At 46.3% G+C, this 143,472-nt stretch overlaps 3 protein-coding genes, 1 long non-coding RNA gene and 1 pseudogene across 5 annotated transcripts; 2 read left to right on the forward strand and 3 right to left on the reverse strand.

Moving 5' to 3' along the window:
- The first annotated feature begins 8,043 nt into the window (after positions 1 to 8,043).
- On the forward strand, positions 8,044 to 17,680 carry ERMAP (erythroblast membrane associated protein (Scianna blood group)). The gene is made up of 9 exons (XM_088834822.1): positions 8,044 to 8,128; positions 10,398 to 10,514; positions 11,062 to 11,094; positions 12,084 to 12,116; positions 14,178 to 14,198; positions 14,952 to 14,972; positions 15,066 to 15,092; positions 15,220 to 15,246; positions 16,824 to 17,680. Exons 1-9 carry the CDS (start codon positions 8,044 to 8,046, stop codon positions 17,546 to 17,548), a joined length of 1,089 nt encoding a protein of 362 aa, XP_088690948.1. The 3' UTR covers positions 17,549 to 17,680.
- A 2,534-nt stretch (positions 17,681 to 20,214) lies between these two features.
- Positions 20,215 to 31,245, forward strand: ZNF691 (zinc finger protein 691). 2 transcript variants are annotated; one of them, XM_055402258.2, is made up of 2 exons: positions 20,215 to 20,276; positions 24,060 to 31,245. In XM_055402258.2, exon 2 carries the CDS (start codon positions 24,169 to 24,171, stop codon positions 25,015 to 25,017), a length of 849 nt encoding a protein of 282 aa, XP_055258233.2. In that variant the 5' UTR covers positions 20,215 to 20,276; positions 24,060 to 24,168; the 3' UTR covers positions 25,018 to 31,245. The 2 variants fall into 2 exon arrangements, with proteins under 2 accessions (XP_055258233.2, XP_088691328.1); XM_088835202.1 differs by lacking the exon at positions 20,215 to 20,276 and adding an exon at positions 20,383 to 22,051.
- On the reverse strand, positions 31,245 to 70,904 carry LOC129540829 (uncharacterized). Its single transcript, XR_016037168.1, has 4 exons — positions 70,813 to 70,904; positions 31,821 to 31,962; positions 31,633 to 31,716; positions 31,245 to 31,531 (listed from the first exon to the last, which is right to left on the reverse strand). It is a non-coding gene; the product is annotated as an uncharacterized LOC129540829 (long non-coding RNA).
- Positions 66,758 to 70,814, reverse strand: LOC148777993 (protein BEX3-like; annotated as a pseudogene).
- Positions 70,905 to 75,017: 4,113 nt separating the features above from the next.
- Positions 75,018 to 103,885, reverse strand: SLC2A1 (solute carrier family 2 member 1). The gene is made up of 10 exons (XM_055402314.2): positions 103,683 to 103,885; positions 91,609 to 91,704; positions 80,941 to 81,101; positions 80,524 to 80,764; positions 79,101 to 79,263; positions 78,827 to 79,014; positions 78,443 to 78,547; positions 77,905 to 78,006; positions 76,487 to 76,690; positions 75,018 to 76,108 (listed from the first exon to the last, which is right to left on the reverse strand). The coding sequence occupies exons 1-10, from the start codon at positions 103,698 to 103,700 to the stop codon at positions 75,908 to 75,910; spliced, it is 1,479 nt and encodes a 492-aa protein (XP_055258289.1). The 5' UTR covers positions 103,701 to 103,885; the 3' UTR covers positions 75,018 to 75,907.
- Positions 103,886 to 143,472: the final 39,587 nt, after the last annotated feature.

A 143,472-nucleotide genomic window follows, 5' to 3' on the forward strand; every position in this document is an offset into this window, starting at 1 on the left:
GAAGGAAACGGCAACCTAGTCCAGTATTCTTGCCTGGAAATTTCCACGAACAGAAGAGCCTGGCAGGTTACAGTCCATGGGGTTGCAAAGAATCAGACATGACTGACCATACACACACCCTTCACACACACCACAGTGTTGGATGAATATATTAAAGCTCTATCAATCAGGAGGGGTAGATTTCACTCTCTTAATTTGTACTCCACAAAATCAGAGTGCAAGATAAATTCTTCAGTGCAAGAGTATATTTAGGTGGTGATCCCAGGAATCAGAAATGGTGAGTGAGAAGAAAAGGAAGACAAACCGATAAAATGTGCATTACTGAGTTACTGATGATGGTGGGGATTGTCCTTATTCCTGCTGGGAACTCCCTGAGGAATTGTGTAAAATACAGCTTAGAACTGTTCCTCTGGAGATGTGGGGCTGGACCATTTTCCACTGACTTCCATCCCTGACTGTCCAAGCCCCCTTGACCTCCTGGGGCATTAACTTTCCTGAACTCCTAAGCTATGCAAAGGCTGAACAGCCTTCTCAAGTTTGTAAAGACTCCCAGTTCGGTAGGCAAAGAACTGCTATGGCCTGTGAGGTGGAATGCTGACAGCTTGCCTGCAAGTCTCACTCAGCTACCCTGAAATTGAATGGGCTGAGGAGACATGGTGTGAGCAACCATAGGTGCTGCTAGACTCAGAAATTAATGTGGAGTGAAAAAAGGAAATCACAGGAACTCAGGTACAATGTGCTCCGTCTTTGTAAAGTTCAAAAACACATAAAAGTATATAATGCTTGGGTAAGAATACAATTATGTATATTATGAATATAAACTTATGGATATTCTGGGAGCAAGATAGGCGGGAAAGGGTTTATCACATATTGGGTGACAGTCAGCAGGTTTGTCAGAAAGCACATGTCAGAATGCAGTTGGAGATAAAAGTAGCAAGTTAAAGAAGGTGGCTAATTGGTGGGTGTCTGAAACCAGTCTTCAATTTGACTCTGATTTGGAAAGTAAAGAGGAGCAAGCTTTTCAGCATGGGTGTGATAGGAGCAAAACGTATCAAAGCAATCAGCATGCCATTAGCTTGAATGGGAGAAGGAGCTGAGGGGCAGAGGTCACTAACCCGGCGGCGCTGGGAGGCTTCCCTGCTTTTAGGAACCTTCTCTTTGCTCTGTTCCTTTATCTGGGGCAGACAGGCAGGGCGTGGCTTGTTGGTGCTTAGGAACAGCTGGAACAGAGTCTGTGTGGCAGAGGGAGCTCTGGCTGAGAGCTTCAGGCCTTAGAATAAAAGACAAACTTTTCCCAGGCTCACCTCCGGAGTCCTTCCTGCTGCTCTGCCTGATGCCTGGTCTCCCTGAAGGGGCGGAGGGTGTTCCCAGCTTAGAGACTCCAGTGCAGCCAGTGAGGGACAAAGGGACCCCAATGCCAAAGGTGGTGAGTCCTCCTCCCTCTCCCCTCTCTTCATTCTTTTCAGTTCTGTGACTTTCTCGGGATCCTCAGGTTCGTTGGAGAAACTATCTCCTTTCTCCATATTCACAGGAACATTTTGGAGGATGAAATGGGGAAAAGGGGGCAAGTGACAAGGGGACCCAATGGGTTTTGTCAAAAGACTCTCCTTTAGGTATTACTGTCGTCGTTGTTAAGTATGACAGCTAACTTAGCCCTTATTCTTAGCCAGGTCCTGGCCGTGTGCTTTCAGACTGAACATCTGTATATATGCAGGCTCTTCTTAAGCTGCTTGGACTTGTCAAGGGAGCTTTGGTTGCATGTTTTTTTCTGATTTAGAAGTTTTTGAAATTAAACTGTTTCAAACTTAAGGGTGAATAATTTCCTGTGGGGGAAATATTTCCAACATATGTAATAGAAAAAAAATTGTTATTATATGAAGAATTTATATATTTATATATTCTTTATTTATTGTTTAAAGAAACCATTTAAGAGACAAATGGCCAAATAGAAAAATGGACAAAGTATAAAGACAGGTAACTGACAAAGTTCAAATGACAAAGGAACAATCAAAGAAGTACAAATTAAAATGACACATCATTATTTTTAATGAGATACCATTTTCTTACTCATTAAAATGACAAAGAATAAAAAAAATAAAACCCAGCGATGGCAAGATTGTGAAAAAACAATTTCATACACTTTGGGAAATTAATATGACCTCTCTGGAGGGCAATTTGGCAGTGCGAATTAAAAGTCTCATCATTTTAAAGATGGGAAACTCAAGGCCTAAGAGTCTGTGATTTCCTTAAAGTTACAAAGTCACATAGTTAGAGACCAAACTAAGACTAGGGCTAAGCCTTATAACCAACCTTGAATCCACAGTCAGTTGTGGCGAAGCTTATAATAGAAATGCACTGGGGAAAACCTGAATATTCTATAATATTATTTTAAACTATTATATTATTTTAAAAATTCTTGCATACTCATGATGGAATACTGAAATTATTAAAAGAATATTTGATGGCATGGAAAAACTTCATAATGAAGTTCTTGGTAAAAATCCTGGGTGGGAAAACAACATATATAGTATGTGTTGCGCTTAGTTGCTCAGTCGTGTCTGACTCTTTGCAATCCCATGGACTGTAGCCCGCCAGGCTCCTCTGTCCATGGAATTCTCCAGGCAAGAATACTGGAATGGGTTGCCATTCCCTCCTCCAGAGGATATAGACCTACTTTAAAAGTTATACACCTACACAGAAAAAATATTTGAAGAACTATGTTATCTTCAGGTAAAGGAATTACAGGTCATTTCACACGTTTTGGTCATTTTTTTCCCTTGTAATTTCCAGATTTTCTAAAATAACTAGGATAGAAAAAGTAATAAATTTTATTTGATAAAAAATGTAAAACAGCTGAAATATCATGGGGCTATGCTAGAGGTGAGCTGGAGCTGGCTGACCATGGGTGCCTGTCAGGTCAGGGACCACCCATTTCCAGAAGGCAGTGTGAAGGGTTCCCAGAGTCTGAGTGAATTTGAGGCCAAACACAAGGGAACTACAGATGGTCAAAAAGCGCATGAAAAGATGTTCAGCATCAGTAATTGTTAGAGAAATGCAAATCAAAACTACAATGAAGGATCACCTCACACTGGTCGGAATGGCCATTATCCAAATTTTTTTCTACAAACAAAAACATGCTGGAAAGGATGTGGAGGGAAAGGAACCCTCCTACACTGCTGGTGGGAAGGTAAATTGATAAAGCCACCTGGAGAACAGTGAGGAGTTTCCTTAAAAAACTAAAAATAGGACTACCATATGACCCAGCAATCCCAATCCTGGGCATATACATGAAGAAAACCATAATTCAAAAAGATACATACACCCCAGTGTTCACTGCAGTAGTATTTACAGCAGTCAGGATATGGAAGCAACTTAAATATCCATCAACAAAGAAACGGATAAAGATGTACATATACACACTGGAATATTCCTCAGCCATTAAAAAGAATGAAATAATGCCATTTGCAGCAACATAGATGGACCTGGAAGTTGTCATGCTGAGTGAAGTAAGTCAGACAGAGAAAGACAAATATCATATGATGTTGCTTACATGTGGAATCTTTAACAAATGGGGGTACAAATAAATTTATTTACAAAATAGAAACAGAGTCACAGATGTAGAAAACAAACTTACAGTTACCAGAGAGTAAGGATGGGGGAGAGGTAGACTGTGCGTGTGTGCTCATTCACTTCAGTCATGTCCAGTCCAACTGTTTGTGACCTCATGGACTATAGCCCGCCAGGCTCCTCTGTCCATGGGATTCTCTAGGCAAGAACACTGGAGTAGGTTACCATTTCCTTCTCCAGGAGATCTTCCCAACCCAGGGATCAAACTGTGTCTCCTGCGTTGCAGGTAGATTCTTGACTGTCTAAGCCATCAGGAAGCCCATATACACACTATAGTATGTAAAATAGACAACTAATAAGGACCTATTGTATAACATAGGGAACTCTACTCAATATTTTATAATGGCCTATAGAGGACAAGAATCTTAAAAAGAGTGGACATATGTATGTGTACACCTGATTCATTTGCTGTATACCTGAAAATAACACAACATTATAAATCAACTGTACTCCAATAAAAATTTTTTTGAAGACTAGGGGGGATAGTAAGAAGAGAGGACTTATAGTTCCTTGAAGTAGGATGGATACAAGATAAAATCAAAATCACATATATAGCAATGAAAAAACATTTTTTTACATACAGTAATTTTGGGACCTGGTGTCCTACAGGTGACTTACAGCAAAGGTAACATCTAGACAGCTGATGATGGCAAACTCTTCCTCACCATCTGTTCGCCCTTTTATGTTTTCAGTCTTTTTCTTCTACCTTGTCTCCCCTCTGCCATCTTTTAGTTTCCAGTCCCTTTCTTTGATTTCTTCTTCCCATCTGGCTTGGAAACTTCCATTGAATAACAATATTTTTCCTTTACCATTGCTCTGCCCACTGAAGGGTCTCTCAAAAATAGAATTGGAATAATGCCCCTCTTAACTCAGTAATTTTGTAATCTAAAGTATTAAATTTCCAAATTAGGGTATTTCTAATGGAGAACTGAAAGTTAGACGTTCTTGATATGTTGTTTTTCCTTTTAGGAAGCAAGATTATAGCACAATGGAGCTGGGGAAAGGAATTTAAAGCTTCATCTAGTCAAAATTCTTTAATTAAATACATTTCATTTTTGCTAAATTTAGTTTCATGTTACACATTTGTTCATCAATATATTATACTTTATTAATAAGTTGGGAAATAGAGATGAGAAAAAATTGCCAATATTTCCAACCACCTTAATGATTAATGACTACTCATATTTTATAGGCCTTCCTTTTTTTGCTTTTAACACATCATTAGTTTACATTTGAAGCACAGGCTTGATGAACTGTAATTAACTTAGTCATTTCCTTATTGATGTACTTATAGGTCCTGTTTTTCACTATTATACAAATACTACTGACATCCTGTAAACTTCTGTATTTCAGATTCTTTCCTTAGAGTAGATTTCCAGAATATTTCTTATTGGATCAAAAGCCAAATACATTTCCTTACCTCTTGTTACTTCCCAATTGACAGTATACTCAGCAAATGTAAGTGAATCTCCCAATTTAAAGATGAAAAATCAGGGCCTAAGAGTTTAAGTGACTTACTCCAAGTTACAAAGTCACACAGATAGAGAGCCCAAGCCAAGACTAAAAGCAAGCCTCTGGCTCTAGTCCTCAATTCACTAGGGACATAAGCCTTTCTTTTATCTCTTGGTTTTATTTAAACTTAGATGTTTGGGAATGTTGTCAAGTAGCTTACTCTCTGCTCTTCTCATATGAGATTATGAGGAATAAAATTCACACCTTCAATAAAAATGCTCAAGTCTCATGTCACGTGAGTCCCATTCTACCCAATGACAGCAAAATACACGTGAAACATTTACCAAAATAGACCATATGCTGGCCCATAAAATAAGTAAAGAAATTTCAAAGGGTTGAAGTCACATGAAGTATGTTTTCTGTCCCCAACAGGATTAAACTAGAAATCAATAAGAGAGGTGTGTCTGCTTTCCTTCCTGGTCATCTTCCTACTGCTTCTTTTAATAGATTTATTTCCTGATAATCACAGTTATACACATTCAAGGTAGATAATTTAGAAAACACACAGAGAAAACCGTAAAGATCATCTTTGTTCTCTTCTCCCACTCTTAGAAATAACCACTCCTTAATATCTACATTCTTGCCTTTTCTCTAAGCATCTTCTCCCTAAATTGCATCAGACTATGCATAATTTTTGTAAAAATATTTATTTGGCTGCATCGGGTTTTAGTTGTGGTGCACGGACTCTCTAGTTGTGGTGCGTAGGCCTAGTTGCTGACCAGGAATAGAACCAGTGTTCCCAGCATTGCAAGGTGGACTCTTAACCACTGGACTACCAGGGAAGTCCCTATGCATAGTGTTGTATGCGTGCATCACAATTTTAAAACAAAAATTAACAATAGAACCCTAAACCAGTGTGCTGTTTTCCATGAGATAAACAGAACTGGAAATGTGTTCAAATCTTGAGTCCATCTTCAGTTTTACAACCTTGCTTTGACCATCCTCCTCACTCCAAGCTCCATTTTGCCATATTCCAAGACCTGCAGGGACCCAGCCTTATGATTTTTGGAAAGGATTTGAAATCTTGAAGAGAATGTAAGAGATAGATTCTCTCTTCCTTGAGGGTTTGCATTTGAACTTCAACCCCAGGGGTGGCATGAAAGATTTCTTTCCTGCCCAAGGAATTTGTTGACGGCAGACATGAAATTAAGAGACACTTACTCCTTGGAAGGAAAGCTATGACAAACCTAGACAGTGTATTGAAAAGCAGACATCACTTTGCCGACAAAGGTCCGTATAGTCAAATCTATGGTTTTTTCAGTAGTTATGTACAGATGTGAGAGTTGGACCATAAAGAAGGTCGAGTACTGAAGAGCTGATGTTTTCAAACTCTGGTGCTGGAAAAGACTCTTGAGAGTCCCTTGGACAGCAAAGAGATCAAACCAGTCAATCCTAAAGGAAATCAACCCTGAATATTCACTGGAAGGGCTGATGCTGAAGCTAAAGCTCCAATATTTTGGCCACCTGATGCAAAGAGCTAACTCATTGGAAAAGACCCTGATACTGAGAAAGACTGAGGGCAGGAGGAGAAGGGGGAGACAGAGGATGAGATGGTTGAAAGGTATCACTGACTCAGTGGACATGAGTTTGAGCAGACTCTGGGAGACAGTGAAGGACAGGGAAGCCTGGCGTGCTGCAGTCCATGGGGTTGCAAAGAGTTGGACATGACTTAGTGACTGAACAGCAACAACAAGGAATTTCAGACAGTAGCAAGTGCAGATGGTGACCCACACCTCCCAGGGATGATTGGTCTCTCTCAGTTTAGTACTAATAACAACAGGTATTGGTGACAGGTGCTCCACATGCATCATTTCCTTCAACATTCACATTGGCAAGTGAAGAAGGTCCCCCCTTTATACGTTAAGAACTGAAGGCCCGGGACTTCCCTGGCGGTCCAGTGGTTAAGACTCAGTGCTTACACTGCAGGGGACATGGGTTCGATTCCTAGTTAGGGAATGAAGAAATTCCCCATGGCAGCACAGCACTATCAAAAAAAAAGATGACTTTCCCAGGGACACAGAACTAGTACCTGGGTGGAGCTATGACTTGAAGTGAAGTGAAGTGAAGTCACTCAGTCGTGTCCGATTCTTTGCAACCCCATGGACTATAGCCTACTATGCTCCTCTGTCCATGGGATTTTCCAGGCAAGAGTACTGGAGTGGGTTGCTATTTCCTTCTCCAGAGGATCTTCCTGACCCAGGGGTCGAACCCAGGTCTCCCGCACTGTAGGTAGACGCTTTACCGTCTGAGCCACCAGGGAAGTACAGGGACACAGAACTAGTACATGGGTGGAGCTATGACTTGAGCCCAGGTCTTTTTAACTCCAGACGCTAAACTTGTAGAATTAGTGCCTTCATGATGAAATGAAGGGACCTCACTGCCTTGGTTTCTTGTTTTGAAACAGTCAAACTTGAAAAGCTGTCAGGGAAGTGCTTCAGGCTACATCATGGGTCCATGACTGGCTTGCAACAGGCACGTTCCAAGGCTGACCTGGGACACTAAATGCAAAAAACAGTCAGTCCTTACCATGTTTATCTGGCTAGTTCTGAGTATAAGTTCTCATTCTTCCAGACTCCTCCCTGTGCTGTCTAAATCATTGGTGTCTCACCCTCCTGTCCCTACTAAAGGCATTTATAGACTTAACCACGATGCCGGCCTCTGTGTTGCCAGCCTCCTTCAGTCTTCATAATAATCTTGCCAGGAGGCACATTAAGTATACCCATTTCAAAGATGGAGAAACTGAGTCCCAGAGTCAGCAGAGCTGGGATTAGACACCTGGTTTCTGTGACACCGGAACATACTCTATGCAACCTCCATCCCCACCTCACCGGCTGGGTGGTACCCTTTCTCACATCAAGCTCACTAACTTTTTGATGTCTCCCTGTGTCTGTCTTCCTAGTTTGGATGAAGATGCCAAGTTGCTCAGGCTCCTGGCTCTCCAGATGCTTCATCACACTGGTCTTCCTCCAGCTGCCTTTGCACATGTCAGGTGAGAGCTTCTGAGCCTCTCTCCCTGCCTGGGACACTGGGCAAAGGTGTCCAACAGAGTCAGGGACAGCACTCTGGGGAATGTGTTCTGCACCATCTGCAGCATGGCCCTCGGCCAAGAGAAGAGCGTAGCCATGGTCATAGGAGATAAACGCAGGGTAGGAAAAAAGCTTAAAGTCCCTGGTGGTTCCAGAGAAAACTCCTATGCTAGTTGAAACTTAAGAAAGCAATTTTGGAGTTTTAAAATTCTATCAATAACAAATGTTTATTGTGGACAAACTGAAAAAATACAAAACATTTTAAAGAAACCCCTAAATGGCTTGCTGCTGCTGCTGCTGCTAAGTTGCTTCAGTCGTGTCCGACTCTTAGCGACCCCATGGATTTCAGCCCACCAGGCTCCTCTGTCCATGGGATTTTCCAGGCAAGAGTACTATATATATATATATATATATATATATATACACAATATCTCTCTCTCTCTCTCTATATATATATATATATACACTATATATGTCTATACATGTATATATAGTGGAGGGATTTCTTTGAAGACTTTCTTGCATGTCTGTATCTCTGAGTGTTCATGTGTTTATGTGTATGTATTCTTCTGCCCTGGTTTATTTTTCCCCCTCCATTTACAATGCCATGAACATTGTTCACCCATGTCCTTAAGTCATTCTCTGCAGCATGATTTTTAAGGGCTGCATAGTATTTCATTGTGTGGTTATAGCATAACGCAATCATTCAGATCTCCATTTCTAGACATCTGAAAGTTTCCATTTTTTCCTTATATTATAATAAATGGTGAAATGCACATCTTAGCACATATTTGGGGAAGTGATTCTGATTGTTTTCTTAGAATGTGTTGCTGGAAGTAGAATTAATGGGTCAAAAGGGTATGACTCTTTTAAAGACTCTTGAGACATGGAGCCCTGTGGCAGAGCAGAGTGGTTTTAGAGCCAAGAAAGACTGTGGTCTTGGGTCCCAGACGGGAGGAGTCATGGACCTCTGCCAATCTCTTCTGTCTTTTCTGTTCCCCCCTTCTCTTACTACTGCCACTGTCTCTCACTAAGAGCTGAGTGCCTGATCTCATTAAATCTCCCAAGAACCCAATGGAATAGAGTTGGCAGGCCAGGCTTGGTGAACCGCAGTCTCTGGCCTGGAGTCACGCAGTGCTGAGCGAAAGACTCGCATCCAGCTTATGCTCTCCGCCGCTTGTCATAGAGCCTCTTCTGCTGTTATTTCCTTCTCCACGTTGTCTCTGCTTTCTCCTTTTTGTCCTGCCTAGATATTCAGCTTGATGCTGTAGCTCTACAGAAATTGGTTTGCCCTGGCCAATTGGGCTCAGGGCAAAGGGTTCACTGACTGCTGTTCTACCCTGGAGTGAGCATTTGAAGGGGAAGCAGGTGGGTACTCACAAGATGATAGGGGATTCCTGAGGGCGCACCTCCAGTTCTCCAAAGTCTCTGGGTAGTTTTTCCATATAGGGTAGGGTGAGATTGTGGTTTAGGTGCTGAGTGGTTTTTTGTGTGTGTGTCTTGTCTTACACCTTTTATTCTTTTTAAATTAAATTTATTTGACCATGCTGCACATGTGGGATCATAGCTCCCAAATAAAGAATTGAACCCATGTCCCCTGCATTGGAAACACAGAGTCTTGTCCACTGGACCACTAGGGAAGTCCCTAGATGCTGAGTTTTTTTAATTTGCTTTGCTTATTATTGGCTGTGCTGGGGCTTCCTTGCTGCCCATCAGCTTTCTTTAGATGTGGTGAGCAGAGGCTGCTCTCCAGTTTTGGTGCTCGGGCTTTTCATTGTGGTGGCCTCTGCTGTTGCAGAGCACAGGCTCTAGAGTACGCGGGCTTCAGTAGTTTCTGCATATTGCCTCAGTAGTTGTGGTGCATGGACTTAGTTGTCCTATGGCCTGTGGAATCTTCCTGGAACAGGGATTGAACCTGTGTCCTCTGCATTGGCAGGAGGATTTTTAACCACTGGACCACCAGGGAAGTCCAAATTGCTGAGTTTGACTCATTGTCTTCGGGGAGGGTCATTGAAACCAATCCTGAGAGATAAACATCTCACTTTAAAGTCATCCCTTGGTCATCTGGGCTTTGAGTTCCTGAGAGAAGCAGAGACCCTCACCATCTTGGCTAAAGTGTCTCCTGAGGTGACAAAGGCTGTTAGGATATGCCAGAGACACCTGTCATTCAGAGTGGGGCCCTTGGCATGGGAGAAGCTCTGAGTGGGTGGTCACAGGTGGTTTCTGTTTCAGCCGAATCTCCAGGGGGCTTCTTGCCATCAGTGGTGGCTCTTGCTGTGATCCTACCTGTCCTGGGGATTTTCATCATGGTGGGCATTTACATCATCTGGAAGCAAAGAAGGTCAAAAGGTAACTGAGTGGTAAGGGATCCCAGGCTGGCAGAAAATAGTACTGCAGACTCTCTAGGGAAAGGCTGGGAGGATGACGACACAGATCTAATAGTTATCCATAGGTTATCTGGGAGAAAACTGGTAAAGCCATACTCTCGGAGTCCACATTGCAGAGAGGATCAATAGGAAGCTCCTGGGCAGAGCTGTGAATTCTCATCTTTAGAGAAATTAGCACATAACACATCATGCCAATCTTCTAATTAATTAAGAACTCCAGTTGTATCTATTGTATGAAACCAATGGATTTGCATGCAAATGCAACCAGTAAGGTTGCATTTCATGGCTCTCAGGGTTGCAAAGGATCTTGAAAATCACACATCCAACACTCCTTCCTGCATCTGATGGTTTGAAGGCCATCTAATCCTTTCTAATGGTCACACACTCATAGTGACAGGGAGCAAAATCCTGCTCAGGTTGCCTGTGGACAGTTATGCTTCTTAGAAAAGGGCCTTCCTTAAAAAAAAAGACAAGACCCTTCCTTAAGCTGACATCTCTCTCCCTTCCAGAGAGGCTTCTCTATGAACACGCGATGGAGGTAGGTAAGTGTCCTGGGCTGGGTGGAGATGTTTCTCCGTTTTGTTCATTTCTGTGTCTCCAGGACCCACTAATCTAAATTCTGGACCTGCAGATCCCAGCATCTGCTGTCCTTGGTGGTGACAGGAGTTGGGTGGGGGATCAGCACCTGTCATTTCCACTTTCTGATGACTTTTCCTTGTAATATCTTGCCTTCTAATGTGTTTGATGATTTTTTCTGTGAACTTATGGCTTGATCCGATTCTGGGAGAGTTGTGTAGGTCTAACATAGGGGACATGTTTATTCATTCAACAAATAATTGATAATTCTCTACTAAGTGGTTCAGACTATTCCAGACGCTTGTGACACCATGGTGAGTGAGCGTGGACACAGTCTTTGCCTTCTTGGAAGCTTTGATCCAGTCAGGGAGGCACACATGAGTTTACTAGTGAGACAGATGCCACAGATGGAAGTTCTGAAGGCAGGAGAGATGGTGACTGGGTGAAACTAACCAGACTCCAGGGGTAGAAGAGGACTTTCCAAAGGAAGTGATGTTTGACCTGGAGGATGGACTGCCGTGGGGGAAGAGAGAACAGCAGAAGAGCTTGAGAAAGAGACATGGTGCCTGAATGAGGGAAAAGGTGGCAGCAGACGATGCTGCAGAGTGAGGCGGGGACCAGCATGTGAGGCCTTGGGGATCACACGAAGGTCTTCATCTTTCTCCTTGGAGCAGTGGTGAAGCTGTGAATGGGATATCCCGACCAGAACTATGCTTCCAGAAAGCTCTCTCTGGCTGCTGTGTTGAGAGGAGACCAGAGGGAGGCGACAGAATGTGAGGGCAATTTGGGCCACTCTTTCTGGCATCCTGATGAGAGGTGATGAGGGCCTGGATCAGGGAGGAGGAGGTGGAGACAGAGGAGGATATGTTCAAGAGCCCACAAACTCAGTGAGAAGCAGGGACCCTCAAGACAATGGCATAGAATCTCATTTTTTTTTTTACTTTCCTTCCTCTAGAAAATCTTCTTTCAGACCATGCAAAAGAAAAAGGTAATTATATCATAAGGGGCAGGAAGCAGATAGCATATTTTTTCTCTTTCTACATACATGCTGACAGTCACTCGTTAAACATACAATATACATGTGTGTATGTGTATATACATGCACACACTCCCCATACATATCTCCTCTGTTAGTATTATTGGACTTTGCTTTCCAGTATCAAGGGTTGGTAGCTAGGGGTGAGGGGACACCTGTGGTCAGAATTCATTGGTCCATTCATTGGCTTTTCCACCAATCACCTAAAAAGAAGATCTATATACTATGTAAAAATATATTAAAATGGTATTATGTGGGACTTCCCTCGTGGTCCAGTGCTTAAGAATCTGCACTTCCAGTGCAGGGGGCACAGATTTGATCCTTGGTTGGGGAACTAATATCCGGCAGGCTGTGTGGTACAGGTCCCATTTTTTTTTTTAAACAAGGTATTACAGGATGTATGAGAATCTCAAGGATCCATACAAACTTTGCATTGACAGATGGTGTGATAGAGTGGGAGGATCATAGGTGCTGGAGTCAGCAGCAGCTGGTTCAGATCTGCCACTTAAAGGCTTGGGTAAAGTCATTTTGCTACTCTGAGGTTTGGTTTCCTCATCTGTAATTGTGATAATAAATCCTCTTACCTGATTGTTTTCAGCATTAACAAAGACAGCTAAAAAAACCCTCCTGGTACAATTCCTGAAACCATTCTTTTATTACCATTTTGTCTTCATTAATTAAATGCTTGCTGTGGGCCAAGCTCCAGGGTAAAAGATAGAATCCTGGATTAAAAAAGCAGGTGGGACTCTGCCCTTTGAAAATCTATCTGAGAAGACAAATCATTGTCTTCTAGCTCAGAAATGGCTCCACATGCAATGATTTCGGCATCTCCTCCCTTCCCCGCTCTTATCTCCTCCGGGTTGGTTAAAGTGTGGAATGCAGCCTCAAGGATGCAATGACCATCCTGCCCTAGAAGGGAAGGGACAGTGTGGGGTAGTATGGAAACCTCCAGCTAGGAGTCAGAGACTTGAGTGTGAATCCTGCCTCCTTGGCCACTTACTAGCTGGATAATCTGGACAAATTTCCATGTTCCTCTGAGCACCAGGCCTCCAGTCTGTAAAATGGAAATAATCATTATATGCACCTCACATTGTTGAGAGGACTCAGGACCTACATCATAAGAACAGGACACAATAAGTGGAGGCTGTTGGTAGTGAGAATGATAAAATAATGTCTTATTGGGAGGCTGTATCATATTCAGCTTCACTGCCCCAATGCCAGCATCTAATGCATGCCCAGCCCTTAGCACAGGGCCTGACGGTAAACTCAGATGGATAACTTCAACTCTGTGGTGGGGCCAGTGCTGAGAGGAAACGTGGGCGGGCGACCCTTCCAGAGAAGCCGAAGGTACTCCCCCAAAGCACAGAAGCATATGCACATGTCCCAGACCTCCTGGAGTCACAGTTCTTCAGGGAGGGCTACTGTAGAGAATAATAGAACATGTCAGGAAGTGAACAGTGGGTCCTCAACTTGTATTACACTATAGATATTATGGCATAGCACAGTGTGGTGCATGTTCAGTCATGTCTTGAGTCTTTGTAACTCCATGGACTCTGGCCCACCAGGCTCATCTCTCCAAGGAATTCTCCAGGAAAGAATACTGGAGTGGGTAGCCATTCCCTTCTGCAGGGGAGTTTTCTGATCCATGGATCAAACCCAGGTCTCCTGCATCCCAGGCAGATTCTTTACCATCTGAGCCACCAGGGAAGCCCAACAGTTATAAAAGAGCAGCAAGGCATACACTCATGGACACTGGTTAAATCCATGTGGAAACATTCACACAGACAGAGGAAAGGAAACCAGACAGACAAAGGGAAGGGAAGAGGAACCAGAGTCAGGGTGGTCCAGGTCATCTGGAAAGTAGAATGGGCACCAGTGAATTTCCCCGTGTGCCCTTAGGGAGATGTGACTGGATTGGGGGCTGATGGGATCGTCATCATCCTTTCCACCAGGGGTGGGGGGGTGGCATGATGAGGCCTCCTGCTCACTCGTGCTTCTTCCTCTGTTTTCTAGGACGACTCCATAAAGCCCTCAGTAAGTTCTGCTTCTCATCTGTGCTCCAAACCTTCTGCAGACATCTTTGTTTTAGGATGAGAGTCCCAGATTCACCTCCTGGGGCAGAAGAGCGGGACAAGGGCACTTAAAGCATGTGGGTTGGGAATTTTTTGGCTTCATAAAGGCCTCGTTTTTCCCTCAAATATTCCCTGCTCCTGTTTCCTGCACAATTGTTATCTGGTCTCTAAAAAGGACATGTTTTAGCAAGAAGAGAGGTACCTCCTCCAGGTGAAGTCATCAGGAAGACACTTCTATCACTCAGGCATGACATTCGGTTAGGTGGAATCCAAGGTAGTTGGATCCTCATTCAACTGAATATATGGAGCAGTGCTTCTCTACCCTTTCATGTATGAGAACCTCGTTATAACAACTACCCCAAATCCTCAAACATGTGACGTATCTATATGATTTCACACTGAGAAAATATGCATTAGAAAATCGAATGGAAATTCAATAACAGTTTTAAATGAATCTATATTTTATTTTTCTCCCATAACGTTGCATACATTTATGTGAGATGTGTTGTATGTTCAGTCTGCAGGTCATTTTGGTTCCCATAGGAACTTGCTGACCCTCTGCATTATCGCTGGGGACCCGGGCTGGGAGTCATTGCTGTTGAAACACTGTCATGGGGGAAGGATCTGCTCTAGGAGTGTGGTTGGGGTGGGACTGGAGTATCACAGGCATGTAGAAGCCCTCATTCGGATTTGTCAAATTGTTTTCATTCTCTAGAGAAGCTCCGGAGAGAACTGAGTAAGTACCCATGCTCTTATAACTTCCATAACATCATCTTTCCTGTTGATTCTGTTTCCAATGAAAACTCATTCTGTGTTTCTTCTTTTGTAGAGTTAAAAAGAGCTGCAGCAAACTCAGGTGAGATGCACTTTCCCCATCCAGCAGCCGCCCCCATCCTTCCACCATTCCCCACCCCTCCCCTGTATCAGGAAGTCTCCATTTATTTCTCCATCACTTTAACAACGCTTTTTTTTCTGTCTTTCAGGCTGGAGAAGGGCCCGGCTGCACTTTGGTAAGGTACACCTGCCAGATGGATCCATTGGTTAGAGCCCATGACTCTGTTCCTTTAGAAGGCAGACTGCAATTTTAACAAATTTTAAGTCCAATCTGTTTATCTGTTAATCAAATTTTGAAAATCTTTTGTTTTGGGAGGATCAAATTTAGATTTAGAAAGTCTCCTTTTTTAAAAAAAACACTGATAAATATTTGGTATACTCTTCTTAAGGGTATTCTATGATTTTTGAGATTTTTCTTAAGTTCATTGGTTATTTGTATTTTTTCTCTGTGACTTGTCTGCTCCTGTCCTATTCTGGCTACTTTTCAATTTGTGGGGACTTTTTGCTATATTAACCCTTGGTCGTATTTTTCACACAGTATGTTTCTGAGCTTTTCATTTGCATATTAATGTCCTCGATGTACTTCTTTTGAAGCTTGAGTGTTTTATTTTTCTGTAGTCAAATCTACTCATCTTTTGCTGTGTAGTCTCTCCTGTGCTTTCAGGTTGAGCAGTCCTTCCTTTCCCACTGTCGGACAGCCAGTGCTGCTATCTCTATGCATCTGCCACATCCTTTCTCTGCAGATCCATTTCCTTGGTGAGTGGCGATTCTCAGAGAAGCGAGTGAGTTGGGCAGAAGCCCCAACAATGTAGACTGCAAAAAGGTTTCAGAGTTTTATTTGAAAAGATTTGCACATCTCTTCAATTTTTTTCCTAGATCACATGTCTTTGCTGCTGTTTGAATGAGACCTGTTATTTTCACCGCTTTGCTGCCCTTCCTGCGTTTTCCAAGAGGCTTATCCCCCTTCCATTCAGAAGGTTTTCGTTTAGGCAGGAACAATAGAATCCACGAGTCGGCCCATTGAGGAAACACCGGGTCACCTCTGTTGACATTCTGGGAACTCACAAACCCTTTTCACTGTCCCAGTCTGATTCATTTCCACTACTTGACTGAGTGTGCATTTTGTGGATTTAATTCTCCAAAATAAACCTGTTTTTTGACTTGGGGAAGGAAGGAGATTCATTGTCACCCTCATAATCCATAATTTTAAGGAAGTTATCTCTCTACAGTAACATTTTAAGATGATGACTATAAGCAATAATTTTAGTTAAGAAAATGAGCATCACACACTCATTAACTAGTGCATTAGCTCATCAAATCTGCACAACAGCTCTCCAACATCGGTGCTGCTAGTATTCCCACTTTACAGATGAAGGTTTAGAGATGAATAACAAGCCCAGTATCACATAACTAGTGTAAGACAGAGCTAGGGCTCCAATATGCTATCAAGCTACTGGGTCTAACATTAAAACTTGTTTATTATACGTGAGAGTCCTTTGGACCGGCAAAGACAAAGGCAGTATTTCTTAAGGATTAAGGCAGCTTCACAGACAGATGAGAAACTTTTCCCTCTTTTACTTAACCTACTAGCAGATCTAGGAGACTGGACAATATATCTTTTTTTAGTTTCAGGACATGCGGGGATGAGGGCACCACGGTTGCAGACCTCAAGATGATTATTCCCGCCACAGCTACTCAGAGGTCGCTGGGGACTTAGCTTCCTAAAACCTCACCTCTCTGTAATTCTCTGCAGTGACTGTGACCCTGGACCCAGACACAGCGCATCCCAAACTCGTCCTGTCTGAGGACCGCAAGTGTGTGAAGCTTGGAGACACAAGGCAGCCCGTGCCCAACAATCCCGAGCGATTTGACTTCGTTGTCAGCGTCCTGGGCTCCGAGTACTTCATAGCTGGCTGTCACTACTGGGAGGTGTCTGTGGCAGACAAGACCAAATGGGCCCTGGGGGTGTGTAGTGAGTCAGTGAGCAGGAAGGGGAAGGTCACCGCCTCGCCCGCCAACGGACACTGGCTCCTGCGACAGAATCAGAGTAATGAGTATGAGGCCCTCACATCCCCGCAGACCTCCTTCCGCCTGAAAGAGTCCCCGAGGTGTGTGGGGATTTTTCTGGACTATGAAGCAGGAGTCATCTCCTTCTACAATGTGACCAACCAGTCCCACATCTTTACTTTCACCCACAGTTTCTCCGGCCCCCTCCGCCCTTTCTTTGAACCTTGCCTTCATGATGGAGGGAAAAACACGGCACCTCTAATTATCTGTTCTGAACTCCAGAAGCCAGAGGAATCAACTGTCCCCAACACAGAAGAAAAAGGCCAGGCTAATGGAGATGTGGCCCCGCAGGTGGACCCCTTCTTGCTCCCTGCTCAGGCATCAGAGCTCGTCCCACTCAGAGATATGATCCTGTCCTGGTCCTCTGACCTTGGCCCAGCCCTTCAGGGGCTCAAGGTTCCTTCTTTTTAGGGGTGGGCCTCATCACCTGATTCTCAGACTCTCTAGCCCAGTGCCCTGGATTTCAGTCTCCTGGTCCAGTGATTCTGGACCATCTCCTCTCCTTTCCCCCAACCCAGACCCCTTTATGGTTTCTCTTGTACCACCTTTCTCCCAGGTCTCAGTTTTAGAATTTCTGGGAACTTGAAGTTTCCATTGCCCTGGAAGAATTCTTGAAAACCAAATGAACAATCATATTAGGTTTAGGTGATGGTGTGGAATGTGTGTCACTGAGATACAGGGACTCTCTACTCAAGGGGCTTCTTACAAGCCTTCATCCTGCCTCATCCTGCACTCAGGCTTGTAGTTATGAAGTTAGGATGCCCAGTCCTGACTTATTTATCACATCAAGAATTGCTTTTCTCCTTTTCTCAGTTCAGGCCTCTAACCCCCAAGGACAGCTTTTTAAAAGTAAACTTTTTTTGGATCACATACTCTTCCTTCTTTCTTCTGGAATATAGAGCAGAGGGCCAGAGGGATTTAAAAAAGAAAGTCACTGTTTTATATGTCCTTGATGCTATCTACAACATAGTTTGGTGAAATGCAGAACAAATATGTGGGTGTGTTAAGTCACTCAGTTGTGTCGGACTCTTTGCGACCCTAAAGACTGCAGTCCACCAGACTCCTCTGTCCATGGGGATTCTCCGGGCAAGAATACTGGAGTGGGTTGCCATGACCTCCTCCAGGAAATCTTCCCAACCCAGAGATGAAACCTAGGTCACCTGCACTGCAGGCAGATTCTTTATCATTTGAGCCAGAGAATGTTTTCAAAGCTAACTTGGTGATAACCAGGTATGAGGACTTTAAACGTGGTAGCCGTAATCTTAATTTTAAAAAACCTAAGGATCACCATCAGGAAGATAGGAAGCAAGGCTTCATACAGAGTAGCTGTGTGTGGCCTTGAATAGGCAGCTGTGGGTGAGGCTGTGTGTTACACTGATCCTTTTGAATCCCCTCTGAGATTCAGAGAGGAATTTTTTGTTTGCTTTTGTACAGTCCTTAAATAAAAGCTTGGTATTTGTCATTTGGCATGCTCTTATTTTCATTGGGAATGAGAAGTTGTGGGGAAAGGCTTTGGGCTGATAAGCAAAAGGCACATTACAGGACTGCTTTTGAAGAGCCTTGATTTCACCCATGTGAGTTTAACCACAGTTAAAAATAAAGCCACAGTTTTATTTCTGAGTCTGCCTTCTCAGTATTTCATTTATATCCATTTATAAAGTTGTAGGGTATGCGGGAAATTTATATTTCACTCATCCATATTTAGTTTCAAACATACTTTTGTGACTATCCCAGTCTTAAAACTGATTCACATTGTTCACACTGGTTGCACCCAAGAAAACTTACCAACAGGAAAGAGAACTGACATTTGTGGTGGCAGAAGTATTACATATGTTAACTCATTTAATTCTTACAGTAATTCAGCCAGGGATTTTATAGGGGAAGGAAATAATGCAAGGTGGTAGAACTGGGATTATAAATCTGTCTCTGAAGACAATACTCTTTTTTCTCTTTGCACTGAAATACCTTGAAGATGTGAGAGGCTTGTAAATTTTAACCTATATATTTGATTAGATTTTTAAAAAATTAAACCTGAAAGAAAAAAATCTTAATCCTGGATAGTGGTCTTGTTGTGTCTGAATTGATGAACAAAAGTCAAGTTTAACTAAGAAGCACTCAGAAAAATCCCTGTGCAGGGACTTTGGGAAACTGGAGGTGGTTCCTTGGCCAGGGAATGTTTAGTTTATCCGACAAAGGTATTGGATTAGTTGCTCTTTCAACTTTTCAGGGGGAGGCATAAATTAGGAGTACGGAATTAACAGATATAAACTAGTATCCATAAAATAGATAAGCAAGATGCATTTACTGCACAGGCAATTACACACAATATCTTGAAATAACCTATCATGGAATATAATCCGTAAACAACAACTACCCTTATCACTATGCTATACACCTGAAACTAACAATATTGTAAATCAACTATACTTCATCATAAATAAATAGACTCCCTTCCAGTTCCCAAATCCTTTGACTTTAAATTATAAACCTCCAGTGGGGTGCGGGATTCTGGATTCGGGGGATGTCTACAGGACCGCCAAGGGTGGCAAATTTCAGTTCAGTTCAGCCGCTCAGTCGTGTCCGACTCTCCGCGACCCCATGAATTACAGCACGCCAGGCCTCCCTGTCCATCACCAACTCCCGGAGTACACTCAAACTCATGTCCACAGAGTCGGTGATGCCATCCAGCCATCTCATTCTCCGTCGTCCCCTTCTCCTAGAGTGAAGAAATTCTGAATTCGTGACCCCTAGGAGATCATCAGCAGCAGCAGCAGGAGATCATGTAGGTTAGCGCTACATAGTCTACTACTTCCCACACTGGTGTCCCGCACTTTGGGCTTTTAACGCCGGAGCGCAGCAGGAAGCCCTCGACCTTAGAGGGAATCCAGTCTCCACCACTAAATTCTAAACTTCTCAAATTTCTTCTCCGAGCCTATTATCTTCCACAGGACTACAACTCCCAGCAGGCCACGCCAGGGATTCTTGCGTTGTGGCAGCCAGTATAGCCAGTAGAAAGACAGGGACTCCTCAGGACCCAATCCTGAAGAGGGAGGGCGGATCCTTCCCGGGTTCCGGTTCCGGCTCCGCCCCCCGGCTCAGCGAGGCGGTGCTGTTCCTGACCGCGAGACGCTGGAGCTAGGTGGGTTGGGGTCGGGTCCGAGGTCGCGGTGGGGAGGTGCTAGTGGCCTCGTGGGGAGCTCTCAGCTTAGTCCCTTTCCTCTCACCGGGCAGCTGGGGCTGTGGCTTTGCTCCGCGGACCCACTGGGGAACAAACGGGCCCCTATGGTCCCTCGTCCCAACTCCTGGCCCCTTCCCCCAGCCTCCGCGGCCGGCGTCTGGCTCCAAGCCCCTGCCTTCCCGCCCTTCTGTTGGCCTTTGAGTACCCAGTCCCACTGCCACTGACCATATCTTTGGGGTCAGCTTCTCCTTCTCTCCACCGCTCCGGCCCCACGCCCGCCCGCAGCTCTGAACTTAGCTCCTCTAGAACGCTCGAACCTCGGACTCCGCCTGGCTGCATACAACCCAGCCTCTTGGGTCGGGTTCCCACCCTGACCTGTCTCCTCGGACTCTCTGACTCTTTTGGTCTTCTTCTCTCTCTGACTCCTAATGCACGCCCCCGCCCGCCCCCCGTTCAGTTCGCAGTTTTTTTCTTTCCTTCCTCCCTCCAAGTCTCGACTTGACGCTAAAGGCTCCTCAGACCACTTTCCAGCTTGGTCCCTTCCCTCTAACCCAGGCCCTTGGCCTTCAGCATCTCTGATCACCAGCCCCATCTCCTTGGCTCATGCTTGTTAGATCTGGCTCCTTTTCCACCCTCTTAGTCCCTTCCACCTGTGGTCCTCCTTGTACCTCTGAAACTCCTGGGAAGACAAGCCCCATGAGTCCCTTTCTCCTCAAATCTCTGAAATGTGATATGGAAATGCTTTTTTAACCTGGCACTGCCTTCTTAGCAGATGGTGGGTTCCCCATCTCTGTCCGTTCCAGTCTTGCTCATCCATCCTACAAGTCCTGACTCAAAGACTACCTTTTCCATGAAGCTGCTTATCCCTAACTCTTCAGGGAGATATGCCTGTGTCATCAGAACTCCCATGGGACTGTATTTATTATTGGTGTAGCGCTTAAAAGCACTGGCTTTGGAGCGATGGGCATGGCTCCTAGTTCTGCCACTAATTTGCTGTGTGCCCTTGGGCAAAGTACGAGTTTCCTGCTTCTCCTGGAACTTAACCTTCACATGTATGACAGTTTCTGGAGTTAGTGGCCCATGACGCTGCATTGTACCATAAAGTCTTTTAGGGTGGTGACTGTAGTCTTAAATCTTCTTATTCAACCCAGCATTCAGCTCTGGGAAGAGTCAGAGCTTGGTATATTGTGGATTCTCAGTATAGTAGGATTGATCGTGAGTGGAGGCCGTGTAGCTCATTGCATAGAGAGATATTGGAGCCCCAGGTGGGATGGGCAGGAGTAGGAGGTAAATTAAGATCATATCCATTCACTCACACTTGAGCACCAGGCCTTGTGCTGGAGACATTACCAAAATGACCAGTCCTGCCCACAAATTGCTTATAAACTAATAGTGGGTACAGACATGTAAACAGTTAATTGCAGAACATCGTAAAAGCCAGTACAAGATTCTGTGAGTGCATCAAGGGGGAAGTGGGCAGGAATTAAGAGATTGCTAAGGAATCGTGGGTGAGAATAGACACAGGTAAGCATGAAATGGGTTGTGGAGACAGGCCTGATTTTCATTCAGTTTATTCAGCAAATGTTTATTAAGGATCTACTATGTCTGACTGCCACTGCTCTAGGAGCTCGGTTTACATTAATGAATAAAGCAAAGGACCCGGCCCTAATGGGACTTATGTTTTGCAGGGGGAGGTCTATACTAAATAATTGACATAAAGAACAGATCATTAGAAGGTGAGAAATGCTATGGGGTGAGGGGGAACTGAATGTGGGGGAAGGGGTTATAATTTTTATTTTTAACTTTTTGTTTTGGAGGGGTTATAATTTTTAAAGGGTTGGTCAGAAGATAGTGACTAAGTATCAAGGAATAGTTTCTGATTTTTTTTTTTTTGCAGTTTTGAAAGTGAAGTAGCCTTTTTTTTTTTTTTTTTAACATTACTTACCTAGATTCTTGAAAAAAAAAAAACACTCTTAACAGAGATTGGTAGATTATAGTTTGCTTTCTTTTGTTTGAAATAAAGTTTTGTTAGGATACAGCCACACCCAATCATTTACGGATTTTCTGTGATGGCTTTTATGATACAATGGCAGAGTTGAGTTGCAACAGAAATCCTGTGGCCCCAAATATTTACTAAATATATACTCCCTGGTCCTTTACAGAAAAAGTTTACTGATCACCTCCCCCATCCCACTCCTTAAAGGTTTAATGTACTGTCCATATTTCACATTTTAGATTATATACACTGTACTGTTTTTTAATTGGATTTTTTCCTTTCCTAACAAGATCATGTAAGGAATCTTTTTCGTTCTTGCCTTCGTTACAGGGCTAGCATATAGTGTCTTCAGCAGTTAATCGCAGCTGTCATGTACTGAATGACTAGTACATGCCACACCTTACACTGAGCATATGATAGGCATTTCCTCTAACAGTCCTGCTGTGTCAGTTGGTATCACAATTCTAGTGGTACAGGAGTTGAGGCTCAGAGTGGTTGAGTAATTTGCAGAGTTGTAAAGACAGTATCTGTCACCATTGGGGTCCAGCCCTAAATGTAGTTGGTGTCCCCTCCGTTCGTCTTTGTTGCTCTTTTGCACAGAGGATGAAGAATTACCAGTCTCTCATTCACTGTCATCGGTGTCCCGTCATAGCCTGGGCTTTCCTCCCTGATCCCCTGTTCCCGTCACTCTGCAGTATTTCCACCAGTCCACTCTGCCTTTGGAAATGCCATTATTTCCTCAAGGTTCAGAGGAAATACCACTCTCCTCTCGTCAGTACTCTCTGCCCCTCATTTGCCGTCCTTGTCTGTAGGAACTCAAAAGGAGTCTGTGCAGCTTAGCAAGCATCTACTGATGTATGCACAAATAGGCCCTGTGCTGGCCACTGTGTGTGTGTGTGTTGAGGGCAGAGAGGGGAGTGTGTGCCTGTGAGACTGTGGTGTGTGAGTATAGCTGGGTATGTGTATGGTGTGTTGTTGTGTAGCCACGTATGTGGTTCTGTATGGGAGGGCTGTGTATGGTGTGTGTGATTGTTACATGTGTGACTGTGTACATGTGATTGCATGATATGCACGTGTGTTGTAAGAGTGACTGTGGTTGGTGAGTATGAGTGTCTGTGTTTGGTGACTGTGACTGTGTGTTTGGTGAGTGTGACTGTGTGTGTGGTGTGAGACTGTGTGTGTAGGCACCGCTCTGTGGGGGGTGTGAGTGGAAGCAGGTGCTGCCCAGGCAGAACAGACACAGTCCAGGCTCTACAGTGGATCTTGGAGGACCCAGATGTTACTGTTTATTTGTTAGACTGGTGAGATGTGGGGAAGGGAAGGGTGGCAGAACACTTAAGAGGATTCAGAGCTGGGCCATGTAAGGGAGTAGGAGAGCCTCAGGAATTAGAGGTTCTGTTATTTTCAGTTTGAAAGCAGGCAGATAGAGGGATACTTGTGAGGAAGGTTTTTCCAGAAAAGGTTAAACAGGATGGGAATTTCAGTTAACTTAGACATTTAGGCAGAAAAATCAAACTTCCCCCCTAATGGAAGGTCCTGTACTTACAGGTGAATGAAGAGTCTAGACTGTCATGGTTTAGTGTGGCAGTAAGATAAGTGACATTATGCAGATTTCACAAATAACATCTTTTGGGGTTGGACCAAGCTGGGGGCCTTCCTTTTGCTGTGGTGGGTAACTTTATGTATCTGTGGAGGTTTGCATTCTTCCAGGTATTCCAGTTAATGGAATGAAATGGTTCTTTCTATAGGGATCCTGTACTGGGACAGAATCAACCCAGGAGAGAAGATTCGCTGGGGGCTGGCCTGACCCATGGAATAAAGGTGTTGGCCATTTGTGTTCATTGTCAGGGTTCAGAGATGGGCAGTGAGAAGGAGCAGAGCCCAGAACAGCACCTGCCGGAGGAAGGGGAACGGGGTAATAAGCCATGGAGAGTGGGTGACTCCAAGGTGCTGGATGGGGAAAAAGAGCCTGGGCAAGCATGCCCGTCAGAGGGGCCACAAGGGCCCCGTCCAGAAGAGCCAGCGCAGGAAGTTGCTGTCTCTGCTGCACAGCCGGAGGACCTCTCTGCTCGTCGGAGGCCCGAGGTGGATGAGAAGCCCTTTGTATGTGTCCAGTGTGGCAAAACCTTCAACAACACCTCCAACCTGAGGACACACCAGCGCATCCACACGGGCGAGAAGCCTTACCAGTGTTCCGAGTGTGGCAAGAGCTTCTCCAGAAGCTCCAACCGGATCCGGCACGAGCGCATCCACCTGGAGGAGAAGCACTACAAGTGCCCCAACTGCGAGCAGAGCTTCCGGCGGCACGCGGACCTCACCACACACCAGCAGGACCACCTGGGCCGGCGGCCCTTCCGCTGCGACCTCTGCGGCAAGAGCTTCGGCCAGAGCTCGGCGCTGGCCGTGCACTACCGGACCCACCTGGAACCCGCGCCCTACATCTGCTGCGAGTGCGGGAAGAGCTTCAGCAACAGCTCCAGCTTCGGCGTGCACCACCGCACCCACACGGGCGAGCGGCCGTACGAGTGCACCGAGTGCGGGCGGACCTTCAGCGACATCTCCAACTTCGGGGCGCACCAGCGGACCCACAGGGGCGAGAAGCCCTACCGGTGCACCGTGTGCGGGAAGCACTTCTCCCGCAGCTCCAATCTCATCCGCCACCAGAAGACACACCGGGGAGAGCAGGCCGGGAAAGAGGCCAGCTGAAGAGGGCGAGGGAGAGGACAGAGCACGGGGCCCCAGCCTAGCGTAGAGAGATCGTTAGGATCCGCTGCTGCCCCCTTGACCTCAAGCGCTTCTCCCACTTTGGAGAATGGTTTTCTGTTGCCTCTGAAGCCAGGATCTCCAGGAAGTCAGAGAAGGGACTCTGAGTAAAAATCTTTACATTTTTCCAGGCCAGTTTCCTGTGGTAGATAGAGGACTCTATCTTAGTTTCATCTCCTTGGGGTGAAAGAGAAATAGGGTAGGCTTAGTACTTGCTCCTATCATTAGGGTGACCGTCCCTTGGCCTTTAAGGAAGTACCTGTGAGATAAGCATCGTTGTCTGGAGGGCCTCTGTATTGTGCATGGACTGCTTGAGCTTAGGGCGCCCTGCAGGGGTGCACGAATTGCACCCACCGTGCCTCAGCTGGACAGGGAGGAAGGGGCTTCCCAGGCCTGGAGAAGAGGTCTGAGGTCCTACTTTAGGAATGAAAGGGAAACCCTCAAGGAGCTATGATCCAGGGACCTTCACTTTCCCTCATGTTTGTGACATCCTAATCCCTAGGATTAGCAGTAAAACCCTCTAATGAAAAGGATCTGTGTACTTATTTGGGGGCATCAGAGAGGGGGAGAGATGGTCACACTGCCACCACTCTGGAAGGGAGTTGAACTTCAAGACAGAATGGGTGACTGCTCTGAAAAGCAAAGGGAAGCAGCTGACTGAGGTCTGTGAGGAGGACGGGGAGGGAGAAGGAAGTAATACTAATTGAGCATCTGCTGTGTGCCCTCGATCCTACAGATCCCATTCCCGTTCTTTATTTAGTTGTTGCAGCAGCTTGCAAGGGAGTATGTTGAGGAGACAAGGGAGGAAAGGTGAAATTGCTTGCTGTGAAGGCACATTATGGGTGTGTTGGTAGAGCCAGGGTTCAGACCTGGGTCTCCCTTGTTTCTGAGCTGATGCTCTTTCACTCCATTCACCTTGTTGGCTTCTTGTTGGCTCCCACTTAGGGAGCTGGCCTGGGACCAAGTGATTCCCTGGAAGCGGGAGCTAGCACGTGGCCTCTTGAGACAGTCCTGGACCCTTTGCTCTGTGGAACGTCAGTGCCAAGCATGAGAACCTTTTCACTTTAGATTGATAATTGATTGACACTATTCTGTGCCTAGGAAATACGACAGTAACTTGGAATAGGGGCTGAGGGGTGGGACGAGATGAACCTAGAGAGAGTCTTTGCCCTTAGCAGCAGCAGTTTAGTGCCTAAGGTTGGGACAGCTTGGTAGAGGTAAGGCCTGGCTCCATGTGGCAAGTTTTCAGTGTTTCCTGCATTAAAGTTTATAGAGTTCACCCAGGTTCCCTCCAGCAAATACAAAAGACCCCCCTCTCTGGCCACTCTGGGGTTCTGTTCTTCCAGAGTGAGGGGCCCTCTTCATCTGTCACCAGCTGGCAGAATGTGACTGGCCCAGCTGATGACCTGACCTGCTACAACGGGATCCTGCCATCCATCCAGGAAGGGATGTGCCTTTACTTTTTCTAACCATAAAACATGACTTGCAAACAATTTCCTGATATTTGTAGGGTCCTTTTCAGCTTACAAAGCACTTTTATTTCATATACATTTTCCTGCTCCTTGAAAATCTTCATACAAAGTATTTTAAACATATAGTCACCCAACTTGTACATATAACTTGCTCCCTAATAATAGAAGTTGCCAGGGACTTCCTGGCTGTACAGTGCTTTAAGACTGCTTCCACTGCAGGGGCTGTGGGTTTGATCCTGGCCGGAGTGCTAAAATCTCACATGCCACGTGGCCAAAAATAAAACTTAGAAGTTGCCATCTAACACCTACCGAGCCAGTTATTTCTGATTTGCATGACTAGTCTGCAAAGTAGCAGCATCCCCATTTTGAAGATAAGGAGATTCTGAGGGGTTAAATGACCTGACTTAATGGATGAGCTGGGATTCCAGTTAGGCCAGCTCTTCATTTTTGAGGTCTGCTGGTGTTCTCTCAGTCTGGGGAGCTTGGTAACATTAACCTTCCAGACCCAGAGACTTGGTGACAACTGCTGTGACTTGAGTCTTGCCAGTAAGACCTAGGACCTGCTTTGAGCTTGCTGGCCCATCTCATTTACCCTTTTCTGACCAATTGCATAGGCTGTGTTTTTGGTGTTGGTCAAAAACTAGGCTACTGAGTTCTGATTAGTCCACATATTCACTGATTTATTTTTTTGTTAACTTCCTTTTCTTCTTCATTCCTTTTTCCTCTTCCCTTCTCCCTTTCCCTTCCCCTTCTTTCCTCCCTCCCCACTCTGTTCCTCTCTCTTCCTCCTAGTTACTAGGAATACTGACAGTGAAGGTATGGCTTCTGTATTCTCTAGTGGGTGGCTGCCAGGTTTCAACAGCAGGCAAAGCTGGAAGGGTTGGGCTCCCATCAACTCCTGGCACTTGATCCTGGTGCGGTGACCACCCACAGCCTCCCTGCCCCTGGACTGAATTCACATGAAGCCCTTTCCCCTCCCATCAGCCTGCATTCAATTCAGTTCCATCCGCCAACACTTATGAAGCAGCTATTACGCGTCAGGAAGCAGGGAATTTTCCCTGCCTCACCTAAGGGAGTTCTAACTGGATGCCTGAGAGGGTCCGGAGTAGGGAAGGGATGTTGTGGGTAGGTGTGGAGAAGCATGAGCATGCATAGCCTATGTACAGGCCCTCTCTGTCTTCCTTGAGCACTGGAGGACCTTGACCCCTGAACTCTATGATAGGAGAGATCTAAGGGACACAACACAGCCATAGACAGAGCTCCTGGGTCCCGACTTCTGTTGGGATAGGCAGCCACCCCTGGTCTCTTCATGCTCTGAAAGTTCTGGGTTCCTTCGGCTATGATATCCCAGATGAAAGCAGAGACCCACACGTACCTTTACCTGCAGGTTTTGCCACCTGCCATCCAGCACTCCTTGGAATCAAGCCACTTTCCCAGTCTCTAGTCCACAGAGACATCAGCCCATTACGATTTGGGTAACAGTACTTTCCCATTCAGTTTCACAACACCATAGTGCAGGCAAATTACAGGATTGCTTTTGATGGAGCCTAGAAGATAGGCCTGGAACCAGTCCTACACAGGTTTGGGTATTGGGAAACAGTGATTATAACAGCGTTTACTATTGATGCTAATTTTAAGTCTTCATAATTCTGCAGGGTAATTGTTTCCATTTTGCCGATGAAGAAATTGAGGTTCAGTTAAGATTAGGTAATTTGCCCATTTAAGGTCATGTGGCCACTAGGTGGCTCACCTGGGATTTTAACCAACCCAGGCCTTCTTAATGACTCCATGGTAATTAAGCCTCGCTCCCTGGACCCCGCTCCCTGTCAGGTCCCACTACTTAGAGCGGTCCTATCCCAGAGGGATGTTCTTTCACATCTCTTATCATGGTTATTTTGCTTGGCCTAAGAATCGATGTTCCTGGAGAAGATGGGGTGTCCTGAGCCAAGGCCAGGCTGCGGAGGGTAAGGTCTGAACAAGAACAGGGATCAGCTGAAGTCCTGTGAGGCTCCTCCTCATTCTCCCTCCCCCATAGGGTGTCTTCTGGGCAGTACAACATCTTGCTCTAGTCCCCAGGGTGATTTGGGACCCTGGGACAACCAGGGCTTGCTCTTCCTCTTCATCGGACACTGAGAAGCTGCAGGAGTTTCTTTTCCCCTGCTCTGGGACACTGCCCCGGGCCTCAGCTTACTGCCCTGAGGCTCCCACCCTGGGTTTAATTTTCACCAACCCTAATGTGAGACACCAGACCAGGGTACAGCCTGCAGAGCTCCTTCACCTGCAGTAGCAGGCCAGTGATGGGAGAGGGAGGAGCCTCCAGGAAGAGGTGAAAAATAACTACCACTTTACCCTTGAGAGTTCTTGCCTGAGACCCACGTCACAAAAGACAGATGAACAGGAGAAAAGTTTATTCGTGTGTATATCTTACAAACCTGAGAGACGCCCAGGGAAAATGAGTGAACTCACCTAGGTGGTCTAACGTGTTGTGTCCAATTCTACCACCCCATGTAGCCCACCAGGCTCCTGTGTCTGTGGGATTTCCCAGGCAAGAATACTGGAGTGGGTTGTCATTTCCTCCTCCAGGGTATCTTCCCGACCCAGGGATCGAATTCACATCTCCTGCTTTCTTTACCACTGAGCCACCTGGGAAGCCCTATGTGGCCTAAAGCAGCAGTTTAAATACCATCTTTAGCCAAAGACTAAATAAAGGTGAGGGTGAGGAAGCCAGTTATGGGAGGTTGCCGGGAAGAGCAGGGTAAACAAGGGTAAGGTTTGTTATGCAGATTAGGTCTCTGCCTTTCCCATCAGTAAGATTCTCTTACTATTTAGTGTTTTTTCCTAGTGCAGCAAGGGAGACGCCCTCACAAATAGAGATTTCCTTTATAAGTCTAAATTTCCCTTTCAAAAGAAGTAATTCCTACTCTTTTTCTGAGTCCTTCTGACTGTGGGAGACTGGCACTTAAACCCAGACTTCCAAGGCAGGATGATAGGTGTCATTTACAATTGTGCCCAGGGGTCTGTGGGAGCAGCCCCAGGGAGGGCCCTAACCTGGCCTGTACTGGCCATTGGCCCCCAGGAGTGAACAGGACAATCCTTCCTGCTAGGAACTCAGAGGAAGGGAAACTCCCTGACACGGTGCCGAGGGAACACAGGATGCCTAAACTCTTCACAGGAGAGGAGAAGGCTGAGAGGATTGAATCTGGTCTTGGAGAAAAGAGTGTGTACTAGTTAAAGAAGAGGAAGGCTACTTCCGATGGAAGGGAAGCTTTAGTGTTTCAGGGAACAGTGAAACGTTAGAGGTAGTGAAGATGGTCCTGGGTGAGGAGACGAGGTTGGTAAGGTAGTGGGGACTGGGTCCTGACGGGTGGTGGATGCCAGGATAAAGGATTTCAGGTTGTGGGCAGTAGAGAATTTTAAAGCCAAGAGATTGCATGGTCACATTCATGCCTGAGGTTTCTGTGGTCTGTGCAGTCCTCTGTGTCAACAAAAAATTAACCAGGCGATCTAAGAAAGAAATGGAAAAGTTTATTTGAGCCATCCTGAGGACTATGACTCAGGAACAGCCTCTCAGAAAGCTCCGAGAACTGCTCTACCCATTAGAGGTCAAAGCAAAGTTATATACATTTTTGAGACAGAGGGTTGTACATGAAGTGTTACTGACCGTTCAGACCAGTGTGTACAAAGCAAGATCTGTGTGTACCAAGGGGCCATGGGTCATCATGGCCCCTTCCAAGATGAAGAAGGAAAGTTATCTCTCAAGGAGTTATAACCCTTGATAAGATTAAGAAGAAATGTTATCTCCAATGAAGTCTGGTCAGCGCAGGTGCCTAACATACAGTAAAGGGGAGGGAGGAGGAGAAACTAAACATTTTATTTAACATATCCTTGTCTCACTATAAAATATAAATCTTACTTCATCACTTGTTTTGTCCCCATTTGCTTTATCACAAAACTAAGCACCTGCGTGAGTTCCCTGGGAAGTTCTGACATATCAGGCATTTGTACAGCTAGAATCCCTTCGAGAGACTGGGAATCTTGGGGAGGGGTCTCATCAGGGAGTGGGACTAACTTGCTCTTCGTTCCTCCCATCACTGTCCTTACTCCTCTCTCAGATTGCTGTGGAAACTCCAGGTCGTTTTACTCTATTATCAAAAAGCTGCTCAGCTCTCCTCAGCTTCTGATAATAATTTGTATATGCAAACATATCAAGGGGCTCAGCAGAACAGCCTCACCACTTAACAGTGGTACAAATCAGTTGCTCAGTTGTGTCCAACTCTTGGTGACAGTGGTACAGTTCAGTTCAGTCGCTCAGTTGTGTCCGACTCTGCGACCCCATGAATCACAGCACGCCAGGCCTCCCTGTCCATCACCAACTCCCGGAGTTCACTCAAGTCCATCGAGTCGGTGATGCCATCCAGCCATCTCATTCTCTGTCGTCTCCTCCTCCTGCCCCCAATCCCTCCCAGCATCAGAGTCTTTTCCAGTGAGTCAACTCTTCGCATGAGGTGGCCAAAGTATTGGAGTTTCAGCTTCAGCATCAGTCCTTCCAATGAACACCCAGGACTGATCTTTAGGATGGACTGGTTGGATCTACACCCATCCCCAAAAAGCAGTTGTAAAAAAAAAAATCCAAACAACAAATATCCTGGAAGATTTGCAAAGCATGTGAACATATTAAAGGTTCAAGATAGTCATGTGAGCACCAGTGGTTGTTTCCACTTCTTTTTGAGACCCCCAATAAAAGGACAGAATGGGAATATAAACACCCAACAGCAAAGAGAATGGCAGGGAGATGGGGTGGCAGGTGAAGCGATGTCAACACATTTCTAGAAGTGGATGACAATGCATTTGTGGTTCAGCAGAGTGGAGGAAGCCATAGTCCAGAAGGTAGGTGATGGACGTGACAGCCAGTCTTCCTGGCAAGATCCCACAGAGGCTCTGAGTTCATAGCCAGCAAGTACCGAGGACAGACATGAAAAGTGGACCTAAAAATGAGGGAGTTGGTAGAAGGTCTTTCTGTGCAGAAGCTTGTCCCAGTCACTCCCCTACCCCTCAACCTTCAAAATGGAGAGTGATTGGCACTTACCTTCAGACAAGCAACACACCACACACACACAGCCAAACCAAGAAGAATCATTGTACGGAAATCCAGTAAGTCTCGAGGAGAAACCTAGGGTGTTTAATGCGGTGTTGACAGCTCAGAATAAAACTTTTATTATTCTGACATTTATAAGCCCCCCATCCTTCCCTGCCAAGAATCACCCAAACACTCACCCTGCAGTCATTCCTGACAGAAAACCCTAAAAGTCCTTCATGGTTCAGCTCAGGGAAGCAGACACGGCAGCAGAGGAAACCAGCATGATTACTGAGGTCGTTGGTCTGCTATTCTATAAGCACATCACCAGCAGCCCTAGAACTATAGAGACAGTTAAAAGCCTGAGACAGCATAAACAGTAGGTGACTCCAGACAGCAGGAAATTAGAATGGCACAATAGAGTCATTTAAAAAAATCGATTATAGTTAATTTATAATACTATATTGGTTTCAGGTATACATAGTGATTCAGAATTTTTATAGATAATACTCCATTTAACATTATTACATTGGTTACATTCTCTGTGCTGTACAACATATCCTTGTACTTCATTTTATACATAGTAGTTAGTGACTTGGTCCCCAACCCTATCTTGTCCCTCTGTCTCCCCAATGGTGACCACTAGTTTGCTCTATTTCCGTGAGTCTGCTTCTGTTTTGTTATATTCATTTTACTTTTTCAATTTCACATATAAGGGATAACATAAAGTATTTGATTTATTTCACTAAGCATAATGCCTCCAGGTCCATCCATGTTATTGCAAATAGCAAAATTTCATTCTTTTCGTGGCCGAGTAATATTCCATTGTATGTATCTGTGTGTGAGTGTGTGTGAGTGTGTGTGTGTGTGTGTGTGTGTGTGCACCACATCTTCTTCATTCATCTGTTGAGGGACACCTGGCTTGTTTCCATATCTTGGCCATTGTAAATAATGCTGCTATGAGCATTGAGATGCATTTATCTTTTTGAATTAGTATTTTTATCTTTTTTTGGCTATATATCCAAGATGGAATTGCTGGGTCATATGGTAGTTCTATTTTCAGTTTTTTGAGAAACCTTATTGTTTGCCACAGTGGCAGCACTAATTACATTCCCACCAACAGTGTACAAGTTTCCTTATTCTCCACATTCTTGCCAGTATTTGTTATCTGTGGTTTTGTTGATGATAGCCATTCTGACAGGTATGAAGTGATATTTTCTGGTTTTAATTTCTTTGATTAGTAGTGGTGTTGAACATCTTTTCACATCCCTATTGGCCATCTGCATACCTTCTTTGGAAAAGTGTGTTAAGTCTTCTGAACATTTTGAAATTGAGTTGTTTGTTTTGATGTGGAGTTGTATGAGCTGTTTATATATTTTGGATATTAACCCCTTATTGGACCTATAATTTGCCAATGTTTTCTCCCATTCATTAGGTTGACTTTTCATTTTGCTGAGGTTTCCTATGCTGTGCAAAAGCTTTTAAGTTTAATTAGGTCCTGTTTGTTTATTTTTTCTTTCATTTCCTTTGCCTTAGGAGATCCCCCAAAATAATGCTGTGACTTCTGCTTATGCTTTCTTCTAGGAGTTTTTGGTTTCTGGTTATGTATTTGGGTGTTTAATTTATTTTGAGTTTACTTTTCCATATGTGTAAGAAACTGTGCTAATTTCATTCTTTTACATGTTACTGTCTAGTTTTCCCAGCACCACTTATTGAAGAGACTGCCTTTTCCATATTGTGTATCCTCACTTCCTTTGTCAGAAATTAGTTGACCATAAAGGTGGGCTCTCTGATACAATAGAATCTTTAAAAACTCTAGAGATGTCCTCAGAGAGATCTGGCAAGACACTACCTCTATAGAACAAGAAAGTTGCTAGTGGAAAGAGACCAAGGGGAAAATCGGAAACAGCTTTTGGATATTAAAATAGTGTGCTAAGTCGTTTCAGTCGTGTCTGACTGTTTGCACCCCACGGACTGTAGCCTGCCAGGCTTCTGTGTCCAAGGGATTCTCCAGGCAGATACTGGAGTGGATTGCCATTTTCTCCTCCAGGGGATCTTCCCAACTCGAGATCAAACCCGCGTCTATTACGTCTCCTGCATTGGCAGGAGACTTCTTTACCACTAGTGCCACCTAGGAAGCCCTTAGGGATATTAAGCATATGATAGATAAAAGTAAGATTCAAGAAACCACTTGGAAGATAACATTGAGAAAAGCCCCTAAAATGTAAGGCAAAAATACAGAGATAGGGAAAGAGAAAATAAGTGACACAGAAGATCAACTTCTTATGATGAAGACTTCTGACTATTCTCCAAAAGCTGTCCACCTATTTTATTTGGAGCACTTAACTAGTATTTCCCAGTCTCCTTTGCCATTAGGTGTAATCCTTTCATGTAAGTTCTCGCCAATGGAAAATGAGCAGAAATGGTACATGACGTTCCTCAGCCAAGGCACTCAGGAAAGCAGGCATGCCTTCACATCATTTTCTTTCCCTTTTTCACCAACTGTAACCTGCAGGAACCCAACTTTGATGGTTGCAGACTATACAATGTCCTAGTGTGGATTTGCCAGATAAAACACAGGACACCAAGTTAAATTTTAATTTCAGATAAACAATGAATCATTTTTAGTTGGATGCACATTTCACAGCTGTTGATGAGACAGAAATACTTTTTTTTGTACTCCAAACCACTGTGTTGTTTGGTCTTTTTATTACAGCACCCTAATCTTTCATCCTGATATTTACAGGTGAGTTTCTACTATAATAAGACTGTGACTCATCATACTATGTATGATGTCTTACTCTTGCCATTGTTCATCTCTCCTCCACATTTTAGCATCTCTAAAGTTAAAATACATCCAATAATTGAATGTTTTAGATAAAATAAAATACCATATTATAAGAAAGAGAGGAGGTCATGATCTCAGCAAGACAGTGGAATAGGAAATCCCAGGCATCAGTCCTAAACCGAGACGCCAACTTAACAACAATGTATGGACCAAAATACCTTTTTTGAGAACTCCGGAAAGCCACATGCAAGCACAGCTCAACTTGGGTTGTTTTTCTGGGGTTGGGATGAGAGTAGGAAGGAGAGTGGAATATGCATGCAATGTTCTGGCTTTTCAGAGGGTTGCCCAAGGGACTAGTTTCTGTTTCACTTGATTTGCGATACTGATGGGGAGCCAAAATACTTGAGATGCCACTGAGCACAACATACTTTGTGATCCTGCTAGGTGAGGTGGCTTCAGTTCAGTCACTCAGTTGTGTCTGACTCTTTGCCACCCCATGAACTGCAGCATGCCAGGCCTCCCTGTCTATCACCAACTCCCAGAGCTTACTCATGTCCATTGAGTCGGTGATGCCATCCAACCAGCTCATCCTCTGTCGTCCCCTTCTCCTCCCACCTTCAATCTTTCCCAGCATCAGGGTCTTTTCCAATGAGTCAGTTCTTCATATCAGGTGGCCAAAGTATTGGAGTTTCAGCTTCAGCATCAGTCCTTCCAATGAACACCCAGGACTGATCTCCTTTAGGATGGACTGGTTGGATCTCCTTGCAGTCCAAGGGACTCTCAAGAGTCTTCTCCAACACCACAGTTCAAAAGCATCAATTCTTCGGCGCTCAGCTTTCTTTATATAGTCCCACTCTCACATTGATACATGACTACTGGGAAAACCATAACTAGGTCCATGACTATCCGGACCTTTGTTTGCAAGGTAATGTCTCTGCTTTTTAATATGCTGTCTAGGTTGGTCATAACTTTTTTTCCAAGGAGCAAGCGTCTTTTAATTTCATGGCTGCAGTCACCATCTGCAGTGGCAGTAGAACCAGAGAACATTCAGTACCACAGACAGACACCAGAGGGAGCAAGAGATTGCAAAAAAGAAAACGAAACCAGCATGTGCCTGCGTGCTAAGTCGCTTTAGTTGTGTCCAACTTTTTGCAACCCTATGGACTGTAGCCTGCCAGGCAACAGTATATGGACTGTATATGGGATTCTCCAGGCAAGAATACTGGATTGGCTTGCCATGCCCTTCTCTAGGAGATCTTCCTGACTCAGGGATCAACGTATTTTGTGATCCTGCTTGGTTGAGGTGGCTTGATGCTGTAGCACCAGTGAACTTTCAGTGCCCACAGACAGACACCAGAGGGAGCAAGAGATTATGAAAAAGAAACCAGCAGCCCTAATTGGAAAATTTGCTACACAAGCTCGGAGAAGTTGTATCCACCAAATATGTTTTCAGAGATCCCCAGAATCTCTCGTGAGGCTAACTATTAAAGGTCTTCCCCTGAATGAAGTCAGTCCATTAAAACAATCCGGAATATGATGCATGAACAAAAGGAGGAGACCAACAAAGAGAAACTATATAAAAAGAAACAAATTCTGCAGCTACAGAATGCAATTAGTGAACTGAAATCTTTTTAGAGGGGTTCAACAGCACACTTGATCAAACAGAAGAAAGAATCAGCAAACTCAAAGAAGGTCATTTGAAATTATTTAGAGTCAGAGGAACAACAACAAAAAAGAAAAGTGAAAAAAAGCTAAGGGACTTATGGGATAACACAGAGCAAACCAATATATGCATTATGGGAGTTCCAGAAAGAGAAAAGAGAGAGAAAAGGACAGAGAGCATGTTTGAAATGATGGTCAAAAATCTCCCCAAACTGAGAAGGATTGGTGTTAATTCTTCTTTAAAGACTTGGTAGGATTTTCCTATGAAGCCATCTAGTCTTGGACCTTTTGTTGTTGGGAGCATTTTGATTACAGATTTAATCTTCTTAGTAGTTATTGGTTTGTTCAGATTTTCTGTTTCTTTGTGATTCATCCTTGATACATTGTATGTTTCCAAGAATTTATCCATTTCTTTTCAGTTCAGTTCAGTTCAGTTCAGTCGCTCAGTCGTGTCCGACTCTCCGCGACCCCATGAATCACAGCACGCCAGGCCTCCCTGTCCATCACCAACTCCCGGAGTACACTCAAACTCATGTCCACAGAGTCGGTGATGCCATCCAGCCATCTCATTCTCCGTCGTCCCCTTCTCCTCCCGCCCCCAACCTTTCCCAGCATCAGAGTCTTTTCCAGTGAGTCAACTCGTCTCATGAGGTGGCCAAAGTATTGGAGTTTCAGCTTTAGCATCAGTCCCTCCAATGAACATCCAGGATTGATCTCCTTTAGAATGGACTGGTTGGATCTCCTTGCAGTATAAGGGACTCTCAAGAGTCTTCTCCAACACCACAGTTCAAAAGCATCGATTCTTCGGCGATCAGCTTTCTTCACAGTCCAACTCTCACATCCATACATGACCACGGGAAAAACCATTGCCTTGACTAGACGGACCTTGGTCGGCAAAGTAATGTCTCTGCTTTTTAATATACTATCAAGGTTGGTCATAACTTTCCTTCCAAGGAGCAAGCGTCTTTTAATTTCATGGCTGCAATCAGCATCTGCAGTGATTTTGGAGCCCAAAAAAACAAAGTCTGACACTGTTTCCACTGTTTTTCCATCTATTTCCCATGAAGTGATGGGACCAGATGCCATGATCTTTGTTTTCTGAATGTTGAGCTTCAAGCCAACCTTTTCACTCTCCTCTTTCACTTTCATCAAGAGGCTTTTGAGTTCCTCTTCACTTTCTGCCATAAGGGTAGTGTCATCTGCATATCTGAGGTTATTGATATTTCTCCCAGCAATCTTGATTCCAGCTTGTGCTTCTTCCAGCCCAGCGTTCCTCATGATGTACTCTGCATATAAGTTAAATAAGCAAGGTGACAATATACAACCTTGACGCACTCCTTTTCCTATTTGGAACCAGTCTGTTGTTCCATGACCGGTTCTAACTGTTGCTTCCTGACCTGCATACAGGTTTCTCAAGAGGCAGGTCAGGTGGTCTGGGATTCCCATCTCTTTCAGAATGTTCCACAGTTTATTGTGATCCACACAGTCAAAGGCTTTGGCATAGTCAATGAAGCAGAAATAGATGTTTTTCTGAAACTCTCTTGCTTTCTCCATGATCCAGCGGATGTTGGCAATTTGATCTCTGGTGCCTCTGCCTTTTCTAAAACCTGCTTGAACATCTGGGAGTTCACGGTTTACATACTGCTGAAGCCTGGCTTGGAGAATTTTGAGCATGACTTTACTAGCGTGTGAGATGAGTGCAATTGTGCGGTAGTTTGAGCATTCTTTGGCATTGCCTTTCTTTGGGATTGGAATGAAGACTGACCTCTTCTAGTCCTGTGGCCACTGCTGAGTTTTCCAAATCTGCTGGCATATTGAGTGCAGCACTTTCACAGCATCATCTTTCAAGACTTGAAATAGCTCAACTGGAATTCCATCACCACCACTAGCTTTGTTCGTAGTGATGCTTTCTAAGGCCCACTTGACTTCACATTCCAAGATGTCTGGCTCTAGGTCAGTGATCACATTATCGTGACTATCTTGGTCGTGAAGATCTTTTTTGTACAGTTCTTCTGTGTATTCCTGCCACCTCTTCTTAATATCTTCTGCTTCTGTTAGGTCCATACCATTTCTGTCCTTTATCGAGCCCATCTTTGCATGAAAAGTTCCCTTGGAATCTCTAATTTTCTTGAAGAGGTCTCTTGTTTTTCCTATTCTGTTGTTTTCCTCTATTTCTTTGCATTGATCACTGAGGAAGGCTTTCTTATCTCTCCTTGCTATTCTTTGGAACTCTGCATTCAGATGCTTATATCTTTCCTTTTCTCCTTTGCTTTTCGCCTCTCTTCTTTTTACAGCTATTTGTAAGGCCTCCTCAGACAGCCATTTCGCTCTTTTGCATTTCTTTTCCATGGGGATGGTCTTGGTCCCTGTCTCCTGTACAATGTCACGAACCTCCGTCCAGAGTTCATCAGGCACTCTATCAATCAGATCTAGTCCCTTAAATCTATTTCTCACTTCCACTGCATAATCATAAGGGATTTGATTGAGGTCATATCTGAATGGTCTAGTGGTTTTCCCTACTTTCTTCAATTTAAGTCTGAACTTCGCAATAAGGAGTTCATGATCTGAGCCACAGTCAGCTCCTGGTCTTGTTTTCGCTAACTGTATACAGCTTCTCCATCTTTGGCAATTTGCTGGCATATGATTTTTCACAGAAGTCTCTTATGAGTCTTCTTATTTCTGTGGCATAAGAAAGGTAGATAGATAAGATATAAAAGGCATCTACTGGAATGGAAGAAGTAAATTTTTCTCTATTTACAAATGAACTGAACTTACATGTAGAAAACCCTGAAGACTTCAAGAAAAAACTGTTAGAACTAATAAATTCAGTACAGTTGTAGAATAAAAAATCAGCATACAAAAATCAGTTGCATTTCTAACAACACTCCTATATATTAACAGTGAATTAGCTGAAAAGAAAATTAAGAAAACAACCCCATTTACAATAGCATCAAAAAGAATGAGATATGTAGGAATAAACTTGACTAAGGAGGCAAGAGACCTACACCGAAAACAACAAAACATTGCTGAAAGAAACTGGGTGCAAATAGATGGAAAGACATCCCATGTTCATCTTGGGGAAGATAGTGTTTTAAAGATGTCTATACGTGGTCATGTATGGATGTGAGAGTTGGACTGTGAAGAAAGCTGAGCGCCAAAGAATTGATGCTTTTGAACTGTGGTGCTGGAGAAGACTCTTGAGAGTCCCTTGGACTGCAAGGAAATCCAACCAGTCTATTCTAAAGATCAATCCTGGGTGTTCATTGGAAGGACTTATGCTAAAGCTGAAACTCCAATAACTTGGCCACCTCATGCGACGAGTTGACTCACTGGAAAAGACTCTGATGCTGGGAGGGATTGGGGGTAGGAGGAGACGGGGACGGCAGAGAATGAGATGGCTGGATGGCATCACTGACCCGATGGACATGAGTTTGAGTGAACTCCGGGAGTTGGTGATGGACAGGGAAGCCTGGCGTGCTGTGGTTCATGGGGTCGCAAAGAGTCAGACATGACTAAGCGACTGAACTGAACTGAACTGAATACTACCCAAAGTATAACTTTGGGTCCCTTAGCCTTTCTTCACTTTTCAATGCTATCCCCATCAATATCCTGACATTATTAACAGAAATAGAAAAAAATCCTAAAATTCACATGGAACCACAAAAGGCCCCCCAATGTTTCTTAAAGCAACCTTAAGAAAGAAGAACAAAGCTGGAGGCATCACACTTTCTGATTTCAAAATACATTAATATTATGAAGCATTAGTAACCAAATAGTAAGGTTTCGGTACAAAGACAGACATATGGAACGATGGAACAGAATAAAGAGCCTAGAAAGAAAATGACACACAGAGTCACCTGATCTTTCACAAGACAGCCAATAATGCCCACAGCTAACATCATTCTCAGTGGGGAAAAGCTGATAACATTCCCTCTAAGATCAGGAAAAGACAAGGATGCCCACACTCACCACCTTTATTTACAGAGTTTTGGAAGTCTTAGTCACAGCAATCAGAGGTGAAAATAAAGGGAATCCAAATTTAAAAGGAAGATGAGAAATTGTTACTCTTTGCAGATGACATGATACTGTATATAGGAAATCCTAAATGCAACTAGAGATTATCATACTAAGTGAAGTCAGTCAGAAAGGGAAAGACAAATACCATATGGTATCCCTTATATGGGGAATCTAAAATGTGGCACAAATGAACCTACCTACAAAACAGAAGAAGACTTCGTGGACATAGAGAACAGACTTGTGGTAGCCAAGGGGGATGGGCAGGGAGAGGGAGGGACTGGGATTTTGGGGTTGGCAGAGGCAAACTATTACATTTAGAATGGATAAATCACAAGGTCCTAATGTATAGCACAAGGAACTATATTCAGTAGCCTGTGATAAACCATAATGGAAGAGAATATAAAAAAGGATGCATGTATAACTGAGTCACTTTGCTGTATAGCAGAGATTGGCACAACACTGTAAATCAACTATCAGTTCAGTTCAGTTCAGTCGCTCAATCATGTCCTACTCTTTGTGACCCCATGAAGCACGCACACCAGGTCTCCCTGTCCATCACCAACTCCCAGAGCTCACTCAAACTCATGTCCATTGAGTCGGTGATGTCATCCAGCCATCTCATTCTCTGTCGTCCCTGTCTCCTCCCACCCCCAATCCCTCCCAGCATCAGAGTCTTTTCCAGTGAGTCAACTCTTCACATGAGGTGGCCAAAGCTGTGGATGTGACTGGTGATAGAAGCAAGGTCCGATGATGTAAAGAGCAATATTGCATAGGAACCTGGAATGTTAGGTCCATGAATCAAGGCAAATTGGAAGTGGTCAAACAGGAGATGACAAGAGTGAACGTCGACATTCTAGGAATCAGTGAACTAAAATGGACTGGAATGGGTGAATTTAACTCAGATGACCATTATATCTACTACTGTGGGCAGGAATCCCTTAGAAGAAATGGAGTAGCCATCATGGTCAACAAAAGAGTCCGAAATGCAGTACTTGGATGCAATCTTAAAAATGACAGAATGATTTCTGTTCATTTCCAAGACAAACCATTCAATATTACAGTAATCCAAGTCTATGCCCCAACCAGTAACGCTGAAGAAGCCAAAGTTGAATGGTTCTACGAAGACCTACAAGACCTTTTAGAACTAACACCCAAAAAAGATGTCCTTTTCATTATAGGGGCCTGGAATGCAAAAGTAGGAAGTCAAGAAACACCTGGAGTAACAGGCAAATTTGGCCTTGGAATACGGAATGAAGCAAGGCAAAGGGTAATAGAGTTTTGCCAAGAGAACGCACTGGTCATAGCAAACACCCTCTTCCAACAACACAAGAGAAGACTCTACACATGGACATCACCAGATGGTCAACACAGAAATCAGATTGATTATATTCTTTGCAGCCAAAGATGGAGAAGCTCTATACAGTTAGCAAAAACAAGACCAGGAGCTGACTGTGGCTCAGATCATGAACTCCTTATTGCCAAATTCAGACTTAAATTGAAGAAAGTAGGGAAAACCGCTAGACCATTCAGATATGACCTAAATCAAATCCTTTATGATTATACAGTGGAAGTAAGAAATAGATTTAAGGGTCTAGATCTGATAGATAGAGTGCCTGATGAACTCTGGACGGAGGTTCGTGACATTGTACAGGAGACAGGGACCAAGACCATCCCCATGGAAAAGAAATGCAAAAAAGCAAAATGGCTGTCTGAGGAGGCCTTACAAATAGCTGTGAAAAGAAGAGAAGCGAAATCAACTATACATCAATTAAAAACAAATCCTAAAGATATCAGAAAACTACTAAAACTCATCAATTAATTCAGTAAAGTTGTCAAACACAAAATTAATATACAGAAATCTGTTGCATTTCTATACACTAACAATATCAGAAAGAGAAATTAAGGAAACAATTCCATTTACAATTGTATCAAAAAGAATAAAATGCCAAGGAATAAACCTACCTAAGTGGGCAGAAGACTACTCCCAAAACTATAAGGCGCTGATGGAAGAAACTGAAGGCAACAGAAACAGATGGGAGGAAATATACTGTGTTCTTGGACTGGAATAATCGGTATTATTAAAATGCAATCACATGCAATCATACCCAAGGCAATCTACAGATTCAGTGCAATCCTATCAAATAACTGGGTTGGCCAAAAAGATCATTGGGTTTTCCATAACATCTAGTTATGTGAAAAATGCCATTGGTATTGGGTTAGCCAAAAAGTTCATTCAGGTTTTTCCGAACTAATACCAATGGCATTTTTCACATAAATAAAACAAATAATTAAAAATCTGTACAGAAATGCAAAAGATCCCAGATAGCCAAAATAATCTTGAGAAAAAAAGAATAGAGCTGGAGGAATCACTCTCCATGACTTGCACTCATGGAACAATGTATGCCAAACATATGAACTAACAATGTGAATGGACATGCGAACGCACATTTGCCTCTTTGAAAGTTTGCAACTTGAAGGTTTGTATGTAGGATACTTACTGTGATGAAAATAAAAGCAAAAATAAATGGGACATAATTAAACAATACATTTTGCACAGCAAAGGAAACCTAAACAAAAAGATACCTATGTACCAGGAGAAAATATTTGTAAATGATGTATCAGACAAGGGATTAAATTCTAAAATATATAGACAGCTTATACAGCTCAATATAAAAAAAAAAACTCAATCAAAAAATGGGCAGAAGACCTAAATAGGAGTGTTTCATTTTTCCAAAGAAAACATACAGATGGCCAATGGGCAATGAAAAGATGCTCAATATTGCTAATTATTAGAGAAATGCAAATCAAAGCTACATCATTGTAGCTCTGTCACCTCATACCAGTCCAAAAGGCCATCATCAAAAAGGCTGCAACTAATAAATGCCGGAGAGGATATGAGGAAAAGGAAAGCCTCCTTCAGTGTTGATGGGAATGTAAATTGTGCTGCCACTATGGAGAACAGTATGGAGGTTCCTTAAAAAGCTAAAAATAGAGTCATCATTGGAGAAGGAAATGGCAACCCACTCCAGTGTTCTTGCCTGGAGAATCCCAGGGACGGGGGACCCTGGTGGGCATCTGTCTATGGGGTCACACAGAGTCGGACATGACTGAAGTGACGCAGCAGCAGCAGCAGAGTCATCATATGACCTGGCAATCCTACTCCCGGTGTATACCTGGAAATGACAAAAACTCTAATTTGAAGGGACACATGCATCCTAATGCTCATAGCAGTGCTATTACTATATACTTGGCATATTATTATATACCAAGACATGGAAGCAACCTAATGTCCCCAACAGATGAATAGATAGAGAAGATGTGATATATACACGATGGAATATCACTCAGCCATAAAAAGTGAAATAATGCCATTACAGTAACATCACTGGACCTAGAGATTATCACACTAAGTGAAATGTCAGACAAATATCATATGATATCACTTATATGTGGAATCTAAAAAAATGATACAAATGAACTTATTTATAAAACAGAAATAGACTCACAGACATTGAAAACAAAGGTACGGTTACCAAAGGGGAAAGGGCAGGAGGAGGGAGGGGTGAATTAGGAGTTTGAGATTAATGATATACCCTACTATATATAAAAGAGAAAAACAACAAGGTCCTATTGTATTGCACAGAGAACTATGTTCAATATCTTGTAATAACCTATAATGGGAAAAATCTGAAAAAGAATATGATATAAATACATATATGAATCACTGTGCTGTACACCTGAAACTAACAACACTGTAAGATAATAATATTAAAAAGAGAGAGGGCCAAGAATACACAGGGGGAAGGATAGTTTCCTCAAAAAATGGTTTTGGAAAACTGGAGGTCCACATATAAAAATAATGAAATTGAGCCCTTATGAATTAAAGACTCAAATATAATACCTGATACTGTAAAACTCCTAAAATAAAAAATATGGGAAAAGTTTCTTGACATTGGTCTTGGTAATTTCTTGGATGTGACACCAAAATCATAGGTAACAAAAGCAAAAATAGACAACTGTAACCACATAAAACTAAAAAGCTTCGGAATAGTAAAGGACACAATCAACAAAATAAAAGCTAACCTATCTCTTATTGGTAGGAAGAAAATATTGCGAGCTTTAGGGTTTAATATCCACAATATGTAAATAAGAAAGCCCTACAACCCAGTTTACATCATGAGGAACGCTGGGCTGGAAGAAGCAGAAGCTGGAATCAAGATTGCTGGGAGAAATATCAATAACCTCAGATATGCAGATGACACCACCCTTATGGCAGAAAGTGAAGACGAACTCGAAAGCCTCTTGATGAAAGTGAAAGAGGAGAGGGAAAAGGTTGGCTTGAAGCTCAACGTTCAGAAAACTAAGATCATGGCATCTGGTCCCATCACTTCATGGGAAATAGATGGGGAAACAGTGGAAACAGTGTCAGACTTTATTTTTTTGGGCTCCAAAATCACTGCAGATGCTGATTGCAGCCATGAAATTAAAAGATGCTTACTCCTTGGAAGGAAAGTTATGACCAACCTTGATAGTATATTAAAAAGCAGAGACATTACTTTGCCAACAAAGGTCCGTCTAGTCAAGGCTATGGTTTTTCCTGTGGTCATGTATGGATGTGAGAGTTGGACTGTGAAGAAAGCTGATCGCCAAAGAATTGATGCTTTTGAACTGTGGTGCTGGAGAAGACTCTTGAGAGTCCCTTGGACTGCAAGGAGATCCAACCAGTCCATTCTGAAGGAGATCGATCCTGGGTGTTCATTGGAAGGACTGATGCTAAAGCTGAAACTGCAATACTTTGGCCACCTCATGCGAAGAGTTGACTCACTGGAAAAGACTCTGATGCTGGGAAAGGTTGGGGGCGGGAGGAGAAGGTGATGACAGAGAATGAGATGGCTGGATGGCATCACCGACTCTGTGTACATGAGTTTGAGTGAACTCCGGGAGTTGGTGATGGACAGGGAGACCTGGCGTGCTGTGATTCATGGGGTCGCGGAGAGTCGGACACGACTGAGCGACTGAACTGACAACCCAGTTAAAAAAATGAAAATTTTATTAAAAAATGGGTAAGACTTGAATAGATATTTCTACAAAGAAGACATGCAAGTGGCCAACAGGTGTATGAAAAGATGTTCAATAGCACAAACCATCAGGGAAATGCAAATCAAAACCATAACGAAATGTTACCTCACATCTGTTAAAATGGCCACTATCAAAAAAGAAAACAAGTGTTGATGAGATGCAGAGAAATTGGACCCTTGTACACTGCTAGTAGAAATACAAATTGGTGCAAGCACTATGGAAAGTACTATGGAGATTCCTCAAAAAACTAAAAATTGAACTACCATATGATTAACAATCATTTCTGGTCATATGTCTAAGATCTCAAAGAGATATCTACACTTCCATGTTCATTGCAGCATTATTCATAATAGCCAAGATGCAGAAACCCCTTACAAATATCCATTAGACTACAAAAAGAAAATGCAATATATAATACAATGAATATTGGTCACCCTTAAAAAAGAAGAAAATTGTGCCATGTGCAATAATATGTATGAACCTTGAAGACATGCTAGGTGAAATAAGTCAGTGACAGTAGGACAAATATTGCATAATTCCACTTATCTAAAATAGTCATGCTCATAGAAACAGAGTAGAATGGTGGTTGCTAGGTGCAAGGGAAATGGGAGGTATTGTTCAATGAGTATAAAGTTTCAGTCCTGCAAGATGAACAAGTTCTAAAGACAACATAGTGCCAATACTAACAACAGTACAACACAGCGTTACCTGTAAAACACAGTGCTTAAAGGAAAAATACTGTTTGTACACTTAAAATTTAAGAGGGTAAATCTCACATTAAGTGTCCTTACCACAATAAAAAAATACATAAATAAGATTTAAGAACACAGAAAGAAAGTAAAGGAATTTAAAAGACATCCCAGGCAATTACTTATCAAAAGTAAGTCTGTGTAGCTACCTTAATATGAGAAATCAGACTATAAGGGAAAATGCATTACTAGGGTTACAAAGGGTCACATAATGATGAATTGTAACTCATCAGTAACATATAATGATCCTGAAGATAAGAATCTAGTAAAACCTCAGAAGTTGGGTGTGACCTTGCCACTTCTGGGTGGAAGCTCTAAGAATTAGTATGTGCTTTGCCACATGCTCATTTCCCTCCACCATGACAATCAGGACTGTCCAGCTGGTACCTTCTCCATCAGCCTGGGACCCAGAGCGAGGAAAATGAAAATATGACAAGCAATTCATGACGCATATGGAGCATGAGTTAAGAAACAAACCTTTACTGTGCGGTGTGTGTTTTCTTTTGTTGTTGATTTTGGCGGCATCGGGTGTTTGTTGCTGCCTGTGGGTTTTCTCCAGTTGCAGCAAGTGGAGACTACTCTACAGTTGTCGTGTGTAGGCTTCTCACTGTGGTGGCTTCTCTTGTGGAGTACGGGCCCTAGGGTGCGCAGGCTTCAGTAGTTGCCACTTGTGGGCTCTAGTTGTTGTTGTTTACTCGCTAAGTCGTGTCCGACTCTTTGTGATCCCATGGACAGCAGCACGCCAGGCTTCCCTGTCCCTCACTATCTCCCAGAGTTTGCTCAAACTCATGTCCATTGAGTCACTGATGCCATCCAACCATCTCATCCTCTGTCGCCCCCTTCTCCTGCCCTCAATCTTTCCCAGAATCAGGGTCTTTTCCAATGAGTTAGCTCTTCACATCAGGTGGCCAAAACAGTTGTGGTGCATGGGCTTAGTTGCTCCATGGCATGTAGAATCTTCCTGTATTAGGGATTGAACATTGGCAGGTGGATTCTTAACCACTGGACCACCAGGGAAGTCCCCGGGCTGGTTGCTTTTGACAGCTTTATTGAGGTATAGTCAACATGCAATGGTGCTGCAGCTAAGACCTGGAACAATCAAATAAATAAATAAAATAAATATTTAAAAAAGGAAATATTAAAAAGAATGCAATGAATTACACATTTTAAGTCTACAGTTTGTTAAATTTTGACACAGATATGCACCTGTAGAGCCACAATCAAGATACTGAATGCATATATCATCCCCCAAATTTCTTCATGTCCTGTGTGATCCTCCCTCTTATCTTCACCCTCTACTTGTTCCAGGTGACCACTGGATATGCTTTGGTTATTGTAGATCACTTTCATTTTTCTGGAATTTTATATACATGGATTTATATAGTATGTCGTCTTGTTTTATTTGTCTTTCACTTGGCATAATTATTTTGAAATTCACATATGATGAAGAGTTCATAAATAGTTCATCTATTCTTACTGTTGAGTTGTATCCCATCATATAGCTGTTCATTTATATATTTACCCACTCACTTCAGTTCAGTTCAGTCACTCAGTCATGTCCAACTCTTTGCAGCCCCATGGACTGCAGCACACCAGGCCTCCCTGTCCATCATCAACTCCCAGAGCTTACTCACGTCCATCATGTCGGTGATGCCATCCAACCATCTCATCCTCTGTCGTCCCCTTCTCCTCCCGCCTTCAATCTTTCCCAGCATCAGGGTCTTTTCAAATGAGTCAGTTCTTCGTATCAGGTGGCCAAAGTATTGGAATTTCAGTTTCAGCATCAGTCCTTCCAGTGAATATTCAGGACTGATTTCCTTTAGGATGGACTGGTTGGATCTCCTTGCAGTCCAAGGGACTCTCAAGAGTCTTCTCCAGCACCACAGATCAAAAGCATCAATTTTTCGGCGATCAGCTTTCTTAATAGTCCAACTCTCGCATCCATGCATGACTACTGGAAAAACCATAGCTTTAACTAGATGGAACTTTGTCAGCAAAGTAATGTCTCTGCTTTTTAAGTTGCTATCTAGGTTAGTCATAGCTTTTCTTCCAAGCAGCAAGTGTCTTTTAATTTCATGGCTGCAGTCACCATCTGCAGTGATTTTGGAGCCCCAAAAGATAAAGTCTGTCACTGTTTCCACTGTTTCCCCATCTATTTGCCATGAAGTAATGGGACCAGATCTTAGTTTTCTGAATGTTGAGTTTTAAGCCAACTTTTTCACTCTCCTCTTTCACTTTCATCAAGAGGCTCTTTAGTTCTTCTTTGCTTTCTGCCATAAGGGTCCATTCACCTATTAATGGACATTTTGATTGTTTTCAGTTTTTGCCTAATACATATGAAGCTACTGTGAACATTCCTGTAAAATTCTTTGTGTAGACACATGCTTTTCATTTCTCCCTAGGAATGGCTGGATCAGATGATAGACATATATTTATTTACCTTTTGAAGAAACTGCTGAACTGTTTTACAAAGTGCACTATTGTGGTTTTAATTTTCGTTTCCACAATAACTAATACTATTGAAAATCTTTTTATGAGCTTATTCGTCACCCATTTATCATCTTTGGTGAAGTGTCTCTTCACCATTTTTCATTGGGTTTTTTCTTGCCCATTTTTCATTGGGTTTTTTGTTTTCTTTTTCAACCCCAAACTTCTAACCTTTGGAAGATACTGTTAAGAGAATAAAAACACCAGTGAGGGTGGGTCGTGTGACTATAAATGGTAGAACAAGGGAGATCTTTGTGGTAATAAAATAGTTTTGTATCTTCATAGTGGTGTGGTTGCACAAATATGCACATATTATAAATAATACATAATAGTATCAATGTTATATTCCTGGTTTTGATAGTATATCATAATTATATAATGTTAGATAATAGAAAATATATATATTAGTCTCTGTCCCTGGTTCCTGGCACAGACCTCCTAAAACCTTTGCAGTTTCCTAAGTGATAAGAGCACTTGAAACATCTTTTGTTTTAGTATTTGGCCTTTGACACCATCCCTGATACAGGGTGCTAAGTCCCTTGGAATTTCCTAGGTGACAGGAGGGTCTTTTGTTTTAATGAAGTGACTCTGGGTGGACTCCTGGATAGCTCTTAGATAGGGGCTGGTCATCAGAAGGACAAAGCCATGATTAGAAGCTTGGAATTCTCCCTTCCACTCTGCATAACCCCTCCCCCATCAGAGAGGTTGAAAATGGAGTTAATTACTGATCATGCCTACCTGAGGAAGCCTCCATAAAAATCTCAGCAGAAGGGGTCTGTGGAGCTTCTAGGTTGGTGAACATGTCCGCATTCTGGGAGGATGATGCAACCCGACTCCACAGGGTCAGAAGCTCCTGTAATTGGGACCCTCCCAGACCTCACCCTCTGTATCTATCCGCTCATCTGGCCATTCATTTATGTCATTCATCATATCTTTTCCTAAAGTGTTAAACATCAGTCAGTGTTTCCTTGAGTTCTATGAGCTGTTCTAGCAAATAACTGAAGGGAGAGGAGGTCATGGGAACCAAGTTGGACAGAAGTTGCGGCTAATCTGGGGTCCTACTATTTGCTATTGGCCTGTAACTATGTGTGTGTGTGGTGGTGGGGGAAGCGTCGTGAGACTGAGCCCTTAACCTATGGGACCTGATACTTTCTCCAGGAAGACTGTATTAAAATGGAGCGAGGTTGTAGAACACTAGCTGGTGCTGCAGAGAACTGCGTGTGAGGGGCCTCCTTACCCCCACATTTGGTGTCAGAAGTGTGAGTGTGAGATGGTGTGTGTGACGGTGGTGTGAGAGAAAAGGAGAAACACCGGAGGAAGACTGGGTTTTTCTGACTCAATACCCACTGGGGGCACTGGGTGAAGAGTATATAGGGCCTCTGTACTATCTTTGCAACTATCTGTGAATCTAAAATTATAAAAAAACAAACAAACAAACCACAGACATTCTAAAATAAATGGTGCTTTAACAACTGATCATATATTAGGGAGAAAATAAAATTGGATCCCTATCTTACAATATACTTGAAAGTCAGTTCCTAGATGATTAAAGGCCTTAATCTGAATAGAAAATTATTAGAGAAGAAATATGGAAACTGTCTTTGTGACTGCAAGATAGGAAGATATTTCCTAATGTTCAAAAAGAAAAAACCAACAGGAAGAAAAGACTACACTTATATTAAGCATTTAGATTCCCATAAAGTGAAAAGATAAGCTACAAACTGAAAGGATAAGTGCAACACATATAACTGAGTAAGATTTAATATCTAGACTATATAAATTACTTCTATCCATCAATAAGAAAAGACAATTCAATCAGTAAAATGGACAAAGAAATGAATGGTATTTTCACTTAGGAGAAAGCATAAATAATCTATAAACATGAAAAAAATTTCTGGTTCATTTGAAATCAGGGAAATGTAAGTTGAAATCATAATAAAATCCAATTACACAGCCACTAAATGCAAAAGTTGGATAACACCAAATGTTAGCTAGAATACGGAGTAATGGGAACTTTCACGTGTTGCTGATATTGGTGTAAACTGGAGAAGTTCCCTAGGGAAACAGTATGTTATTACCTTAATAACTGAACAATGCATATCCTCTGCAAGTTAGGAATTCTACTATGCGGTATATTTCCTAGAGCAGCTCTTGAAACTTGGCACCAAGACACATGTACAGGAATGCTGACCGCTGCATTGCCTATAATAACAAAACTGATGGCTTCATAGTTTTAAGATTTTTCTGTTATTTCATGAAGCTGTATTTTATTTTCACCACTCTATTGTATGAATATTATTGTTTTAGGGAACGCTACAACTTATTTAACTACTCTCTTCATTAAAAGCACTAAAAGCCAGACGATTTTACTGGTGAATCTTTACTAAGCTTTCAAAAGAACAGATAATTCTTATCTTGTTATTCCATGCGAAATCATCCAGCTCATTGGGAGAAACTATCCAACTCATTTTTAAGAGGTTAATATAATACCAATACCAAGACCACTTAAGGGCAGTAGAATAGACAACCTCATTTGTGAACATGGGTGTGACATTTTAAAATAAAACATTAAAATTTAAATCCAGCAGTAAATTTCAAAGCAATGTATTAGAATCAGAGTACAGTATAATCTAGAAATATAAGGAGTTTTGAAAACTAGAGACTATCAGTGCTTCTGACTCCCTAACCTAGTCCCATGACTCTGTAGGCAATAAATGGCACGAGTAAGGAGAACAGTCCAAGCAGTAGGTCACTACAGTTACTGTGATCCAGACGAAACTATACAGAGGATGACAAAATGAATGTCTGGGGTTCATTCGTACAGCAAGGCTAATGATTTCAACATACAGATAAAACAGATATGCAACTGCATGAACTGTTAACTTAAACTGACTAGATTGAAGTTGACAGAAAATATATCAATACCATAAATTCAGCTTTTCTGGGGATTATTTTTTAAAATAAAAAGTTGGGGGGAAAAGCAAAAAAAAGAAAAAAAGTACACAGATGTATCTTAGATAAATAAAATCTAGCCAAATGTTAATAATTGGTGAATTTAGGTAATGGATCAACTATTAATTCATTATATTAATACCATAAGTTCAACTTTTCTGAGGATTAGTTTTCAAAATAAAAAGTTGGGGGAAAAAGCAAAAAGAAAACACCAAAAAAAAAAAAAAGGCACCTACTACAGCTGGAAAAAGGCAAGGGCTGCAAGGGAGAAAGGATGTGCAGTGCTAAATTACAGAAACTTGACTCTTACTTGGTTAATCATCCACTGTGTTCTTAAAACCTTCACTTTTGTGGTCACAAAATTGGAAACACTCCATACTTGCTGTTTTTCTGCTCTCCCCTCATGAGGTCTGACTCATATGAATAGCTTCTCCTGAATTTACTTGGTGAATTTATTTCTTCTGAGTTAAACTTGATGCCTTTCCCACCTCTTATGTAAAAAATTCCCCTCTTCAGTTCCCCTCGTTAAACAATGTTGTCCTTTCAAAAAGTGGAATTCACCTTAATAGCTTAAGGGAGGAAAATTATATGATTGTTACCCTCCATGCAAGGAAAGCATGCGATAAACTTTCGTGCCTTCTGAAAAGTAAGAAAATAACTTCCTTAATGTGAGAAACAGCATTACAGCAAAACCTCTATCAAACCTCATATGTTAAAGTACGAGTATCCTTATGGACCTCAGAGGCATTTCCTTCAACACTGGTAATGAAGGAGACCAATAAGATGGGGGGTACCTCTATCACCACTAATGCACGATGTTGGAGGCCCTGACAGATATAATAAGACCAGGAAATTAAGGAGTAACTATAAGGACTGGAAAGAGAGATATATTTGCAGATTATATGATCAATTGCATAAAAATAATGATAAGAATAGCCAACATGCATTGAGCACTTAATATATGCAGAAGCTGTTCAGTAAGCATTACATGTATAAATGCCACTTAATCCTACTTTAAAACAACCCTAGGAGATAGGTATAACTATTATCCCCATCTTACAGATAGTGACACTAAGGCATAGAGAAGGTAGGAAATTCATTCAAGGTCAACCTAAGCAGTCTAATTCTAGAAACTTAAGTTTTAACCACTCTTTGATAACTTTACTGTGATCAACACAACTTGTGACAGACAGAGAGAGGTATTCAAGAGCCAATGTGATAAAATTAACATGTCTTTATAGCTGGAAGAGAGGGTGCAACAGTGATTTTCAATGTTGGCTGCATATTAGAATCATTCGGAGAGCTTTGAAAAATCCTGATGCCCAGGCTGCACCCAGACCAATTAGAACTGAATCTTGAAAGAATGGTGGAGAAGTCTCAGGAGTTTTTAAAGAACAGTTGCACTAACATGTCTTAAGAGAACTCAAGAATCCACTCAAATTGTGGTGTAAGTTTCCTTTCTTGCACCCTGGGTGAAGTTGCATACTCCAAGCAGATGAATTACAGAGAGGTGTAATTTGAACCCAGGAGAAGGACAGGGACTCGAAGTGCCCCGCTGTAGCGGAGACTATAAAAAGGGTTCACTGTATCCATATGTGGCTCAGGTGGAGTCATCCTGGAAGCAGGTGAAGCTTAGATTGTAGCCCCCAGGGTCAAATCTCTGACTGATAATGACCTTATTGGGCTAATAAATTGTCAACCCAATAGCATTGACTTGTTTAAGGTATCAACCTCAGTTGGATCCTAAGAAGGTAACTATATCATGGCCTGGATTGTTGAGCCAGTCACCTCAATGTTGCCCCCTTAGATGGTAACTCTATCATGATTGTGAATTGTTGACTCAGTAATCTGAATTCCCTAGAGATGTTAGAACTTCTTTCTTGGTGAGTAAGTGGCTTTTCAAGTCTGAAAAGGTTTAGAATTAAATTTAGACATGATAAATAAATCAAACCAATCATATAAATACTTTTGTGTTTAAAATAATTCTGAGTGTTTGGTACTTAAAATGTAATTTTGAAATAATATGACATATTGAAAAATCTGAGAGGTTAACCTAATTTGATAGATTAGATCTATTAAATGGAAGGGAATTTAATTGTTTGTAAATAATATTATTAAAAATATTTTTTTTGGCCACTCCACATGGCTTGTGGAATCTTAGTTCCCTGACCAGGGATTGAACCTGGACCCTTGGCAACGAGAGCACGTAGTCCTAATCACTGGACAACCAGGGAGCTCCTATGTAAATAATATTAGAATACTAGATCTAGTATATGTGTTATTTATATATACGTAACAAATTTTTGTTAAGTACTTGGGAAGAATTTGCTTGTTAGAAATGAAACTTGATTGAGCAAGCATATGATAGGTATAAAATGAAAAGAGAATATATGAAATTTATATTTGGTTTACAATACTTAATGAAATTACATTTTATAAATTTTAAAATGGGATTAATTGTTTAACAGAGTTTACATTGTTCTGCCTGAGTTCTCTGAAAAATAATATAAGATCCTCTTAGGCCTAATCATTAGTTTTATATAAATATAATTAATATATAAGTAGAATAATACATTTATAAGTTGAACTTTCAAGTCTTAAACAAAACCAAAGTTTTGAGTTTATAGATGAAAAATTTAATATTGATTTAAATTCAAGATGCTGTAGTCTTTTGTGGCTCACAAAATCTGCCCTTAGACATGAAAAGAAACATATCAACACTATTATTATCTGCATTTAAGTGATGGAGAAATGGAAGCTCAGAAAGGTTAAGAAACAAGGGATCAACTCCATGCATGTGTGTCTTTAAAAACCTGTGCTCTCAACCAGTATGCATGTGGTTTCCTGATGGACCAACTTCCTAGAAAGTCAAGTGACTTCAGAATAATTAAATGTTTTGAAGTGACTTAATCAATGTCTGCTTCCATGCATTTTAGGTCGACTTCACAACTAAGAGTCGATTTCAGATCAAGGAAAGAGACTTGACTGGCTCATATGACAGAAAATTCTGGCTTCAGGCAGGGCTGCTACAGACTCAAACCCTGCTTCTCTCTGTCCATCTGTCTGTCTTGGCTCCTTTCAGACACAGGCTCTCTTTTCCCTCATTGTGCAAGATGACTGGCATTATACCCCTGGGCTCAAGGATAGCTAGAAAATGTGGCTGCCTCTCTTCCAACGTTCCCACAAAGGAACCACTGCATCTCACTGACTCCGATTATCTCATAGGTCTATTCTGGAACTAATCACTATGACTGAAGAAATGTGATGGTTTAACTAACTATGCCTGAGGTCTCAGGTTGACCACAAGAGCTGGAGGTGGAGTCAGATCCACCACAAATATGTGGGCTAAGAGTAGGGAAGGGGCAGTCCTCCTCAAGAAGGCTGAATGGATGACCAGCAGCAGAAACAGATGTCCCCTATGGCATCTTCTCTCCTAGTTAAGTACCTCTCTATACCATCCAGAGGTACTGCTGACATAGACTCTTCCTTTCTACCAGGAATCATGATACAACCCTATAACTTAACTGGGTATCTTTTATTCTTCCCATTATTTCAGTTTGTGGGCAGGGATCTCTATCTTGCCTTTCTTCAGTGAATGACATAAAAGCTGTTCAGGGACTTGTCTAAACGAATGAAACCCAGATTACAGAAGCCTGGGTTTGTTACCCCAGAAAAGAAATAAGGAAGATGGTAACATGTTTTTATGGTATTGTGGGGTGGCTTCCCTGGTGGCTCAGACAGTAGTGTAAGGAGGGTAAGTCAAATTCACCAGACACTTACTGATAACTTCTTTGTGTTAGGCTGATCCCTACTGGGAACAGTGTTCCAGTGGCCCTCAAGGTGCGACCAGTCTAGAGGAGGAGACACGTGGAAGGTGTTGGTTACTGTGATTTGGTTTTGGCCCAGATCCAGGTTAGAATGGGCCACCACAGAGCCCTTAGTAATGGGTTGGGGTTATCACGTGTAATGTCGGTTGGGTTTAGGTTTTTACTTTCCATTTATTTGAGCACCCCTATCAAGTTCCTTATATCCAAGGCCTGGCACTTGGGGGAAGGCAGGTCAGAAGTCTCCCAGAATAGGCCCAGATCCTGGCTTAGGGTTAAAACCGCCACTTCAGAGTGTGACGAACCTAGCCACAAATAGACCCAGATACCCACAAAACCACAGACATAGGGGGCAAATTGGGCAAAGCAGAGGCCATGCTTCCAGACACCCATGGGAATGGAGCATTGTCCCAGAGATGGCATGTCTAAAGATATGGAAATAGTACTGACTAGTTCCAGAGGGAGGGTGTGCAGGGTGCCTGAGCTTGAGACTCTGTGAAATGGAGTTGATCACACTTTTCACTTCGGCTGTTCAGAGGAAGGACATCTTTGCTAAACTGCACCCATTCTGAAAACCTGCCTATGGTCTTTCAGAAGCCAGGGCTTGATTAGGAAGTGTGGGAAAACAGGAGTGGAGCTGGAGAAGGAGTCATTAGGCTCTGTGAGAGCATTCAGTTCAGTTCAGTTCAGTCACTCAGTCGTGTCCGACTCTCCGCGACCCCATGAATAACAGCACGCCAGGCCTCCCTGTCCATCACCAACTCCTGGAGTTCACTCAAACTCATGTCCACAGAGTCAGTGATGCCATCCAGCTATCTCATTCTCGGTCGTCCCCTTCTCCTCCCACCCCCAACCTTTCCCAGCATCAGAGTCTTTTCCAGTGAGTCAATTCGTCGCTTGAGGTGGCCAAAGTATTGCAGTCTCAGCTTTAGCATCAGTCCTTCCAATGAACACCCAGGATCAATCTCCCTTAGAATGGACTGGTTGGATCTCCTCACAGTCCAAGGGACTCTCAAGAGTCTTCTCCAACACCACAGTTCAAAAGCATCAATTCTTTGGCTCTCAGCTTTCTTCACAGTCCAACTCTCACATCCATACATGACCACTGGAAAAACCATAGCCTTGACTAGATGGACCTTTGTTGGCAAAGTAATGTGTCTGCTTTTTAATATACTATCTAGGTTGGTCATAGCTTTCCTTCCAAGGAGTAAGCCTCTTTTAATTTCATGGCTGCAATCAGCATCCACAGTGATTTTGGAGCCCCCCAAAATAAAGTCTGACACTGTTTCCACTGTTTCCCCATCTATTTCCCATGAAGTGATGGGACCAGATGCCATGATCTTTGTTTTCTGAATGTTGAGCTTCAAGCCAACCTTTTCCCTCTCCTCTTTCACTTTCATCAAGAGGCTTTTGAGTTCCTCATCACTTTCTGCCATAAGGGTAGTGTCATCTGCATATCTGAAATTATTGATATTTCTCCCAGCAATCTTGATTCCAGCTTGTGCTTCTTCCAGCCCAGCGTTCCTCATGATGTACTCTGCATATAAGTTAAATAAGCAAGGTGACAATATACAGCCTTGACACACTCCTTTTCCTATTTGGAACCAGTCTGTTGTTCCATGTACAGTTCTGACTGTTGCTTCCTGACCTGCATACAGGTTTCTCAAGAGGCAGGTCAGGTGGTCTGGGATTCCCATCTCTTTCAGAATGTTCCACAGTTTATTGTGATCCACACAGTCAAAGGCTTTGGCATAGTCAATGAAGCAGAAATAGATGTTTTTCTGGAACTCTCTTGCTTTCTCCATGATCCAGCGGATGTTAGCAATTTGATCTCTGGTGCCTCTGCCTTTTCTAAAACCTGGTTGAACATCTGGGAGTTCACGGTTCACATATTGCTGAAGCCTGGCTTGGAGAATTTTGAGCATGACTTTACTAGCGTGTGAGATGAGTGCAATTGTGTGGTAGTTTGAGCATTCTTTGGCATTGCCTTTCTTTGGGATTGGAATGAAGACTGACATAGCTCATTCCTTTTCTCTCTTACTTTCCTGGAGGGAGAGGTTAGTGATAAGAGGCCCACCATGATACTCATTTCTCAGTGTTTGTGGGTCTGAAATAAACAAGGAGGGCATCTTTAGAAGAGGGGATAGCCTGTCCTCCAGGTCAAATTGAAACCCTGCTGTTGCTATACATGAGCCCAGGGAAGCTCCCCAACACTCATCACTCGAGAGCTGCCAGATACTTCCCTTAATCCAGATGCCCCAGGCGGGGGATGGAAGAGACCCTGGATAGGGAGCTGACACCCTGCTGGCATAACAGAGGCAGAGTTAGAAAACATAACAAGGGAAGCAGAGGAATACTACTCTGGACCCTCCAGAAAAGTGGTCTTTAGACTTGGTAAGCATACCCCCGGCAGTTCACAAAAGCTCATATTTAGTTTAAAGGGAATCAGTGTAAAGATCCTCAGCTTCCAAGTGTACTCGTTATGTTAGCAAGATGGTAAAATTGGAAGCCCATTCTTCCTTCCTCAACAGAGACACTGACTTAACAACAGTATATAGTCCAAAAAGCCTTTATGAGAATTCTAGAAACCAGTTAAGAAGTCACAGTACCCAGGCAAGCTAAAAGCCAAGAACAGCTGCATTGAAACAGATAAGAGGAACCATTTCATTTCACTCACAATAGCCCTTCTCCCAAGCTGGCACAGCTTGGGACACTCAGGAGCAGAACAGAAATCATGGAGTGGGTGCTCTCAGACCACAGCAGAATTAAACTAGAAATCAACAACAGAAAAATAGCTAGACAATCCCCAAATACATGGAAGTTAAAGTACTAAATAAACTTTAAATAACATAAAACTTCTAACATAGGCCAAAGAAGAAATATCAAGAAAAACTTAAAAGTATTTTGAAGTAAGTGAAAAACACAACTAATCACAATTTGTGAGATGTAGCAAAAGCAATGCTTAGATGGCACTGAATAGCATATCTTAGAAAAAGGAAAGATCTAAACAGAATAGCCTAAGATCCATCTTTGGAAATCAGAAAAAGAAGAGAAAGTTAAATCCAAAGTAAGCAGAAAAAATTAGAGCATGAAATTGAAAACAAGATATCAACAGAAAAAAATTAACAGAGCCAAAAGCTGGTTCTTTGAGAAGATGAATAAAATTGATAAGCCTCTAGCTAGTAATAAATAATGATAATTAATAAAATAGAAGACACAAATTACTAATATCAGAAGTGAAAACAGGGACATCTGATCCCATGGACATTAAAGGATAATAAAGGAATATTATGAGCAACTCTATGCCCACAAATTCATTAACAGATGAAATGGACCAATTCTCTAAAGGACATAAGCTATCAAAATTCATGTAAGAAAAAACAGACAATGTGAATACGTTTATAGCTATCAAAGAATTTGATCAATATATTTTTTTCTATATCCTAAGCTTTTTATTATTATGGACAGAGGAGCCTGGTGGGTTGCAGTCCATGGAGTCGCAAAGAGTTGGGCACGACTGAGCAACTAACACTAACTAATACTAAGCTTTTTATTACATTAACAAAAACATACACACACACATTCCCCAAACCATAAAACATGTGAGGAAACCAGTTCAGTCACTCAGTCGTGTCTGACTCTTTGCAACCCCATGGACTGCACAATGCCAGGCTTCTCTGTCCATTACCAACTCCTGGAGTTTACTCAAACTCATATCCATTGAATTGGTGATGCCATTCAACCATCTCATCCTCTGTTGTCCCCTTCTCTTCCCACCTTCAATCTTTCCCAGCATCAGGGTCTTTTCAAATGAGTCAGTTCTTCGCATCTGATGGCCACAGTTTTGGAGTTTCACCTCTAGCATCGGTCCTTCCAATGAATATTCAGGACTGATTTCCTTTAGGATGGACTGGTTGGATCTCCTTGCGGTTCAAGGGACTCTCAAGAGTCTTCTCCAACACCACAGTTCAAAAGCATCAATTATTCAGCACTCAGATTTCTTTATAGTTCAACTCGCACACATCCATGCAAGACTACTGGGAAAACCATAGCTTTGACTAGACAGACCTTTGTCGGCAAGGTAATGTCTCTGCTTTTTAACATGCCGTCTAGGTTGGTCATAACTTTTCTTCTAAGGAGTAAGAGCCTTTTAATTTCATGGCTGCAGTCACCATCTGCAGTGATTTTAGAGCCACCAAAAATAAAGTGTCTCACTGTTTCCACTGTTTCCCCAGGTATTTGCCATGAAGTGATGGGACCAGATGCCATGATCTTAGTTTTCTGAATGTTGAGTTTTAAGCCAACTTTTTCACTTTCCTCTGAAACTTTCATCAAGAGGCTCTTTAGTTCTTTGCTTTCTGCCATAAGGGTGGTGTCATCTGCATATCTGAGGTTATTGATATTTCTCCTGGCAATCTTGATTCCAGCTTGTGCTTCTTCCAGCTCAGTGTTTCTCATGATGTACTCTGCATATAGGTGAAACAAGCAGGGTGACAATATACAGCCTTGACAAACTCCTTTCCCTATTTGGAATCAGTCTTTTGTTCCCTGTCCAGTTCTAACTGTTGCTTCCTGACCTGCACACAGATTTCTTAGGAGGCTGGTCAGGTGGTCTGGTATTCCCATCTCTTTCAGAATTTTGCACAGTTTGTTGTGATCCGTAGAGTCAAAGGCTTTAGCATAGTCAATAAAACAGAAGTAGATGTTTTTCTGGGACTCTCTTGCTTTTTCCATGATCCAGCAGACGTTGGCAATTTGATCTCTGGTTCCTCTGTCTTTTCTAAAACCAGCTTGAACATCTGGAAGTTCACGGTTCACATATTGCTGAAGGCTAGCTTGGAGAATTTTGAGCATGACCTTACTAGCATGTGAGATGAGTGCAATTGTGCGGTAGTTTGAGCATCCTTTGGCATTGCCTTTCTTTGGGATTGGAATGAAGACTGACTTTTTCCAGTCCTGTGGCCACTGCTGAGTTTTCCAAATTTGCTGGCATATTGAGTGCAGCACTTTCACAGCATCATCTTTTAGGATTTGAAACAGCTCAACTGGAATTCCATCACCTCCACTAGCTTTGCTCGTCGTGATGCTTTCTAAGGTCCACTTGACTTCACATTCCAGGATGTCTGCCTCTAGGTGAGTGATCATACCATTGTGATCATCTGGGTCATGAAGATCTTTTTTTTTTAATATAAATTTATTTATTTTAATTGGAGGCTAATTACTTTACAATATTGTATTGGTTTTACTCTACGTTGACATGAATCTGCCATGGGTATACATGTGTTCCCCATCCTGAACCCCCCTCCCACCTCCCTCCCCATACTATCCCTCTGGGTCATCCCAGTGCACCAGCCCCGAGCATCCTGTATCAATCAAACCTGGACTGGCAATTCATTTCACATATGATAATATACATGTTTCAATGCCATTCTCCCAAATCATCCCACCCTTGCCCTCTCCCACAGAGTCCAAAAGACTGTTCTATACATCTGCGTCTCTTTTGCTGTCTCGCATACAGGGTTATCATTACCATCTTTCTAAATTCCATATATATGTGTTAGTATACTGTATTGGTGTTTTTGTTTCTGGCTTACTTCACTCTGTATAATAGGCTCCAGTTTCATCGACCTCATTAGAACTGATTCAAATGTATTCTTTTAATGGCTGAGTAATACTCCATTGTGTATATGTACCACAGCTTTCTTATCCATTCGTCTGCTGATGGACATCAATATTTAATAGCTTCCCCAAACAGAAAGCATTAGATCCAGATGGCTTCACTGGTGAAGTCTATCAAATATTTAAGGAAGAAATTATATCAATTTTCTACAATTTCTTCCAGAAGATAGAGTCAAGAAGGACTATTTCCTAACTCATTCTATGATGTCATCATTAAACTAACACCAAAACTAGACAAAGGCCTTACAAACAGAGAAAACTACTGAAAAATATCTCATTAACAGAGATGCGAAAATTCTCAAGAAAATATTAGTAAATAGAATCCAACGATGCATAAAAAGAATTACAGAGGGAGGATTCTGGGAAGATGGCAGAATAGGAAGCACCTGGAATCTGTACCCCACACCAAGACAACAATCAAACTGGCAGAATCTGTCTGATGTAACTTTATACTGGGGAGATCTGGAGTCTACTGAAGGTTTGAAACTTCCATGGGAAGGCTTAGGTGATAAATAGTTAATTTCAGTCGGTGTCAGCTCTCAGTACAGCAGCAGGTTCTCATCCTCCACTCTAGCCTCATGGCAGACAACACACACATTTCTTGAGTAACCTACACACAACTAGTGGGAGCCATGGTGAGCAAAAAGGACACTGTCCTCCAAATACTGGAGATCTGTGCTCTGATTGCTGCTGCTTCTTTTAGTTTTTATTATAGTTGATTTACAGTGTTGTGTTAGTTTCAAGTTTACAGCAAAGTGAATCAGTTATACGTATCTATCTATCTCGATATATATCCACTCTTTTTAAGATGCTTTTCCCATATAGGTCATTACATAGTATTGAGTAGAGTTCCCTGTGTTATACAGTAGGTCCTGTTTTATATCAGCAGTGTGTATATTTCAATCCCAATCTCCCAATATATCCCTCCTCCTCCTTTACCCCCAGTAACCATAAATTTGTTTCCTATGCCTGTGACTCTATTTCTGTTTTGTGAATAAAATCATTTGTATCATTTTAATTTTTTTAGATTCCACCTATATCAGTGTCACGATATTTGTCTTTCTCTGTCTGACTTACTTCATTCAGTGTGACAATCTTTAGGGCCATCCATGTTGCTGCAAATGGCATTTGACTGCAGTTTCTGCTCACAGAGGTGCAAAGAGGAGGGCAGCTTTTGTTGCTTCTTCCCTTACTATTACAAGCCATTCTCCCTCTGGCTCAAATGACTCCCAGGGGATTTAAAGGACCAGTACTGTTTTTCACACCCTTCATTTTTCTTTCTCTCCTTTTGGGGCCAAAATAGTAAAGACTAGGACATTCAAAAACAACTGCATATATGAGGAAAATTAGAATGTGACTGCACATACCCAGGGAAAGATGAAGACCCAGAAAAGACCTGAGGAGATCTTAGGTTTCTATCTCAGGCTGACGTTTGGTGGAGAGACAGGCTATACCAATAAAACAAAGAAAGGAGCAAATCCTGAGAAGGGGGAGAATATGATTTCCAAAGTTAACACATTATTAGATTCAAATGTCCAGTTTTCAACAACAACAAATCACAAAGCATACAAAGAAACAGGAAGCTATGGCCCATTTAAATAAAATAAGTAAATAAACTAACAGAAACTATCCCTGAAAAAAGTCTGATGACAACTCTACCAGAAAACCCTTACAACAACTGTTTTAAAGATGCTTAAAGGAAGACGTGGAGAAAGTCAAGAAAATAATGTATGAACAAAACAGAAATATCAGTAAAGGGAGAGAAAACCTAGAAAGAAACCAAAAAGAAATTCTGGAGATACAAGGTACAATAACTGAAATGAAAAATTCACTAGAGGATTCAAATGCAGATTGGAGCAGGTGGAAAGAATCAGTGAACTTGAAGATAGGACAATAGAAATTATTAAGTCCGAGGAACAGAAAGAAAAAAGATGAAGGAAAAGTGAACAGAGCTTAAGGAACCTGTGAGACAACAGCAAGCGGACAACATCAAGTATGCATTGTGAGAGTCCCAGAATGAGAAAAGAGAGAGAAAGGGGCAGGAAGAATTATCTGAAGAATGTTTGAGAACTTTCCAAATGTGATGAAAAATATGCATATAAACATCTAGGAAGCTCGATGAATTTCAGGTAAGATGAACTCTAAGAGACTCATGTTGAGATACAAAAGCAGTGGGACAGAAGCAAATTATTACACACGAGGGATCCTCAATAAGATTTTTGACGTATTTCTCATGAAAAACTTTGGAGGCCAGAAGGCAGTGGGCCAACATATTCAAAGAGTTCAAGGAAAAATATTGTGAACCAGAATCTTATAGCTGGCAAAACTATCTGTCAAAAAGTGAGGGGGAAATCAAGATATTCTCCAACAAAAGCTGAAGGAATTTGTGATCTATAGACTTGACCTGCAAGAAATTCTCAAGGGAGTCCTGCAATATGAAATGAAACAACATTAGACAGTAACTTGGAGCACAACACATGGGCAATTACAAAAGCTAGCATTATTGTAACAATGGTTTGTAACTGCATATTTAGTTATCAACATGCTTTGAGAGACGAACATATTTAAAGGAAAAAAAAACCATTTATTAGTCTAAAAGCCAGTATGATTCTAACTTTGGTTTGTAACTCCAAATTTTGTTTGTGACATCATTTGAGAGACTAATGAACTTAGTTTATGGTTTTTCCAGTGGTCATGTATAGATGTGAGAGTTGGACTATAAAGAAAGCTGAGCGCTGAAGAATTGATGCTTTTGAAGTGTGGTGTTGGAGAAGACTCTTGAGAGTCCCTTGGACTGCAAGGCGATCCAACCAGTCCATCCTAAAGGAGATCAATCCTGGGTGTTCATTGGAAGGACTGATGTTGAAGCTGAAACTCCAATACTTTGGCCACTTGATGCAAAGAACTGACTCACCTTGATGCTGGGAAAGACTGAGGGAAGGAGGAGAAGGGGACAACAGGGGACGAGATGGTTGGATGGTATCACCGACTCAATGGACATGGGTTTGGGTGGACTCCGGGAGTCGGTGATGGACAGGGAGGCCTGGTATGCTGTGATTCATGGGGTTGCAAAGAGTCGGACATGACTGAGTGATTGAACTGAACTGAATGAACTTAAAAGAATTATCAATTTATGTTTTGGGGCACAATTCTATAATTCTGTGGCATCAGCACACAAAAGGGGTGGGGATGGCAATATAAAGGAGCAGACTTTTTGTATCTTATTGAAGTTAAGCTGTAGTGCTCGCTTCGGCAGCACATATACTGAAGTTAAGCTGTAATAAATTCAAATTAGAATAAATTTAGGATGTTAAATGTACTTCCCATGATAATCACAAAGAAGAGAACTATAGAATATGAACAAAGAAAAATGAGAAAGGAATGCAAATGTTTTTCTACAAAAAATCAAGTAAACAAAAAAGGAGACAGTAACACAGGAAGTGAGGGATAAACAAAGCTATGGGGGCATATAGTAAACAAATAGTACAATGATAAAAGGAAGTCCTTCCTTACCAGGAATTGGGCTTCCTTCATAGCTCAGCTGGTAAAGAATCGGCCTGCAATGCAGGAGACCCCGGTTCGATTCCTGTCGGGAAGATCCGCTAGAGAAGGGATAGGCTACCCACTCCAGTATTCTTGGGCTTTCCTTGTGGCTCAGCTGGTAAAGAATCCACTTGCAATGTGGGAGACCTGGGTTCGATCCCTGGGTTGGGAAGATCCCCTGGGAGAAGGGAAAGGCTACCCACTCCAGTATTCTGGCCTGGAGAATTCCATGGACTGTATAGTCCATGGGGTCACAACGAGTCAGACACGACTGAGTGACTTTCACTTTTACCAGGAATTACTTTAAATATAAATGGATTAAGTTCTCTAATCAAAAAAGAGATTGGCAGAATGGATAGAAAACACATAATTCAATAAATGCTATCTACAAAAGATTCATTTAGATGCAAGGACACAAATAGAGTGAAAGTGAAGGATGGAAAAAGATTCCAAGGAAATAGTAACAAAAGAGAGCAAAGGTAGCTATCCTAACATCAGACAAAATAGACTTTTAGTCAAAAAAGTTTACAGGTAACTAGGGGTTTTAGCAGAGGTTCAGTTCAGTTCAGTCGCTCAGTCCTGTCCAACTCTTTGTGACCCCATGGACTGCAGAATGGCAGGCCACCCTGTCCATCACCAACTGCTGGAGCTTGCTCAAACTTATGTCCATTGAGTCAGTGATGCCATCCAACCATCTCATCCTCTGTTGTCCCCTTTCTTCCTGCCTTCAATCTTTCCCAGCATCCAGGTCTTTTCCAATGAGTCAGTTCTTTGCATCAGGTGGCCAAAGTATTGGAGCTTCAGCTTCAGCATCAGTCCTTTCAATGAATATTCAGGACTGATTTCCTTTAGGATTGACTGGTTTGATCTCCTTGCAGTCCAAGGGACTCTAAAAAGTCTTCTCCAACACCACAGAGGTAGGGTGTATGAGAAAGCAGGCCAGAGAGTACAGAGTTTTAAATGGTAGGCAAGGAGGTCCAACCAGTCCACCAGGGATGACCTTTAATCCCAGACCTGAGTGTGAAGAATGAAATGGGAAAAGCACTGAGGAAGCAAATTTGGTTGAGATATTTCAGTTTACTCAGAGAACAATACACCTTTTTCCATAAATGTCCTGATATAAAATATTCCTAATAGGGCCTTCCTCTGAAGATATGTCTGAGTTAGACATGATTTTTGAAAGTATGTGATGAAAGGCTAAAGTTTGCCTAAGTTCCAGCACCTATTGCTCCAAAATAAAAGAAAATTTTATAGATTTTGACCAAGTTGCTTTGAATCTATTTGATTTTGAAGAGAACCAGCATAGTTTGGCTGTGTGACAATATAATAATAATAAAACTAATACAACACTACAAATCAACCATACCTCAATTTACAAAAAATAATTTAAAACAAATAAAGTGAAAGTGAAAGTCGCTCAGTCGTGTCTGACTCTTTGCAACCCAGGCCAGAATTCTGAATTCTCCAGGCCAGAATACTGGAGTGGGTAGCCTTTCCCTTCTCCAGGGGATCTTCCCAACCCAGGAATCGAAACCAGGTCTCCCACATTGCAGGCGGATTCTTTACCAGCTGAGCCACAAGGGAAGCAAAAATAAATAAACAACAAAAAAATTATAGTCACCACTGAATGAGCACTTGCTATGAGCCAGGTACCGTAAGTCTTTCCTCTTTCAATACTCACAGCAACCCAATGACAAAGATTCACTTATTATCCTCATTTCATAGATAAGGAAACCAAGTCTAAGATAGGCCTGAGTCAATACACAGCATCACTTGGATTAAAATGCTGTGCTTCTTATTTCAAAATCACATCTTTACCCACTGCAATTCACATACCTAAGCACTTGTGCTTGGCAGGAGCATACAGCACTAGCCCCAAGGATGATGATGTGACAAAAAAGAACTGCTTGACTTCTTTATGTTTGATTTGTTCAGCAATAAGTGTAAATAATAACTGCCTCTTTATCAGGCAGAGTAATGGGAGATAAGACTGGTTTTCCCTCTTGGTTTGATTGCAAAGAAGGCAGCTAGGCCATGTCAGTTCATAGCTGTGAATGGAAATAAGAGGCTACTTACAGAGTGTGGTTTATGTTGGTGGCCCAACTGAAGTTGCCTCATCTATACAATGGGTATAATAATAATAGTACCTACCACCTAGGGTGTTGGTAAGGATCTAGTGTACTAATATATGTCACAGATTTAGGACAGTGCTTGACAAATAGCACTCACTAGCTAAATATTAGCCATTGTTGGTATTAAAAAATAGAAACTTGGCTACCAGGGATCCCTATGGCCATAAATATACATAACCATCAAGCAGAAAGAGGGGAGAAGTCCCCTTTCACCCTGGCTTTTTCTCAGTAGTCAATTAGTCAGGATGACTGGCTAGCTATAATCTTGGCCAATGGTAAGCAGAGCTCAAAGAATATGATAGGGATGGAGAAATAAGGTTATCAGAAAATAATAATAGCTCCTAATCTTTACCATTTCTATAATCAAGCATCACATTAAGAGTATCCCAGCTTGGAAAAATAAGAGTATCCCAACTTGGTCTTGCCCAATCCTCACAGTTCTGTGGGGTAGGTGTTAGTAACTTTCCCTTGTCAACTTCCACTCCCACCTCTGTGAAAAGACAATAGGAAGTGATGGGAGAGGTGGGGAGTCGGGGGTGCGGTGGGGTTCCTGCCGGGTTCCTGGCTGTACTGCTTTTCTACACTCCTAGGCAGTAAGTGCCTTTTCCAAGGACATCAATGCAAGCCTGAATAAGAAAAATAATTTCTCCCTCCTAAGCCATGGCACATCAGCTGTAGAGAAATATCAGTATGGGAAGCAGTCTTCAGGAAAGCCTCAATGAGCTCATACCATCTAGACACATTACCCCCCAACTTGCCCTTCAAGTTCTACTTCAGTTTGATAAAGCTGTAAATTCAACACTGACTCAAAAGGTCAGAGTCAGTTTCAGGCCTATGTATGTCTGGCTACCTTCCCTGAGGAGTTACTGAGATTTCAAACATCTGAGACATTATCTACAGGATTGAAGGGCTTTCTAAATACGCACTGATTCTGCAATAATGTGTAGACTTTTGAATTGAATGATGTTGAATTCAGAGAGGTGACAGAACTTATTAAATTGGATAAAGTGAAAATTGTAGCCTGTAATGGTAAAAACGCCGGCTCCATTACTACAGAATGAATAGGGAGAAATGGCTTTTTAATGACATCCTGTTATCATTCATGGCTTCTTGAAGAAAAGCATGGAAAACTTTTTAAAACATGTATCCTAGCATTGAGGAAATAACTATACTGTGCCGTATTATCAGATAATTGCAGTAGAAAGAAGCTTATCACTCTGTACCCTCTTACATTACCTTTATTAAACAGCATGAAGAAGTAGAACTTTTGTTAAAATGACAAATCAAACACTGTTGCCTTCCTAAGACCATTCTTTAATAAATTCATTTTAAAACTCAAAAAAACAAAAACAAAAACTGATGAAGATTCCTGCCTGGGCAATATGACACACCATAATTACATCACAGGTTTGTGGAAATAGATTATAGGCCCCCCAAATACTTTGAGATCCCTCCTTTAAAATTAGATTTTAAACCCTAGGCTACAAGAATCAGTGGTACTGTCTGAGAAACTCTGAGTGAAGCCTGTTGACACAAGTGCATTTGAAAGTTCAAAACACCAACAGATTTGTACTCTCTGTGTAGAAAGAAAGGAGGGAGGAGGGAAAATATCTACCTCCCAGTTTTTATAAAGTTTAGGTTAAATTTATGCTTATTATTTTTTGCTGTTGTTGTTTTTTAATTGCTTTATTAACTTTACATTTTTTCCATGCAAATGGTGAAACTCTACTGTTGACAGAAACTTAGAGTGCCAAGGCAATCTCCAATTAAAAGCTGGTAACACAGAACCCATCTGACACTTAGAAATTACATAAGGTTCACAGCCAATGTATCAGTAAAGGTGTATCAGGAAAATGCAAGGAAAAAGAGGACAACAGCGGGAATCACACTATTAATCTCACGGAACACAGCAGGAGGCAAGGCATAAGGCAAAATTCCTCATGGTGGTCACAGTGATTAGAGTGTTTCCCCATAAGAATACGCAGACAATTCCTCAGCTGCAGCTCCCTTAGTTTTCTCATCTCTGCTATGAATATTTCCATATCATCTCTATCTCCATCACTGGGTATGGTCTGTTGGAAATTAGGGGCAAGTTGGCAAGCCTGTCTTCCTCTATTATTTTCAGCTGGCAGGTGGCCCTAGCCCCTGCCCAAAGGACAGTCTTTCTCTCCATTCTGCATGGGCTGTTCCATTTCTTTGTTTTCCTAGGCCTATATTCATTGTCTTCTGCTCCTCTGATTCTCACAAGTGTGCTGCCACACCACTTAATCCTGCAAACCTGATCCTCTTCCCCTGGTCTGATGCCAGCCCACCATGCACAGAGCAGTAGGGAGTTGATACCCAGATAGGAGTCTGTGCTTATTTTTTATACTTATTTCTATCTTGGAGAGCTAAGATAAATTAATTGGAATTTCTAAGACTTGTTATTGGAAATGCCAGTGAATTTTCTGTAAGAGTCAGAGTTTTGTTTTCATAATTATCTTTATGGATTGTTTTCACCTTACAACTATATTTTTGTTATAGAAAACTAAATGTGTTACAATGTAGGTCCTCTCCAAAGTTGTAAAGTAGGTCATAGGAAGATGGATTTGCTCACTAACCTATGAGAACTACGGAGAAGGCAATGACACCCCACTCCAGTACTCTTGCCTGGAAAATCCCATGGACGGAGGAGCCTGGTAGACTGTAGTCCATGGGGTCACTAAGAGTTGGACACGACTGAGCGCCTTCACTTTCACTTTTCACTTTCATGCATTGGAGAAGGAAATGGCAACCCACTCCAGTGTTCTTGCCTGGAGAATCCCAGGGACGGGGGAGCCTGGTGGGCTTCCGTCTATGGGGTCGCACAGAGTTGGACACGACTGAAGCGACTTAGCAGCAGCAGCAGCAGCAGCATGATAACTAACCTGCTGAGCATAACTGCATATTATAATGAAGGGAAACAAAATATCAAAACTGGGAAGTTTCTTCTTATATTAATAAAACCCCAAAATAAAACCCAAAGTCTCCAAGTGACATATGAGGCCCTACAGGGTCTAGTGTCCTGCCACCTCTTCGCCCTTATCTCCCTGTTTCCCTGGTCCAGCTGGTCCTTTAACACACCAGACATGGTCCTGCCTTTGTACCTTTGGACTTGCTGCTCTATTGGCTTAGAAAAGCCTCTCCCCCAAATTAAGGGTCTGATTTGCTCCCTTACTTCATTCAAGTTTGTTATAACTTCTTAGCTCATTCAGATTTGTTATCACTTATCACTCCTTCAGGGCAACCTTCAAATTATCTCATCTAAAATTGACCCACCCACCCCATGCTCACATCCATCATCTTCTATTCTTTGGTTTGCCTTTTCTTCCCCATAACACAAATCACCATCTGATACATTATTATATACTTGTTGATTGCTGGTTTTCCCTACCAGAAGGTAAGCTCCAAGAAAGCAAATCTTGGTTCTGTTTACTGCCGATTCCCAGCACTAGAATAACGCCTGGTGCCCAGCAGGTACTCAGTAAATGAATGAAGTGAAACTAATCTGAAGATCTGGATTCCATGACAGCAAAGAGCTTGCACTGGGAACTCTGTTCAGTTCAGTTCAGTCGCTCAGTCGTGTCCGACTCTCCGCAACCCCATGAATCACAGCACGCCAGGCCTCCCTGTCCATCACCAACTCCCGGAGTTCACTCAAACTCATGTCCATCGAGTCAGTGATGCCATCCAGCCATCTCATTCTCTTGTCGTCCCCGTCTCCTCCCACCCCCAAATCTTCCCAGCATCAGACTCTTTTCCAGTAAGTCAACTCATCGCATGAGGTGGCCAAAGTATTGCAGTTTCAGCTTTAGCATTAGTCCTTCCAATAAACACCCAGGATTGATCTCCTTTAGAATGGACTGGTTGGATCTCCTTGCAGTCCAAGGGACTCTCAAGAGTCTTCTCCAGCACCACAGTTCAAAAGCATCAATTCTTTGGCGATCAGCTTTCTTCACAGTCCAGCTCTCACATCCATACATGACCACGGGAAAATTCATAGCCTTGACTAGATGGACCTTGGTTGGCAAAGTGATGTTTCTGCTTTAGTTTAGGAGTTGCAGATCATACAGTCAGAGATGACCTTGAAATCCCAGGGATTCACAGAAACCTTGGGGTGAGTACCAGACTTTAGGAAAGGAGTGGAAGGGGAAATACGGAATAACTCTAACGGACACTTGTCTCATACATACATAGTCTTATTTCATCTTAGTATCACAACAGATGAGGAAATTGAAGATCAGAAAGGTGGAGTGACTTACCCAAAGATTTTCAGCTAAGTAGCAGGGCCGGAATCTGAAATCAGCTCTATCTGACTCTAGAAACCATGTTTTTTCCAAGACACCACACAGCTGAGGAGAAAGTTTGGTAAACAGTATTTGTTAAGTAACTGCTGAAGGAATGAAAAAATTCTTCATAGAGAAAGTGATTGTTCATTTGGTCTTTTTTGAGATCAAACAGCCTTATGGAGAGACCAAAAGCAGACCAGGAGAAAGAAGAAGCTTGGACAGAACATTTTAAGGTTAGGCAGTGAGGTGAGGCGCTGTCCAGGACACTGAGTATCTCGGCCTAGCTGGGTCTTTTTCACTTTCACACATTGGAGAAGGAAGTGGCAACCCACTCCAGTGTTCTTGCCTGGAGAATCCCAGGGACGGCGGAGCCTGGTCGGCTGCCGTCTATAGGGTCGCACAGAGTCGGACACGACTGAAGCGACTTAGCAGCAGCAGTAGCAGCAAAGTGTTGAAGGAGCATTTGGGAAGATCAGGTCTCCAAGGACCTGAATGTGAAAGATCTTAACAGCTTGGTTATGGAATTTGAGCTTTACCACGAGACAATAGGGAGCATTAAGCTGTAATGTGGTCAGACGCTGCTCTAGGAAGTCATTCTGGGGTGCTGGGGACAGGGTTGAAAAAGCATCTTTTGTAATAGTCCCAGTGAAGGGTTATTGCCAAAGAAATCAATTCTCTCAATCCATGAGAGTGAGTGAGTGAGTGAAGTCGCTCAGTCGTGTCCGACCCTTTGCGACCCCATAGATGACAGCCCACCAGGCTCCCCCATCCCTGGGATTCTCCAGGCAAGAACACTGGAGTGGGTTGCCATTTCTTTCTCCAATACATGAAAGTGAAACACGAAAGTGAAGTCTCTCAGTCGTGTCCGACTCTTTGCGACCCCATGGACTGTAGCCTACCAGGCTCCTCCGTCCATGGGATTCTCCAGGCAAGAATACTAGAGTGGGTTGTCATTTCCTTCTCCAGGGGATCTTCCCGACCCAGGGATCGAACCCGGGTCTCCCGCATTGCAGGCAGATGCTTTAACCTCTGAGCGAGAAGTTGAGGTTACCAGCCCCCACCTACACATTCACACAATAGCCACTAGTTGGCAGCAATGTTCCAAGAAATCAGTGAGCCAGCCCCAGCAAGTAGCAGCTTCCTCAGCCAGCTCCTTGGGCTGTCCTGGGATATGGTGGAGCACAGAGTAAGTGAGGGATCAGTCTTTGTGAAGGGAACCCAGAGGCACATAGGGAAGGAGTATGTGGAGGTCAGAGGACAGAGTGATCAATGCCTGAAGGATGGTTGCGGTGGGGCGGGGGTTGGGGGTGGGGCCTGGAGGCAGTGGAGAGAGAGGAGGCTGTATCTGAGAGCTAGAAACATTGCAAACGGCCTTGAGTTTCCAGGCTAAGAAAGCTGAATGTTACCCTGAGGGAAATGGGAGCCCAGGAAGGGTTTTAAGTAGAAGAGAAACATGCCGAGATTTGCCTTTTAGAAAGATCACAAAGATTGCTGTGTGGAGAATGAAGGGAAAGAGACGGGAAGTAAAGAGAGCAGTAAGGAGGTGCCGCAGTGATCTCTGTAGAGAAAAGTGGTCTGAACCAGGGCCAGCAATGGCAGTGAACAGAACAGGTCAGATTTGTAAGAGACTTACATAAAAACCATAGAATAAGAAAAAGGGCATCAAAATGTAGTTTTCACAGAAGAGAATGAATATTCTCTCCCCATTATTAAGAACACATTCTGAATTGTTGGATTTTCTCCCTAAAACTGCATTGAGAGAACTCAGATCGTGGAACTTCTTTTAGGTCTAAATTCACTCAGCAATCCTGATCAGTCTGTAGTGGGAACTGGCAACAAAGGTATGACTTAGCAGTTGCCTCCCCAGTCTGGGGGAATAAGTCAACTCCTGTACAGCGTGGAGGGGGCTTTGCTGAAGGAAATACAGGACAATGTGGGGTCCAGCGGGGGAACCTGATCCAGGGATCTAGGGAGAATAGACTTTTGAGCCTGAGATATCAGATAAAGGTTCTCAAAAAACTGTAAGCTAAGCACTGGAAAAGAAGGGAGTTTGGGAGGAGCCCCGTTACCTATTTACCCCTTTTCGTCACAAGCCGTCACCTTTTGTGCTATAAGGTATGCCAGGTGAGCTACATTCCTCAGGATGCCAGCGCTAACCCAGCCACAGTCGCCAGCACTTAAAGCAAACGCATCTCCTGAAGACATAGGACCACAGAGTCCCTAACAAGTTCCTGGACCACCGTCCGGAGCAGCCAGGCTGTGATTGGTGGGAGCCTGGGGCCCGCCCCTCACCAGCCCAACATTGCGGTTCTGATTGGTGAAGACACTGCGTAGCCCCGCCCTCCCCGCGAGTAGACAATGGAGGCTAACCAGGTGGGTGCGCGAGCGCCCAGCCGGCCCTGAAGCCCCAATGTTAGGGGTCTATGGGGAAGATGAAAGATCGCCTTGGCACCAAATCTTCTACACTCGCAATGGATTGCGGCCTCTAGAGAACAGGCGTCAAGGGACCGGAAACTGTGCCTCCTTAAGAATTGTGGAGCCAGGCTGGGGCGGGCCGGGACTCCAGGCGCCTGCGTGCACCTCGCAGTTTGGGAAATGGTGGCATCCAGCACGTTGGTGCAAGCCTTGTGAAGGGCGGGAACCCGGGAGTGGATTCTGAAACCTTTTCAAACCAAGGTCTGGAGCCCTGGGCTGTGGCGAGGCTAGAGTGTTTCCGGGCTCTGCCTTATTTCGGGGCCATCTGCTTTGCATCCCTAAGTTCTGGCCGCTAGCGTGCCTCTTCGGCCCTAACCCCACCCCTAGTCCGTTTCCTTCCATCCGGTGGGACAGCGGCCAGTGTTTTTAAGAGTCCTGAGTGCACACCTGGCAGCAGAGTCTCTGCCTCTTTGCACTAACCCGCCTAGGGCCCCTGGGGACCAACTCCTTTGAACAGAAGACTTTTGAGTACATGGACATGATGAGGCCTCCTTCATCGCCCCTGCCCTTCATCGGTTCGCCACCCTGCCCCCCTGCTCAGGCGAAGCACACCCCTTCTCTGAACTTCTCTCTTTGTGAGATGATAGCTAACTCTTCAGATTCTTTATACCTAATGATAATACAGATAGGCACTGCCAACTAGGATGTACTTTCTTTCCCTTCTTGCCCTCTCCTTACAACCCCTCTTCATGCCAGGCAGATTTTACAGTTTCACCTGTGTGCAGTTATGAAAGCTTCCACAGGTATATCCCTCCCACCCACCCCCCACCCAACCACCACAAGATTCTGTCAGATGAACCTCTAGGGACAAATGTCTTTGGTGCTTCTATTTCATCAACTGTCTTCTGACTGCCTGCTCCGTGCCAAGGACTGTATTTAGTACTGGAGACCCAGAAAAATCAAACTGACTTCTTTCCATGAAATTGAGGCTAGTGGAAGAAATAGGAACTTGTGATAAGATATAATGCCACAGGAAAGAAACAAACAAAGTGCTCTTGAAATTCAGGGATTGGGAGAAGGGCATGAGAAATCTTTCCAGAGGGTGCAGTAGCCTATAAGCTGTATCATACAGGGCATTCTGAATTAAATAGATGGAAAAAGGCAGCTTAACAGCTCACTCTGCCCATGCAGTGAACATGGTTCATTGGAGGGGATGGGAGTTTGAGGGGAGGACTGAGGTATAGGGTAGGGGGTGTGCAGTATAATTTTTTTTTTATGCCACACCATGTGGCTTGCAGGATCTTAGTTCCCCTGACCGAGGACTGAACCTGGGCCATCACAGTGAAAGCGTCAGGGAATTCCTGCAGTATAACTTAAAAGCAGGGGTTTTAGCATATTTGCTGTGAAACTTCAGGCTCATTAACCTCTTTGAGCCTGTCAAATGTACAGAGATAGTACCTACCTCACTTTCAAGATAATGCATATCAAGGCCTGAGCATCAAGGTAAGCACATAGCTGTCATTCTTTTGAATACCAGCTATCATTTGTGAAGAAAAATGGAAATGCCGCAAATGCCACAATTTTTAGATAATCTCTAGGTAATAGAGATCAAACAGATTTTTAAGCAGTAGAGCGTGTTGAACAACGGATGCTTGGAAATAACTGGATCTTGGAGTCAGAAAGTCTGAAGCTGTTCTCAGAGTGGCTTCTCTCTCATTCCCATCCAAATCTGCCTACCCTCAATCCACACGCATTTCAAAACCACGTTTCTAAAAACCAGCCATTTATATCTGCTTAGGTAAGTTACAGAGGGAGTAAGGTGGTGTATTTACAAGTTGGTTTGTCCAGATATACTATAACTTAGTGTCTGTATTTAACATTGACAACCAAAAAATATATATAAATATCTTCCAACTATACACAGCAGGGCAGGAGCGTCCAGGTCTTCTTGAATGGTGAGTTCTCGGTTTCCCATGGCCCTCCTCCTCTCATGGTGATCGTCTGGCCCTCAGTGCAAAGGAGACTAGCAGCTGGCAGCCCAGTCTGGCCCTTCCCCTCTCCTCCCTGCACTCCAGCGCTCCCAACTGGTCTCAGGCAAGGGAAGATTAATTTGAGTGGTTGGGTAGGAAGAGACGGGAATAGGCAAAACCTAACGGAGCCTGACTCCTAGGTTTGGGAGACACAGGCCCACAGAAGGGGTGGCCATAGCCACCTCTTGGAGTAGAAGACTCATAATTTGCAGTTCGATTAGTGTGTCCTTAGGTCATAGGTCCGGCCCTACAGATTAGCTTGGCAAAGAAGGCAAGTGTCTAGGCAGGGCTTGGTCCCCACCCTCAGGCACTGAGCCATTTAGGGTGAAGCCAGGGATGTGGGTGAAGGAGACTCTGGCTGATAAAAAAATAATAACAAAATCAGTAATAAAAAATTATAAAACCTGTTGCTTGTCTGAATAGATCTGAGCAACAGTCTTTTGTTAAAATCCTGGAGCCGTTAATGTCCTGAATATTCTTCTGGACATCACTGCTGGCTGAAGGAAGGAGCCCCAGGCCCGGCTTTGCTGAGATCTATCAGTTTGAGAGTCTCATCCAGCTGCCTGTGCTCTCAGAGATCCTTGGGCCGCTGGGAGCAGACCGGGCTGGCGGTGTGGGGCACCTCACACTTGGGAATCAGCTCCCAGGGGGTGGAACAGCTCCTCAGGTGTCTTGTCACTTTGGCTTGCTCCTCCCTGCCGGAAGCCGGAAGCAATCTCATCGAAGGTCCGGCCTTTTGTCTCGGGAACTTTGAAGTAGGTGAAGATGAAAAACAGAACCAGGAGCACAGTGAAGATGATGAAGACGTAGGGGCCGCACAGTTGCTGAAAGACACATAGAAACACTTGGTTGGAGACCTGACCCTACATCCTACCCTTACGATGGACTGTCACTTTACCTTTGGGTCCTTGATCGGAAAAAGGGAACACCCACCTACAACCCAGGAGCACTACAACACAGGACTCTGCTGCACCTGGCATGTGATAGAAGCAGATTCTGATGGCAGAACAGAATAGACAATTCAAAGCTAAGGGAAGAACCCTGGAGTGGAGTCAGGGTTCCGAGCCCATAACCTGGCCTTCTGAGCCTCTTTCCTCCCCAGTGTGATTCCAGTAAGAACAGCAAGGACAGCATTTTGCACAGCGCTATAGGGTCCTGTGTGCAAGAGAGAAACGCTGAAGTGTGGGGACTCGGGCTCTCACCTCCACATACTGGAAGCACATGCCCACAATGAAATTCGAGGTCCAGTTGGAGAAGCCGGCGACGGCAATGGCAGCAGGGCGAGGGCCTTGGCTGAAGAGTTCAGCCACAATGAACCATGGGATGGGGCCTGGGCCCACTTCAAAAAAGGCCACGAAGCCAAAGATGGCCACGATGCTCAGGTAGGACATCCAAGGCAGCCGCTCCTGTTGAGGGTGAGAGAGGGGAGGAAAGTTAGGCTGGGCTGTGCTGGGTCCTCAGAGGAAACCCACTTCAGGGGCAGCCCAGGACAGGCTAAGAACTCTGGCAGGCAGGAGGCTCAGGCTTGTCACACATTTGCTGTGTGACTTCGGTAGCCTGTGCCAGGTCTCAGCGTTCTCATCTGAACAAAACAGTTTAAGCCCTGCTTGGTGGTTGTGAGCTTGCATCTGCCTCCAGGAACGGTCATGTAGTTGCACGCAGGAGGTGCTAAGAAGAGGTCCCTGTGGTCCCCTGGCTCTGGCTCTGCAGCAGTCTGCTTATGGCTATAGGACGTGGAAGAACATTCTTGGGGGTGGCTGTCAGAGGCTTGTAAGGTACCCAGCTCAGGACCAGCATTGGGCAGGCATGAAGTTCCACAGAGAGCCATTCTCGAGGAGACCACAGTAGAAGAGTTACATGGTTTTGTTCCAGATCCCAGATCCCCTGCTTATCACCTATGGCATGCTGGGCCTCTCAGTCATCAACGTACTCTGTAAGCCTTGGTGCAGCTGTAAAATGAGTGCCCTGGTGTTTTCCTTGCCCAAACATAGGACAAGTGAGTGGTGTGTGAAGTGCCTGGGATAAGGTTATCATAGAGGTTATAGTCACAGGCTTGGGGCCAGCAGACCTGAGGTTGATTCCTGGCTTTATCTGCTGCATGACTAACCTCACCGGGAAAGGGGGGGGAGGGGGAGGTTTCCTCACTGGAGAAGTGGAAATGTTGACTGAACTACTGTTATGCGTCCTGAGACTGAGTGTGATAAGGCATGTTTCCACGCCTCTGTAGTAAGGAGGGCATTGCTTTCTAGGTCTGTTTACAGGAAGACTTGAGGCTGCAGAGGAAGACTTTGCAGAGCAGCTCCAGGGGCGAGGGAACTTGCGGGGCTGGAGGTGTGGTGGTGAGAAAGCACCTGGCAGGGAGGAGCTGGTTCAAGACCAGATAAGAGTGGAAAGAGACAGCCCAAGGAAGCCGAATGTCCTGTCCGGCTCAAGCCCGGGGCTGTGGGTGGAGCAGAACGAGGGGGAGGGCAGCCCCACCTGGGGTCAGGATGCTGTTGGCCAGCCTGGGGCTGAGATGAGCACCTTGGGAGGCCCACGTGAGCTCCCCCTTCCCCTCTCCTCTCCCCCTCCCCCATACTGCCCCCCACCACCCCCTCTCCCCCAGAGCACAGGAACTCACCAGCAGCGCCAGCGCGATGGTCATGAGCACTGCACAGCCTGCCATGCCGGCCAGGCCTATGAGGTGCAGGGTCCGCCGGCCAGCTCGTTCCACCACAAACAGCTGTGGGCAGACAGTGTGTCAGTGCCTCCCCTCCTGGTGCCCCTCCGAACACACCCTTCCTTCAGGCGGGTCCCAAGTGCTGGGAAAGCTACAGGACAATGCAGAGATGGAGTGGCAGATGGATCGCTTCCCTTGGGGCTGGGCTCAGGGACTACATAGGATCCCAGGGGGTGAGAGCTGCCTGCGAGAGCCAGACAGCTGAGCATTCTGGCTGTGGCCTTGGGCCAGCCGTTGCACTTCTCTGAACATCAGTGTCAACTGTTTGATCCCAGTAATGAACTTGACAAGTTGTTGAAGATGAAATGAGAGAGCACTTATGGAGCACGTGATGCCTGCCTGGCTCGCAGTAAAGACTGCTATTCGATCACGAGGCCCCGAGGCCACAAGCTGGACCCCAGCTGCTGGCTGGCTGTGGGCAACGACGCGGAAGACTCACCGACACGACAGTGAAGGCTGTGTTAACGATGCCGGAGCCGATGGTGGCATACACCGGCTGCTGCACCCCTGCCTTCTCGAAGATGCTTGTGGAGTAATAGAAAACCTACGGGACACAGAAGTAGTCGGGCTCAGCTGGGTAGTCGGAGCTCAGCTGGGTGCTATGGCTCTTCCCCGGCCTCTGTCCCAGTGGGTGCAGGACACACGGTCAGTAAAGCATGCAGAGGACACTGCACCAGGGCCCTTCTGAGTTTGGGTTCTAAAGGAGAGCTGCTCCTCTGGCAGGGGTCCGACTGCTGTTTCGGGTGTGGGATCTGTCCACAGCACGCCTTGGGCCCCAGGGATTGGCGGGGCGCACACGAGAGGGCGGGTACGGGGCACTCACAGCGTTGATGCCGGACAGCTGCTGGGACAGCTGCAGCACCACCGCAATGAGGATGGGCTGGCGGTAGGCGGCCGAGCGGAACAGCTCCAGGATGGTGACCTTCTTCTCCCGCATCATCTGCCGGCTCTCCTCCTTCATCTCCTGCAGGTCGCGGGTCACGTCCGCGGTCCCACGCAGCTTCTTCAGCACTAAGGGGGCCGGAGGGAAGGCGGGGGTGGCTCAGCGCGGGGAGGAGGCGGGGGCCGGGGCCGGGGAGGGGCGGGGCCCGCCGTACCGCTCTTGGCCCGGTTCTCCTCGTTGCGGTTAATGAGCAGGAAGCGGGGGCTCTCGGGGCAGAAGGGCAGCAGGACGCACTGCAGGAGGGCCGGGATGAAGATGACGCTCAGCAGCAGGGGCCACAGTTCCTGGTTGCCCATGATGGAGTCCAGGCCGAACACCTGAGGGACGCAGGGCGGAGCAGCGGCTGTGAGCGATCGGCTCAGGGCTCGCTCCTGCCCGGCTCCGCCCAGGGGACTTTCCCTGCTTTAGAAAGCGGGCTCTAGTTCTGAGTCTAGTTGTGCCGCTAATGTGAGGCTTAACGTCTCTGAGGGGCTTCCCTCATAGCTCAGTTGGTAAAGAATGCAATGCAAGAGACCCCGGTTCGATTTCTGGGTCAGGAAGATCCGCTGGAGAAGGGATAGGCTACCCACTCCAGTATTCTTGGGCTTCCCTTGTGGCTCACCTGGTAAAGAATCTGCCACAATGCGGGAGACCTGGGTTCGATCCCTGGGTTGGGAAGATCCCAGAAGGGAAAGGCTACCCACTCCAGTATTCTGGCCTGGAGAATTCCATGGACTGCATAGTCCATGGGGTCGCAAAGAGTCGGACCCACCTGAGCGACTTTCACTTAACATCTCTGAACTTTGGTTTCCTCATCTGTGACAAGGGGGAAGCTGCTGCTGCTAAGTCACTTCAGTCATGTCCGACTCTGTGTGACCCCATAGAGGGCAGCCCATCAGGCTCCCCCGTCCCTGGGATTCTCCAGGCAAGAACACTGGAGTGGGTTGCCATTTCCTTCTCCAATGTGTGAAAGTGAAAAGGGAAAGTGAAGTCGCTCAGTCATGTCTGACTCCTAGCGACCCCATGGACTGCAGCCTACCAGGCTCCTCCATCCATGGGATTTTCTAGGCAAGAGTACTGGAGTGGCTTGCCATTGCCTTCTCCGAAGGGGGAAGCAGGACCTGCTTAACAGCACTGGGCAGGGGCGGGGTGGGGGCGGGCCCGGTGGGATAAGATAGCAGGATGGCAAATGTGTCTGGCAGGGGACAGGGGGACTGCTACTCTGCCACAAGATGACTTGGGGATGGAGAAGGGAGAGCCCTGAGAGAGAGGGGTGCACACATATATACAGGTGTCAGGGCCCGGAGGTGTGGGAGAGACGGCATGTTGAGAAACCGGTAGGCTGCCCTGTGCTTGGGTCCCCAGGGTGAGAAGAAAGGATGCAAAGCTGACTGGGCGGGGATGAGAAGGGTCAAGGCAACTGGACATGCTCTCCCACCAGGAATGGGGAAGCGGGGAGGATGATGAACGTGGTGTGTTCTTGGGTCCTGCGCCTTGGATGTGTCCACGAGGCTGTCCTCTGCGGGGCTGTGGAAGGTTGGGCAAGGAGTCGAATCTCGACACACACCCTGGGGACAGAGCCATGGGTGGGTGCTTACCTGGGCGATGAGGATGCCGACGACGATGCCTAGCTGGTGCAGGGTGCCCAGGGCCCCTCGAAGCTCCGTGGGGGACACCTCTCCCACGTACATGGGCACAAAGCCAGTGGTCAGGCCGCAGTACACACCAATGATGAAGCGACCCAGGATCAGCATCTCAAAGGACTTGCCCAGTTTTGAGAAGCCCATGAGCACAGCGGACACGAAGGCCAGTAGGTTCATCATCAGCATTGAATTCCGCCTGCAGGGAGCAGGTGAGGAGTGGAGGAGGTCACAGGTCAGGCAGGTCCCTGGAGACCCCTGGAAACCCGAGGGGCTGGGTCATAGATAATTCCCTAGGACAGGCAGGAAAGGCCCCCTCACCCCCTGACTCCAAGCTGGGACTCCCTGGGCAGGGCCAGAACCCCTTTTGCTCACCGGCCAAAACGGTTAACAAAAAGGCCCACGGAGAAGGAACCAATCATGCCTCCCACCGAGAAGATGGCCACGGACAGGGACCAGAGCGTGGTCAGCGTGGCGGGTGGGATGGGCTTCTCATAGCGCTGGATCCACGTCTGGTTGTAGAAGTCTTCAATCACCTGCAGGAGAAGCAGTAGCCTGGTGGGTGAGGCCAGGACCCAGTGGTCCTCTTCCCTCAAACTCCTCCTCAAAGAGGACCATTTTACCCCAGGATTCTGGAAGGGGCCCAGAGGCCCAGCCCCCGGCCCCTCCCCTTCTGTGGGCTTCAGTCCCCCCACCCCCACCTCCCGCGAGAAACAAGCGGCTGGACTCTGTCTTCAGGGAGAGTGGTGCCAGCTCTGCCACCTCCCCCAGGTGCAGGTTCCAGGCCCTGTGGTCTCCAGTGCTCTGCAGGGCTTCCTGGGGATGACGGCAAGTGACCGGCACTGGGGGCTCAGGCAGTGCAGAGGGGCTCAGAGACAGCGCTTCTGCCTGCATGCCCCCTTCTCCTTCAAGGTGCCTAAGGCCACTGGCCACTCTGGCTCTCTCCCAACCCCCTTCCTGGGGAGGAAATACAGCTGAACAGGGGCCCTGGGAGGAAGGGAAGGGCAGGCTCCCTTTGCACTCAGGCCCTGGTGTGAGCACCTTGCACCCAGATGCTCGTGAGAGCAAGTTGCTGCTTTCTATTCCTCAGGCCCAGCCCCTCCCGGCTGGCCTGGGAGATCCCCCCTGAAGGACCCATGGCCTCGTCCTCTCTCCCAGTTGCCCAGCTGGGAGGTTCGGGGAAAAGCTACAGACAAGGAAGCAGTCCCAGGAACTGGAGACACCTGTCCCAGAACAGGCCTGCCCACTAGCCCTGCCCCCACCAAGGGGAGGGCCTGGCCATCAGGCCCAGGAGTGTGGCAGGCAGGGAGCACAGTCACTCCACTCTCAGGTGACGCAGATACATGCCCAGGGCCTCAGCATGGGCCAGACCCACCCAGCCACATGCGGAGCTGGGCACAGGCCCAGTGTACCCAGAAACAACTTCCTGTGTGCCCAGGCCATCACACACTCACACACACACTCATGCTCACATAATCTGAGTGTTCCTGGCTTCAGCAAGTCACAAACCTGCATGCCCCTGCTGCCCTCACCACCTGCAGCTCAAACTCAACTCCACACCAGCCCAACCCAGGCGCACCCCTCCCCACTGCAAGTTCGGGTACACTGGGCAGTATGCAGTCTCTCACACAGTACGATTTCCGTCGGCACTGCTCTTTGACTGTCCCTAACCTTCCTAAGCCCCACGGTCCCAGGAATGCCCACTCAGTGATCTATTTGTCTGTCCAGGGAAGTTGGACTCCACCAAGTTCAGACTCAGCTCTACCACTCATCTCTAGGGCAAGTGATTGTATCTCGAATGATGATGTTAGCAATACCCACTTCATAGTGCTGTGGGGAATTAATGAAACACACTTGCAGTCCTCACACGGTGCTTGGGACCACCACTGAGCCGAGGAGCCCACCATGTTTTGCTTCTGACTCAAGGGCAGTGCAGGCCACTGACAAAGCCTGATGGAGCCTGCATCCCATGAGTCAAAATCATGGCACCTGGCAGTTAGTGTCTCTGCCTTTGGCCTATGCACCAGTTCCCCACCTTCCGCGGTTACTCCCCCTGAGGACCTGTCCTGCCTTACCAAGCTGAAACCTTTTGAAATCCAGCTCAGAGGGTTCCAGGAGTCCATCCTTCCTGAGGGCAGGGACCCCAGTGGATTCACCCCAGGGCCTATCCCAGGGCTCATGCAGGATGAAGGAAGCCATGAAAGGGCTTAGGCTCTCCTCCTAGAAGCCCTTACTTCTACCAGGGGCACAGAAAGCAGATTTCAACCAAACACAAAGTGCTTGTGTTCTTCAAGGGACAAACCCAAGCCCAGAGGAGGACTGCTTGGGCACAGCAATGCTCCATTTATCAGGCTCTGCACAGAGCAAGCTGTCCTGGATAAGGGAACTGCCCAGATAAGTGACCCTCACTCCTTGGGGGGCCCATTGCCTGGGTGGAAATCTTTCTCCCTCCGGTCTCTCACCCTCTGCTGCCCTGAGCAACTGGATGTACAAGCAGGGCTCGAGGGCACTCCTGACCCTGGGGCTCTGCAGGGCCAAGGTGAGGTGTTTGCGCCAGGTGACATTCAATTTTTGCATTCTGTAGTTTACCCCCACCCTCTGTGGTTCAGATGCTTGTCTCACAGAGCTCTCCACACATCCGTTTTAAAATCTGCCAAACCAGTTATCGAAGCTCGTCTGAATTGTGTGTGAAGAGTCAACATGTATAGTATTTAAGTAGAGTGCTTACTACCTAAATGGGTTTAAGGGCATGAGGCTGAGGTCTTTAACCTTCTCCTTGGGGTTTGGCTGGAGATGTTGAGGACCCATATGTAAGTGAGGTGTCGCCAGAGCCTCCCCAGTTACATCTCCTGAATGTGGTGACAAGTCAGAGGGACCAAACCCTGTCCCAGGCTCACTCTTTCTTGGTTCCTGAGCCCCTTGCTGCTTTGACCACTGTATGGGGTTGAGGGAGGCTGAGCAGCCAACCCCCTCCATCCTGGCCCCAGGTTCATCCTCTTCACCCCCAGCAGCACCTCCTGGCAGAGTGGAGGCTGCCTAACGGGTTCTTGTCTCTGGACCTGGTGCTTGAGATTTGTGAGAAGAAGCCAAGTGAGGTTTTCCTTTCCTGCGTGTGGTGTGTAGGCTCTCTGTCCTCCCCAGCTGGGGGTCCATGGCCTATGTGGGGGGTGAAGTTGACCCTTGGCTCAGGAAAGGCAGAGGATCCCTCAAGAACAGAACAACCCTACATGGGGAGAAGTTCTAGGGTCACCTCTTCCACCCAGCCACTGCCCTCAGCATCATCCAGCAATGGCTGGGAGGCCCTCAGGGAAGAAGAGCCTCCTTAGTGTTAATTGCTCAGTTCTGACTCTTTGCAACCAGGCTCCTCTGTCCATGGAATTCTCCAGGCAAGAATACTGGAGAGGGTTGTCATTGCCTTCTCCAGGGGATCTTTCTCAGCCCAGGGATTGAACCTGGGTCTCCTGCATTGCAGGGAGATTCTTTCCTGTCAGAGCCTCCTTAGCTTCCTTAACTGGATCCCACAGACCCAGTCTCCACACTGAGGCTCCTGGCAGCCTCCGCAGACCCGGCTCACATCTTCTGAATGCTCCAGCCTCACATTCTGGTTACAAGCCAGGGAGATACCCCTTGGTCCTGCCACTGCCCCACATCCAGTCACTCAGCAGGTCCTGTCCCTCAAATTCACCTCCTAACCTGTCCTCCTCTCTACCCACGCAGCGCCTGTCCTAGGGCTCACCTGGACTCCGCTCCTGACTCCTCCCACCCACTGAAGCCAGATTCCGATTCCCACCATTACTCCCAGACTTGGCAGTCAAGCCCTGGAAGTCAAGTGGACCAGGCTCAGCCCTCCTTGTCTCTGCTCCCCGTCCCAGCCTGTTCGCAGTCCTTTTCCGCTGTGTGCTGAGAAGAAAGGGCAGGTCCTGGTTGGCCCTGGCGCCAGACTCTCTGTCCAGGCATCCCCTCGTTGGAGCCAGAGGACAGTCTCACTTGGCGATACTGTTGAGGCCAGCATGGAGAAGCAGGATGGCCCTGGGCAGCTGCCATCCCTTTCCAGTAATAAGCTTTTCCTCATTCCAGCCCTTCTCCTAGGGGTGAGGGTGGGAAGAGGTGTATATCACGTCTGACACCCCCTTCCCTTCCATGCCTGAGTAACTGTGGGTGAAGGACCACACATCTGCCCGTCTAGAGCGGAAGTTCTGACTTCCTCTGTGTCAGGGCAGTGTCTGTAATGAGGCTCTGGGCGTGAGGCAGAACCCCCTGTCTGGAGTAAGCTGTTTCGCGTGTCACTGTTGTCTCAAGAAGAGAAGCCACCTCCTTGAGAGGAGCATTAGGGACAGTTTTCCATTTTTAAATCGCTGAAAAACAAAGCATTAGCCTAAGGAATGTATAGTATGAGAAAGAACTTGAATAACTAGGTGCTTGCCTTGGGGAGTAAAACTCTATCTTCAGACCTTGCTGGCAGCCCCAGGCTGAGGGACCCAGCAGGTCTGCAGAGCCCCAGGGCACAGACTTCATCTGGGGGTGGGGTGGGGGGGTGAGGAGAGCTTTCAGATAAGATTACCCATGTTACAGGTAGTGAGTCCCCTGTCAGCAGGGAGCATACAAGTCAAAATTTGGATCAGGGATTGGCATAAACAATTCATATAAAAGGCTAGATAGAAAATATTAGGGTTTGCTGACCACATATGGCCTCTTCTCTGTTGCTTATTTTTCTTTCCTTTCTTTTCAAACTTCTAAACATGGGAAAAATCATTCTTAGCTCACAGACCCTACAAAAACAGGCTGCTGGCTAGATTTGGTCCCCCTGCCAACCCGTGTTCTAGAATTCCAGACTACTGCCAAGAGAAGGGGTATATGTTTTGGAACTTCTGGCCGGTCTTCCTCCCTGGAGAGGGAGATCGGTGCTCTCTCAACACTTTCTTCTCTCTTTTAGAAGTACTGTCAGGATGATGGGGTTAAACAGCCACTCAGTCTTTGAGCTCCAGTTAGAAGGAAGAAAGGGCCGGCTTGTCCAGTTCAGTCCCTGTTTCCCGTTCCCTCCCCACCTCTCCCCCACATCTGGGGCTGCCCCCACCCCTCAGCCCAGAGGGGATGTCTCCACAGCCGGCTCAGCCACGCCCCAGGGTCAGCTGGGAGTTCAGAGACAGATGCTCCAGATGTGGCTGGACAGATAGCTTCTGGGTCCCCCAGGGCCTCTCCCAAGGGCCTGGGGAAGAGGCCCAGGCAGCCAGATGGAGCTCAAAGCTGGGCCCCACCCCCAGAGCAGATGACCAGACCACCCAGGTTGCTTTTCTGGAAGAGTCCTGACCTGGCTTCTCTCCAAGCCTTCGCTCTGACCTCCTCACTGGTCCTTGGCCTCTGGGGTCTCCCTGCAAACAGATCTTCATCTCCCCTGTCACAGCTCACACCCTCAGGATGAAGTATCTCTTCCCACCCCATGTGGCCACGCCCCCACGTGGCAGTGCCATCTGAGCACCCCACACCTCTGTACCTTCACCTTGCCCCTCCTTTGCCTTCTGCCTGGTAAGCTGTTGGGCACTCTCCCTCCTCTGGAGAGCCTTCATAATCACCTCATTACTGCAGTGGTTCCCAAACAGGGGCAACTTGGTCCCCCTCCGCCCTGGGAGGGGTGATGTTCAGAGACATTTTGGGTTGTCACCCTGGTGGGGGTAGAGGCCAGGGATGCTGCTAAACATCCTACAATGCGTGGGACAGCCCCTGTAATGCCAAAGATCTGACCCCAAATGTCTACGATATTGAGAAAAACCCTGCTCCAAGGGCCAGGTACCCTCCCCCTTGTCTGCTTCCACCAGTCTGTCTGCCTTTCCATTGCTATCCTGGACAGCTGACTGGGACAGGTAACTGTGGGGCCCTGTGTGCCCCCTCTACACTAAGTTTCAGCACGGGGACGCCTGGCTCATCTGGGCCGCAGCACAGGGCTAGAGGCTGAAAGCGCTGTCACTAATTGAAAAACAAGCCAAGAATCTGGGGGGCTGGGGATGATGGAGCGGCGGCAGCCTGCCGTGGGTGAGAGGCCGTGCAGCTGTGGGTGGGGCCTGAGGCATCTGTGCGCCATTAAGCCTGACTTGCCTGAAGTCGGAGCAGGGAGGGGCAGCTGGGCAGCAGTTGTCGGCGTCTGTAAGCGCAACTGCCTTTTCTTCTGCAGGAGGTCAAGAACGCAGGCTGGAGCCAGGCTTCCTGGATTTAAATCCCAGCTCTATCGCTAGCTGTGTGTCCTTGGTTTAATTCCTTAACGTCTCTGTTCCCCAGTTTCTTATAAAACAGGGATTACTGTGTCTACCTAATGGAGTTACTGAAAGTAACGATTAAATTACTATTTCTAATGCATTGGGAACAACAACTGGTGCATGGTAAGTGTGAGAGTCTGTGTAAGTGGAGATGAGCGGAACAGAGAGGGGCCCAGAGCTCTTTGGATCCAGGAGGAGATGCTGCCTGGGGCCTGGGCTGGGAAGTCCGTCTTGCCTCCAAGTACTTTCACTCACCAAGCTGGGCTGTCCTGGGCAGACCTCGCCTGCTCTCTAGACCAAGTTCCTCCTTTGGCAAACAAGGAACGTTGAGCCAACGGCCCGTCAGGCCCCTTCCAGCCCAAACGGTCTGGTTTCTGAGGGTGCCTCAGACTGCCTGACACTGTCCCCTGGCCAGGAACTCAAGGTTCCTCAATGGCCTTTAGTCATCCCTGTTGGCAGCTCAGCCATGTGGGGAGGCGAGAGACGGTTCTCCCTACCCAGCGCGGTGGTCAGGATGCCCTTGCTCGTTTGTTTGCTCTCTGTGTGGCTGCGCTCCCCTCCGCCCCGGGAGAGACAGGAGGCCTGGCGTCCATCTGTAGCTCAGCCTCTCACTCCCTGGGTGCCTTCAACCCAGCCTCCAGGCCTCCTTTAAGAGCAGGAAGATAACCTTGGCCCCACCCAACGTGTGGGGCTACTGTGGGGAGATAATTTATGAGGAGGTGCTTTGTAAACATTTAAGATAATGTTATGATTAATTAACCACTTCCAGGAGGAAGCCCTCTGGGGCCTGTTTTATGGGGGAGACTGAGCTCCTGATAATTAACAGCAGCACTGGCATTCTCACCTCTGGTGGGGCAAGGTCTCCTCTGGTGAGCAGGCCACCCTGGCCAGCGCAGCAGTTTCCTAAGAGAAGCGCTTCTACAATGAGTGGCCAGCCTCATGGGGTGGGCCGTCAGCGGGACACCTCATACCACCTCATCTCTGCACAGGCCTGCAATTCCCGCCCATCTGTCCCTTGGGGCTGGTTTGCCCTCCAAGGTCTGGCACAGCTGCCAACTCCTTCGCTAAGCCCTTCCTGTCTCTTCCGTCAGCCCTACCCCCAGCATTAGTCATTCCTTTCTCTGTTCCCATAGCACCGGGGAGCCCTCCGCTATTAATACTCCCGCTGTTCCCAAGGAGTCTCCCCTCCTCACCCAACCCCCGCCCTCTGGATGGTTCTGGAGGGCAGGACAGGGCCCAGCTCTGACCATGTGTCAGGCAGCTCCCTGAGGGCTGGGAGGTCTCTGCTGTGTTCGCAGCTCATCCCGCCTCAAATCTAGAGGCTGCCTGGTTCATCCCTGTGGAAAGAAGATGTTGGCAGAAGCTCTGTGCCATCCCGGGATAACGGCTTTGGCGCCTCCCCAGGCAGGACCGCTGCCTCTGAGCCCCACTGTCATCTCCCACTGTGGTGTCAGCCTCTCCCCTCTTCACTTGTTAAGTTTATCACGTTTGCTCCTGGCCGAGAAAATCTACGGCCAGGCTTATGAGAAGTTGTTTGTAAAGTGCAAGAGTAAACAGGCAGAATGCCCAAGAACACGCCCCCTGGAAACACCATGCAGGTCTCTTGCCTGGGTCCCCAGAGGTTGGCTGCCCAAGTGACCTTTGGACAGGTGCCTGCAAATGCTCCTGTGAACATTTACAACTGGGCCTCCGCGCTGCCCATTAGGCTTCCAGATTCCCCGCCCATCTGCCACTGAAATTTTCACCTTTCACCGGTAGCTGATTAGATGGGAAGCCCCAAGAACTGGAGGAAGTCACTCTGGGTTTGTCCACACCTGCACCCTCAGAAGTGTCTTAGTCCCTTCAGGCCAAGCGCAACCCCACTGTCTCTGCTCCACCACCACCTGCCTCCTTAAGGATGCCCCCACCCCCGCCCCAGCTTTACCTTCTCCTCTGCCGATTCCTGATGACCCCTTTAAAAGTGAAGTTTTTGTATTAAAAAAGAAAAAAATCCTAGCCCCACAACCCCTCTGGTGATCACTCCTTTCCTCCTTCTCCACCAGTCCCTGGAAAGGGCCGTCTCTGCTCTCTCCCACCTCCCTTCTCCCTCTTCAGCCCACTGCAGGGGGCTTCTACCCACAGGGCTCTGCTCCATCAGCCTTGGCAATGCAGGGCTGCCATCGGGTCTTCTACATTCAGCCACACCGGGCTGCTGTGCCCAGGTCAGCCTCTGGAGCCCGACAGCATTCCTTCAGCTGTCCACATCCGAGTGCCTGTTCCTACTGCTGGGCGCTGCTCTAGGGACCATGGACCCTCGTCCTCAGGCGTGTCCATTCTTTCTCTGGCTCAGGAGGGTCTTGTCTCCCAGCTTAGAGGCGCCAGCTCTCTTCCTCCTCCTTCCCAGGACTTTCTATCAGTGGGGGTGCTATCCAGGGATCACTTCTCTTTTTCACTCACAGTCTCCCCAGGAGATCCTTCTCTACCACTAGTTGGATACCAGTGACCATCTGTTGGCTTTCTTCCCCTGGCTACCCTCCGAAGAAACAGACCCCCATGTCCAAGTGTTTGTATGCTGTCACCAAACCTCAGTTCCTGCGTGTCCCACAGCACCTACCTTCTCTTTCTCCAGCCCCAACATCAGTCAAAACTAGAAGCCAGTTTTAAACCCCACTCTCTCATCCTCAGGCTGAACCAATGACCAGCTCCTGCCCATTCTTCCTACTCAGTGTTTGTTTTTCTAACCCTCTTACAACAGCTGCCTTCTCACTGTTTCCTCGTCTCTAGTCTCGCATTCTCAGACCCAGCCCACTGCACTAGACGCCTGAATCATTTCCCTAAAATGCAAATCTGACCCGCTCTGTCCTCTTCAATGGGACCCTATTGTCCTCGCCCAGAAGGCCATCCTCCCCAGCTCGGCCTCTGCGCTGGTGCCCATGTGCCCACTCTCACTGTGCCCTGCCCTGCCGGGGGCTGGGGATTCTGCATATGAAACTGCCCTCTGTGGTCTGCCTCTGACCTCGTCAGCCTCCCATCCTACTGCCTCCTCCCATTCTACCCTAGTGACACACAGACTTTCTCTCCTCTGGGCACTTTCTTCCTACCTTTGTGGACCCCTGCTTACTACAACCCTGTTCTGTTTCTGGAAAAGTCCTCTATCCTGCTCCCAGAGTCCTAGTTCTGTCATCCCATGTAACTCCCTGTGTGATCACAGTCAAGTGATCACTCCTGACATAGTGTGATCACTTAACCCAGTACTGCTCATTTCTGACTGTACACAAGAACCCAGCTGGGGAGCTTTAAAAATGTGATGCCCGGACAGCATCCCAGACCAATGAGATCAGACGGTGAGTGTCAGGGGACTCCGGTGTGCAGTCACGTGGAGAACTCAACCTCCATATTAAGATAGCACACACTTTGTATCTGAAAGGATTCCCAAAGGCAGCCGACTCCGGGGCACACACCTCGGCAGATCTGCTCAGAGCACTTAGCAAAAGCAGGCTTGGGACTGTTCCAAGCATGGGCCCGAGGTCGCCCACGGAAAAGCCCCATCACTTCCACTGCAGCTGAGCGTGACTCAGCAGGCCCGGACTTCCTGGTGACCTGCTCCCCAGCTTTGGGCGTGGCCCCCATCGCCACCCTCCGCCTCTTTGGAGGAGGCCCCACTCTGACTCCTGGTTGCCATCCCACTACCCCAAACAGGCCCGGATCCTCGGGAGCCAGCCACACTCACTTTCTGGCCTCACCCTTCTGGACCATGAACGTGTTCAGAGGACTTGTCCACTCTCATTTTGTCCTGCCCGGGGAAGGCATGGACTTTCAAACTGACAAGGTGGTTGGTCAGGAAGAGAGCCTGAGATTGTGTAAACAAGAGAGTTTGACTTCTGACTCCACATCCCCTGGCTATGTAACCTTGAGCCCGCTGGTCATCTCATCTGCCCTGAGCTGTGATTTTCAGGTCTATAAAGTGGAAATCACAGCCTGATGTTATGAATGTACACAGCATGCCTGGTATAGAGGAGGGACTTGTCACAGTTTCCTCTCCTGCCCCCTTCCTCTCCCCTCCTCCCTAAAGCAGTGGGCTGGCTAGGCAGGAGGCACTCACTGGGGTCCCTCCCTGTCCGGACACTCAGGTGAACAAATGAGAACAGATCTGGGGTGTGTTGTGGGGAGAAGGGAGGAAGCAGATATGTACCCCGCCCCTGGTTCCAAGGACAAGAAGCCATTTTTGCTTTGCTGGCTCTGGGGCCTGCAGGTAGATAGGCAGTTTCAGCCTAGAGTGGGCTCCCTTACAAGGGAATGTGCCATGCGTGGATGGCTGAGAGCACGGGTTCAGGGACCACCTGGCGAGGAGGTCACCGAGGCAGACTGGTGCTGCATCCTAGCTCCATCTCTTACTAGCTGGTGATGCTGGGCAGGCTCTGGCCATTCCCCACACCTGCAGGGTAGGAGTGGGCATGGCTACCTGCCTGCCTGCCTAACAGTGTGGTGTGAGCAGCAGGTGAGAGAATCACCCAGGCAGCCTCTGTAACCCAAGGGCCACGTGAACGCAGCACTACACGGAGCATGGCTCTGAGTTCCACAAATGTCCGTGCTGGGTGGGAGGCTGGTCAAGGTGATCTGTAAAGATCCCGTGACTCTGTGGGCCTTGATTCCAAGGCCAAAGCTATGAGTCTCTAACCCATTCAGGGTCAGAATATTCACTGGTGATGTCTCCAACATCCAAGAGGCAGGGTGAGCGTGTATGTGGGTGGGTTGTGGTGAGGGTGCACAGCAGAGCCCGCTGGTGTTGAGAAGCTAAGGACGGGACAGCACTCACCTTCTGGGGGGCGTTGATGACTCCAGTGTTGTAGCCAAACTGCAGGGAGCCGAGCACCGCCCCTCCCACAGCCAGCATGAGGCGGCCCGTCAGCTTCTACAGAGAAAAAAAACAAAAAACCCACACTGTTACAGGCATGTCGGGGCCCAGGTTACTAGAGGGCAGGGCTTGGCTGGCAGGTTCCCATTCAGATATCTTGCCTGACTCCTGGCACCATACCAGCCCTTTTCCCAAGAAACCTGGCCACTTCCTGACCTCAGGTGCCCAAACCAGCCCTGCCAACCTCTAGACACGGGGCTGGCCAGACTCATTCCTGAGGAGAGGGGAATTAGGGTCTTCTCCCTCTCTGTAGCCAGGGCCTGGCATTCACCTCATTGCCATGGTGAATCCTGGGGTTGAGGTGGCCCCAGATTCTGATTAAGAGGCCCAGGAACCAATGCAAGGGGGTGCCTAATGATGTGGGAAGAGCAGCATAGATGGGTGGGGGAAGTACCCTGGATTTGGGGCCAAGGATGCAGGCTTCTAATTCCAGCCCACTGACTTCCTTGCGCTGTGAATTCCACCAGGTAGATCCCCGTCCCTACTCCTCCAGGGCCCTGTTTTCTGCAAACCCTTGCCTCTAGTCACAGAGTGGATACCAAGGTGGAGACCAGTTCCAGCTCACCCAGGGGGTTGCAGAGAACCAGGCTGAAGCTCAGGACAACCATCCTGAAACCACGAGCTTCCCGGGTCGTTTGGACTCAGATGACATACCAGCCAGGAATGTGCTTTGCTAAAGTAACATGACACAAGGTGAGAGTGCTGGGTCAAGGTGTTTCCAATGGGCAAAGGGCTGGTGCAGAAAAAAGGAGGCGGTTTTATGTCTCCCGGAAGCCAAGGGCAGGAAGGCGGCAGGCAGGGAGGAGGCCAGCCGGCAGGAGGACCTGGGTGAGTGAGGTGCCTTGCTAGAGAAAGGGAGAGAATTTTTTTTCCCCCTTCTTCATTTGAAGAAGCCAGTTAAGGCAGGCTCTTAACTAACTGAAAGAACGGAGCCTGGGGGTGGGAGTGAGGGACGCCAAATTCACCAGGTGCATCACATACCAAACTTGGCACTGGAGGGGAGGGCTGGAGGCACAGATCCGGAGCCACACCTACGTGTGGAGGGGAGAGCCTCAGCTTGGCCACAGCCTTACTATGGGCCTCGGCCTCCCCTCCTCCCCGCCAGAACCCAGAAGCAGCCCTGACTTCAAGATCCTCACAGATATTACTGGGTTTAGGTGTTAATTACGACACGTTCCTGGTATGGTCTTTTCATTCTCTAGAAGCCATCAGATCAAAGATTGCAAAAGCCAAGGTTCTCACGTCAGAGGCTGAGAAAGAGGAAGGAGGTTTTGGCCAGCCAGAGTTCACAGCCCGTTTCTTGTTGGGGCGGCAGGGGATAAGCTGGGTCCTTCCTTCCCACGGTCCCTTTCTGACCAAACCCTGGTCATTCATCCTAGATGGTGGGACTTTCTTCCTGGCAGGCTGCACTCCTTTTCAATCCGGTCCCTCATGGCCCACCCTGCCCAGCATACCCTAGCACTCCCAGAGCCTCCTCTCAACTGTCTAGGGAGTCTTCAGACCCTGGACTGTCGGTTCCAAGTGGGTGGTGAGCACCCGACAGACCTCCTCTGGGAAGGGGCCTGGCCGAGCCCAATTCACAGGGTGACCACTGGGACTAAGTAAGAAGAAGATATCCCAAGGACAGGAGGGCTTGACAGTGGCTATTGAACCCCACACATGGGAGCTTTCTGCCTGTGAGTCACAGGCGTCAGCTTGGGGTTGGCCTTGAGGTTGGCCATCATCTGATACTAATGGTATTCAAGATATGTATTTTCCTGGTACACACAAGAATAAGAAGAAAACTAGCAATGCAAACCTATGATTTGAAGAAATGTGGCATGGCTATATAATAGGGTACCTAAAAAAGAAAGCTCTTTAGGTAGAGATTTGGCATATTCCTCTTGTTATAATTAAGTAAGAAGTAAGGCTTCAGAACAGTGTGTTGTATGCTACCTTTTGTGTGGAGGAAAAAAAGGCTGGGGTTGGGGAGAATATACATACCTATTTACTTAAAAGAATGTACAAGAAAGGCAGCAGTGTACCTTTTGTACATTTTGTCATTTTGTATCACATGAATGTATCACCTATTTGAAAATATTTTTTATAAGTCTTATGGTTTCGTATTATTTAGAACCCAGCAATTTAAACAAACGCTCCGGGAGTTGGTGATGGACAGGGAGGCCTGGCGTGCTGTGATTCATGGGGTTGCAGAGAGTCAGACACGACTGAGCGACTGAACTGAACTGAACTGAACTGAAAAATGATACAGACGATATGCGGATCTGGTAAAAAGCCCGCCCTTGCCTGAATGACACTGCAGGATGGGTTCTGTGGGGGATCAGTACTATGACTACAGGCCCTGTCTCAGCCTGGCTCTGATGTGCCAGGGGTCTCTGGGCCTCTGAAGTCAGTCTTGGGGGCCCCACTGAGCAGCTATGCCTTTGGGAGTGGGGGCTGCCACCTGTCAAGGTCAAACTCTGCTTTAGAAAAACTGCCCACCCAACCACGGGGTTATATGCACTCCACCCAGGCAGGCTGCTGCATCAGGACCTACTAAAAGGCTCAGTGATTCGTGCTCCCAGCCCTGTTCCTGACATCAAGGAAAAGCATTAGGTCCATTGGGAAGGGGAAAACTGGTGTGATCTGAGCTTCATCTGGGGTACTACGGGAGCCCTGCAGGGACAAACTTCTAATTTCACCTGGGATGATCAATCAAAGGTGAGTTCCTGGGAGGTGACACTGGAGTTGGGCAATGAAGGTCATGCAGGGAGTCTGCCAAGGGGAGAAGCAATGGCAAGACTGCATTCCAGGTAGACAGAACAGTATGTGCAGGGGGAAGATGGGGGGCCCAGAACAGTTGGATTCATGCTCAGTGTGGCTGGATGCTTGATGCAGGGGAGGAGCGTGGCCCTGCTCCTGGGTAGGCACACAGCACCCATCTCTGCCCCTGCTGCTCCCACCACACCCAGCGTGATCACTACTGGACTAGGAACCAGGAGACCCAGGCTGAAAGGCAGAGTGCTGTTTCCCTTCACCTTGAAATTGGTCTTTGTGGTGGCTTTGACTCTGGGTCTCAGTTTCCTCACATGGGAAATGGGGTAAGAGTGCCTTCCCTAAAGGCTTGCTGTCGAGCTTTGGGTCAATGTCCATCATGGAGCCGGCAGAGTTCACTTGACAAGTGTCTGCTGAATCAGGGAGGGATGGGAAGCCATCTGCCTCCACCTGCCCTGTGACTGGAACGGAAAGGCAGCAATGCAGTCCATTCATCCAGTGTGTGTTTATTTAGGTGCCAAGCTGATGGACTAGTTGATGAGAAGGGTTCCAAGTTCCACAGCTCATGGTTTTCTCATGGAAGCCTTTTATAGAGATGGAGGAGCAATGGAGAGCTCCGGGAATTGGGATGGACAGGGAGAATCTGAGAGCCCTGGCCACCTATGACCACCTCTGGAGATGGGGCTACCTTCTAGAACACCCCTTGCCACTCCAGACCTTTGCCCTTGCTGTGTCCTGTATAGTCTCCAGCTTCTGCTCCAAGCAGTTGGGCAATACCCAACTGCTGTTCCCCCACCACACTGGGAACTGAATGGGACCTAGAGTGCCCAGAGTAGGATGCAGCGCTGAATGTTTGTACAAAGGTAAGCGGTCACTTTTGAAATTAGTGTTTTGGGCAAAACTGGCTCTGTGAGTATCTATTCCCCCAGCACAGCATTCATCCTAACAGATTTCAACTTGGTCATGTAGCAAACTCCTGATGAGGACTGAAACATCAGCTCTGAGGGCTGGAAAAAGCCTAACAGTAACTCTCCAGCCTCCACCCCATCCCACAGGGAGGTAAAGCTCTCTGAGTTCAAACCCTGATTCTCTGAGGGGTGCCCCAGGCAAATGCCTGGGCTCAGGGCCCTGCACAGAGGCGGCTCTCATGCCCCCATCCCTCGCCACCCCCACCCCAATACTGGGGGTCCTAAGGCCCACTGAGAGCTCTCCTTCTCCCAGGAAGCCACCCATGAGGTTCTACCAGCTTTGGGACCTCTCCTCCCACACACAGAGATGCTGGGGGGCCCGGCCAGGTCACATAACTTGCCGAACATCATGCATGGCCTTTTGACCTGCGCCTGTGGGCCAGGCCTTTCCCTGGAACACGCTCCAGCCTGGGCTCTCCTGGTCAGTACTGGCAGAGGGAGGGCATGTGGCCACACCATTGAGGTGGGTCACTCCCTGTGGGAGGAGGGTATGCAGGGAGGGTCCTAGAGCCGGGATGAGCCACAGGTCGCTCGTATCCCTTCCTCCTCCCACAGCTCCCACATGGCCCTGGGCTGCACTGGAACAGGGAACAGGGACTGCCTGGCCCCCAGTTCCAAGGAGGGTGAGGCAGGGGCTTGTTGGCTCCATGACAGCTCCTTTATAATTTATTTTGTGTACATTTCTTTTCTAAGGTTTCATTTGAACAAAATTCTGGTCAATACAAAAAGAAGCCCAAGAAATTGCAGAATTGCTGTACTGTTCTCCCGTGATAGATGGGGAGCCTAAGGTGAGAAGGTAGGGGCCAGGATACTCAGCAAACAGAAGCCAGTCCTGGGACTTGAGTTCTTTGGATTCCTGGACATTTTACTCTTTGAACTCTTGCAGCCTTCCAGGTCTTTTCAAGAAGTGTGGTAACCCTGGGAAGCACGACCTTCAGGTGACCTGAGGCATTTATTTACTCCTCTCCAAGCCCTTTTCTTCAAACCCTCCAGGGATGTCAGGACTTCTGCGCGGCTGAGCCACCCCTGCACCCGGCGGTGGCTCTAGAGGCAAGAAGGTGCTCATCAACCTTTAAAGCAGAGAGTAGAGGAGGGAGCTGCCACTTTTATCAGCCCCGGCAGCACCAGCCAGGCCCCGGGCAGCATGCCAGGGCTGCTTCCACATCCTGATTTAACCACCACCACCAGGCTCTGGGGGAGAGATTGCTCTCGCTTCACGGAGGCGAGCACGGGCAGCTCAGAGAGGAAAAAGTGGATAACCAGGAGGCCTTCGGCTGCTGCGAAGCTTCATTTCGAGCGGTCTCTGCTGTCAAATCCTTCCCGCTCTTGTCCTCCCTCTGCTTCCGGGTATTGGCGCCCGAAAGGAAACAAGGTTTCTACCTGGTGCTTCCTTCCTATGTAGGTCACATTTCATCCCAGCAACTTTCTGTGCCTTGCCCCGCCTGAGCCAGGAGAGCCCAGACCCACACTCAGAAACCTCTTGGCCACTTGGGTTGATTTTGCTCTAAGCCCAGGTTAGTCAACTATGGCCCGTGGTCACGGTCAAATCCAACCTGCCAGCTAGGAATGGGTTTTACGTTTTTAAGTGGCTGGGGGTGGAGGAGCAGGGAGAGAAGACCAAAAGTTTGCGATACATGAAAATTATATTAAACTCAAATTTCAGGGGAGTTCTCTGGTGGTCCAGTGGTTAGGACTCAGCACTTTCACTGCTGTGCACCTGGGGTTCAATCCCTGGTTGGAGAACTAAGATTCTGCAAGCCACATGGCACAACAACAACAAAAAAAGGTTCAAATTTCAGTTACCATTAATAGCACTTGATTGTAACACAGCCATAGTTGTTTGGGAAGACTGTATTGTTTATGGCTCCCTTTGTGCTACAAAGCAGAAAATGTGGCCCACAGAGCTGACAATATTTACTTCCTATTTGGCCCATTACAGAAAAAATTTGCCAGTCTCTAAGCCCCAGGTGCTTTGAATGGCTGTGTGCAAACCCAACACATGATAGCTGCACAGGACTTTTCAAAGCCTTCCAGGCAAAACCAAATCATCTCTCAACAAGATGTTAAGTGCAAACAAATAACTGACTCCTTGAGCCAGCACCTGGGCATGTGGAGAAGCCAACACCCCAGAGAGGGACCTGTTCAGTGGGGAGGTGTGCCCCTATTTGACTATGAAAAGATTAATTTGATAAGACTATGGGAATACACAACCCCAACACTCTCAGCTGACAAGGTTAAGTCCCAGCTCCCCAACTTGTATCACCTTGAAAAAGTTCCTTCCCCTAAGATCTCCTGTTCTCCGTAAAAGAGGCTTCCTAAGAATAAGAAGTTATATTACTAAGGAAAGGCAGTACTTGAGTGCAGGTCCCCAACACTGTTCTGGTCAATGCAGATTCAGCAACAAACTAAACTGAATCCGTGCTTCATGGAACTTGATATTTTAGATGGCGGTTGGCAGAAGTGGGTGGAGTGGGAAGGTAGAACATAAATACCTAAAATATATCAGGTGGTGAGTGGTATGAAAAAAGAAAGTGATGGGGACAAGCACTTCATTCTTAATCAGGCAGGACATTTTGTAATGGAATATTATGCAGCCGTTGGAAAGAATAAAACACGCCTATATGTGATTGATATGAAAAGAGTGCCAGGGAAAAAAGAAAAAGTAGTAAACAATGTATAGAATGTACACTGTGTGTAAGGAAGGAGGAGATAATCACTTTGTATCATGGCAAGTGCTTAAATGTGCAGAGAAAAACACCATAGGTATCGGTGGGTGAACAGGATGGAATGCAAAGGTCTACACAGAACTCTGTAGAAAGTGTGATCCAATTACACTAAATTCCATTTATAGGCACATACATACACATGCACAGAAAGAGGTCTGTGAGGGGTAAATACCCAATGATTACAACTGGGAGAAGATGTTCACTCTTACTTTGCACGCTTCTCTATACTTGGCTCCATTACTTCTGTAACTTAAAAAAAACCTTGCAACCTGACCTACAGAGGTAGGTGTTATTTCTGTTGTTTAGTTGCCAAGGTGTGTCCGACTCTTTGACAACTGTAGCCCACCTGGCTCCTCTGTCCACGGGATTTCCCAGGCAAGAATACGGCAGTGGGTTGCCATATCCTTCTCCAGGGGATCTTCCTGACCCAGGGACTGAATCCATGAGTCCTATATTGGCAGGCAGATTCTTTACCACTGAGCCAGTTACAGTTGGGGAAAAAAGCTCCAGCAGGAGGTATGGCTGGCCTGGGGTGAAATGGTAGAGCTGTTTCCAGTGGAGCCCTTTCCTCTTCACTCCCCAGTGAGCTCTGGACTAGGTGATTTGGGCAGATGTCCTGTCCAGAGAGGCCCCAGTAGCCAAAGATTCTCTAAGCTGGGGTCTGGCAAGAGTTCTCTCCCGTTCCAGGGTGCCGAGGCCCTGGGGAAGCAAAAGCCAGCAAAGTGTTGGTGCTGAAGTCTTAGAAAGGGTCAACTGTCCTCAGTCTACCAGAGTTCAAGGTCTGGGAGCCCTACTCAGTTACTGCAAAACCCCAATGTTTATGCATTATTTACTGACTCCCTGGCCTGGAGGTTGGACAGTAGAGCCTTAGGCTCCACTCCACCCCTCCCATGGATGAGGCAGGTAACAGTTGGAGGTTTGTTGTGGTGGCCAGGCCTAGACACAGCCCCTCTGAGCCCAGAAGTCCAACCAGGAGGCTTCTCAGCGTCCACTATCCTGGGGACGCTGAGTGACTTTGTTACCTCTCTGCCCAGGAGTGAGGTGGGGGAAGGGTGAGGTTGCAGGTCCCAAGCCAATGCTGCACAGTTCTCCTTTGTCCTAGGCCTCCCCAGCTCTGCCAGCTAGGGTGGGGTGGGTTGGGGGTTGGGGGAGAACTGGATGACTGTATCCTTGGAGCTAGAGCAGAGCTCTAGGCCCTGACATCCTGTGATCAGGAGGCGCTGGGTAAAGCTGAGCTCCTTGAAGTCACAAGCTGATTATGGGGGGATTTGGGGTTGACCCAGCTCCAGGCCAGTTAGGGTTGGTCCTGAAACGGCTCAGCATGGGACAAGGATCATCATAGAGATGTTTACAATGTCTGCACACCCAAACTGGATGTGCAAAGGGTCCTTCCATTTAAAATAGCTACCACCCTGGTTTAGGGCACTGGACCAGTCTCACCACAAGCACCACAGGGAGTGAACCTCCATTTTATGGAGAAGAAAACCAAGGCTGAGGAGAGTCAAATCCCCAAGGTCACAGTTTTGTGAGGCTGTCTTGTTTCCATTCACAGAAGGCTTTCAGTTGTCAAATCATATCTAACCCAACTATTAGACTGTACCCAGAAAGAGCCTGGAAAGTCCTGGAGTCTGAGAATTCCTGCTCATTTGGGGTGAACCGAGGGTGACACAGAAAAGAGGGGTGTAGAAGAGGAAGTATTTAAAAAAAAATAGTGAAGAACATCTCAAATTTTTGGACAGCCGTATCTTGGTTAAGCTTCTTTCCTTCTCTGGCCTCAGTTTCCATCTGTCAAACGGAGGGTTGGGCCATGCACTGGAAGGTCCCTGCTGGGGACTTTCCTTTGTCTTCTTGGGCCATCCCAGAAAGGCTGGCAGTGTGTTTTGTGGTGGGAGGCTAGTTTATGGCCTTGGAAAAGTCATTTCCCATTGAACCGTGATGTCATCATGACTTGGTATCACCCTCTCAGGGAAGGCAGGGCAGACCCATCAGTGGACCCATCTCGGGGCCTGGCACTCTCACCCATGTTCTGCTCTGCAAACCAGCTTCCTGACAAACCCCAAGTGGAGAAGAACTGGCCAGTTGGAATTTTAAGTATTTGCCTGACTAAGTGATACAGCCCTGGTATGCTGGGGCTCCCCAAAGGCTCCCACTGCCAGAATGCCAGACTTCTGGACAGAGGCTGCAACTTAGGTAACCCCAGGTCACCTAGGGCCCAGGTAAGTGCAATGCATCATGGGAGTCCAGAGAAGCAAGGGATATTTATGGAGCATCCATGGGGACAGACAGACACATTTATTTCTGAGTTCTTGCAGACACTCTAATGATGAAAATGACATCATTGTGCGGACATGGTAACTGAGCTAAAGCTGGAATTCAAAACCACAAATGCAGGACTTCAAAAGCCTATGCTCTTTGTACCTCTGAGGGGTTGAGGAACCCCGCAGATTTCTCATTTCTCCTTTGTATGGAGGGTGGGGTCAGCAGAGGTCCTGGGGTGTGATTAGGGTGCCAGGAAGGACTAGTTGAGGGGTCTTCACAAAGGGCTGGGCGAGACATCTGGGGGCAGGACTCACCCTTGTCTGCTGCCCAGTAGGGAGTGTGAGCAAACGCCTGGCTGGAACAAGACAGTCTTCACCTTGTCTCCTCCCTACTTTTCACTCAGGTAAACATCACAGTGAGCCACAGAGAAGCACCATAAAGTGCAGGGAAGTCAAATGAGTTAGTTCCCAGTTCTAAGGAGATGAGGAGGAACATAGCAAAGCGAACGTCACAATCAGACACCCCTGGTTTTAAGACCTTGGGCAAGTGATATAACCTCTCCAGGCCTCAGTTTAACCTCCTGCACAAAAGGATTGGGAGTGCTGATCGAGTCAGCAGATCCAAAGGGAAGGGCTTTTTTCTAGAATGTATACAGGATGGTCTGTAGAAGGTTTAGAAAAAAAAAAAAAGAATTTTTTTTTTACTATAGCTGCTATCTGTATTTGCCTTTTGAAATTTCTACTTTATGTACTCATATAGTCAATTATTATAACAGTGCACGTATATGAATTTATGTGTGCATGCTCAGTCGCGTCTGACTCTGTGACCCCACGGTCTATAGCCCGCCAAGCTCCTCTGTCCATGGGATTTCCTAGGCAAGAATAAATGCAGACAAACCACTGGGAAGGAGGCATTCCAAAATTATTTATTGATGGAGCAGGTAATCAAGAGTTTGGAGGGTACTGCATGAAAAACACCCACCTGCTACAGTATTTAGAACTGGCTGGCACATGGGCAATCCTGGAAGTCAGGCAAACTCTCTCCCCTCCATTCAAAATTCAAGACAGGCTCATGGTGAAAAGGGACAGTGTAGACTGAAAGCCCTTTCTGATTACTGCTACTGCTGCTGCTAAGTCACTTCAGTCGTGTCCGACTCTGTGTGACCCCATAGACGGAAGCCCACCAGGCTCCCCCGTCCCTGGGATTCTCCAGGCAAGAACACTGGAGTGGGTTGCCATTTCCTTCTCCAATGTGTGAAAGTGAAGTCGCTCAGTTGTGTCCGACCGTTAGCGACCCCACGGACTGCAGCCTACCAGGCTCCTCCATCCATGGGATTCTCCAGGCAAGAGTACTGGAGTGGCTTGCCATTGCCTTTCTGATTAGCCGGGGTTCAAATCCAGTTCAGCCAGTTACTAGATGTTTGACTTCAGGAAAGTTACTTCTCTTCTCTGAGCTCCCTTCCTGAACCATATGGAGGGTCAGTGATACTGAAAAGCATTTGAGCCCAGAGCCTAGTAAACTATTAAGCAGCAGTTGAATTTCTCCTCCACTTTTTTCTCCACTCAGAATATTCACTTATCCACTCAATAGATAAACACCCAGGTCCTGCATCATATGCTGAACAGACATTTCTTTCCCTTGAAGGAGTGAAAAAGTTATCCTTCTCTTACAGACAGTGAAACTGAAGCCCAGAGAGGTTAAGTGACCTGCTAGAGCCCTGCGCTAACACAGCAAGCAAGTATTTAAACTTTGCAGTGGTAAGTTCTTCAGTTCAGTTCAGTTCAGTCGCTCAGTCGTGTCCGACTCTCTGCGACCCCATGAATCACAGCATGCCAGGCCTCCCTATCCATTACTAACTCCCGGAGTTCACTCAAACCCATTAGCTTCTCACTTTATTTGTATTTTGTTATACCCCAGCATAACGGCTCACCTATGACTGTCGGGAAATGTGTTCTGGGCTCAGGGTCTCCCTTCAGGCCAGGGAGGGCTGGTGAAGCAAGTTGTCTGGATTCCTCAGGCACAAAGGAGACTTTTCCCGCTGAGGGTATAGCCTGGCCACACTGTCACGCACCTCTCTGCCCAGTAAAAACCTTGCTCAGTTCCACCGGACACCTCCACCGCCCATAGGAAGGGTACTGCGCAATTCAGTGCTAACCCATACCAGGTGAAAAAACGTACACCCTGGCGCCTTCCCTGCCGAGTTTCAAAGAAAAAAAGTGACTTGAAATAGTCTATAGAAGGCGGAAGGAGGGAGGAAAGAAATAAGGCCCTACACAAAAGGTGGGGCCCAGTAAATGCTTGTTGGAAAGGAGTCGTTCTGGGAAAGTCACAAAGATCCTCTGTAGGGCAAGTCCAACAGGGGGAAGAAAAGGGATCGTATCGAGGTAGTTTGCTCCCGCTGGAAGAGTCCTCATCTATTCAGAGTCCCGTGTCCCGCAGCTCCCTGGCGCGAGCTCCTTCCACTCCACTCAAGCCCGGGGCCCCTTCCCGAACCCCTGTCCCCCGCTGCCCCGGGATCGCGGCGGCGGCCCCCGGGGTACACTCTCCGCGCGGCCCTCATCAGCCCCGCCTGAACAGGGAAACGGGCCACCTCGGAGCACATCACCCACTTGGCTAAAGCTCTGGGGCCTGCCCTCCGGGAAAGAAGGGCCTCGTACGCGGGCTTTTCGCCTCAACCCTGCAGCCAGATATCCTGGGGTTGAAGCCCGGGCCTTAACAGACTGCCCTCCGCCTCGGAGCCCCAGAGGGCTGGCGCGGGGACCGCGCGGGGCGGCGGAAAACGCCCAACACCAGGCCGCGCGCCCAGTGTGGCGCCCGGGAAATGAGAGCAGCGGTTCCCGGCCGGCCGAGCGGGGGCGGGTCCCTCCTCCTCCGCGCTCAAGGGCCGGGGCCCGGCCGGGGGCTCGGCCGGCTCAGCCAATGGGTGCCGCGCTCAGACCCCTCCCCCGCCCCGGGAGGAGCCGGCGCGGGGCCGCAGCCGGGGAGGATCGTGAGCGACGTGCCGCGCCCGGGCCCTGGGTCCCCGGGCCCCGTCGGGCCGCGTGGACCGCGCGGCTCCCCGGAAGGAAGCCAATTACTCAGTGCGGGCGCCACCTACGCACGCGGCGCCCTCGCGCCCGCCAGGTCCCGAGCCCATCCCTGTCACCTTTCCCCGGCACGGCAGTGCGCTGCGCTGCCGGCCGGGGGAGAGGCCCAGGCCGGCGGAGCGATCAGTGGGGGTCCGCGCCTTTGTTCCCGGCAGGGAGGGCCCGCGGGCGCGCGGACTCACCTTGCTGGTGGGCTCCATGGCCGCGCTGCGCCGGAGGCTTTCGCGGCACCGGGTGCGCGGGCGGGCTGCGCTCTGTGGATCCCGCTTCGGCTTCGGTCTCGAGACTCCGTCTGCGACTCGCTTGGCCTCCCTCTGCCTAGCAAGCTAGTTGCCGAGACCTACGGCCCACGGTCTGAGTTCTCGCTTTGGTTACCTTTGAGCACTCCGACTGTCGCCTTTATAGGACCCCAGCCATTGGCTGGCGAAGTGGGGGGCGGGGCGGAGGGGGAGGGCAGCGCCTGGGGGCGGGGCCTGGGGCGCGTCCGGGGCGGGGCTCGGCGAGGAGGGGGCCCGGTCGCGGTCCGGGCGAGGGAGGGGGCTGGGGGGCACGGAGGGCGCCCGGTGGGTGCCTTGTCCTGGCTGCGGATCTCCGCTTCTCCCCGAGTCCTGAGAATTCTCGGGCTGTGTGGCTCTCTGCAAGTGTGCGCACCTCTCTGGGCTTCAGCGGCCAGTAGCAAAATGGAGGAGCTCGCACCGGCTGTGAGACAAAACTCGGAGCCGCACACGGTCGCGCGTGAGAGTGAGGACTGGAGTCCTCAGCCCGACAAGGGATAACTTCGGGAAACGAGCTGTAATGATTGTACCCCACTTGGCTAAGGCTCTGGGGCCTGCCCTACGCGGAAAGAAGGGCCTCATAGGTTTGTTATGAAGATTAAGTGAGTTAATATTTGAAAAGTGTTTAGAGCAGCCTCTGTTATGTGGTAAGTGGTATTTAAGTATTTGTTAGACTACGGGTGGTCTCGCTCCGTGATTTTCTCCCCTCACCTCTCCAACCCCACATTCCTGTCTGTAAACCAAGCCTGGCTTTAGCACAGGCTGGGCCCTCTGCCTGAAAATCTATGCCCACCTCTTAGGACTTTCATATCACCTCCTCTGTGAAGCTTTTCTCTACTCCTGAGGGTATATGTGATTCTATGGTGACAGGTAAGTGTGAAAAATATGAATGGAAAGAACATAGGAGAACTTGGGTTTGAACCAACTCTGCTGTAGACCAGCCCTGGTGTGATCCTAGGCAAGGTGCTAGCCTATGAGGCTCTGTTTTCTTCTGGTTAACCCGGAATGAACACGACCACCAACTTCAGGTGCTAACATGAGAGACACAATGCCCCAATCAGCCCATGAAGTACTTAGCACATGTTGACTTGCATGTAAGGCCCCCTTTAGTGGTAATGGTATTTTTTCACCTTATTTCATCTGATTCCACCTTATTTCTTCTTCTGGACTCATGTCTTACTTGAGATACAGTGAAGGGAAAGACCCCTAGTCCAAAGGTCTGGACAAAATCCTGAGGTTAACCTGAGGGTCCCTTTCTCTATGGAAGGGGTCAGGAGGGGCTATTTTCTGTTAGGAAGGAGGAGCCTGGGCATGAGTCCTCTGTCTGGAGGACCTCTGTCTGGAGTCCTCTGTCTGGGCTGTGGGTCCAGTGCTGGCCAAGGGAGGGGGCTCCCTGGCTGGGCAAGAAGCCCTGGCAGGGAAGGCAGGCCCCTTCTTGGTGCACCTCTGCCCATGGCTCCTATTTCTGTGGTCTCCCAGTTGCGCAGCCTGGAAAACTTGGGGCCACCTCTCTCTTCATTTGGTGCCCAAGCCCCTAATCCCATCGGTTTCAACTTTCTGTACCACCTCATCCTTCTCTTCTGCTGTCTGCAGGGCCTCCGGCTCCTCTGGCCCTCATCCTCTGGTGCTGACCCTCATTCTTCTGTTTGTATGTCCCATGTTGCCATAGAGGCAGCAAGGTCCAGTCTGGCTAGCAAGGCCTTCAGGGCATTAGTTTACAGGCTTAGCCTCACCCCTCACACTTGCACTTGCCACATCTGTACCATTGCTCAGATTGTTTCCTCTGCCTGACTCCCTTCACCCCACCTCATCAAGCCAAAGTGCTTCTGATGGCACAGAGGACCTCTAGAAGGGCCCCTTACAGGAGGCGTGCCTGAGTCCTCCACGAGGGAGTTGTTCTCCCTTTTACCTTTTGATGTTTCTTAGTATGCTGCTGTGCTTTCTCTCTTTCTTCCAGACTGAGCACCTTGAGGATGGCTTCTATAGCTGAGACACAGAGGTGAAGGAAGAAGGCAGAAATGAATGAACACATGAGCAGCTAGTCTGCCTGTTCCTTGCCAACACAAGTGCTCCCCGAAGTACCTTTTGGCTTTTGCCACTTCCTGCTCCAAGTCTCTCCATTGCTCCCTGTTGCCGAATACATTCAGTCTACTGTGTATAATATACCTCTTCCCAGCTGTGGCATTGCCCCACCTAGCTTACGGGGTACCCTCTCTATCAAGCTCTCTTTCCTTCTCCAGGCCAGCCCTGTCTGTGCTGGCTGCTTCTCCAGGGACAGAGGCAACGAAGCCTGTTGCTAACCTTATGGATTCCCCAGACTGGAGAGAATGAAGAGGGGAGGTGCACAGCAACAATACTGAGTTGGGTGTGCATGGTTCAGAACGTCTATTGGAGCAGATCTTGTACCACAAAGGAAGGAGAGGGAGTAGAGAGAGCTTCAGGATAGGGAGAAGGCAGGCCAAGCAGGGTTTAGTAGGCTAAATAGGAGTTCAGCGGGTGGGTCAGAGGGAAGGCCATTTTTGGCAAGGGGAAGATCACCTGCAAAGACACGAGACAGACAGAGGGTAACTGCTGAAGGGAAGAAAGAATCTCTTGACCACATGCCTGGTGGTGGAGCCCTGGATTCGGTTTCCTGAGTCCCAGCTCTGCTGTTTACCTGCCAAACATCACTGAACAAATCCCTTCTCTCTGTAACCTCAACACCTACATCTGTAAAATGGGTGTAACAATCCCCTCTTTAGTTGGCCAGAGGAAAAACGAATTATGTACAAACATTTATCCAAATAACCTATGACTTCCCTGTAGCTCAAACGGTAAAGAATCTGCCTGCTAAGGCAGGAGACCAGGGTTCGATCCCTGGGTTGGGAAGTTCCTCTGGCAATCCACTCCAGTATTCTTGCCTGGATAATTCCACGGAGAGAGAAGCCTGGCGGGCTGCAGAGTCAGACACGATTGAGTGACTAACACACATACACACAATTTTTGATGTCAGAAATTCAATCAAACTGCCTTGCTGTGGTCAGGGTGGAACTTGAAGACAGAGCAGAGTGGCTAGAAAAACAGCTTTGCCTTCACCCAACCCCATCATACTTGCCCCAATAGACCTCTATCATTTGCTTGAAATTCCATTTCTAAATGTTCTCATTGTAAAAGCTTTATGATCCCTAGAAGGTACAGTGTAGAGGTAAACTCATCAGACGCTTTTGACACCGGCCAGATATTAGATTCGCAGGTAGACTAGTTTAGTTTTTGGATGGCCGAGTCTTCCGCGACCAGATTTAACTCCAGCCAGGGAGGGAACATCAGAGAAAGCCTAAGGAAGTGAGCCTGGAGGGTTGGGTTGCCTGGGGAGACAGAGCAAATGCCCATCACCAGGTCATGGAGGTGCAGCTTATGGCAGAGGGAGCCAGGCTAAGTAGCCCTTGCAGCCGGGAGTGCAGAGGGTTGGGGGCGAGAAGGGGATGAAGTTCGCAGACTCTGAGTGGGAGAAGCAGCTGAAGAGGCGGAGTCAAATGCTAGGTATAAGAGTTAGGGCTTCTTTATTCAGTGGGCAGTGGGGCGCCATTGAGGGTTTTTGAGCAGGGAAGGACCTGAGGAAGTCCCAGCCCTTTCTCAAGCCTACCCTACTCCAAAGATTTAAAGGGGAGTGTAAGGAGGCGGTGAAGCCCTAGCGCTCCTCTTGGAAGGACCAAGTAACCCCTCCCCAAGCTACTCTCACACTGGCAGCTTTGTTAGCAGGAGGCTGCATTTAGCCCTGGAAGGAACTCGAACTTTCGGATTCCAGGCAGTTCTAGTCCTAGCCAGTCGGAGGAAAAAAGCTCCCTGGGACTGGCGGGGCGGCCTGGTGCGTGCCTGCGAGCACGCTAGCACGCTCCAGGTCCCCAGCCGCGCTGGCCGCTGTGCGGGGGCGGTCTTAGCAACTCCGCAGTCAGGAGTGAGTAAGGCTGCCCGGGGAAAGACGCTGCTTTTTTTTTTTTTTTTTGCCTTTAAAGGCAAGCGTCCTTGGCGGCCAGGAGAAAAGGCTTTGCTGAGTCAGCTGCCGCTGACGCAAGTGGGGCTGACAGGGGCTGGGACGCGAGAGCCCCCAATCCGCGGGATGTCCTGCAACCCGGATCCTCCCAGGCTGCAGGTAAACGCTGTGCTGGACTCCTGGAAGGCCTGATGCGCCAGGCAGGACAATCTGGTGTGTTTACTACTTTCATTCTGACTTGCGCACCTGTTCACACCGCCTGCTCACAGAGCACTTTTCAGCTCCCCCTTCTTTATCATTTCATGTGCCTCTCCCCGGCCCTCTGCTCTCAGCAGGGCCACCACCTGCTCGCCAATACTAGAGGATATTGAGGGAACACTTCCCCCATTGTCTCCTGCACCAGGCTTGTCTGTCCAGGTGCCTGCAAGACGGCCCTTTGAATGCCCCACAGGTCCCTAGCCACAGGTAACTAGCCTTCACCATGATTAAGTCTAAAATCATCACCCTCTCCCATCTCTCCTGGTCCCCACCGCAGAGACGTTTCCTCTATCCACCAAACAGCCCAAGCCAGAGATATGACATCTTCCTGGACACTTCTTTCTCCCTCCTCCTCAATACCCAGTCAACCCTGTGGGCTCTGCCCTTCCAAAACAGACACTGGACTCCATCCCCTTCTTTCATCCCACTGGCCCAGCTATAGCTCTGCTTGTTCGTCCTCCCACCTGCCACCTCTCTGGTCTCTCAAACACTCAGCCAGCACATCATCATTTCCCTTTTTAAGCATCTTTCCCTGGCATGCAAGAATGTGAGCTACAGCTCACAGATGTGAAAGAAGCCAAATGCAAAGGAGTGCAATTTCGTGCATGCAAAGTTCAGAAACAGGCAAAACTTATCTATGGATTAGAAGTCTGGATAATAATTACCCTTGGAGGGATGGTAGTGACCATGAGCGGGGCTGGTGATCAGGGCTGGGCTGGGCCTGTGGTGAGGCAGATGAGGCAGGATTGGCCTTGCCCTAAGCTTTCATGTGACTCATCACGGCATTGTAACTAATCCTGTCTTTACCTAACATTTTGATATTCTGTCATCATGAATTTTTTTTTGGCATTAATTTTTATTTTTAAAAAATATTGCATTAAAACGTTATTTGTCTTGATGACTGAGCTTTTTGGCACCCCCTTACATTTTACTCAGGAGGTGAATGTCTCACTTGCCCTAGTCTTGACCCTGCCGGTGGTGTTTGCAATGAGTGCTGGTTCCATGTGTGTGTTCAGTTTGTGACAACTCATCAGGTTGGACAGTTCCAATTAAAAAAATTTTTACATTATGCACATTATGCTTCAATTAAAAAAAAAATTTTTTTAACTTAAAAAAACCTTTCCGTGATTCCAAGGAAATGACTGTTTTCTGCTTATTCTAGCATCCCAGGACACAAGATGGTACCTGACACACTCTGGGATGTGATACATAGTTGTCAAATGAATGAATACAATATTCTTCCAGTTAATTTAATCCCAACAAGAATTCGGTGACATGAGTCTTTTTTTTTTTTCCACTCCATTTTCTAAAGCATAAAACTGAGATTTAAGGGAAGTGAAATGATTTGCTTAAGTTCACATAGGTAGTAGGTGTGAGTTCTAGCACCTCGATTAAAAAAAAAAGTCAACAAAAACTCCGACCTGTAGCACCTGCTTGGGCACCTGATCTAGCACGGCACAAGTGGTGCGCCAGGGGCTGGCTTTTATCCCTGAGATGATAATTCTTTGAGCCGTCTCTGCATCATCTCTGCAGATGGCCTCCTTGGGATAGGGGCTCAGGCATACCTTCTCTCTGTCCAGCTAGTTACTAAGGACAGGGAAGAGGCTCTGAATATGTAATAAATGGACAAAGCAAAGAAGGAATGAATGAGGAGGCGGACAGGGACAGGCGGTGAGTGGAGCACAGGCTGGGGAGGCAGATCTGCTAGCTGTGCGTCTTTGGGCTTGTTGCTCAGTCTTTCTGAGCACCAGTTGCCCCAACTGTAAAAATGGGATTAATATCAGTACTTACCTCAAAAATGTAATGAAAATATGAAGCGAGGAAATGATCGTTGGGGTGACTGGTATATAACACATGGAAAATGTGACAGCGGTAGTATTCTTTCAAGTGGCTCACATTCTCAAAGTCTGATTTACTTCAGGGTGTCAGGGATCTACCTCTTTCGATGTCCGTGTATTACTTTCTTGGGGGTCTCTGGAGTTGGAAGGAGGGGACCTGATGCGGTTCTCCAGGAGCTTTCTTCCTTGAGCCCACAGAGAAGACCAGTGCTGAAATTGTCCAGAAGTCTGGTAGCCCAGCTCCATCCTGCTGGTGGTGTCATCTGTGATGAGTTGCTTCTTTGTGAGCCTCACTTTTCTCTCTGTAAAATGGGACTCAGAATAATCTTTACCTTGTGGGGCTCTGGGGAGGATTCCCCAGAGTGTCTAGGACTAGCCCACAGTACATGTTCCTTTAAGGTTGGCACCCTGGGGAAAAGCCAGGAGACTGGAGGCTCTTAGAGACTCCGGGAAATCTAAGGACTGATGGGAAAAACAAATAAACAGCCTGGCTGGGCTCTGTTTTGGTCTTAGAACCTTATTACTCCCAGTGAAATAATACCATTTATGCTGGTGCAGCTTTTTCACTGTGCCAAACACCTTCTTGCAGGTCATTCCTTTAGTCCTCCACACCTCACGAGGAGGTCAAGACCAGATTTATTCATGTACCCATGGCACAGGTGAATAGACTGAGGCATACCAAGGTTAAAAGCCATTTGCTTGAAATTACACCAAAGGAGGAATTGGGTAGCAAATCGAAGGTGTGAGACCTGGACCTCTTAACCACCACCATGCAGCAATTTGGAGTCAAAAGAAAGCACAGAGCTCACCTCCTGAGTGAGCGGCTATGGCCCGACCGGTGTATGGCTGTGCCTGCTTCCCCCACCCCCAGCCCCACCTGGATGCCACCTGGCAGTCACACATACATTCATCACCGAGGAGCTGGCTGACTCACCCTATTATATTGGAGCTGACTCATTTTAGAAGATGGAAAGTGAGAACCTGAAAACCTGGAGAAGCTCTCCCTTCCTCATGAGGTTTTAAATCAATGTCCCAAACCCACAGCAGTTTAACTCTTAAGAAAGAGAAAGCACTGTGGTCTGCCTGGAGGCGGACATCTCTGAATTCAGAGGGCAGTGGTTGACTCCACTCTGGGAGGTTACAGGCTTGCTGGGTGACTTCAGGCAAGTCATTGTCCTTTTCTAAGCCTCAGTCTCTTTGGTTTCATAGTGAAGGGGTTGCAGCAGGTGACTTCCACGGCCCTTCTAGCTCTGGGTTGAGAAGCCTTGTCATGATAAGTGGTGCGTGTCTAGTTTGCTGTGTGCCAGGGGCAGAGCTGAGTGACTGATGTAAAATTGTCACTTTTAACCCTCATCACAAGTCCTAGAAATACTGCCTCTATCCCACTTCATAAAGGAGGAAACCAAGGCACAGTTTCAGAGGAATTTGCCCCAGGTCAAGCAAGTAAGCCAAAAGAAGATCTGAGAATTTAACCCCATCTGTCCACAGAATTTTCATAAGTGAATTTATTCTTACTCCTTTTATCCTGCTAGAGCTCGGTTTCTTCATTTAAAAAATTATAGCAAAGTATACATAACATGAAATTTACCATTTTAACCATTTTTAACCTTATAGTAATTCAGTGGCATTAGATACATTCACACTGTTGTGTAACCATCACCACCATCCATCTATGAAAATTTTTCATCTTTCCAAACCCAAATGCCTTACTCATTAAGCAATACCACTCCACTGTCCATCTCCCCAGCCCTCCGGCAAACACCTACTTTCTGTCACTATGAATTTGACCACTCTAGGCACCTCATATAAGCTTTTCTTGTCTTTAAAACTGTGACAACAACAAAACTATGAGAGCAAAGGTCAGATGATCCTTCAGTTGTGGGCAGTTGGCTTTGAATTGGATTTTAAGTTCCAGTTCTTCCATTAACAGCTGTATATCCTCAGGCAGGTTGCTTAACCTCTCTGCCTCTTCATTTCCACCTCCCTGCGAGTGGCCTAATGAGTCCAGCCCTGCAGGGCTGTTGGCAGGCTCACAGAAGACAGTGGATAGGGAGGTGTTTGGAAAGTCTAATGCCACTTCTACAGCTTGCTATATATGCCCTCTTCCTGAAGTGCTGGGACGGGCTTAGATCAGTAGATGTGAGAGCTGGAGAGATTTTAGAGTTGTGCCATTCAGCCCTTTTACCGAAGAGAAGACTGAAGCCTGGAGAGGTGGCTATGACTTGCCTAAAGCCACCTATGGAACTTTATACATCCATGTGCATCTATGTCCCGTGCACACATGCCCTGCATATGGAAGGTGCCCAACAGTTGTTAGCTGCTGAGGCTGGGAGGCGGGGGGCCTTGGTATCAAAGGAGGCCCTGATTGCTTGGCTATGGAGCCCTCCCCTCGAGCAGTTGGCATTCCAGTCTGTATCCCCCCACTTGTCAAGTGGCTTATAGAAGGTGCTGGGGAAATAGTCTTCTATCTTGTGTATTCTTTTTATTGGTTTCCAGAGACCTGGTCTTGTGGCTGAGACTCTCATCTTCCTTATTTCCTTACAGTAATGATTGCTAGGAATTTTTTGGTTGCCAGTGTCAGTATATTTAAGGCAGCTTCCGCTAATAAAGGAGACTTTACTAAGGGATACAGAGGGGTCCCACAAACAGTGGTGGGGTGCAGTCAGATGCTGACTAAGCTTGGGGCTCAGAGTACACTGCTGTCAGGATGGTCGGCATCCCTCATTGTTGTCTTATTTCTCTTTCTCTTCACAGACAGGCATGTCCTGTTCCACGTGGCAGAATATGACCACCACACAATGCCAGAATTTACCTGGGACCATTTCAGGGCTGGCTCAACTCTTTTCTGGTCTTGATTCTAAGTTTCTAGACAAGAAAAATGGACTGGGCCAGTTTTGATGAGGTGTTCGTCCTGGGTCCTGTTGGCTATGGTTAGGTGATGGCGTCATAGGGAATGTACGAGGCTGGCAGGACTCACGTCTGTGTGAGGGTGGGGCAGAGGAGGGCAAACACATGCATCGGTTAAAAATGCTATGAAACAGGGATATATGTTCACTGACATGGAAAGACAGTCGAGATATTTTTGAATGGAAAAAGTGGGTTACAAAACAGTATGTGTATCACAGTTTAAAAAGTAAATATGTATATGTAATGTAATTGACTTTCCTACAGAGATGGTAAATGTTCTTTGAAATTATGGGTAGCAGAATTAAGGGTAATTTTTCATTTCTTCTTTTGTAATATCTGCATTTTTCTGATTTTTCTCTCATGAATGAGTATCAGTTGAGTAATAATAAAATGATCATTCTTACCACACTTGGCTGCAGTGTGTATTAACTAAGACATTTATTCACTTATTTAATAAATATTTATTAAGCACCTAGTACGTGACAATGCTTGTGAAAGCTGCAGTGACTGACTGGCCAGCAGTAGAGGTTCAGTCGTTGGGGTCCCCAAGGCTCTGACCTCAAAGTTTGAAAAATAGTCTGGGTGCTCAGACACAGGAGCTTCTGCTGTAATGATCTGTACACATTTTGAAAATCTAGGAAACGAAAGACAGGGTGTTTCAGCTATCTGTTGCTATAGAATCAGCACTCCAAAACTTAGTGGCATGAAACAGCAGTGATGTGTTATCTCTCGATTTAGGGAACTGGGCAGTTCTGTTCCCCGTGATCAGCCGAGGCTTTTTATGCAATTGCATTCAATGGGGTACTTGGCTAGGGTCATTCTTCACACAGTGTTGCATCCTCCTCTGTATCCAGCAGGATAACCTGGACTTCCTTTACAACATGACGGCTGGGGCCAACAGGGAGCATTTTGAAAGAGCATGTCCGGGTGTAGAAAAATTTACCATGCCTGCTCATATCAGTGCAAATCATTCTGGATATGACTTGCTTTGTCTCTTAATCTATAATGAGCATTTTCTCTGTGAGTAAATATTCTCCGCAGCCTGATTTTTAATGACTCGCTGATAGCCCATCATTGATTTAACCAATCCCCAACTGATGAATATTTAGTTGCTTTCATTTTGGGAGCAGTTATAAACATCTCTGTGAAGGTCAACTTTGTACCAAAAACTAGGTACAAATCCTTGTAGGAGGGGGATCACAGGGTCAAAGGAGAGGGGAATTTTTCAAGTTTTGCCAAATTGTCCTTCAAAAATGTAGTACATGTTGCATTTCCATTGACTATAAAGTAACCAGTCTCTTCACCATCCTCTGGTCAAACCTGGGTGTGGTTTATCTTTCTAATCTCTGTCAGTTGGATGGGTGAGAAATGGTATCTCATCATTGTATTCAAAGCGAAAATTAAAAGTAAGTTGCCCAGAGCCAGATCCTTAGGAAGAGTTCTTATCTTTCTCTGGGAAGCAGCCCTAATCAATCCGCAGGCTCAAAGGCGGTGCCATGCCGTGTGTCTCTGCCCGCTGACTCAGGCTGTAAAAAGGAACACAGGGCTGACAGCTGAGCTCCCAACTGTGGAGGTGAGGTTGCTGCGTCCTCATGGGGCAGATCAATTGCAACAAGCCTGCTGCTTTCCTGTCCTGTGTCTGCAGGTTTTCCGGTGTACACAGGGCACATGGCCCCACCCGCTGCACCTGCCTAGCCCATCTTGGCTCTGACCCTGTCCACTCTGACCCGCTCTGGAGGACCTGATGCTGAGACCTGGGACCTGGCCAGCTATGACTAAGGAGGGTTGTAAGGAAAGGTGTATAAAGAGATCAGTCCTTGGCCTGGAGTATCCAGAGCCTTACCTCCTGGCCTCAAAAATTCATGAACTGAGGGACACCTTCCTGTGTGGAAACAGGGGTCCTGGACTCAAAGGCAGCCCTGCTTCTTACTAGCTGTGGAGCAAGCAATAGGGCTTCTGAGCCTCAGTTTCTTCATCTAGAACATGAGGGTAATAGAGCTTTAAGGATTATATTTTACTTCCTCTATGTCTGATCCTTTTCACTCTCATGGAACCCTCAAAGGTTATTATGTATATCATGTTTTATGCCCACTTTGCAGTATTATGAGTGTTAAATAAGTATAAATGAGTATTATGCCCACTTTGCAGATGTGAGTGGGACAGAGAGGAAAGAAATAACTTGCCCAAGATCATGCAGCAAATAAGTGGCAGAGCTGGAAATGAGCTCAAGCCAGCCTGAAAACAAAGCCGTATCAGCAACTTTTATAGATTTTGTAAAGGACTGGAGGAGAAACATGCACGTGTGAGTTTTGCAAAATGTGTTCAGAATAGCTACAGTTACAACCTGGGGTCACCCTCTAGACGGTTTGAGCCCTTCTCAGTGGGTGGATAGCTATGCTGGAGACCTACCTGGGAGAGCCAGGTTTCCTACCAGAAAGGTGCCTGATTGTACAGCTACACGTCGGCTTTAGTCTGCTCTCTCCACGGAGGGAGTCAGGGCCCTTCATTTAATAACTGCTATAATTTACTTATGGAGCTGTTACTCTGCAAAGTATGTTTTATGTATATGCTTTGGTTGTGATCCTGTTTGTTACGCAGGCTGCAGGGACATTAGGTGGACAGGTAACAACCAGCCAGGGCAGCAGAGTTGGGTTCCAGGCAGACTGAGGATCCCACCCTCCAGACCAGGCCCCGGGAGTGAGATACTCACTATGGACCCCCAGAGTTTACAATGCCTTTTACCCCATGATTATCAGAGTCTTCTTTTAGCCCTGCCATTATCTGCCTGACAGATGAAGAAACTGAGGAGCAGGGAAAGGAGGATACTTACTCCCCACACCTGCCTCAGCCTTCCCCAGCTGGAATGTGGAGGCGGAAGTGACGGGGGAATAGCTTGCTAGAGGCAGTGGACTTGTGCCTGCCAGCTGAGCTGTGGCCTTTGCAAGGGATGGGTGTTCCTTCCAAGGAACTCGAGGTGGGGCAGACTGGCTAGAAATGAGATCAGAGGGCAGATAGGGCCGGGAAGAGGAGAGGGCAGGTCTCAAGGGGTGGGGGGTTGTGGAAAGAGGAAGGGAGCCTGGAACAGGCCAAGAATAGGGTTGATCTGGGGATGGCTTAGCAGAGTTTAAACTGGGGCCACATGGGAGTGTGGAGCTCTGGGATCAGAGGCTACTGGATGCGAATTATGACTGTGCAGGTGGCGCTAGTGGTAAATAACCCACCTGTTAATGCAGGAGATGCCTAAGAGTCATGGGTTTGATCCCTGGGTCGGGAAGATCCTCTGGAGGAAGACACGGCAACCCACTCTGGTATTCTTGCCTGGAGAATCTCATGGACAGAGCTATAGTCCATGGGGTCTCAAAGAGCTGGACACGACTGAAGCAACTTGGCAGCACTTATGAGAATGGTGTGTTTGGGCAAATATTTCCCTGAGCGCCAGTGTCCTCATTTGTAAAAGGGTTGGAACATTTCCTGGGTTAGATTCCACCACTTACCAGTGTGACCCAGGGCAAGTGAATTCACCTCTCTGGGCCTCTGTTCCCCCATCTGTAAGATGGGCCTGATAATAATGGTAGCTGCTCACCCAGTTGTGAAACTTCAAAGGTCTAGCAGCATATGTAGAAGGCGCCAAGTATTTCACAAAATCAGTTTTTGCTGCCATCATCGTCATCATCATCTACTTCTAAGGATTCCTGGGAGGCTTCATCAAGGCTATAGATGCAAACTGTTTTCCAGGGGCATTATTGGATACAACGTCCCTTGGTATCCACAGGGGATTGGTTCCAGGATCCCTGTGGATTCCAAAATCGGAGGATGCTCAAGTACCTCATATAAACTGGCATAGCATTTGCGTATGACTTACACATGTCTTTCCAGATGTAGTAAATCATCTCTACATTACTTATAATACCTAATATAATGTAAATGCTATGCAAATAGTTGCTGCTGCTGCGGCTAAGTCACTTCAGTCGTGTCTGACTCTGTGTGACCCCATAGACGGCAGCCCAGCAGGCTCCCCCGTCCCTGGGATTCTCCAGGCAAGAACACTGGAGTGGGTTGCCATTTCCTTCTCCAATGTGTGAAAGTGAAAAGTGAAAGTGAAGTCGCTCAGTCGTGTCTGACCCATAGCGACCCCACAGACTGCAGCCTACCAGGCTCCTCCATCCATGGGATTTTCTAGGCAATAGTACTGGAGTGGCTTGCCATTGCCTTCTCCGGCAAATAGTTGCTAGCATGTAGCAAATTCAAATTTTGCTTTTTGGAACTTTCTGCCATTTTTCTTTTTTTTTCACCTGAAATACATTGGTTGAGCCATGGATGTGTAACCCGTGGATTGGAGGGTTGACTATAATTACGGGGCAGAGTGACAGATGTTGTGATGGTGTGGGTGGTGCTATGAGACTCAGGAAGAAGATGAAAGTTCTGCCTGACTGGAAAATAGGTGTGGAAAGCTTCCTGGGAGAAGTGGTGTTTTCTGAACCTCGAAGGAAGGATGTGTAGAAGTTCTCAGGTGGAGGAAGCGAAAGGCAGAGAGATGAACTTGAGTGAAAGCTTGGTGGTGAGAGAACCTGAGTGTCTGGGAACATGAAGCCTTTTCATTAGGCTGCATGTCTGGGGTGGAGGGCAAGGCATGAGGCTGCCCTGGGGGGAGGGGAGGTGCTAGGAGATGCCTTGCCTGGGGTTTAAACTCACACCAGTAGCTGGGAAGTTCCTATACCTGTCTACCTGGAAGAATCACCTGAGATGTTTTAAAAGCACAGAATTCAGAAATTCCCTGGCTGCCCAGTGGCTAGGGCTCTGTGTTTTCACTGCCAAAGGCCCAGGTTCAATCTCTGTTTGGGGAACTAAGATCCTGCAAGTCTTGAGGCATGGCCAAACAAACAAACAAAACCCAAACAAACAGATTCCTGGTCCCACCAGGCAATATTCTGAGTGGTAGGTTTCAGGTGGGACTCAGAAATCTATACTGTTTAAAGCTGCCCAGGAAATTCTAATGCCCACCCAGTTATGGGAACCCCAGCCAAGGGAAAGTGGTGTCTCCAAGCATGGAAAGGCACTATTGGAATGCTAGATTTGAGCAGAGAACTTGAGAGGATGGGGGGCTGTGTGTATGTGCCAGCGAACCCTGATTTTGACCCTTAACCTCCCACCCCTTCCCAAGGACATCCACGCTCTGATAGTCACATTTGCAACCAGAGATGGACGTTGGAGACGCCACTGCCCTATAGCCCTCTGGCTTCAGGAAAGACAACCTTCTTTCTCTCTGTCCATTCATTTATCTGTCCATCCATCCACCCGTTCAACACACTGTTTGAGCTTCCCACCCTACAATTGCACTCATCTCACACGCTAGTAAAGTAATGCTTAAAATTCTCCAAGCCAGGCTTCAGCAATAAGTGAACTGTGAACTTCCAGATGTTCAAGCTGGTTTTAGAAAAGGCAGAGGCACCAGAGATCAAATTGCCAACATCCTCTGGATCATTGAAAAAACAAAAGAGTTCCAGAAAAACATCTATTTCTGCTTTATTGACTATGCCAAAGCCCTTGACTGTGTGGATCACAATAAACTGTGGAAAATTCTGAAAGAGATGGGAATACCAGACCACCTGACCTGCTTCTTGAGAAACCTATATGCAGGTCAGGAAGCAACAGTTAGAACTGGTCATGGAACAACAGACTGGTTCCAACTAGGAAAAGGAGTACGTCAAGGCTGTGTATTGTCACCTGCTTATTTAACTTATATGCAGAGTACATCATGAAGAACGGTGGGCTGGAAGAAGCACAAGCTGGAATCAAGATTGCTGGGAGAAATATCAATAACCTCACATATGCAGATGACACTACCCTTACGGCAGAATGCCTCTTGAGGAAAGTGAAAGAGGAGAGTGAAAAAGTTGGCTTGAAGCTCAACATTCAGAAGACGAAGATCATGGCATCTGGTCCCATCACTTCATGGGAAATAGATGGGGAAACAGTGGAAACAGTGTCAGACTTTATTTTTTGGGGCTCCAAAATCACTTCAGATGGTGACTGCAGCCATGAAATTAAAAGATGCTTACTCCTTGGAAGGAAAGTTATGACCAACCTAGATAGCATATTAAAAAGCAGAGACATTACTTTGCCAACCAAGGTCCATCTAGTCAAGGCTATGGTTTTTCCAGTGGTCATGTATGGATGTGAGAGTTGGACTGTGAAGAAAGCTGAGCGCTGAAGAATTGATGCTTTTGAAGTGTGGTGTTGGAGAAGACTCTTGAGAGTCCCTTGTATTGCAAGGAGATCCAACCAGTCCATCCTAAAGGAGATCAGTCCTGGGTGTTCATTGGAAGGTCTGATGTTGAAGCTGAAACTCCAATACTTGGGCCACCTGATGCTAAGAGTTGACTCATTTGAAAAGACCCTGATGCTGGGAAAGATTGCAGGCAGGAGAAGAAGGGGACGACAGAGGATGAGATGGTTGGATGGCATCACCGACTCGATGGACATGGGTTTGGGTGGACTCTGGGAGTTGGTGATGGACAGGGAGGCCTGGCGTGCTGCGGCTCATGGGGTCACAGAGTCGGACACAACTGAGTGACTGAACTGAACTGAACTGAACCCTACCATTTGCCAGGCATGATGGTGGGTCCTGGAGATATAGGGGGAATAAAGTGTACACTCTGTGTCCTCCTAGAGAACTTTCCATCTGTCCTGACTCCCTCAGCTGACTGATCTTAGAGTGCATTGGGAATGTGGCTAACTACAAGAGAACTTGGACAGGAAACCCACCCATGGGCTCAGACAGAAGCAGCAATGGTTCCATCCTCCAAATCCCACAGCTTCCTGGTTCCCCCTGTCCCACAGGCCCAGTCTCCTCTCCCATGTGGCTCAGACCTTGCTTGCCCAACTCCCAGCCGTCCCTGGGTGCCCCCTGCTAGGAGGGTCCTGGTGCTCAAGAGAGGGTTAATCTATGTGATATCCCCTTGCACCCCACCCTGCTGTCCACAAAGAAGGTAACAGCCTTGGGTAAGGCCTGAGCATTTCCGCACAGGGGCAGCAGAAATAACAAACAGGAGGAAATTACAGGGATTCCCAGGATTTCAGAGCTCACAGCTACCCATACAGGATGGACCCATGCAGAGAGGTGAATTTAGAAGGGTGTTGGTGTTGCCACAACTTCTTGGCTTCATGCTTTGGTTCTGTTCTTTTGTTTCACACTCTCCCTTGCTCACTGCATCTCACCCACAGATCACCAGGGTGAGTGCCGCGGATGTCACTGTCACTCACTGCCATCCCCGTTCATTTCTTCCCTCGTTCATTCAGCATGTACGTACCAGGTGCCAGACAGCAAGGGTGAAGCTGTTGGCAAAATAGGGCTTCCCATAGAACTCCCAGTGGTTGGGGAAGCAGACACAATGAAACGGCTCTAATACAATGTGATTATGGCCACTGAGGAGTTGTGTGCAGGGTGTTATAAACTCAGGGGGAACCAGAGTAGGACTGATGCTTAATGAATGAGTAGGAACTTAAGGAAAATGTGCCAGGCAGTGAGAACAAGTGTAAAGAAGGCATGAAAAGATGTTTGCAATGGCTCTAGCACAGAGCAGCGTCAAGGGACAGAGAGAATGGAGGGCCTTGAATGCTGGGCTAAGGAATTAGAACTTTCTGTCATAGGTAATGGGGAGCCATTGGAAAGTTGTGAGCAGGAGAGGGACATGGTCAGATTTGTACCTGAGTACGTGGTGTGGAAGCTGTTTTGGGGGAATGGGCTGCTATTGGAGAGGCCAGGCAGAGGGTCCAGTGAAGAGGACCAGACGTAGTCCAGGGAGGAGTAGCCAAGGCCTAACCTAGGGCAAGAGCATGTGGCTCGGCAGGTGCGAGCATCTCTGGGTAGAAGAACTGAGGTGGGCACAGGGCAGATGGGCTGCAGAGCTGGCTCCACTCAGGGCAGTTGGACATTTCCAGGACTCAAGGTCAAAGAGAGGCTGAGGCAGGCAGGAACTCCAGGAGCTCCTGGGTTTTGATCTTGAGCAGGCTGAAGTTCAGCAGATGCAACTAGGGTGTGCCTAGAGACTGAGGCGGTCCATGGCAGGACCCCAGTCCACACAGAGGAGTCAGGGCCAGTCCAGCCCTAGAGAAGCGTTCCCACGAGCCAGGCTAGGGGTTAGATGGTCCCCTGGCCCTAAAGGGAGAAGAAGCTACAGGCAAGGGACAGAAGACACCTGGCTCCAGCACCTTCACGTTCTGGAAACCTCCTTTCTCTGCTCTCTGGAAAGATGGGTATGGAGGCACTTGGTGCTGTTTTTTGCCCAAGCCCCTCACATGAGGCTCCCCTCAGGCTCCTTGTCACACCATGTGGCACGAGGGATCTTAGTCCCTCAACCAGATATGGAACCCGTACCCACTGCAGTGGAAACGTGGAGCTCAAACCACTGGACTGCCAGGGAAGGCTCAGCGAGTTCCCTCCTCATCTTGATTCCAGTTACCCTCTATCTACTCCTGACCTGGAAATGCGAAGTCTTCAATGGTCTGTCCTGCCTCTTTTACCAAGGTCCTCTGAGGATGAATTCTGGCTTGGCTTCACCCGCTCAGGTGCCTTTGGGAGTGTGCCCACCTCGCCAGCTCCTGTCCGGATACACTTACAGGACGATGCTCTCAGGGTAACTGGCTGGAAGCGTTCACTCCCAGAGCCTACTGAGCTAATTAGTCACTCGTATTATAGACATTTACCTAAGCACCCGTGTGCCAGTCCCCGAAATGAATCAGATTCAGTCTTCGCCCTGGAGGGGTCAAAGTCCAGTGGGGACAAACACATTCAATGCAACACCACCGATTACAACACGACAACACAACTCAATAGGACTCAGCTCAACACAACACGCTTCAGACCTCAGGTCTGTGTCCCAGATCTCTAGGGCAAGATCTGGAAAAAAGCTCGCCTCACAGACAAAAGGGCTGTGGGGGACAAAAGGTGCTTGTAGGAATGCCAGCAGTAGAGGGCAGAGAGGTAAGGAGGTCAGAAGACCTGGCTTCAGTCCCGCCACTGTGGTCTGGGCCTGATGACTTCACTCTGTGTTTCAGTTCCCACATCTGCAAAATGGAGACAGTAATGTGTATGTCATAGGGTTTGAGGATTAATTGAGATAATACAGATTAAGTGCCTGGCACACTGTCTGGAGAAGACTCTTGAGAGTCCCTTGTACTGCAAGGAAATCAAACCAGTCATCCTAATGGAATTAACCTTGAACAATGATTGGAAGGACTCATGCTGAAGCTGAAAGTTCACTACTTTGGCCACCTGATGCAAAGAGTCGACTGATTGGAAAAGACCCTGATGCTGGGAAAGATCGAAGGCAAGAGGAGATGGGGACGACAGAGGATGAGATGGTTGGATGGCATCACCAATTCAATGAACATGAATTTGAGCAAAGAAGGACAGGGAAGGCTGGAGTGCTGTAGTACATGGGATCACAAAGAGTCAGATACGACTGAGCGACAGAACAAGAGCAACATGGTAGCACTGGTTGCGGTGGTAAGCGGTTGTTGCCTTAGAATTGTAAACTACATTGTATTCTTAGATTCCTGGAGTCATAGAACCATAGGATCTTACAACCTTAAAAATAGAGCCTAAAGAAAACATGTTGGTAGTGGTGGTGGTGTTTAGTTGCTAAGTCCTCTCCAACTCTTTTAAAATCCCATGGACTGTAGCCCTCGGGGCTCCTCTGTCCACCTGATTTCCCAGGCCAGAATACTGGAGTGGGTTGACACTTCCTTCTCCAGGGGATCTGCCAGAGCCAGGAATCGAACCCATGTCTCCTGTGTTGCAGGTGGATTCTTTACTGCTGAGCCACCAGGAAAGCTCCAAGGAAAACACAGAGCCTGAATGTCAGCTGGGCTGGTCTCCTTGTTTCTTCCAATCGAGGTGAAGTTCCCTTTAACGCCTCCGGCCAGGGCCGTCACATTCAGCTGTCCAGGTTGTGCACTTCGTGCTTCTAGAGAGAGCTGTCCACATAAACGCTGATAGGAACGGAGTCCCCTAGATGACTGCTCCACCACACAAAGAGGCCCCGCCTTTTCTAGAGAAGCCTGCTAAACTCCAGGGGGTTCACACTCACCCCTGTTACCTCTGCCTCCAGCAAAGCACGCTGGCTTTGTCCTGGACAACACTGACTGGAATGTGATGAGACCCAGAATTTTATTTAAGTTTCGTATGAAAAATAAAAGCACTCCTCCCAAGTACAGAGGATTTGGAATCTTCCACATCATATGGAGCTCAGCCCACTGGCGTCTAGAGAGTGCTATGGGTTATGTGCTTCCCCACCCACCTTGCATCTCTCTCCCCAATCCTCTTTCCGTCCCTTGCTTCCTTCCAGTTCATTCCTCAGAAGTCCAGGCTCTCTGTGGGTCTCTCCTCTAAGTCTTTATTAAATCATTTCCCCAGAAACGTAGTTCCTTCTCTTCCCAAGAAGAATTCTGGGCCATGTGTTAAGTAATAATTTTTGTATACCTTATTACATTTAGAACCGCTTATGAAACCCGAGACTCAGAGAACATTAAAAGCTAATCATCTTAGAAGATTCTTGGAATAATCTAGTGTAAGGATGGTAAATTCATGGAGGATTTTAGAACCCCCTGCTTCTTACAATTGGAAGGAAAGCCATAGAGGATCACGGAGTCCACACCTTATTCAGTGCAGCGTCTCCTCCTTAACTGAGTGGCTGGCAGCTGTTCAGACTGCTCTGCCACCTCTGCTAGAACACAGCGCTCACTCTCTGGACCAGGTGGCCCATTCCATTGTTAGATTACAACATCAACTGTCTGTAGAAACACTTGCATTAAGGAGGTCCTTGACTAACTTTCTTCTCTACCTGTGATAACACAGGTGGACTCCAGCCCAAGGTGTGCTGAATTTTGAGAGCAATGACGATTGAGAAGACCAAGATGCAGTAAACTAGCTCGACCGGGGAGCTGGGACCTGAGTGATCCAGCGCATGACAATCACGGTGAGCTCAGCTATGACTGGCGCAGGGCTGCAGCCAGAGAACGACCATAGTGGTGATGACTATCACGTATTGATAAGCTGTGTTTTCAGATTTCTTGTTTGACCCATATGTTGTTTAATATCCAAGTAATCTGGGATTTTCCAGCTGCCCTTCTGTTATTGATTGCTGGTTTAATCCCAATGTTGTCTGAGAGTGGATCTTATATGACTTCTACTGCTTTAAATTTGTGATGGTATGTTTCATGGGGGCAGGGTGTGGACTATCTTGGTGAATGCTCCGTGTGAGTTTTGGGAGGATGTGTATTCTACTCTTGTTGGATGAAGTAGTTGATAGCTATCAGTTATATTCAGCTGATTGATGATGTTTTGCAGTTCAGTTTTGTCCTTACTGGCTCTCTGTGTACTGGGTGCTTCCCCTTCTGATGCAGGGGTGTTGAGTTGTCATTTCTATAGTGGAACTATCTATTTCTCTTTGCAGTTCTTTCAGCTTTTGCCTCGTGTGTTTTGATGCCCTGTTGTTAAGTATGTACACATTAAAGATTATTATGCTTTCCTAGAGAATGGACTCCTTTATCACAATGTAATGCCTCTCTTCATCCCTAATAACTTTTCTTGCTCTAAAATCACCTCTGGCTGAAATCAATATAACTGCTCAAGCTTGCTTTTGATTAGTGTGAGCATGGGATATCTTCCTCTAACTTTTACTTTTAATTTATACATGTCTTTATATTTAAAGAGGGTTTCTTGAAGGCAGCATGTAGTTGGGTCTTCTTTTTTGATCTATTCTCACAATCTGTCTTTCAATTGATATATTTAGACTTTTAATATTAAGGTTATTATTGATATAGTTGGATTAATATCTACCATATTTGTTACTTTTATTTCCTGTCTTTTGTTCCTATTTTTGTCTTCCACTCTTTTTCTGTCTTTTCCTTTCTTAGCATATGAATTATAATTTTTAAAAATATTCTTAGTGGTTGCCCTAGAGCTTGCAATATACATTTACAATTAATCCAACACTACTTTCACATAGCACTTTACAGTAGTGCAAGTACTTTATAATAGCAAATATTCCTAATTCTTCCTTACCATCGCTTGTATCATTGCTGTCATTCATTTCATTTATACATGTTATTATCATCAAATAGATTGTTGCTGTTTTTATTTTGAAACTGTTATCTGTTAAGATCAATTAAAAAGAAACAAATTTAAATTTAATTGAATTTTCACTTATTCCTTCTCTGATACTCTTCCTTTTTTAATGCAGGTCCAAATTTCTGACCTGGATCATTTTCCTTTTCTCTGAAGTTCTTTTAACATTGTTTGCAGGGCAGGTCTACTGGCAACAAAGACTGTCAGCGTTTGTTTGTCTAAGAAAGTCATTATTTCTCCTTTACTTTGAAGGAAGTTTCACAGGATACAGATTCTAGTGTGTGGTTTTTCCCCCAGCCCTCTGTTTCACCTCATTCTCTTCTTCCTTGCCTGGTTTCTGCGGAGAATTTGGATGTAATTCTTATCTTTGCTCCCCTACAGATAAGGTGTTGTTTTCCTTTGGCTTCCTTCAAGATTTTTTTCTTTATTTTTGATTTTCTGTAATTGGAATACAATAGGTGCAGGTTTTTTTTTTTTTTTTTTGGCAGGGGGCGGGGTGGGGGGTGAGTTATTGGGCTTGGTGTTCTCTGAGCTTTCTGGATCTGTGGTTTGGTGTCTGACACTAATTTGGGAAAATTCTCAATCCTTCTTCCTTCAATTGTTGCTTCTTTTTCTTTCTCTTCTTCTCCCTCAGGTATTCCTAGTGCGTGGATGTTACACTTTTGTAGTTGTCTCTTAGTTCTTGGCTGTCCTGTCCTATTTTTCCCCAGTCTCTTTTCATTTTGCCTTTCAGTTTTTAAAGTTTCTATGGAAATATTCTCAGGCTCAGAGATTCTTTCCTCAGCTATGCCGAGTCTACTAATGAGCTCATCAAAGGCATTCTTCATTTTTGTTATAGTGGTTTTGATTCTAGCATTGCTTTTTTGGTTCTTAGGAATTCCAACTCTGCATATATTGCACATCTGGTTTTTTTTTTTTTTGGCCTCACTGTGGCTTTCAGGATCTCAGTTTCTAACCAGGGATTGAACCTGGGCCATGGCAGTGAAAGTACCACTAGGCCACCAGGGAACTCCAGTAAGTACTTTTTAGATATGATCTCATTTAATCTTTACCTCAGCACTGTGAAGTAATACCATTACTTGATTCTGAAGAAGCCGTTATTGTAGTTTAGCAAGAGTATGTGACTCCCTTAAGTTCACACCGTTAGAAAGTAGGATTTGAACTTGGGTATGTCTGATTACAAAGCCAGTATGTATCCAGTTCCCTTCCCCCTGTGTCATCTCCCATAACTAAGCAGATTCCAGATAGGGCTTCAGGACCAGAGGGAGAAACAAGTCAGATATGGACACAGGAACCCAAGCCAAAATGGAGAAGGAGACCCAGAGGCTAAGAAAGTTCTCAGGGCTCTTTCCTAGCAGGAAAGACATCAGGTCTCTAGAGGCAAGTGCTAAACCCCGAGTCTGCCCCTTCCAGCTATGGGACCTTAGGGGAGTCACTTTACCTCCTCCAGCCTCACATTCTTACTAAGCAGCCCTGGCTCAGGAAAATGGCAGCTGCTCTAAAAAGGAAGTCCTTCCTGTTGTTGCTGCTGCTGCTGCGTCACTTCAGTCATGTCTGACTCTGTGTGACCCCATAGATGGCAGCCCACCAGGCTCCCCCGTCCCTGGGATTCTCCAGGCAAGAACACTGGAGTGGGTAGGTAGTAGTTAATGTTGCCGGCTGAGAGGTTGCAGGTGCCAATCCCTTCCTGCCCTGGCCAGGTGAGGCCAGTAACCAGAGAAGAGGTCAGAGTTGCCAGAGACTACAGCTGGGATGGTGAGAGGAAGGGAAGGCACTGTAGTTCTCAGTGAGGAACCATTGTGTTGATGGAGTACAGGGAGACACCCCAGCTGGCCTTCCCATGGGGCATGCTGGTTGCCTCCTCTCTCTGGCTAACTGTTCTGGTTGGTCCCCAGGGCCAAAGATCTGGTGAGCATAGTAGGATTAGCCCTTCCCTGGAGCCAGCTGTGTCACCTGGTGTAAGGAAGGAAAAACCTCCTAGATACAGCTCAGAGCTGACCCTGACCAATACCAGTGCCAACTCTGATGACAGGAATTTCTGCTTCTGGTTAAGATGGCGTAACAGAGACTAGATTTATCCTCCCATCTGAAATAACAACAAAACACACACAAAAAAGTGACACTCAAGACACTGCCCATCAGGTGATGGCCAACAGTGATCACTGAAAGAGTGGAAGAAAAATAAGGCGAGTTCGGTGACTGACTCAACATACTGCTTGGAGAAAGTTCCCAAGCCAGGTCACAGGTACGGGAGAATTCAGGCAGAGCCTGGCAGTCTCCCGAATTCAGGAGACATAGCTGGGAATCTGGGGGAGGCCAAAGAGGCTAGAGTTGGTAAGAAGAGAGATGCAGAGTAGGAGCTCTGGAAACCTGCAGAGGGTACCCCTCCACTGTTCGACTGAGTGTTGATCAACTAGATATTACCTGAGTCTGGGGAGAGAACCACCCATAAGGATAAGAGGGAATGGTGCTCAGAGCTCACACAAGCCTGGGAAATAAAGCCTGTTCCTCATAGTCTGATAGCCCGAGTGGAAAGTCTCATAACTCTAAGGACATCCATTTTAGAGTACTAAGAAGGGTCTTGGCTGAGTACTGGGGACAAAGTAACCCTAACAAAACACGTTTCTGGTCCCATCTAACAGAAAGATCAAACTATTTCCAAGTAACATAATTACTTCCAAGAACCAAACTCAAGATGATTTAGAGAAATACAAAAACATACAGAATCCCAAAAGGTAAAAGTCTAGCATCCAGTCAATAATTACTAGGCGTGCAAAGAAGCAGGAAAACACCACCTATAATGAACAGATAATCAATCGATTGATACTGACCCAGAAGTGACACTGATGGTAGAATTAACAGAGAATAACACTAAAGTAGCTATTACAGATGTATTTCACGTGTTTAACCAGAAGGAAGGTTAACTATGTAGAGAAATGCATCAATTAACAAAAAAAAACCAAAACGGTAGCACTCCTAATTTTAAATTTAACAATTTTTAATTTTAAAAAACATCCAAATAAAATTTCTATAGATAGAAACTACAATGTCAGAGATATAAAATACAGTGGAAGGAAATAATGGCAGATCAGTCATTGCAGAAGAGCAGATTGTTAAACTTGAAGACATAGTTATAGAAACTAGGCAAAATGAGACATACAGAGAAAAAATACTTAAAACCCAAGATTTTAGCGAACTGTGGGACAACTTCAGCAGCCAAATAGCTAGTTTAAATAAAGTTAAAAAAAAGAAAGCAAATAATATTGAAGGGAAGAAGTACAACTGTTTACAAACAATAAGATTGCCTGTGTAAAAAATCCTATGAATCTACAAAAAAAAAAAAAGGCACTAAAACTAATAAGTGAGGTTAGCTAGAATGTAGGCTACAATATCAACATATGAAACTCAGTTATTTTTCTATACACTAGCAACAAGTAGTCTGAAATAGAAATTTTAAAAATTGCAGTGGCATCAAAATATGAGAATATTTAGGGATAAACCTGATGAAATATATTAAGATCTATACACTAAAAATGATAAAACATTGCTGAGATAAATTAACACCATTCATAAAAAATTTGATAAATTTGACTTTGTCAAAACCTCATGCGACAAGTTGACTCACTGGAAAAGACTCTGATGCTGGGAAGGATTCGGGCCGGGAGGAGAAGGGGATGACAGAGAATGAGATGGCTGAATGGCATCACCGACTTGATGGACATGAGTTTGAGTGAACTCTGGGAATTGGTGATGGACAGGGAGGCCCGGCGTGCTGTGATTCATGGGGTCGCAAAGAGTCGGACACAACTGAGCAACTGAACTGAACTCTGAAGAAAATGAAAAGATAACCCATAGATTGGGAGAACAAGACTACATATCTGGCAAGAGACTTGTTTGCAGAATATATAAAGAACTCTCACAAATTAGCACTAAGAAAAGAAAAATTAAAAGATGGGCAAAGATTTGGACAGACATTTCACCAAAGAAAATACATGGTTGCTAAGGAGATCCAACCATTCCATTCTAAGGGAGATCGATCGTGGGTGTTCATTGGAAGGACTGATGCTAAAGCTGAAACTGCAATACTTTGGCCACCTCATGCGATGAGTTGACTCACTGGAAAAGACTCTGATGCTGGGAAGGGTTGGGGGCGGGAGGAGAAGGGGACGACCGAGGATGATATGGCTGGATGGCATCACCGACTCTGTGGACATGAGTTTGAGTGAACTCCGGGAGTTGGTGATGGACAGGGAGGCCTGGCGTGCTGTGATTCATGGGGTCACGAAGAGTCGGACATGACTGAGCGACTGAACTGAACTGAACTGAACTGAATAAATACCTGAAAACAAACTCAATATCATAGTCACCAGGAAAATGCAAATTAAAGTACAATATGATACCACTACAGATCTTTTAGAATGGCTAGAATTAAAAAGACTGACCTATTTGCAGGGCAGGAATAAAGATGCAGATGTAGAGAACAGAATTGTAGACATAGGGGGGACGGAGGGAGGAGAGGTTGGGACAAACTGAGAGTAGCTCTGACATATATATACTACCATGTATAACTACATAGCAAGTGGGAATCTCTTAAGGCACAGGGAGCTCATGTCAGTGCTCTGATGACCTAGAGGGGGGATGGAGGGGGTTGAGTATATGTATCCTCCCAAGAATGGCGGGGGGGAATATATATATACTTATAGCTGATCTACACTGTTGTTCAGCAGAAACCAATACAACACTGTAAGGCAATTATGCTCCAGTTAAAAAATAAATTAGAAAAGACTGACCATACCAAGTGTTGGTGAAGATGCAGAGCAACTGGAACACACTCTGTTGTTGGTGGGAGTGTAGAATGATTTAACCACTTTGGAAAAACAGTTTCTTTAAAAGTTAAAATTACACCTACCATATAATCCAGCCATTCTTCTTTCAGTTATTTACTCAAGAGAAATGCAAGCATTGCAAGAACTTGTACATGAATATTCGCAACAACCCTATTTGTAATAGCCCCAGTCTGAAAACAATCCTTGTCACAGGGTCAAGGAAGAAGGGCTTGGCTTGTGGATTGTTTAGTGGAAGGTTTAAACAGGGGCCTTGTGGGATCAGTGACTCTTGGGTGCCAATCATGACTGTGCATCTTAAGAAAATGGTGAATTGGGGCAAATTATTTCCCCAAGTGTCAGTGCCCTTCTCTGTGAAAGGGCTGGAGCGTTCCCTGAGTTAGACCCTCTACAACTTACCTCTCAGGGCCTCAGTTTCCTCATTTGTAACATGGACCTGATGATAACAGTCCCTACCTCACCTGTCTGTTGTGAGGACCTAAGAGTCTAGCAGCATATGTAGAAGGATTGTAGCAGACTTCTCACCTAATCTGTCTTTACATTGTCATCACCATGACCTACCTCAAAGAATTCTTAGAAAGTTTAAACAAGGCTGCTGATGCCAGCTGTCTGGCAGAGGCATTATTAGACCATCCTCCCTTGGTATCAGCAGCGGATTGGTTACAGGACCCTTGCAGGAACCAAAATCAGAGGATGCTCGAATCTCTTATGTACTATAACATAGCATAGTGTTTGCAGATTACCTATCTGCACATTCTCCTGTATACTTTAAATCATCTCTGGATTACTTATAACGGCTAATACAATGAGAATGTATGTAAATAGTTGCCAGCGTATGACAAATTCAAGTTTTGCCTTTTGGACTTTTCTGGAGTTTTTATTTTTCAATATTGTTGATCCGTGGTTGGTTGAGCTGTGGATACAGAGTCCGTGGATTGGAAGGCTAACTGTAATTACAGGGCACAATGACAGATGCTGTGATATATAGATCACGGTGGTACTGTCAGACTCAAGAAGAAGAGGAAATTTCTGGCTGGCTAGGGGACGGGTGTAGAAGGCTTTAGGTAGGGGGAAATGGTCTTCTCTGGGTCTCCAAGGACTGGTAGAAGTTTCCTGGGTAAAGAAGGGGGAAGATAGGTGAACTTGAGTGAAAGCTTGAAAGCTTGTTGGTAAGAGAGCCTGAGCATGTCTGGGACCCTCTTCTTTGGCTGCATATCTTAGGTGAGCGGCGAAGCATGAATGCCTTGTTTGAGGTTTAAACTCATTCCAGTAGGTGGGAAGTTCCTGGGCCTGTTTACACAGAAGAATTATCTGAGAGATTAAAAAAAAAAAAAAATCAGATCCATGGTCCCAACAGGCAATATTCTGAGTGATAGGTTTCAGGTGGGACCCAGGAATCTATGCTGTTTAAAGCTCCCCAGGAGATTCTGATGCTTACCCAGGTATGGGAACCCTTGACGTGGGGATGAGGTGTCTCTAAGTAGGGAAAGGCCCTAGTGGAATACTGGATTTGAGTAGAGAGCTTGAGAAGATGGGAAGGAGGTATAAGAGACCCCTGACCCTGACCCTCAACCTCCCACCCCTCTCCAAGGAAACTTCACATTTACTGCCAGGAGCTTTCTTATAGAGATATATACTTACATTTATAACTCAGCAATTCTACTCATAGGTATTTCCCTAAGACATGTTAAGCAAACTGGTACATGAGAGCTCTATTTGTAATAACCAAAACTTGGAGATAATCCTGTGTTCACCAGGTGACTGGATAAATTCATTGTGATATATCTGTGTAACGGGGTACTTCTCAGCAGTGAAGAAGAAGGAGCTGTTCATACATGCAGTGACACAGATGGATCTCAAAACAAGCTGGATGAAAGAAGTCAAACCAAAAATAACACACAAAAAACAGAGCACATCAGGTGTGTGATTCGATTTACATGGAATTCTAGGAAATGCCAACTAATCTCCAGTGACAGAAAGCAGATGAGGGGTTCCCTGTGGTAGGGGTGGCGGAGGGAAGAGAGGGCACTTTTGGGGGAGCCAGATAGGTTCACTATCTTGGTGGCGGCGGCGATGGTTTCAAGTGTGCATACATGTGTTAAAGCCTGTCAAATTGTATAATTTGAACGTGCTTTATTGTACGTCAATTATTCATTAATGATGCTGTTTAAAAAAAAATCTGATGGCAGTTCTGAGTAGTCACGGCGAGTCTGGTCTTTACACAGCATGTCTTCATTGTAACTGCAAGTGCACATTGGATGGTTACTGTGAGGTTCAAGGTATTGTGGCTAAACACCATACAGAATATTTAAAATGTTGATTTATTTTTGATTATACTGGGTCTTCTTTGCTGCACAGGTTTTTCTCTAGTTGCAGTGAGGGGGGCTTCTCTTTGTGGCGGCATCTCTTGTTGCAGAGCATAGGCTCTAGGGCTCGTGGGCTTCAGTAGTTGCGGCTCCCGGGCTCCAGAGCACAGGCTCAACAGTTGTGCATGGGCTTAGCTGCTCTACAGCATGCGGGACCTTCCTGGATCAGGAACCGAAGACACGTCTCCTGCATTGGCAGGTGGATTCTTTACCAGTGAGTCACCAGGGAAGCCCCTATATGGAATTTTTAATTTAACCCTCCCAATAGTCTTGTGAAGTGATGCTACTCTCATTAACTCTGTTTTATGTATGAGGAAACTGAAACTCAGAGTGGTTAAACTATTTCTCCAAGGAAGTGTCATCTGACTGAGTCCAAGCCCCAGCATTGATTTACCCCTAATCTAATTAAAAGTCTGTTCTGCTTGGTTCTTATACAAATATTTGATATTTGTGCAAAACAAAATTTAAACATTTAAATTACTTTCAGTCAAGCAAAAGTGAAAGTTGCTCAGTTGTGTTTGTGATCCCAAAGGCTATAGAGTCCATGGAATTCTCCAGGCCAGAATACTGGAGTGAGTAGCTGTTCCCTTCTCCAGGGGATCTTCCCAACCCAGGGACTGAACCCAGGTCTCCTGCCTTGCAGGTGGATTCTTTACCAGCTCAGCCACAATGGAAGCCCACTTTCAGTCAACCCCTGTGCATTGTTTACTATCCTCAGGTGGCGCTAGTGGTAAAGAACCTGCTTGCCAGTGCGGGAGATGTAAGAGATGTGTGTTCAATCCCCGGGTCAAGAAGATCTCCTGGAGAAGGGCATGACAACCCACTCCAGTATTCTTGCCCAGAGAATCCCCATGGACAGAGGAGCCTCCTCTGGGTTCGCAAAGAGCTGGACACGACTGAAACGATGTAGCACACACAGAGGCTTTTAGCAGAATGATGGTGGGCGGTGGGAAGAGTTTTTGACTGACACTGCAGAGGTGAGTGCAGAAAGAGGGAGAGACCCTTCCTCATTCTCAGTGATATTATTTGAGTCACCTAAAGCCAACTAACAGATTTGTTTTGTTTAAACCAGCTCTCATTCATTTATTTATGTGACTCACTTATACTTGACACTCTGTGTTGGACACAGTTTTAGGAGCAACATCAATTAGATTTTCCATGAGCATAATCCTCAATTTAATCTTAACCTAATCCCTAGTCATAGATTAGAACTCTGACCCTTTTTCTAGTGACAAGCTTTTAGTGTCAAGAAACAAAGGACAAAGGGGCATTTGTATGATAAGAGTATGTAAGGCGCAGTGAGTCAAATCTCATGGCTGTTACAAAGACCCTATAGTGTGGGCTTCTGGCGATCTACATGGAGGTGGGCCCCTAAAGATGAGGAATGCAGGCCCTCTCTCATTGAAGAACTCCCTGTCAGGTGGTAAATGTCCAAAATCTCAATGAACAAAGAGATCCTTACTTGATTTATTCCCTGGACAAAAGATCTATGACCCCCTCTATAGATCTTTAATAAGTAATCTCCACTGGACAAGTATTATAACCAATATATATTTTACTGGAAAAAACAGTAAACTTTTTCAAATGTACGATATAAGAGAACTACTTTCTTATGTAAAAATTTTGATGAAATGTTAAGTGCACTTTCTTTTTCTTAGCTAAATTTTCCAAATTGTCATTTTTCCTACCTCAGTGTTATAAGGATCCTCCTCCACTGCTGACCACAAGGCCAATCTGGAGAAGGTATTTAAAAAAGCCTGTAGTTTTAAAAAACAGTTTTTAATTAGGTAAAACTTATATAAGTAGAAATTCCCAGTTTCAAGTATAAAATATGATGTTTTGACAAATGTGTGTGGTTGTGTAACCCTTCCACAATCAAGATACAGAAAAATGCTCCTGTGTCCCTTTGAAGTCACTTCTCTGTTCCTCTTCTCAGCCCCTGGCAACTACTAATCTATCACTGTAATTTTGAATTTCCTGAAACTTCTTATAAATGGAATTATATCATACGCATTCTTCTGTGTGTCTGGCTTCTTTAACCCAGCATAATGATTTTGATATTCATTCATATTCTTACATATATTAGTAGTTTGTTTCTGCTCATTGCTGAGTAAATTTCAATGTATGGATGCAGTACAGATTGTTAACCTATTTACCACTTAATTGGTGTTTAGGTTACTTTCAGTTTTCGGCTGTTAGGAATAAAGTTACTATCAACATTCACTTGTAAGTCTAGGTAAATATATCTCTTGATAAGTAGCTCTTGGGTAAATACCTAAAAACGGGAGTCCTGTGTTATAATGTAACTGTATTTATCTTTACTGGCAACTGCCAAACTGTTTTCTAAAGTGGTATCATTTTATGTCTCCACCAGCAGTGTATGAGACTTCCAGTTGCTCCACATCCTTGCCAGTGTTGGTATGGTCAAGTTTTTAAAAAGTTCTACCATTTTAATGTATGTGTAATGGTATTTCATTGTGATCTAAGTTTGCATTTCTCTCTCTCTTTTTTTTTTTTTGCATTTCTCTAATAACTCATATCTTTTTGTGTACTTCTCAGCCGTTCATACAGCTTCTTTGGCAAGGTATTGTTCAAATCTTTCAGCCATTAAAAATTGGTTATCTTCTTATGTGGAGTTGTAAGTGTTTGCATATTCTGGATAAAAGACCTTCATCAGAAATAAAATTTGCAAATACTTTCACCCATCTGTGACTTGCCTTTTGCCTTTTTAATGGTGTCTTTCAAAGAGCCAAAGTCAGTTTTTTGGGTAAAGTTTAATTTACGCATTTTAAAAATTCTCAGGTTTCTGCCTTTTGTGCCTTATCTAACAAATCTTTCCTTAGCTCAAGGTTTCTCAGTTTCAATACCGTTGTTATTTTGGGCCAGAAAATGTTTTGTTGTAGGAGGCTATCCTGTGTGTTGTAGAATGTTTAGCAGCATTCCTGGCCTTTACCCATTAACTCAGTAGCATCGCCCGTCCAGTTGTGACAATTAAAAATGTCTCTAGACATTGCCAAGTGTCCCCTAGGGGCAAATTGCCCCAAGTTAAGAAACAGTGGCATAAACTAAGATAAAACTAATTTTCTCCTACATTTCTTCTAGAAACTTCATATAATTTATGTGACATATTTTGAGTTAAATTTTGCATTTGACGTGATGGTTGAGATTCGTTTTGTTGAATGTGGATACTTAATTGTTTTAGCCCCATTTGTTGAAAAGACTATCCTTTCCCCATTGAATTCTCTTGTTGTTTTTGTTCAGTTGCTGAATCGTGTCTGACTCTTTGCAACTCCATGGACTGCAGCTGCTAGGCTACTCTGTCCTCCACTATCTCCCAGAGTTTGCTCAGATTCATGTTCACTGAGTTGGTCATGCTGTCTAAACATCTCATCCTCTGCTGCCCCCTTCTTCTTTTGTCTTCAATCTTTCCCAGCATCAGGGTCTTTTCCAATGAGTCATCTATTTGTATCAAGTGGCCAAAGTTTTAGAGCTTCAGCATCAGTCCTTGCAAAGAATATTCAGGGCTGATCTCCTTTAGGATTGACTGGTTTGATCTCCTTGCTGTCCAAGGGACTCTCAACAGTCTTTTCCAGCACCACAATTTGAAAGCATCAGTTCTTTGGTACTCAGCCTTCTTCATGGTCCAGCTCTCACATCTGTACATGACTACTGCAAAAACCATAACTTTGACTAAACGGATCTTTGTTGGCAAAGTGATGTCTCTGCTTTTTAATACACTGTCTAGGTTTGTCATAGCTTTTCTTCCAAGGAGCAAGTGTCTTTTAATTTCATGGCTACAGTCACCATCTGCAGTGATTTTGGAGCGTTGGCCTTTTTATAAAACACAATATATTGACTACATCTGTGTGGATTTATTTCTGGCCTCCGTTTCAGTCCATTGAGTTACATATCTATCCTTACATCCCATCAATGTCTATCCCTAGATCAAAGTGACTGTTGTAGCTTGATGTTAAGTCTTGAAATCAGGTAGCCTAATCCTCAAACTTTGTTCTTCCTTTACAAAATTCATTTGGTTATGTGAGGACCTTTCCATTTTCATATAAATTTGGCAATTAGCTTGTTAGTTTCTATAAAAATATCCTGCTGGTGTTTTGATTATGTTGAATCTATGGATCAATCTGAGAAGTGACGTCTTAACAATACTCTCTTCCCATCCATGAGCTTACCTTATCTTTCCATTTAAAATTTTCTCAGCAATGTTTTATTGTTTCTAGTGTACTGATTATAGTGATTGTAAAAATACATTCACAGATTATTTGATATATCTCCCTTTCAGAGGTGGAGATGAATTTCCCTCTCCTGGAGTATGGGCTAGACTTAGTGATTTGACTTGCTCTAAGAGAAGGAAGCAGAAGTGACAGTGTGGAACTCTGATGAGTAGGTCATAAAAAGTACTGTGGCTCTCTAACTGGGTTGCCCTTTCTCTCTTGGATTATTCATTCTGGAAGAAGCCATCTGTCATGTTGTGAGCAATCCTATGTAGTGTTTCATGTGATGCAAAACTGAGGTTTCCTGCTAAAAGTCATATCAAGCCTTCAGATGACTGCAGCTCTGGCCAACATCTAGGTTGCAACCTCCTGACACACCCTTAGCCAGAATCATCCAGCAGCTAAACTGATCTCTGGAAATTGACATAGGAAAAGTTTACTGTTTTAAACCACTAAGTTTGGGGTAGTTTGTTATATAGCAATAGAAAACTGGTGGCAGGATGGTAAAGAATCCCCCTTCCAATTCAGGAGACACAAGAGATGAGGGTTTGATCCCTGGGATGGGAAGATCTCCTGGAGTAGGAAATAGCAACTCACTCTAGTATTCTTGCCTGGAAAATTCCTTGTACAGAGGAGGCTGGAGGGCTACAGTCCACGGGGTCATAGAGTTGGACACGACTGAGCACGTCATGCATATATGTCTTACTTCTGTCTTTATAAATGTATCACCTAGTCTTTAATGGTTTTGATGTCATTTAAAAAGATGTTTTTAAAATTTCAGTTTCCAATTGCTTATTGGTAGTGGATAGTAGTATAATTGAATTTAGAACATTGATATTATATCCTGTTACCTTGCTGAACTCAGTCTAGTAGCTTAGAAGTCTGTAGATTTGATATGTTAAGAAAATAGCATGGTTGGGAATTCCCTGATGGTCCAGTGGTTAGGACTCTGCACTTTCACTGCCAAGTTGTTATTGTTCAGTTGTTCAGTTGTGTCTGAAACCATAGCTTTGACTATACTATACTATACTATACTATACTCACTGCCAAGTGCCCAGGTTCATTCCCTGGATGGAGAACTAAGAACCAATAAATTGTGTGGCTCAACCAAAAAAAGAAGAAAAACAAGCTAGCATGGTAGTCCTTAGTTCCTGGTTGGTGAGCATTTTTTCCTCCCTTCCTGCAGTGCATTTTTAATGAATTTTGAGTGCTTACTAATTCTAAGTCTGGGGCCTTTCCCTGCAAATGTTTTAGGACACGTTAGGACCTCCAGCAGTAGGACTGCATAGACTTTTACTCTTACAGCTCAACATTAACACTACTTGACTACCATTCTAGTCTGCCTCACCTCATTCTGCTAGCTACTAACTCACTTCTTTTAATTTTTCTTTGCCGTCACTGGCTTGATCAGGCTCAGATCTCTGCTCTTCTCCATACTGTGAACTTCTTCGTCTCTACTTTCTTATTATGTTTTCCAGTCAAGTGTGAAAATGTGGTGGCCTATCTCATCTTTTCCCTGCATGTCATTGATTGCCAGGCAGGTCCCCCTTTCTTCCAGTTGATTCTGTCCACAGGAGACAAAGTTCCATGGTCTAAATGTGCCCACTTGGGCTGTAGGGGTTGGAGACAGAGCAGTCTCCCTGGAAAGTGGTGTGACTGGGTTGGCTTGTGATGGACACTTCTCATGCAGACCTCCAACCCCATGCCTTGAATCTGTGTGACACTGATTCTCATCCAATCCACGAGAGAAGCCAAATCTCATTCATAGAATCGAACACATTTATGTTCAGCACTGGTTATCCTCCTCCTCCCTCCCAAGCCCTCCTACCCCTTTCTCTGCTCCTTCATAGTCAGAACTGCATGTACCCAGAAAAGTAATGCAGTTTATCTGGCAGATGAGAAAATTGTGGTCTGCAGAGCTCAGGTGACTTGCTCAAGTTCATCAGTTCAGTTCAGTCACTCAGTTGTGTCCGACTCTTTGCGACCCCATGAATCACAGCATGCCAGGCCTCCCTGTCCATCACCAACTCCTGGAGTTCACTCAAACCCACCTCCATCGAGTCGGTAATGCCATCCAGCCACCTTATTCTCTGTCGAACCCTTCTCCTCCCGCCCCCAATCCCTTCCAGCATCAGAGTCTTTTCCAGTGAGTCAACTCGTCGCATGAGGTGGCCAAAGTATTGCAGTTTCAGCTTTAGCATCAGTCCTTCCAATGAACACCCGGGACTGATCTCCTTTAGAATGGACTGGTTGGATTTCTTTGCAGTCCAAGGGACTCTCAAGAGTGTTCTCCAACACCACAGTTCAAAAGCATCAATTCTTTGGCGCTCAGCTTTCTTCACAGTCCAGCTCTCACATCCATACATGACCACTGGAAAAACCATAGCCTTGACTAGATGGACCTTTGTTGGCAAAGTAATGTCTCTGCTTTTTAATATGCTATCTAGGTTGGTCATAACTTTCCTTCCAAGGAGTAAGCATCTTTTACTTTCATGGCTGCAATCAGCATCCGCAGTGATTTTGGAGCCCCAAAAAATAAAGTCTGACACTGTTTCCACTGTTTCTCCATCTATTTCCCATGAAGTGATGGGACCAGATGCCATGATCTTCGTTTTCTGAATGTTGAGCTTCAAGCCAACTTTTCACTCTCCTCTTTCACATTCATCAAGAGGCTTTTTAGTTTCTCTTCACTTTCTGCCATAAGGGTGCTCAAGTCATAGAGAGGTCTAAATTTAAATATGGACCTCCTGATCTTCCCAAGTTAGTTTATTTTCCCTATTAACCTGTACTTGACCCCAGGAGGCAAAACACCTACCACTCCCACTGGGGTCTAGTCGGGGAGAGAGACTGGTGCTGAGTCCAGCAGAGGCAGGTGGCAGCTATGACTTAGCCTAGGTTGTGGGTGGAAGGTGTCTCATCCCACTTAGGGCTGGGCTTTATGGCTTAGTGTGCAAGTGCCCGGGGGTCCAGGTCCAGATGTGGCTAGGAGGTGAGAGGTACAGAGGCAGGAGACTGGCTAAGTTGGAGCTAGAACCAATAACCCTATCCTAGTAACCTGTGGAGAAGGCAATGGCAAGCCACTCCAGTACTCTTGCCTGGAAAATCCCATGGATGGAGGAGCCTGGTAGGCTGCAGTCCATGGGGTCGCTAGGGGTCGGACACGACTGAGCGACTTCACTTTCACTTTTCACTTTCACACATTGGAGAAGGAAATGGCAATCCACTCCAGTGTTCTTGCCTGGAGAATCCCAGGGACGGGGGAGCCTGGTGGGCTTCCGTCTATGGGGTCACACAGAGTCAGACACGACTGAAATGACTTAGCAGCAGCAGCAGTAACCTGTGGCTGCTGTAAGCAATTATAAGCTGGGTAGCTTGAAACAACAGAAATGTGCTCTCACCGTTTTGGAGACTAGAAGTCTGAAAGCAGGGTGTCAACAGGCTCCACTGCCACCGTGGCCACCCCCCCAACCCCCTTCCTCACCCCAGATTCTGGGGAAGAAACTGCTCCTACCCTCTGGATGCTGCAGGTGTTCCTCGCCTTGTGGCCACATGGCTCTTGGGGAGCTGCAGCCTGCTGGGGTGATGACGCATACTAGGATGAGAGCAGAGACAATCCACAAGAATTCCTAGCCTGGGCAGGCTGAGGATTTTCCACCCAAATGCACTCATGGCCTCGGACATTCATTCACTTATCCACTGAATTCATCCACTGATTTGTTTTTTCATTCAGAAACCAGATAGTATTGAGCGCATCTGCATACCCAGCCCTGGCTGTTTAGGGGAGGGGCTTCCCTCCCTCTCTGAACACCAGTCCTGAGCCCTCAGCACCTGGACTGCAGTCCCGTGCCTGCCTGTGTGTACGTGACTGTTACTCATGGTCTAGACACCCTCAGGGCAGGGGCCTGGTCTCACTCCTCTCTAGCTGACAAAGGGGAGACAGTACAGGGCTAGTTGGCGCCTTGCTCAGAGTTTCTGTATGCTGCTCCCAGGGTTCCTCCTCCAGGATTAGGGGCTCTAGGCCAGCTTGCAGGGGTGGGGGTGGAGATGCGTGTGAGCACAAGGGCCCCACTCCCTAGGTCTGATGATCAGCTCCAGAGCAGAAGGGCAGAACTGGAGGGGCCCCAATCACGGGGAACAGCTGGCTTCCCCACTGTAGTGATTAGAAAGCTGAGGCAGCCACTCCCTCCCCGCCCCTCCAACTGGCAGGGGCCCTAGTCTCTTAGCTCCCAGCTCTCCCGCTGCCTGCACACCTATCTTGGGTGGTCCCCTGGCCTGCTTTGATGAGGAATGCGAAGTCCCTCTGCACTGGGCTGGTCTGAGGGTGTGGTGGGGGAGGGCAGCCGCTCCCATCCAGAGGACTTTCCCTCTTTTGATTTCCAACGAGCCTGGCCCAATTCTCCTCCCCCACCTGTTCCAGAATTGCCCTGCACGGAGGAACAAAGGGCTGCGGGGTGAGGGGCGGGGAAGTGAATCGGAAGGATAATCCCAAAGGATTAGTTAGGGTTCATTCTGCAGCCCTCCCTGACTGTCAGAATCTGTTGAGTGGCTCGTGGGGAGCCTGAACCCACACGTGCATGTGTGAAATCATGGGAACGCGGGTCTGTGGAACAACACACCGGCGCATCGGCGTGCGCGGTTATCTGCTTGTTTGCGGGATTGTGAGCCCCCACGAGGGCATCCACGGGGCATGGGTACGTGCACAGGCGCAGCTAAGGATGGCTAGAGAAGACTTTGGTCTCCCTCTAACCTCTATCGGCGCCTCCCGCTTCCTTCGATGCGGACTGGACAATCTTGGGTAAAGAGCCGCTTAGAGACAGGTCCACCTAGGTTGACTCCTAGATAAGACATTCCGGAGCGCAGACTTCTGTACTTGAGGGTTCTTGTAAGTCAAATGCTCCCTTAGGGGCCTGGGGCACAGCCCCCGGCCTCAGATCGGGGGTAGGAGTGAGGTCAACCCAAGTGCAAAGGGGGCCCTGGCCTCGCTTCTCTCCGGCAAAACACCGGATGGAACCTTTTGTTAGTCCCCTCGCCCCCAATCCCTGTGGAACTGGGGCAGCCCCTTCCTTTGTCTGGGCCCCAGACTTCCAGGCGGCCACACAGGGACCCCGCCTCCTTCTCGGGCTGAAGGGGCCCTGGGGAGGCCGCGGGAGGGGAAGCTGCGGGTGGAGGAGGCCGCCCTGGCAATGACAGGGTTGCCCTTGGGCCCCAGCCCACCCCGCCCCCGCTTCGTTTCTTGGGGCACCCCCCTAAGCCCGGCGGGAACGGAGGCGGGGGCGGCGCGGCAGGTAGCGGGTAGGCCACGCCTCTCTGCGCTCCGCCTATGTACCTGCCGGGACCCGCAGCCGCCGAGCTACGAGCGCTACGTGCTGCAGCCCGCTGGGCGGGGCGGGGGGCGCCGGGCCCCCTCCAGCTGCCCTTCGCCACCCCACCTCCTCCACCCCGCCGGCGTGGGGCCTCCAGGGCGACTCTGGGTACCAGCTGCATTCCGCCCCTCCCCCGCCTGCCACTCTCGTGGAGCTCGCAGACCATCACCTGAGCCAGGCTTTGCCGGCCAGTCGGGGTTCCAGCGACCCTTCTGCACGCGGTGCCCGCCTCGTCTCCCCCTCCCAGCGCTTAGCCAACTCGCACCCCCAGGCCCGGCTCCAACGCTGCTTCTGGGAAGCCCGCTCAGACTCTCAGTGTTAAGTCACTGTCCTCGGGGAGCCCCCAGAGCCCTGATCCCTCCGGTCGAGGCTCGCCTGCTCTCAAGATCCAGGGTGGGGCCCACTGCATTGCAGCGCACAGGCCTGACTGCCGTCCATACAAGTGTCTTCCCGAGGGAGTGAGAGACAGAAGCTGGAGGCAGGCAGGAAGGAGAACCGAGGTTTCCCAAGCCCAGCGTGGGCCGGTCCATGGCCAGACCTGAGGTCCGAGCTTCCCTGTCAGCCCTGACCACTGACCCTGGGGCCTCCTCGGTGCCCTGAGATCCTCCATTTACACGACCTGCCCAGCCATACCTCTGGTCTCCCAGTCTTTGCTCAAGCTGTTCCTTCTGTCTCCCTCTGCCACAGGTGCAAATCCGACCCTTCCAAGACCCATCTCTCCAGCAGAAGTAGTACCTGATCCCTGGGGCTTTGTCATCGGCACTCCCCGCTATTGTGCCTGTTCCCCCTCCTGGTGACCTTGCAAGAGAGAGGGAGGGAACAGCCTGCAAGTGTCTGACCTGGGTTTTGAGCTTCGTGCTGGAAAGACATCAAACACCAAAAAACACCCCAAACATGCTTTCTCCCACCCCACACTGTTGCCTGGCACCCCCAGGCCTTCCCCTGGGGACAACTGTTTCTCTGAACTGCTCCCCTGGTCACCACCTTCTGCCCCTTTCAGACCAGAGCCGGGCAGGGCTGGGATGCCTGCTCTAGCGCTAGGTCAGTCTGGGTCCCTTGTGGTTTGGGGCCTTCTAGAGGAATTTCAGGGGTGAATGTGTAGGGTGTGGTGAGAGGGAGATGGGAGCCACAGGAATGTGGGGCTAGGGGGTGGGGGAAGGCAGCAAAAGGTGGTGGAGTTGCTTTCCCAGGGCCCTGGGAAAGGCATGGGCTAGTTTGAATGACAAAGGTTCCCTGGGGGGCAGAGGAAAGCTCTGAGGATGGGAATGTGGGGAGAGGAGGGTCAGAAGGGCGGGGAGGAAGCTGCTCTTGGGGCCTCATCTGCAGCGGCCCTTTCAAGTCCTGCTAAACTTGTAACAATGAAAGGAACTGACCTGGGACACCAGAAGCAAAGGATGATTAACGTAATTTGCCAAGGAAATACAAAAACCTTATGAAAATGTTAGAAATCCGAAGTACAAATGAAAAGGATTCCGGCTTTTCTTACCTATAGAATTGGTCAAGAAAAAAAAATAATGAAAACACCAGATGTCGGTAAAGCGTGGGGAAGTCAGTGCCTTTTTCTCCACTGAGGAAGTAAACTGTACTGTGTTTCTTCAGGAATTTTTGCACTTTCTTTTTTTGGTATGTGTGTGTGTGCACGAAAGCTTTTAAAAAGGGTTATGCTTTGATTTAACCATTCTACTAGCAGGATGTACCCTAAAATCAAAGATTTTTCATCCCAATCTTATTTATAACAGGGAAAAATGGGAAATTCAATGTTCAATGACAGAGAATTGGGTAAACTGATGCT

The sequence above is a fragment of the Moschus berezovskii genome, chromosome 4 (assembly GCF_049115385.1).
Source record: "Moschus berezovskii isolate FMDL1 chromosome 4, NW_MosBer_1.0, whole genome shotgun sequence".
NCBI lineage: Eukaryota > Metazoa > Chordata > Mammalia > Artiodactyla > Moschidae > Moschus > Moschus berezovskii.

Coding starts and splice junctions, on each gene's coding strand:
- ERMAP (XM_088834822.1), top strand. CDS start 8,044: ATGAAGATGCCAAGTTGCTCAGGCTCCTGGCTCTCCAGATGCTTCATC. Junction 10,515..11,061: donor GAAGCAAAGAAGGTCAAAAG/GTAACTGAGTGG, acceptor TCTCCCTTCCAG/AGAGGCTTCTCTATGAACAC. Junction 15,093..15,219: donor AAGAGCTGCAGCAAACTCAG/GTGAGATGCACT, acceptor TCTGTCTTTCAG/GCTGGAGAAGGGCCCGGCTG.
- ZNF691 (XM_055402258.2), top strand. CDS start 24,169: ATGGGCAGTGAGAAGGAGCAGAGCCCAGAACAGCACCTGCCGGAGGAA.
- SLC2A1 (XM_055402314.2), bottom strand. Junction 79,015..79,100: donor GGAGAACCGGGCCAAGAGCG/GTACGGCGGGCC, acceptor CGGCCCCCTTAG/TGCTGAAGAAGCTGCGTGGG. Junction 76,109..76,486: donor TGTGCTTCCAGTATGTGGAG/GTGAGAGCCCGA, acceptor TGTGTCTTTCAG/CAACTGTGCGGCCCCTACGT.